Below are 144,179 nucleotides of genomic sequence, written 5' to 3' on the forward strand. Positions count from 1 at the left end.
AGGAATAAGTTGAATATAAGAAATGGAAATTAAAATAACTATACTGTATACACCTAAGAAGAGTGGCTCCGTGATTGAATAGGAATTCAGTGGAGATGTTTTTAGTAGTAGCCACTCAGAAGCTCCTCGGTTCATGGACTAGTTGATATTTGTTAGAGGTTCTTTTATTTTAGACTTTTGCACATTATGTTGATGATATAGTGGAAGTAGGAAAGCTTCATCATGAAGTTTTGTGAAAGAAATGGGAGGTTTTTCTATGATTTTAAAAAACACAGCAAGTGGTTAGTCTCAGACTTTTTTGTTCATCTGGGTGTTTCATCCTTTTTTCCTTCGGTACAAAATCTTCACCCTGCAGTTTTAACAAAGACAATAGGGCTTGTCAAGTCTTAATTTTGAGGCATGAGTTATGAGGTAATTTTAAGATGGTATAGTTTTAGGTAGAGTATTTTTGTTGCTGAGTAAAATGAAAAATTGGGATAACCTCCTGAATGATGCCCTATGAAATACCTGAGTTTGTGGACGGTTGGCATATCAAGAAACTAAATGATAGAACTAAGAGTTTTATACCTAACTTAATTTCATGAAGGTTTTTTTTTTTTTTTTTTTTTTTTAAACAAGTGGGCCAAGATTTGTCCTACATTGACATGAACCTCATATCCTTTTGGTGACAGCGAGACAGCCAAGGGTCCCTGTATAGACTGCCAGTTCATCGTGCTCAAAATTAGAGTTGGAAGAGGCTGCGTCTCTTGATTTAAATAGAAGTTTTGAGGGGCACCTGGGTGGCTCAATCGTTAAGCGTCTGCCTTCAGCTCAGGGCGTGATCCCAGAGTCCTGGGATCGAGCCCCACATCAGGCTCCTCCGCTGGGAGCCTGCTTCTTCCTCTCCCACTCCCCCTGCCTGTGTTCCCTCTCTCGCTGGCTGTCTCTCTCTCTCTGTTAAACAAATAACTAAAATCTTTTAAAAAATAAAATAAAAATAAATAGAAGTTTTGAGTCTAGAACAGATAGATGAAAATAAGCTACTAAATACTTTTAAAATCAAAATAGAAGTTTTGTGACTTTTTAAGCTTGTGATTGAACTGACTGAGGGGCCCACTTCCGTCAATTGAATTGCATCTTGTCCCATTCATTTTTTTAAATAAACGTTTTTCGAAGTTTCAGATTTACAGAAAAATTGCAGAGGTAGAACAGCATTCCCATATATTCCATGTTTGCCCTATTACTGGGTCTTAGTATAGTACATTTGTCACAAAAACAAATATTGATACATTATTAGTAACAAGTCCATACTTGATTTAGATTTCCTTAGTTTTTTTCCTGTTTATTTCCCCCAAATAAACCTTGAGTTTATTTCCCCCAAATAAACCTGTTTCTGTAACAAAATAAAATACTAGGGTATAAAATAAAAAAACCTTGAGCTATTCCCGGGTTCCAACCAGAATACCACATATTACACTGAGTCATCACGTCTTCTTAGCCTTTACTAAGCATGTCTTCACATGTTCTACTGATGGCACGGTTGTACCATCCATTTTCATTGTTAGTATGACTTCAGCATCCATCAGATCTTGATGTACCTGGATTGGTCAGGACCTGAAAAGCTTTTCTTGGAGATTCATGACCTAATCCCAGTGGGCTTACCAAATCATTTCTTTTTTTTAATGTCTTTTTGTGGCTTTAAATCAGTTATTTCTCAGGACACTTCACTGGCTTTGTATGGAGTTTTAGTCCATATACCTGTTATGGTCATTTTCCTACTCAGCTTCATGAGGAAATCATCAAACGGGATATGTTTGTTATTATTGTTTTTTTAAAAGATTGTATTTTTAAGTTATCTCTACACCCAACATGGGGCTCAGACTCACAACCCTGAGATCAAGAGTCGCATGCTCCACTGCCTGAGCCAGCCAGGTGCCCCTAAACTGGATAAGTTGATTAGACTTGTGAGTCATCTGGACCCACAGGGCTCTGCACGGGTGTGAGAGGATAAGCTTGCAATCTCAGCTAAATACTGAATCCAGTGAGTGAGCATCGAGTGGACACATCTCTTGCTATTGAGGAGACAGATTATGGAGAAAACACTTGGCAGCCACTTTCCTAGACCTGTAGCAATGTCAGCGAGGTCATTTCTTAACTTTATTTATTTAATTTCTACACCCAACGTGGGGCTCAAACTCATGACCCCAAGATCAAGAGCCACTCGCTCTTCCGACTGAGCCAACCAGGCACCCCAGCAAGGTCATTTTTTAGTAGTAGAAGTTTCTAGTTTACTTTAGAAATCCCTTAATAGACTTACTTTTTATTTATTTATTTAGGTTAAGGAAAAAGTAGTTAATTAGATGGGAGAATCACAGCACCGTTCATGTGGCTGCCTTTGGAAGGAAATTTTGGAGAGCCCACCATATTAACTTTGTCATAAGCATGACCTGCAGGTGGCAGCAGTTCCCATGTTATAAAAATGCAGTAACTAAGACCCTAGTATTTTATTTTGTTACAGAAACAGGTTTATTTGGGGGATTTTAATTTTCCTCCTTGTGTTCCATTATAGTCTGCTATACACACTGAAGCTGGAATGGCGTCTAGTGATACCAGCAAGGCAGGAACAGCAGTATTAACAAAAAATGTAAGGCCACTTAAAACTGTACTTGAACCATAGTTGGCATTCATTTGTTACATAGAATGTATCACTCCAATAGTCGCACTTGTCTCCATCCACTGAAGGAAACAAATTAAGTTCTGTCTGACGCCCCTAAGTATGACAGATGTGGTACCCTCTGATACTGGTAAGAATAGCCAAACAGTCTGCTCCCTGAACTTCGGCTCAATAAAAAAAATTGGCCAGCAAACCAGGCCGAGGCTTTGTGGTCAGAGAGCTGGCTTTGAGGATGTTCTCACCAATGTTAGTGATAATGATCAACTTTTAGCATTCACCGTCTGGTCTGGGTAATTACTCAGGTCGCCTGAAGATTTACCTCTCCAAGTATTCACATACTTCTCTGAGCCAGAGGGCGCTTTGGAGAGGATAGTGCACATTGAAAATGTAGTGAGATTCTGATGCCAAAGTTGTAAATACAAAGTCAGCATAGTTACTTCTTTTCCTTGCTTGGCTCTTTTTTTCCCCTTCATTGAATCAGCAAACAAACTAAACTAATATTAATGCCACGTCATTGCATAGGAATTTAAAAGATGGTTGTGTGTCTTACTCTCATTCCCATTCCATTTCTCGCAGCCTGTTGTGTTTCCTAGTATTCATTCACTTAACAAATATTTATTGCACAGCTCATGATAGGACTTTTTTCGGTGCTGAGAATGTAGCAGTGAATAAAACAGACATAAATCTCTCCTCTTATGAAACTTAAATTCTGGTGGAAGGAGACAGATGCTAAGGAAATGAAACGATTATCACAAGTGAAGTGCTATGGAGAGAAATTGGGAGAGGCAATAGGGAGTTAGGGGAGGCAGAGTGATGTTGGAATTTTCAAGAGTTAGAAGGCTTCATCAAGATAGCACTTGGACAGAGGCTTGGCAGTACCATGTGGGCACCTGGGAGAAGAGAACCCGGACAGAGCAGCACCGGCAAGGGCCCTTGGAGTGAGAGCGTGTTGGAGGGCTCCGGGCACAGCATGAGAGCCAGTAAGAGCTGAAGTGGACTGAGAAAGAGAGTAGTGAGAGGTGAGATGGCGGAAGCAGACCGCTTGAACTTTGGCTTCTACTCTGAGATGGGAGCCTTTCGAGGGCTTTGAGCTGGAATGGTGATAGGATCTTAGGTTTTAGGAGAGTATGAGCAAGGGTAGCAACAGACCAGTTAGAAGACTACTGCAGTACCTCAGGTGACAAGTGCACATGGCTTGGAGCGCTGTGCCAGCACTTGGAATCCTGATCAGTCAGATTCTGTACTTAGCTTGAAGATAAAACTTCAAGGCTTCACTGATAGATTGCATGTATAATACGAGAAAGTGAGGCATCAGAGTTGATTACTAGCTCTTTTTGTCTCTGTAGTTGAGACGGGAAAAGCTGTAGGTGGTAGAGATTTGCTGGTGAAGATCAGGAATTTATTTGTGGATAGATGAGTTTGAGATGCCTGGCAAGGATCTCAGTGGAGATGTTGGGTAGGCAGTTCGGTGTTGTAGTCTCTGGAATTGAAGGGAGTCTCAGCCTGAAGATGGAAATATGGGAGTCAGTGTATAGATGGTATGTGAAGACGTGAGACTGGATGAAATTACCAAGAGTGAGTTGTATGGGAAGAAGAGGTCCAACGACTGAGTCTTAGAGCCCCCGCAAATGCCACGAGTTCAGGGTGATGTGAAGGACCCAACAGAGGAGATGACAAGTGGCCAGTAAGGCAAGAAAATCCAAGTGTGATGCCCTGGAAGCTGTGTCAAGTGTGAAGGAAGGAGTGGTCAGCTGTCACATAGTGCAAATAGGTCAAGTAATAGGAGCTCTAAGCATTGACTTGTGATCAGTGTGGTCATTGGTGACTTTGACAAGTGTCAAAGTGACAAGAGAGGTGAAAATCTGGAGTGTGTTTGGGAAAGAATGGGGTATCCTCACAATAAAAAATGCTAAACAAACTGAAAATCAACTTTTCTTTGATTGATCAAAGAATGGAGATCACAGGGCAAACCACCACAAAAACTAAAGAAAAAAGAAAATGTAGAGAATTCAGATCAGTTCACCTAAAGGAGAAGGTGCTGGAGCCGATTATCAGGATTGAAGCAAATTACTGGTGGCTGAGTGTGAACTTGCTTGAGAGTTTAAAACTCCTGGGCGTGACTCTAAGGGGTCCCCCACACTTTGGTGGGTTTTACCTCCAGAAGTTTCCCCAGGTCCTCAATGTGAAGATGGCAGAAAAAATCCCCTCCTGCAAGGTGTAGGGGGAAAGTAGCCATTTCAAAACATACCCAGAGCTTTCTGTTTCCATGGCAGAAGGCCGCACTAGGGAAAACTGGTTTGCCCAAGTCTACTCTACTCTGACCTTGGAGAAGGGCAGTTGGATGGCTTAAGCCCCCTCTAGCCTTCCTGTCTCACTAAGGAAAAAAAGGCTAATACGCTTCTGAAGGTCTTGGCCCGGGGACTCCAGCTCACTAAAAAAGACAAAACAGATATAATCATAAGATACAGAATAATTAATACCATACCATCAGTAGGGCTCCAGTATTACAACAGTGGATTACAGCTTTTGAGAAAGCAGCAAGACACAGACTCTATTTCAAGAAGGAGTTTCTAGGGAAACCCAAACAGAGAAGGGGAAGAGAAGAACAACACTGAAGGAAATCGAAACCTCTGACACAGCAGACATTGAACACAGCGTAGCTGCTAGCTGTGTAAACATGAAACCTCCCACTCAAGGCCCATTGACCTCAGTTCCTGTTACCCGATATATATCATGTCCAGCCTCGATAAAAAGTATACGAGGATGCTAAGAAGCAGGAAAAAAAGTCCAATGAAACAAAGCAAGCATCAGAACCAGACTCAGATATGGCAGAGAGTTCAGAGTTACCAGACTGGAAATTTAAGGTCACAATGGTTAGTATGCTGAGGTCTCTGATGGAAAAAGTGGACAACATTCAAGAACAGATGAGTAATGTATACAAAAGATGGAAACTCTAAGAATCAAAAGGGAATGCTGAAAACAAAAACAAGAGAAACAAATGCCTTTGAGGGGCTCATCAGTAGTCTCGAAACACCTAAGGAAAGACTCAGCGAGCTTGAAAATAAGTCAAGAGAAATGTTCCAAACAAATTTGAAGAGAAAAAGGAAATAATTTTTTAAAAGGTATGGAATATCCAAGAACCGTGAAACAGTTACAAAGGTATAACATATGCATAATGGAAATACCAGAAGAGAGTCGAGGGAGAGAGAGGAGAGCCCCAGGAGAGGTAACTTCAGAGGCTTTGCAATAAAGGGGATCAGGGAATGAGGCTATTATAGGAGGGGGCAAATGGGGTAAAGAGTTTTGTTTTTAGGGGTGCCTGGGTGGCTCTGTTAAGCATCCTACTTGATTTTGGCTCAGGTCATGATCTCAGGGTCATGAGATCGAGCCCTATGTTGGCCTCTGTGCTGCGCCTGGAGCCTGCGTAAGATTCTTTCTCTCCTTCTCTGCCCCCAACCCCCAGGCTCCTGCATGCTCTCTCTCTCTGTCTGTAAAAAAGAAAAGAAAAGTTTTGTTTTTAAAGCTTGTCTTATATGCTGATAGGAGTGATCTGGGAAAGCAGGACATTTTGATGCTGCAGGTGAATGAGGGTCTTGGTGGAACAATGCCCTCAAGGATGCAAAAGAAGGTGGGGTCTAGCGCACAAGTTGAGGGACCGGACAAGGAGCAAATCATAGGAAGAAGGCAAAGTATGAGAGCAGGGCTGCAGGTGGGTGTGTGTGATGGTAAGGCTTGTGGAAATTCTTTTCTGATTGCTTCCATTTTCAAGGTCGTAGCTGAGAGAAAAGCTGGGGCAAGAGTGGGTAGAGGCTTGAGACCTCATGAATTAGTCTTAGAAGAGATTGAACAAACTGGGGAGTGTGTTTGCCAGCTGGTGTCAAGCCTCCCTTAAAGCCCAAATTACCATGTTCTATTTATCCTTATTACATAACTCAGTATTTTGTTACAATATAATTTATTAGAAACGTATCCCTGCTTCACTAGCTTCTCATTACAGTAAGGATTTGGGTTCCCAGGAATGAGGCATCAAATTTGCAGTTAGATCTCCTTAGTAGGCCAGTTGCCTAATCTATTATCATATAATATGCTATTTTTTCCCCTAGTTATTGTGTGTGGTCGTTACTCTTGGGAGGAACTATCAGGCATATAGTTGAACAAATTTAACAGGTGCCTTCTAGAGTTCAAGGCATTAGAGGGATGGGCTAGAGCAGTATTTAAAGTCCACCTGCATGAAGCTTACATTTCATGGGGAACAAAATACCCATCAGGTAGTAAAAGAGCAGGACAAGGGGGTAGGGACTCTGGATTGCTACTTGATATTGAAGGGTCAGGGAAGGTCTCTGATAAATGACATTGAAGCAGAGACCTGAAGGAAGTAAGGGAGTAAGCCTTTGATATATCCGGGGGAAATAGTGGGCCAGGCCCTTGTATCTAGCTCTACTTTCTAAGCAGATTAAATAGAAGAGGTGTCACCCATTTATGTCAACATGCTGCTGCTTTTTACGAAACGCCATAGAACATGAAACACATTCACTCCTCTCTTCCTGAAATATACCATTTATACTTAATAGTACGTTTTTCCTCTTTGAGTATTGGATTTGGGGTTTTACAGATTGAACTTGTTTCACTTAGCTGTATTTAATATTTCCTTACTGATCACATTGTTGCAACCTGGCAACAACAGTGGGAGCCCCATTAAACTGGCTGCTTTGTCCCCTCATTACTGCCCCCAAGCCTTTTTTAAAACACCCTTATTTTTTGGCAACAAGGTATTCCAGGCCCGCTGTGATCTCTGCCTCAAAATGTAATTAGCTCTTTTCCATGGAGTCCTGAGTAGTACCAGAAGCCCCGCCTGGCTCAGGAGTGTACATCCCACTTGCTCGGCATGAGAACTGGTTGTAGCCAGATGACACTGCTCTTGGGCACCAGGGAACCACGGGCCTGGGAAAGAGATCTTTTTTAAGGTCCAGAGCTAACACAGGCATCTCCAGTGTAGTCCTCCTGACTAAATTTTTTTTCATTTCATTCTGATAAAATTTTTACTAGAACATACTATATGTTCTAGATGTAATATAATCCCTTCTTTACCAGATAAACAAAATGTGTATCCGTACCACAGAATACTGTTTAGCAATAAAAGGGGATACTGATACGTGTTAAATGGATTGACATTATGCATCAGAAACATTATGCTTAGGGAAAGAAGCCAGACCCACCAGATGCCATGCCGTAGGATTCCACAGAGACGAAATATCCAGAAAAGGCAAATTGTAGAGACGAAGCAGATCTGTGGTCACCTGGGCTAGGGTAGGAAGAGGGAGCTCTTGGGAGGATAGAAATGGATGTGGTAGGAAATTGCACAGCTCCATAGACTAAATAAAAAAACACTGAATTTATATTTAAAATAGGTCTTTTACGGGCATGTAAATTGTATCTCAATACAACTGATAAAAAATTAAACCCTTCTGCCAACTTCTACTTGTACCTCAGTTGGTTATACTGACCCAGGATGTTCCATTATATTTATTTTTCTAATAAAAAAAACCCCCCACCTAAACCTATTTTCCATACTCTGCAGTTTTTATATCCCTCCTGACCACAAGTCTTTTTAGAAGCCATATCCTTGTTTGGATCCCAGGTATGGCCAGAACATCACAATTTATTGCTCATCTGTTCATGCCCACCATTTTACATAGGTGCTTCATTATTACGAACGATTTTATTTCCCCCCTGGTGACTGAAGAGGTCAGCAGTTGCCGTGACTGCGCCTTCCTTCAGAGCTGTTGTGAGGAGGGAGTGTGAACCTCTGCTCACCAGCTGTTCCCAAGATACATAAATGTCAACCCAGACCACCCTTTGACCTCTGGGGGTGCACGTCCACCAAGACACATTTTATTTGAAAATACTGGATTTAATAGAAAATATCACATTGTAAACAGGTCCACTGATTCATTAGCCTAAGACAGAATGACAGCACAATCACGTATAAAAGCTCAAGACCAAACACTGGTACCAAACACAGCACTTGAAGAGAGGCCTGAGCCAGTCTCTGAAAGATCTTTCCCAGAAAGAGAGGAAGCAGCAGCTTCAAACAGGCACAGAAATAGGGAGGGGAAGGCAGCATCCACTCCACGAAGGCTTAAAAGAGTCAAAAGGCAGAGCAATAAACTCACTTTGTAAACAAGGGGTGAAGGATAAAAGGGGCAAAAGGGCTGTACTTCCTGATGCTCTGGGAACATCAGACCGGGCCACCGGAACCTGAGCGGATTGGAAGGGCAGGGTATTTTCAGTGGGGAAAGGCTATTATTAGGCAACTTCAGAAGCATTTGGTATGTCATCTTGGCACTCACCTCTCAGGGAAGCAGGATAACATGTCACTCGTGTTGTGACTAAACTTAGGCCTAACTGAGCTGTTGCCTTGGCCCCCATCTCCTTAGCTGAACACACTGACATTGAGGCAGGATCCTGTCACCCCAGTGAGACCTTGGAACAAAAACATGGGGCTCTGGTGGGAAGAGGGTTTCCGCCTTCCTCCAGGTGCCAGAGGGTCCTGGAGGGAGGGGAGTTTGACGTGGTTAGGCCCCTTGAGGCTCTGAGTTTATCAGCAAAAGCCTTCTCTTTAGCCCTAGCCACCTAGCTCCTCCTCCCCCAAGGAGTCCTCCGAGTTCATGGAAAGGCCAACTGTGAGAACAGGAAAAAAACAACTAGGGAAAGAAAGTAAGGAATCATTTTCTTTCTATGGCACTTAAAACTGAACAGAAGGCTGAGAGATTGTTCCTTAATCTGGAACAGTGATTCTCAAATGAGAGGCAGGCCTATTCAAGAGGGGCTTTCAAAGCCTCTCCAAAGAGGTTTTGGCCAATACACACAGGCTCCCACTACCCCCAATTGAGAATCGGTGTACACAATGATAGAAATTCCTGACGGGAGTGTGTTGTATATGAAGAGTGCCAGAGGCAGAACAAAAGCTAAAAACCCTTAATCTGTGTAGGGCAGACATCAAAATTACGGAGTACGTTTTTCAGAGACTTTTCCTCTGATTAAGTTGCAAAACACGTCCTTCTCCCTGTAGCTAAACTCTCATGACTAGGCTCCATGCTGCATAGCCAAGAACAATAAGTATACCCATTTATCCAGAGTAACCATACTGATTAAAGAAATACAATTCTGTCCTCCTAAAGGCAATTTCCAGAATTGCTCTGCCTGTCCTAAAGAGGTACTCGACGCTAGAATGAGCACAGGCTAATCACCGTATGGTTTCTCGGAAGATGGGTTTTTCTCTGTTTCTTTCTCTTTGATACTGTACAAGGGGTCCACCAATTTGTTATGAACAAGCATTAAACCTGTGAAAAATGAAAAACAAAAGTAGTTAATGCAGGAAGAGGCAGAGTTCCACGATTATGAACAATAACATTCTGGAGCTCTCACATTTTGTTCTAGTACTGAAAATCATCTTTTCTCTGTGGCTCCAAATGATAAAAATACTAAGAGTAGGAAAATAATTTGTTATTCCCAATGAATGCTAGAATCCATGGCCCTTTTGTAAATTCACTCTTTAGAGGTGTTGGCTATTGAAAAGTTAATCTTTTCACCAAAGAATAAATTCCTAATTTGCCTGTTTAGTAAATGAGGGTTTTCCCCTAAGTTTGCTTAAGGCAGTGTGTCCTTTTTAAAGTACAAGAGAAAAAGATCCTCATGAGAGTTCAGTGTCCTACCTAGAGGGGAAAGGCCTGTATGAAACCTGAAAAGATAAAAACAAACCCTTGAGTTTCAATATCCCTGCCAAGAGATCACCACATAGCCCTCAGACTATTTTTCATTTCATTGTTTTTTTGCCTCCTTAGAACAAACAGGCCTCGAGAAATAGACCCTTGCAGTCATGGATGGAAGAGCAATGACTGTGTATTCTGGGACAGTAAGGTTTGCTTTTTATTAAAATCAGAGTTGTCTATGAAAATGGCCAGAGCAAGAAAACGAGATCCACTCCTCACACCTGGCAGACCCCAAACTCGGCCGCCTCTTCCCAGACGCACCCTTCCCCTCCCATACCTTTGAAATACTTGACGGTTTTCACTTTCAGCTCCAGGGTGGCGTCCTCGTCACACACAAACACTGTGCGGGGATGCTGCTGGAAGGCAGATACGGTCCACATGTGGCTCACTCCCTCCTCGATGGCCTTGTACAGAGCAAACGCCTTGTGCGCACCTGTGATGAGGATCATTACCTGAGGGTCAGAAAACACGCCTGTGATGGAAGAGAAAGAGCAGTGGAACCCGGAGTCCAGAAACCTGAGTTCCGGTCCAGTCACCACAACTGGCTGTAAGCACTGTTGTTTTTAATAGACTATTTTAAATTGTTAGACTGCAGCGCACTGTGCTCCCAGCTCCCTGCCTCACCACACAGATAACCTGAGGCTGGGAGCATCACCATCCCTCTGTTCTGTAATGAGGAAATGCGCTCCAGGGGACTGAGTAGCTTGCCCAGGTCATTTCTGCCCCAGAGTCCATGCTCTAGACCACCCCGTGATGGTGCCTCCTGGTACCTCTGATGGGGGCTATGAACACATGCCAAAGGCCTGTGCCTCTTATCCCAACAGTTGGGATGGTGGGTCCCAAGGGGTCCTAGGCTGGGTGAGTTTTCACAAGTGCAGTCTGAAGAAGAGGGGTTCCATTCTGCACCATCTGCAAGGGGCCATGGAAGTGATGGTAATGGTTATGTGTGTGGCCCTTGAGGTTCGATCCCACAAAGGTTGCCCCTTAATCAGGTCACTTTCAATGCCAAGTATTAGACTGACTAATAGGATTTGGGGTGATGTTTTATGTTCAAATAAAACAAAGGCACAGACTCCCTCAACAGTTAAAATATCAAGAACATAAGTGCTGGAAAGTGATTGTAAAAGAACTCTGCTCTCTAGATTTCCTTTTATTGTAATTCGATTGTACCATGGAGTTGTGAACAGCATTTACTGTTTCTCTCTTAAAAGATGAGACACCAGAGGCATAGAGAGAATGCAACTCTTTGTTCAGGATCCCAGAACTCCTGATTTCCAGACCCAGGTCCTTTCTCAGATCATAATACCCTCACATGACAGGGACAGCCCTCAAACCCTATTGTTAACAAGCTGTAAGGCCAAAAACAGCAGGGTGACCTCCAGAAATAGTGAGTCAAGGTCACCCAAGAGAAAGCTGATAACCTTACTCATTTCACAAAAGTTCTCTTGAAATAAGGAGCTTTTTTTCACTGATAGAGATGTTTGTTCACAGAGCTGGGCAAAGAAACTTGAAGCTACAATGTCAATAATTGCTTCCCACTGTATATACCCCTGAAAGGAAGAGAAAATGCTTTTAAAATTCTAATGAAAGGCAGTAAAGAAACTGGAACCACAAAAAATTAAAATGATATCCAGCGTTCTAGGGAAAAACACACTAAACTTTACGTTTAAATCACACTCCATATTTATGAGTCCCTGAGCACAAGGCCATAACCACAAATATCCTGGGATGGGAGGGGAAACTCCCTTCAAACAGTGCCTTCCACCAACGGCAGGGAACCAGCAGTCCCTCCCCATACCTGGGCAAATGCAAATTCCTATTCGGATGTGAGTAGTGCTGGGCTCCTGCCTTGAGAAGCTCCAAAGGGGTGTGTAAGCAGAGGCCTGGGAGCCTGCAGCCTCGTGTACAGCCAGTGCGGAAAGCGTTCCGCTGAGAACAGAATAGCGGCTGCCTCCAAAGAGCAAGGAGGACCAGTGAAAGGATGAGCTGGGATTTTAGCCTTACTGATAATGCCTTCATTTTTGGTAACAGTGTAGTCAGGTGGTACCTGTATAGTTAACGACAAAAAAACAAGTCCAAACCCCCAAGGAAGGCCTGGGGACCCCATATGACCTTACCTCTCTAGCATCCATGAGAGTGCCCACACCCACCGTCAGCGCCATGGTGGGCACCTTGGTGAGATCACCATCGAAGAACCTAGCGTTGGCCAGGATGGTGTCCATGGCCAGAGTCTTCACACGGGTCCTGGACACCAGACTGGAGCCTGGCTCATTGAAGGCAATGTGTCCATCAGGGCCGATGCCTACAAACAGCCAGGGCAGCCTCATCAGTCCCAGGGATCGAGATTATCACTGGGTCATCTATTCTTCCCCACCTGGGGTATGTAAAACCCTTGAAATCATAGCTCTTTTCTCATTCACCCCAGGCAGGTAGACTTTAAGCATAAGATCCTCCCCTCTCTCCACCTCCTGCGCATTTCTGTTTGAGGCACACACACAACCTGGTCACCTTGCTACCACACTCAGAAAGCCAAGTAAGTAGTACTCCAAATAGCTTCTGCTTCCCTAGAGCATCGAAGGGTAACCTCTCTCCTGTCGGTAGTCAGGGGTCCTGCTGCTGGCATAGTCACAGCAAATAAAAAACAGGGACTGGACAGGGGTTACAAAGTTCATAAAATCTTAGAACATGAGTGCTCTTAGCCTCTTCCTCCTACCTCAAAGTAAAGAAGAGTTACGTCTAGAGCAGTAAAAGGCAGTCCAACTTAACCACCCCCGTGGTGACTCCAGAGGTGGCAAAAGATGGAAATGTAAGGGGGCAGCTCAGGGTAGGAACAGAGCACAAACTGAGAAGGGGACACCCAGGGTTCCTGCTTTCTTTCCACTACTCTGGCTGGGAGTTCAAATGGCTATCTGTAGTGTGCAGGGGCTGAGTGCGGAATCTTCTCGAACCATTGGGTCTTTTAACTGTTTAGGTAAGTCCCATGGACTAATCCATATAAAACCTCAATACTAGGGAACAGAATCTTAAGTCCAAATCCAAACATCTAACTTTACCAACAAGGCACGGAAGTGCAGAAAAAGGAGATCCAAGATCACACGGTCACTGGGCAGCACAGCCAAGGGAAGGAGTGAGGGCTCCTATCTAGGTCTTCCCCACCTCCTCAGGGTAATAAATGATTCCTATTATTACTAGTGCCGTGAGGAAGCTGTTGGGAAACAGGCATGGGTCCTGTCCCCCTTCCATGTGTTCTCAGCACCCTGGGCCTGCCCTGGACACGTGCCGCAGAGTGTCAAGCTCACCTCCGACAAACAGCTCAATCCCCCCTGCAGCTTTGATCTTCTCTTCAAAGGCGTCACACTCAGCCTGCAGGTCAGGTGCATTCCCATCCAGAATGTGGGTGTTTTCTGGGAGGATGTCAATGTGCTTGAAGAAGTTGTTCCACATGAAGGAGTGGTAACTCTCTGGGTGGTCTCGAGGAAGGCCTGTGGGACCATGGCTACACTCAGTCATGCCCAGCCTGAGCCAGAGCCCTCCTCCCACGGTGGATGCCAGGATGCCCTCAGACCTCCACAGACACTTTCAGGGGAACACCTATTAGGGGGCCTTGGGCACCAGTCCGCGATCAGCCACGACCGGCTGAGATGGTATCCCTGTGTCCATCACCACCACCAGCTGTGACAGCAGGACTGGGCCACAGTAACTGCATGCTGGGAGCCTGAGAAATCCCCTCATTCTCCTCTCCTTCTCATAAGGGAGTAACTGTAGGCAGGAGGCCAGGGCCACTCTGGGCTTCTGGAGGAGGCCTACAACCTGCAGGTAGGGCTTGGCCCACCTGGGAAAGGAAGCAAGCACACCCCTTGCCCTGTGCGTCCCACCCCACCGCTCAACCCCCATTCTACCCCCCTCAGCCTGAACCCCAACTTGAACACCAGCTGGTCAGAGACAGTTATCTCAGGGCTTCCCCAAAATGATTTTTAGCCAAGAAGAAAAAGTTTCAAGCGGATGTTTAATTAAACATGAAGGATGTTTAATGTCAGCCTTAAAAATGGAATTCTGACACATACTACCACATGGACAAACCTTGAGGACATTTTGTTGAGTGAAATAAGCCAGTCACAAAAAGACAAATACTCTATGATTCCACTTAAATGAAGTATCTAGAGTAGTGAAATTCACAGAAACAGTAAAATGGTGGTTGCTAGGGGTTGGGAGAGCGGGAGATGGGTAGCTGGTGTTGAATGGGTAGAGTTTCAGTTTTGTAAGATGAAGAGTTCTGGAGATTGGTTACACAACACTGTGAATATACTTAACGCTGCTGAACTCTACATATAAAAATGGCTGGATGCTAAATTTTATGTGTATTTTACAATTGAAAACAAGAACGTTTAAAGTGAAGCCTTACAAAATGATGGCGGCGGGGGGACGGGGGTAGGCGGGTGTGACAGAAGACCAAGGTGGATAGCTTTTCAGCACTGGAGGAACACCAGTCTCTGCTCCTCTCCCAGTGTGCCTGGCAGAAAGGGGAGCTGGAGGATGAACGCTGGAGAGAGAGACCAGACACAGACACTGAGGGATAATCCCATCTGCAGTTATTGGTCACAGAAAGAAACAGCATGGAGTTGGGGAAGAGGCAGAGGAGAAGGAGATATTCTAATATTTAAAACGCTTGCTCTGTACAAGAGGCTTCTCTGTCTGTTAGCTCACTTAATGCTTACACCCTGAGCTCGGCTTTCAGAGCACCATTTTATAGCTGAGTACACCAAGGCCTGGAAGAGACTGCTATTGCTGATGGCGCTTATGACCAAACATCACTGGTCCCCGGAGACATCCCTATTCTTCTCCCCGACTACGCCTGAAAGGGGAGTAAGACTCTCCTGGAATCAGGGAAGGCCTGGAAAGAGACAGACTCACCCACATACTCATCCATGTTGAAGGTCTTCACATATCTGAAGGACAGGTCGCCATTCTTATAGTACTCAATGAGCTTCTTGTAGCAGCCAACTGGGGTGCTCCCTGTGAGAGAGGCCACAGCCATGAACACCCTTCAGCTCCCAGTTCCTAAGAACACCCAGGAATGAGGGCTGCTCAAGAGGGAGAACGTGTCAGATCTGAGAGAGCAAGTCAGATCCGAAGTCATCCCCCAGAGCCCCAGTCCTAACTGCCATCCCGCCAGTGCTTCCGAATGCCTCCCTCCCCACTCGACTGTAAGCTCCCAGAGGTCAGGGCTGTCTCTCTTGTTCACTGCTGAATCCCAGTGCTCAGCACACTGCTGACTGGAATGAGTAACCTGAGTAGACGTCACACTGACTTACATACTCCGTGAGCAACTAGTATGTGGGAGCCAGTGGGCCACATGATGGGAACACAGAAGGGAGACACAGCAGCCACTCGGACCAAGCTCACTGTCCAGGACTGGGACATGAAGCAGTAGTGTCAGCTGTGACCAGGCTAAGTCTGTGGGCTCAGGGAAGACCTCCCCGAAGAGGAGCAAACTACTGCGTGTTGAGTCTCATTAAAAAGTCAAGGTCATAAAACACATGAAAAAGGCAGGAGGACCCTCTGTAGATGAAAGAACTAAATATGCATGAAGTCTGGATCCTGGATTATTGGGGGGAAAATTATAAAAGATAAATGTGGACAATGAGGAAAAAAATGTTTCTCGTCTGTATATCAAATGATATTATGGAATGATTTTTAATAGGTATGATAAAGTATCGTAGTTAGTAAGAGAACGTCCGTATTCTGAGACAGATGCCGGAAGATTTAGAGGTCAAGCATCAAGAGTCCCAGTTTGGGACTTACTTTCAACTGCCTCATAAAAAAATGTGTGTGTGTGTTTGTGTGTAGACAGAGAACACGAGCCAGAAGAGATGAAGGGTAAAAGTGGCAAATATTAACAATGGGCGAGCCTAGCAAAATGGTACTTACTTATCTTTCAGCTTTTGTGAATATTTGAAAATTTTTAAAAGAAGATAGAAAAAAGCCCCACCCAAATCAGATCGCTCTTTTCACAACCTGCTAATGGCTTCTCATTTCACTGAATAATAACCCTTCTTAACAAAGCCTCTCCATAACTTGGCCCTGGCTTCCCACCCTCACCCGTACTCCTCCCGCTCCAGGCAATGCCACCTCAGCCAGCAGAGCTCTTCCAGGTACCTGCACGACTCTCACCTCTTCTGGCCTCTTCTCAGATGTCGCCTTCTCAGAGGGACCTTCCTTGCCACCGTCTCTGACACTGCAGACACCCACCCCTGCCTAGACACTCCCTATCCCTCCTTCCCTGCTTCATTTTTCCCCTTCACTCATCACCATCTAACATACTCTGTATTTTGTCATGTAACTTGCTTATTATCTCTCTCTCCTACTACCATTTAAGCTTTAGGAAGGCGGGACATTATGTCTTTTTTGTTTGTCGTCGTGTCTCCAGCACCTAGAAGAGCTCAGCATACGCTGGGCATTCACTAAATACCTGCTGAATCAAAGTTCTCTCCCTGCCCCCATCACCGGTCTGTCCCTGTGCCATGGCCTCAGCCGTGCCTGAGCCACACAGCTTCCCTGGCCTTCCCCTGAGGTTCGTCACGTCATGTCCACTTTCCAGACTTCGAGTTTTCCCATCAATTCTGTGAGCTCCCCATTATCTAGCCAATACATTCCTTTCCTGCGTAAGTAGCCAGAGTTGGTTTCTTTGGTTTCCACCCAGAACCCCCGACTGGTGTTTCACCTAACAGAAGGCATGTTCCAAGGAACTCAAATGGAAATGCTGTGCTGGTTCAAATATGATAGTCAGGAAGGGGCCAGGCCTTGGAGGGCCCTGAACGCCACGCTGAGGAGCTGGGATCTGATTGTGCAGGTGATGGGGAATTCAGGAGGGATCTCAGCAGAAGCAGAGACTCTGACCTAGAGAAGCTCCACAATTAGAAAACAGGATGTCAGTGCAGCCCCTCCAGGGCCTGGGACGTTAGTGGTTTCGAAGATACGTGCAGATACTGCTCCCACAAACCTCTAGCACAGAGGCCCGCAAACTTCATCCCACAGGCCAAATCTGGCCTGCTGCCTGTTTTTATATAGCTCATTAGTTCAGAATGGTTTTTATACTTTTTATGTTGATAAATATCGAAAGAGTATGACTTGGTGACATGTGAGAATTATCTGAATTCAGACGTCGGCATCCATCAAGTTTCACTGGTAGATGGCCAGGTGCATTCATTTATGTGCTGTCTGCGGCTGCTTTTAAGCTACAAGGACATTAAGTAGTTGCAACAGAGGCTCTCTGGCTGGGGAAGCATAACATATTAACGGCGTGACCATCTACAGAAAAAGTCAGAAGGCCCCTGCTCTAGTGGATGGGACACTGGGGCAAATCCAACCAAACTCAGAGAGAAAGAATCAGGATATAGGCCTTGAGGAGCTGGAGTCAAAATAAATATCCTCCCCCAAAGGCAACAAGCTGATTTTTCCATAAGAAACTGAGAATGTTCTTCACGTCGGTCCTGTGTCTAATTAAACGTTACAGAAAATGCTTTGAGTGGACTCTTCCCAGTTCTCCCAAGGACGGTGCTCAGTGAGTAGCACTGGAGAGGCACAGAAGTCATGACAATCATTACACGAAATGTGTGCCTGAAGGCATTAGTTCTGTTAAGGACTCCTAGACCCGGAGACAGCCTGTTGAGGACAGGGCTGACTTCGAGTGGAGCCTAAAAATCAAGTTCTTCCTGCCTAACCAAGAAACTGTCTACTCCAGAACTCTTCAGGAGCGGGCAGCATCTAAACCAAACCATACAGGAAGCGGGATCCTCTTGTTTTGCGTTTCCAGGAAGCAGGGCTGTTCCCTCATAGCACCAGCACCCCAGAGCCCTCCTTGTAAGTCCCTTGGCTCAGTAAGCCCACGTACCTGGCCCCTGAAAAACCCAAATGCTCACTCACTCCCCCCCAATCCACGGCACCCCCTCCATCCCCCAACGCACCAGTGGGAAGTCCCAGGGTGAAGTACTTGTCTGGCCCCGGGTTAAACTGGATGATGCGATTCCTGATGTACTTGGCTGCCCACTCGCTGGCCTGAGAATAATGGTCCAGGATGATGAGCTTCATCTTGTCCTGTAGGGGGCAGGTGACAAAAGGAATCAATGGCAAAGGACAGGGAGAAAGGGATTCTCCCTTTCTTCTCACCCAGCAACAACCTGTCCCCAGGGTGTCTGAGCAAGAGAAAGACCCCCAACTTTCCGTTCACAGAGGAATTTATAGGCTGGGCCAAGTGCCTCCACCACCCACCAGGAGGCGCTGCTGTGAGACAGACCTGAGTTCTAATCTTCAGTTCCTCCATTTACCAACCAAAGGACCTTGGTCAAAGGACACAAGTTCTCCCCGCCTGTTTTTTCTTACGTGAAAATGGGGACAATAGTACCTACCCGCCAAACTTCACGATGGTGAATATCAAATGAGGATGCATGTAAACCACACAATATTCAATATGTTGGCTATTATCTTGTAGCTCGACCCAGCCCCCTTTAACCACTTCTCTATCCCCACGCGCGCTGGATATTCTGTACCCACGGCCTCTTCCTCAATAGAGGGGTCATGGGATCATACTGGGCCACTATAGCAGGTGAGAGCCATGGGGTTTGCCTGGAGAGGTGTGTTCTCCTACAGCCCTGGAGATGGGTGCTCCCGCCGGCCGGCCTTGCTTTGTGGACCCTCAGTTTCCCCCAAACCACACGGGGTCAATGTAATCGCCCCGCACGGCGATCAGAGTGGGAGGCCGGGGTGGCCATCTGGGCCATCCGAAGGATACAGGAGTGTTTTCCCGACCCCGATGGCGATCCCATCGCCTCTCCCGCCCTGCACCGGGAAGGGGTCCCAGCAGCTCACTGGGCTCCGGGATCCTGGGGATCGGAGACTGAGGCAGCGCCTGGACCCCCACCCGCACCCACCCGCGAGGAGGGTCCCCGCCAGCCCCGCTCCCTACTTACTCGAACACCTCCCGTGGCGGCTGCAGCAACTGTGCTGGCGGCCCCGCCCAGCGCGGGTCACGTGTCCCCGGGTCACGCGGAGCCGCTCGCCGGCGGAGGGGCTGCCTGCGGGGTCCTGGCTGCCGGACTTTGCCCTGTCTGGGGCCAGCTATCCTCTCTCATCTCGTCTCCAGGAGCGCGCAGGCCTGGGAGCAGCTGTGGGAGGCGAGGGTTGGACACTGGTTTTGTGCAGCCCGGAGACTTGGGGGCCCCAGGTGGCTCCTAGGAATGCAGTGCCCAGGCCCGGGGCGGGGGTGGGGGCCCTGGGGCCAGGTTTTTAGTGCCGGGGGGAGGAAAGGAGGAGGAAGAGCAAAATGGTGTCCTTAGAGTCTCCGGGGTTGGGCCTGGCTCTGCCTTCAGTTTAACTTTTTTAGATGTCATTATTTTACCTAGATACTACAACTTTTTTGCTTTACATGTAATTGGATTTTTCTTCCTTTTTTTTTTTTTCTTAATCTTAATCTTCACAGCAGTCTATACTAGAGGAAGAGGGAGATCCCTGGTCTCCCCAGCTCCCCACCCCAAGATAACATTGCTACGAGTTTAGGCTACATTTCCAAATTGTTTTTCCTTGAATATACTTATATTTTACAGAAATGGGAACACACCACACATGACGTCCATAGGGAGCTCGGTGGCCATATCCGCAGGTCCCATGATTGGGCTCACCCCTCCCCTGGGGCCCAGCTGTAGCTCCAGTCCACCTTGATTGAGGTGGTGTTGCTCTGGAGAGGCCCTGATGACATGAGACGTTGGAGCTAATACCTCCACGGTTCTAAGGAATTGTTCTTTGGCCTCATTGTTGATTTAGTCGTTTAAAAAAAAAACAAAAAACAACCCATGCAGTCAAACCTCATCTCAGCGTGGCACTGTAGCTGTTTCACAACCCCCATCTCCAAACACATCAGATAACAGGGCCCAGTCTGCAGCAGCTGCATTCAGATCGTTCTAGGAAGAGTGATATCATGTGACTTTAATTGGGCCTGTCGCCCCCATCGCTACCCTCGTTGCCTTTTCTGTAGGGAACCAGTTCCCCGGCAGCTCTGGAATCAGAGAGTTTAGGGGACAAATCGGGAAGATCTGGTCTAGTCAATCCCGGGTTCTTGAATGAGTGACTCAAGCAAATGACTCAACTTCTCCATCTCTGAATTTTCTCTTCTAGAACATAGGAACTGAGTGGGGTAAGTAATCCTGACCTCAGGTATCTGTTGTGAGTATTGGATGAAACAGTAGCATAGCTTGGCATTCATGGCCAGCCAGGATTACCCCTTAGGTCGTCCCAGCCTCCTGACAGCCTACTCTCTACCTAACCTCCTGCCCCCTCATGTCCCTCCCACTGCATGTCTGGGTTTGAACTTACCCATACCCATCCTTCCACCCTCCTGTTTTAGAACTAAAATGGGCTAATTCAAAGAACTGTGGATTCATCCTTACAGTGGAACATTCCGCAGCTCTCCTGTGAATGGATGGTTTTGCACTCTTCTGTTGCCCTTGCTTTGAGTAAACACGTTGCCCCAAGCCCCAGAAAATCCTGCTCAGACCCTGAGGTTCATGTGGGTTTTGTGAAGCTGGTCCTACCCTCTGGCCTAATCAATTAGAGAGCTCCATGGCCCTGGCCATGATTGATTCAGGGCTAGGCAAACATGGAAGATACTAACCCAACAGCCACTCACAGCCTCCCTTCTCCTTTGCTGCTTCCCACTGTAGCCTCTGGAAACTTAGCTACTCTCCCAGCTTCTCAGCCAGGATATGGCCAGGTAACCTAGTTCTGGCCAGTGAAGTAAAAAGATGGCTCTGGGAAGACGCTGTACTTCCTGACAAAAGTGACATGCTTACAAAACAAACTGTCTCTGTTCCTTCCCTTTTCTTCCTGACTCAAGGCAGATGTGATGCCTGGAGCTGGGAAAGCCATGTCGTGACCCCGAGGCAACAAGCATAAGGATAGAGTGAAAGAAAGAACGTAAGTCCTTAATATTTGAATGGTACTGGGACTCCTGCTTCTGGACTTCTTTTAAGTAAATAATAAATATCCGTATGGTTTAAATGTTAAGCCACTGTTAGTAGAGTTTACTGTGACTGAAGTTGAAAACATGACTCATCGTTACAGCGGATGACTCAGGTCTTCCGAGGGGGTTATGCTGGTATTTAGGGGAGATACATTGTGGTGAGCTGTAAAATCCAGGAAAGCTTAGAGCTGCTGGGGAGAAAAGTAGAACCAAGAGAAAAGAGATACAGAACCCTGATGACATTACTTGAGCCACTTAGATTTAGCCATGTCTGAAACCAAGTATACCCCGTGAAGTTCAATAGTTGGGTGAACAAATGAGTGAAAACACAAATAATTTTTTTTCTACCCTGAGGCTAGTTAGAAGAAATTCTGGAAAGATACTTAGTTATCTATTGCTGCATAATAGGTGATCTCAAACCTCAGTGGGTAAAAACAGTGAGTCCAATAAGAGCTACAGAGAAATGTGCTGTGAAGCCACGAAAAGACATGGAAGAAAACTGAAAGGTGTGTCACCGAGAGAAGCTGATCTGAATAGGCTATGTCTGCTGTAATATTCCAATGATATAACATTCTGGAAAAGGCAAAACTAGAGAGACAGTAGAAAGATCAGTAGTTGCCAGCAGTTAGGGAGGAGGAAGGGATGAGTAAGTGGAGCACAGAGAATTTTTAGGGCAGTGAAACTGTTCTGTGTGATGGTGTCGTGGTGGATACATGTCGCTCTACCCGTGTCTTCACCCAGGGAACGTACGAGAATGAACCCTGATGAAAATGGTGGGTTTTGGCTGATACGACATGTCCGTGTAGGTTCATCATACAAATAACAAATATTTGTTATATTTAGAACAACACATGTGCCCCCCTCTGGTGGGAGATGGTGATAATGCGTGAGGCTGTGCATCTGTGGGCACAGAAGGCATATAGGCGTTCTCTGTACCTTCCTCTCAATTTTGCTGTGAACCTAAAACCGCTCTAAAAAATCCTTTAGGGCATCTGGGTGGCTCAGTCCGTGAAGTGTCTGCCTTTGGCTCAGATTCCAGGGTCCTGTGTTGGGCTCTCTGCTCCGCAGGGAGTCTGCTTCTCCCTCTGCCTCTCCTCCCATTCTTCTCTTAATCTCCCTCTCTCTGTCTCAAATAAATAAAATCTTAAAAAAAAATAAAACAATCCTTTAAAAACATTTATTTTTTATGATCTCTCATGATTTCTATATGCCAGATATTCAGACAGGGTACAGTGGGAATGATGAATGAGCCTTAAATGGAAGCCTGGAAGCCTGGAAGCCTGGAGCTGGAATCACGAGGCTTGTTTACTCACCTGTCTGGTGGTGGAGCTGACTGGCGGCTGGACACTTGCCTAAGGGCTTCTCCTCGTGGCCTGGGCTTTCTCACAACATGGTGGCTGGGTTCCCAGAGGAAGCACATCGGACAGATGTGGGTGCCACACCATGGAATGGACTCTAGAGCCACACCATCTGTATTTGAATCCCAGCTCTGCTACTTACTGATTGGGTACTTCTGGTAAGTCACTTAATTCCTCCATGCCCTAACTGCTTCATCCCTAAAATAGGAAAAATATCTTCTTTATAGTATTTACTATTATAACGAAGAATGATTACCTCAGGGAGGAATATGTGATTTAATAGATGTAAGATTCTTAGAATAATGCCTGGCACAGAGTTAGCCATCACTAAGGGATTTTTTGAGATGGGTCTTGAAAGAGAATTAGGATTTGGTCATTGAAGAAGAGGAGGATGGCATTATAGGCTGGGGTGATCAAAAGCATAGAGGCACAGAGGCTGGGGCTGAGGTGTTCGCTAGTGTAAAAAATAAAAACAGAACACCCAGTTAAATTTGAATTATTCCTAATTGCCTACACGTATATACTTTGAGATAAAAAATATTGCATAAAACACATTTATTCTTTTTTTATTTTAAGATATGCTTATTTATTTGAGAGAGAGAGAGTGTGGGGTGCAGAGAGGAGAAGAGAGAGAGAGAAAATCTTAAGCAGACTCCCTGCTAAGTGCGGAGCCTGACTCGGGGCTGCATTCCACAACCACTGAGATCATGACCTGAACCAAAATCAAGAGTTGGATGCTTAACCCACTGAGCCACCCGGATGCCCCAAGACATACTTTTTTTTTTTTTTTTTTTTTTTAAAGATTTTATTTATTTATGTGACAGAGAGACAGCCAGAGAGAGAGGGAACACAGCAGGGGGAGTGGGAGAGGAAGAAGCAGGCTCACAGCGGAGGAGCCCGATGTGGGACTCGATCCCGGTTCGCCAGGATCACGCCCTGAGCCGAAGGCAGACGCTTTAACGACTGCGCTACCCAGGCGCCCCTGCCCCAAGACATACTTATTCTAAAAACAGATTTTTGTTTATCTGAAATAAATTATGTATCTAACTTAGGTACCTATTTATTTCATTATATTTCCCTGGTGATTTGGCTCTCCTTAATAGTTCCTTGTTTTGCAGAATTTGCCTATAAAATTCCCTGAAGTTACAGTCTATGTTGCATTTACATTTTAACATGATTTCTGCAGTGATCACATCTGACTTACTCTGCTCTTGGCCAGTGAGAAACCGTGCTCAGCATTAGCATTACGAGCCAGCATATGGAACATGTACTTGCAAAGAGTTCACAACGCTAAGAATTGCTCTTCAGATGTGATTGAAGTACATAATACCATCATCTTCCGTAGCATAAGCTGCTTTTCCACTCTTTAGGATTACATTGCATGTCTTGAACAATAACTTTGTAAAGTGTCTACTAACAAAAAGGAGCATTGTCATCAATTTCTATTCCTTTTTTCTTCAGTACTACACATGTTGATTCTACTTGTTCCCATGCTGAAAGAGTGTTTAGTAACCTCTAAGTAAAATAATTGAATTTTTCAATGGGTGAAATACATTTCAAAAGATAGTCATAGCAGGTGCTGAAATAATTATCCACTTTGGGCTGAAATTTATTTTCCAGCTCACACATAATATCCCTTTTAAGAAGAGCTCTGAGGGGTGCCTGGGTGGCTCAGTCGGTTGAGCTTCTGACTTTTGATTTCTCAGGGTCGTGAGATCGAGCCCCACATTGGGCTTTGTGCTCAGCGTGGAGTTGGCTTGTCCCTCTCCCTCCACTCCTCCCCCTGCTCTCTCTCTCTCAAATAAATAAATAAGATATTTTTAAAGAAAGAATAGCTTTGATAGCAAAAGGGATAAACGTTAAATCAGTTCTTCCTTACCACATTCAACAAGTTCCTTAGCAACGGAGCACTTCAGTAGCAGTTGTTCTTTCAATTTGCATAATCCTGCTGCAAAATTGATAGTGAAAATCTATGAACAAGAAATAAGTAAACTTCATTCAGTGCAGTGTTTAAAAAGCTAACAGGAATTTTGGACCAACAACTGACTTCTTAGAGAGTATTTCTTAGAGAAGAAAACCCTTTTCTTTAGAATTCAAGTACCATGTCAGGGCTTCACATGAATGAAGGATTTTCTCGACTGTGTTGACTAAAGAGAACCAATAGTTTCTGAATGTGAGAGAAATGAAGATTATTGAATGCCAGTGAGATCACAAAAATCCTAAATTGCTCACTTAGAACAATGTCAGTGCTGAAGTAGGAGAGCAGTTTCGGGACAGTTACTTCAATCTCAATAACAAAGACATCCGCTTCTGCTGAGTAGCATTACGCAGAACAGGAGCAGGATAACCAGCCATAGAATTATTTACGCCATGCTTCAGCTTTGAGTAAGCATTGTTTATACCCTTATGCAAACATTCACCAAAAGTTGTGTTTGTATTATCTCCAACAAAAGTAGTAAAAACATTTTTAATAACTTTTTTATATATACACAATACAACTGCATATAGTTATTGTATGTAATTTGATGGATTTGGACATACGCACACACCTGTGAACCATCACCACAGGCAAGGTAATACACGTATCCATCACGTCCAAAGGTTTCCTGTGCCCCTTTGTTGTGTGTGTGTGTGTGATTAACTGTGAACTCAGTGAGTGTCTCTGCATAAATTCACTGCTATTTCTGAGGTCTTATCTGGAAGAGATTCTACTCACAATGGCTTTATCAACACTCCTTTTTTACAAGAAAAATACTGCACAAGGGAAAAGCTGTTTCTGCGTTGAGATTACTTGCATTGTGGCTATGCCATAAAGTGAGATGTTTACATATTTGATTACCTCTGTAATGCTAAATGGAGCTTTCACATTTTTATTATAGCAGTAGAATTCATTCTACCACTTGAAATTTGCTTGCAATTTTGTTTTTGTTTTGTTTTTTTTTTAAAGATTTTATTTATTTATTTGACAGAGAGACAGCCAGCGAGAGAGGCAACACAGCAGGGGGAGTGGGAGAGGAAGAAGCAGGCCCCCAATGGAGGAGCCCGATGTGGGGCTCGATCCCAGAACGCCAGGATCACGCCCTGAGCCCAAGGCAGACGCCCAACGACTGAGCCACCCAGGTGCCCCTGTTTTGTTTTGTTTATTTGATTGTTTTTGCTTGCAATTTTGGAACTGGAAAACAGTTTCAGTAGTAGTACCTTCGGATGGTTATTTGAGCTGAAAGAGTGATCATGATATACAATGTGGAAGGCCATAACATTTCTGCTGCAATTATTTTATCATTTTCACCTGAATTTTTCTTAATAAAAAAAATCTGTTTATCACTTTCCTTAACACTAGTTAAGGAAATCCTACATCTCTTATGCGTTCCTAACACTAGTTAAGGAAATCCTACATCTCTTATATCTTTCTTACCACCATTTTAAAAAAATATTAAATGAACAATCACACACCGCGGAAAGCTACAAAAGGAATTTTCCTTGTTTAATAAATGACTACTGCTCAGAAAGTTCACAAAATTTATGCTTGCTATTGGTTTTGGGGGTGGGTTCAAATAGACAGAAATTTAAAAAATAGATAATAGAAACTACAAGAGTCAAAGAGATTGAATTTGAAGATCTCACTGCTGCAACAGTGCACCCGCACTGGCAAGTTTGCCCTCACAACCAACCATAAACAGGGGTCCAAATGTTCAAAGGGCTGCACATTTGCAAACTAACATTAAATTGAACTTGAAGTCTGATGCAGAAAAGATGAACTTCATGTTGGCCTGAAAGTGAGAAGTGTGCTTTTAAGTCTTAATCAGCTAGAACTGGTTTTATTGAAGGTCTGGGGAAGCGTAGTGCAAGGGGCTGGTGGACTTTCACGAGAAAAAGCACGCAGGAAAGTTAAGGAGACTCAGCTGAGCTGGTGCTGGCACTGGAGCAAGGCGGCTTTTGACTCGCTGACTTTCAAGCTTGGGCTCTGGAGTGAGGGGCTTGCTGATTGGCTGTTGTCTAGGCGAGGGCCGTCACTGATTGGCTGGCTCTCAGCGGCTGGGGGCTGTCCTTGACTTGCCGACTTTCAGAAGCGTGCTTCCCGGGGTGAGATTTTTGCTGATTGGCTGATTTTTGGAACAAAAATCGTAAGTTATCTCTTATTAATGGTGGTCATTGTTCACGACTTGGAACTTTAGCCAAAGAACAGTATTTTGCTTTCCGGAATATGAAAATAAGTACCTTTATTTTGCAGTTTTCCTCTTTATACTTCCCTCAGTTAAACCTGCAGACCGTACGGGATTGTCCAGATCTTTATTTGTATAGTTGCTTTTCAGTTAGTGCGGCCTTTAATTGACTTAAGTACCAATTACGGTGGAGGGAAAAATAGCTCTGATGCTTGTTTTTGTAATTTAATTTAAAAAAAAAGGCTGAGTACAGGACATTCATGGCATCCTGTCAGTAGGTAGAGAGCTCAGGACAAAATACAGGATATGTCCTGTATATACAGGCAACTCTGGGGAAAGTGGAGGGAAAAGAAGAATCTCCGTCCACAACAGAAGTAAATCCAATTCTCATTTCCTTCTAGAAGGAGCATTCATTATAGCATACCTGCGTGTTAAAGGAAAATACTGGAAACAACCTAAGTGTCCATCATTGGGGAACTGGTTGGGTGAAGTTTTGCAGATCTATAAAATGGAACACGATGCAGCAGTTAAAAAGGAGGAGTTCTGTGAACTGCTATAAAGACTACCCCATAGTTAAGTTTAAAAAAAGCAAGATGCAGGGGTGCCTGGGTGGCTTAGTTGGTTAAGAGTTTGCCTTCGGCTCAGGTCATGATCCCGGGGTCCTGGGATGGAGCCCCGCATTGGGCTCCCTGCTCAGTGAGGAGCCTGCTTCTCCCTCTCCCTCTCCCTCTCCTCCGGCTCGTGCTTGCTCGCATGCTCACTGGCTCGCTCTCTCTCTCTCAAATACATAAAATCTTTAAAAAAGAAATCAAATGTGTAACCTGGGCATGGACAAGAGCCACAGGTTTGATATGCTGGGGGTGTGAATAGGATGTTTTCTGAGCCCGGTTACCCTTCTGCACCACGATGGATCTCTGAGGCTGGCCGACCGGCTGTGTGGGATGTTTCCCATGTCTCCAAGTCTCTTCCACATCACAGAGCACAGGAAGCAGCCTGGGGCTGGAAAAGGAGCAATGTCATCCCACATAGCATATGACCAAGAAACAGAGCTCACAATAAATGTGCTAAATTGCACAGGCAGGCAAAGGAAATAGGAACTACCCTCATTATTTATGGAGAGTTCACTTCCTGGGGCTCTCTGTTGCTGATGGAGATGAAAACCAAGAAGGGCACTCTAGAGCAGCCTTGGGATCTCAGAGCTGGAGGTCTTCTCCAGGGAGAGTCAATCTGCTTTGAGAATAATAGCTTTTTCCTGGCAGACACAGATCTCTGCAGCACAGAATGTATTACAGAGGCAGAGTGTGATAAGAACTTTTGAAAGTAGAGGGGTTGGGAGCAGTAGAACCCCCTGTTGCCGCTAATCACCATCATCATAGGAGATGATATTTACTGAACATTTATTGTGGTACGCGGACAGGTGCTTTGCCTGCATTATCATCTCAGTCCTTAGAACAGCCCTTTGAGGTCGGCACGATTATTCCAATTTTACTGAGGAGAAAACTAGTAGACAGAGGTTTAGAATTTCACTCAGGGTCATTTAAGTGGGTGGCCTGGGGCTTGAACTCAAGCTGTCTGTGCTCTTAACCATTCAGTCATACTGCCTCCAACAGAGGGCTTCTCCAATGCAGGGTAAAAACCAATGGAAAGCCTCAAGTAGGGACGCCTGCGTGGCACAGTGGGTTAAGTGGCCTACTCCTGGTTTCGGCTCAGGTTATGATCTCGGGGTCCTGGAATTGAGCCCCATGTCAGGCTCCAGGCTTAGTGAGGAGTCTGTTTCAGGATTCTCTCTCCCTCTGCCCTTTCCCCCGCCACCAACTCCACCCCCCACCCACTCATGCCTTCTCTCTCTAAAATAAATAAATCTTAAAAAATTTTAAAAATATAAGCATCAAGCATTCATTGAGCACCTGCTGTGTGCCTGGGGCTGGGAGAGGTGCCGTGGGAAACATTTGGTATTTGAATGCTAGCATGACTCTAGGAATGTGATTTCCTTTAACTGAGGGGAAATTCATATAACATAAAACTAACCATCTTAAAGTGACCAATTCAGTGACATTGAGTACACGCACAATGTTGTGTAGCCATTGCCTCTATTTAGTTCCAACACATTTTCAGCACCCCAAAAAGAAACCCCCTCCCCATTTAGCAGTTCTTCTCCATTTTCCCCTCTTCTCAGCCCCTCTAACCACCAAATCTATGTTCTGTCTCCATGGATTTACCTATTCTGGATGGTTCTTGTAAATTGAATCATATCATATATGACCTTCTGTGTCTGGCTTCTTTCACTTAGTATAATGTTTTCAGAGTTTATCTACATTGTAATAGGTATCACCACTCCAGTCCTTTTTATGACTAAATTATATTCCGTGTATCCATCTGCCACACCCTGTTTATCTGTCCACTCACTGATGGGCATTTGGGCTATGTCCACACTTTGACTATTGCAAATGTGCTAGGACAGAGAACCGGTTCCAAACAGGTTTGGTTGTTCACCACTTGAAAATCAAGAGACAAGTGATGGAAGGAAAGGAAAGGTGGCCTTATTCTGGAAACTGGCAACCTGAGAAGATGGTAGACTAATGTCTGAAAGACCATCTTCCCTGTCCAGGGGAAGCTGGAGGGCTTGAAAGGGAAAGGGATGGGAAGAGGCCGGGGGGACTGTGTGCAGGAGAAGCAGGTGCCCGGGCCGTTCCTCCTATGTTGACACGACCCTGAACAGACTTGGTGCCATCCGTGGCAGCTGTATCCGAATGTGGTCAGGCCTTACCTTGTGGGAAAGTTTGGTTCTCCACTCCTCCAAACCCGTGGTCTGCAAATCTCAAGGAAAGTAAGTGAGCACTGCTGCACATCAGGGGACATGGGTTAGCAAGCAAGGAACGCATAAGTTCGAAGCAAGTTGACCCTTAGGCCCCGTGCAAGGGCTCCCACACAAGCAGTGCTGCTGGGAACGTGTGTGTACGTGTGTACGTGTGTTTGGAGACCTGCTTTCACTTCTTTGGAGGAGATACCTGGGGGTGGAATTGCTGGGTCACATGGTAATTCTATGTTTAACTTTTTGAGGAACCCCCAAATTGGAATGTGCTATTTTGGCATTGGAGTCTTTTCTTGGTACCTTGGCTTTCTCCTATCCAGGAAAAGGAGAGAGCTCCTTTCCAGGGTGATCAAGAGAGATACAGTGTGGTGTAGTGAAGACACAGGCTGGCGTAGTTCTGAATCTCTGCTCTGCCGCTCGTTAGAGCACGTGTGTGGCCTAGTTGTAAGCCTCTTTGAGGTGGTTTCCTTTTGTGTAGAAATGGAGATGATCCCATCATCCATCCATCCATTCAGTGAATCTGCTGAGGGCTTATTGTGGTCCAGGTGATGGGGATAGAGTGAGCCTTCATTGAGTTTACAGAAGGGGGACTGGGGGGAGTGGGGAGGAACCAGGAGTGAATTCTTTTGCAAAAGGAAGAAACTTTTTTTTTTTTAAAGATTTTATTTTTAAATAATCTCTACGCCCAACATGGGGCTTGAACTTGCAACTCTGCGATCAGGAGTCATATGCCCTACTGACTGAGCCAGCCAGGAGCCCGAAAACGAAGAGTCTTTTTGTCATGAGAATATTCACTCCCTTTTTTTTTTTTTTAGACTTTATGTAAATTGAAGTTAGTTAACATAGTGGGTATTATTAGTTTCAGTGGTAGAATTTAATGATTCATCAGGTGTATATAACACCCGGTGCTCATTACATCAGGTGCCTTCCTTAATGCCCATCACCCAGTTACCCCAGCTCCCCACTCCCTCCCCTCCAGCCACCCTCAGTTTATTTCCTATAATAATCACTCCCTTTAATCACAAATACATCGGAGTGGGACTTCAGCGTATTCACCTCTGTCCCCACAACAAACACAGGGCCTCCAGGAAGAGATACATCATTTGGGGTTCTGGGGTGGCAGGCAGCAGAAATTGAGCAGCTTGGTTGAGCAGATATTCCTGGAAAAAAAAGATTAGGTTAGCTCCCAGAATCGAAAGAATAACTAAACAGTAAGTCTTCTGGGAGGCCAGGTAGGGACAGGTATGTCAGCACCAGCAGCTTGTAGCTCTGCCTTCCCTGGGGCTCTGCCCTCCCTGCCCCTGCTCCGACCTTGTCTCTCACCTGCGGGCGCCCCGCCTGGCTCCCAGGGCCTGACCCCCCAGTCCCGGCTCGGGGCACGGCACGTGTGCTGTGACAGGCACTGCCTGTAATTGGAGGTTGGGCTTTGCCCCACTCCAGGGGGTTCGTCACATTACCGTCAGCAGAGGTTCGAATTCTCATTAGGACAATCTTCTAGCAAATACCAGTTCAAGTGTCTTGAGGAAAAGTGTCTCTGTATGAAGTCACTGTTGGGGCTGAAAGAGCAAAACCCGGCCTGGGTGGACAGTGAAAATCAGCTTGCAGTGCAAGAGAAAGAAGCCAGGAGGACAGAGACGATAAAGCCAGCAGGAAAGCCATCAGGAAACACTGTTTCTCCTGCAGTCATGCAGAAGCTGTGAAATGTCATAGGGACCTCTCTTTGGGCGACCAGTGCTTTCTGATCTGTGACAGAAGATAAAAGCAAAGACCTCCTTTGCTATTCTCATCGATTATGGAGGACAACCAACTGCTCAGCTGCCCTCACGTCACAATAGCTTTCAATCCCCAGTTAACTCTGCTTTTCTCAATCCCAAGTCCCCAAAGAGCAGCGAGTGCAGTCCCACCTCCCTGCGTCAAGTCAAGATGTCCGATTCCATAAGACCTCAGGCGCAGCCTCGCTCCCGGTGGCCTTGGGATAATGAGGCTTCACGGGCCTTCAGGGGCTGCGATAGAGGACTGTGATTGGCAGCCCCACCAGGACCCTGGGATGGAGGGCTGAAGTTTCCGCAGAAGAAAGTGGAATGCTGTTCTCAGAAAAACATACAAGTATTGGGCAACCAGACCCAGGAGCTGGCTCTTGGAGTAGGTGCTCAATTACTGCTAATTTTTATTATTGAGGTTATACTCTTAGCAAATATCTTATAAAGTTATAATTAATCTTGATGATTGAACATTTGCTGTGGGCCAGGCATTGCTCGTCTATTTAAGTCTTTTTTTTTTTAAGATTTTATTTACTTATTTGTCTCAGAGAGAGATTGAGAGAGAACATGCAAGCAGGAGGAGCGGCAGGAAGAGGGAGAAGCAGTCTCCCTGCCGAGCAAGGAACCCAATACTGAACTTGACCCCAGGACTCCGGGAGCATGACCCAAGCTGAAGGCAGACGCTTAACTGACTGAGCCACCCAGGCGCCCCTCTTCTATTTAATTCTTGAAGCAACCTCACACCTATTTCATAAGGCCCTCCACGCTTTCTAGGACACGCTATCTATGCAGGGAGAGTTGTCCAGCATGAAGACTAGAGGCAGATTGTTCCAGCCCTGGGTGTGGCCTCAGTGACTACTCCAGCCTAGCAGTGTTCCCTGGATCTCTCTAGATCCTTGCTGGGGACGTGTGAAGGCAGAAGTGGCTTCCGGCCCGACATGCACATGAGGTCAGAGGACTCACACTCCACTCAGGCAGCAGCAATGGTAACAACAACCATTCAAAGCACTCAAAGTGGCTTTGTTTACTACGTACACCAGAGACCTTGCTGAGAGTTTTGCACGTATCATCTCATTTAATCAGCAGAGCAGCCCTGAGAGTTTCCTTATTTGACAGATGAGGAAGCTGAGGCCAGGAGATGTTTCTTGCTGAGGTCACATAGTTGATGAATGACAGAGCCAAGACTCGAACCTAAGTCTGTTTAGAGCTCACGTGCTAAAACCACAAGGCTACATGGCTTGAATGACCTGCAACCATCTGGAAACACAGCCTTTGTTTATATTTTTATAATCATTTATGTATGTACTTGTTCATATATATATATATTCATGTTTTAAGGATTTTATTTATTTGACAAAGAGACAAAGAGCACAAGCAGAAGAGCAGCAGAGGGTGAGAGAGAAGTAGGCTCCCCGCCAAGCAAGGAGCCCAATGTGGGGCTTGATCCCAGGACCCTGGGATCATGACTCAAGCAGAAGGCAGATGCTTATCTGACTGAGCCACCTAGGCGCCCCAATATTTTAAATAAATTAACGAATAAAGTGCTTAGCATGGGGCCTGGCACATGAGACTCATGAATGTTTATGACAGTTACAATGGATGTGTTCTTGACAAGGATATAAAATCCTATTCTCACCATAACTTTAGGTTACGATTCTCATTTTATCTTCATTGCTCAGTGATGATCAATTTGCCAAGGCTCTTAGATGATCTCCATCTTTCGCCCAAATGCCATCTGCCAGATTTCTCTCTCACGCTCTTTATGTGGCAAACACTTAAGGGCAAGTGCCTAAAAAATAAAAGCATCTCTTGGCAAATTCTTTTGGGAAGGGAAGAGTCCTGTTGTCATGGGGTAAATAAGTGATCACCCCTAATTCTTCTTTTTGTAATCTCAGGAATCCGGATTTGGGGAGAGAATGGGGGAGTGGAGACCATGATGGCTGTCCCACAGACGGGGGAAAGCCCAGGGTTGTCTCTGTGCCTGAGAGTAGCCAGAAGGGCTCAGAGTATCGTTCTGACCATTGGCATCGCCATCATCATCAGCCCAGCAGCTGGGCCAAAGTGCAGGGTCCTGAGCCCCACTCCAGGCACTCTGAGGCCATGTCTCTGGAGATGGTGCCTGTGAACCTGCATTTAGCATGTCTCCTAGTGAAGAACTATAATCTGATTCTGTTATCAAGGAGAAACTGCCTGGGGCTAGGCTGGGGTCACTGTCAGAGGAGCAAGTATGTTTCAATAGTGCCTTGTGGATGGCTGTCTTTTTAGGGGTCTCCTGTTTGGCTCTCACATGTCTTCCCTGCACAACTTTTCATCATGGCCTCACTTGCCTTTTTAATGTCACTTCCTCATTACACTAGTGCTCTAAGAGTGCGCCTCTGGAGAATGCATTGGTGGGGAGGGGGAGCCATCACTGTCCCTGCTTCTTCCCCAGATGCAGTTCTGCTCCCAGAGGCTGCTTGCATAGGGCCTCTGTCCTCCCAGGCCCCTCACTTTTTTCTTCTTTTGGTCTTGCTGCTGCCCTTTCATCACAGGGGAGGCAGAGAGGATGCTCCTAGAATGTGAAAGACCCATTTGCCTTATGCAATTCAAGGACGAAATTCACATGAATCAGTTTTTCCTTTGGATTTGAGGCACTGATATTTGTAACTAATTTAGTACCCACTGGATTGAGAGAATTGAAGCCTATTTGTTTATGCCCTTGGCTGACCTTCCCTCCCTTCTTCCTGCTTTTGTTTATTTCTTTTCTCTAGCTGCCATTGCAGGTTTCATTTATCAGTCTGGCTTGCTTTGGGATGCCAGGAGAGGAGGCAGGGCATGAATCTGTGCCTGGCTAGGGGTTTAAGAGGAGGCTTTAGGAGCACTGTAGGAAGAAAGGAATAAATGCATATAAAACACCTTGTTATAGTTCAACAACAACAACAACAGCAAATAATACCAATTGAAAAATGAACAAATGATTTAGATACACCTTTCTCCAAGGAAGATACACAAATGGCCGATAAGCCCATGAAAAGATAGTCAACATCATTAACCATTAGGGAAATGCAAATGGAAACTACAATGAGGTACCTCTTTGCACCCATCTGGATAGCTTTTGTCAAAAAAACCCAGAAGATAACAAGTGTTGAAGATGTGGAGAAATTGGAATTCTTGTGCACCGCTGATGGGAATGTAAAATGGTATAGCAACTGTGGAAAACACTCTGGCGGTTCCTCAGAATTAAGAATGGAATTAACACATGAACCAATAAGCCCACTTCGGGGTATATACCCAAAAGAACTGAAAGCAAGGACTTGAAGAGATACTTGCATACCCACATTCCTAGTACTATTCGTCACCATGGTCAGAAGGTAGAAACTATCCAGGTGTCCATTGACAGGTGAATGGATAAACACCCTGTGGTATCTACATACCATGGAATGTTACTCAGCCTTTAAAAGGAAGGGAATTCTGGTTCATGCTACAACCTGGATGAATCTTGACATTATACGAGGTGATATAAGCCAGTAACGGAAGGATATATATTGTATGATTTCGTTTCTGTGAGGTACTTGGGGTAGTCAAATTCACAGAGACAGGAAGTAGAATGGTGGTTGTCAGGACTGGAGGTGATGGGGAAGGGAGGCTTATTTTTAATGGGTATGGAGTTTCAGTTTGGGAAGGTGGGAAGAATGCTGGAGATGGATGGTGGTGACGGTTGCACACCAGTGTCAGTGTAAATTCCCAACACGGGTGCACTAACAGACTCCGGAAAGAGAGCGACTGCTCACAGTTAGGCTACTGCTCTTCGTCTTTGTTCAGCAATTCCGTATCCAGGGATGTGCACTTCCCCTGACTTTCCTCTCTGTCAGGACTTTAGCAGTTGGTCAGTCCTGCAAGCAGTGGTTTTGTCTGAGGGCCAGACAAACAGGAAGTGCCATGTGGCGAGAGCTGCTGACCTGGGAAATGCACGGCTCTGGGGCTTTGGCTGCGTGAGGAGAGCAAAGAAGAATTTCTGTCGTGACTACAACTTGAGCTCCTCTGGAGAAACCTGCCCCGGTTGGTTTTCTCCAAGGTCTGGGTTTTTCTAGAAAATTACCTTTTGACTTCCAACCAGGCAGTTTCTGATGCCTCTTGGAGATGTTGTGAACAAATTGCTCACGTTTTTTTCTACCTGATAATCACTCACATGGACCAGTCCCTTAAGTAACTCTGCCTTCCCTACCCCAAAAAGCTTGGGTGTCCAGGATCATTTCATGAAGGAAGGATGGTATAGAAACCACTGTTTTCTGTAAGTCAGAGATTGCATACAATTTCTTGAGTGTTTTGGTTGCCATTATCCATGTACCATCTGTGTTATTATTTACTTAACATTTTTTAAAGTCATTGTTTAAACCTTAGCATTCTCCTAATCAGTTGTTATCTATGAAGTCATGGATTTTATTTTATTTATTTTTATTATTTTTTATTTTTTGGGTTTTATGTCCATTATGCACACATGGATTTATACAAACTTTTTTTTTTAAGATTTTATTTATTTATTCGACAGAGATGGAGACAGCTAGCGAGAGAGGGAACACAAGCAGGGGGAGTGGGAGAGGAAGAAGCAGGCTCATAGCGGAGGAGCCCGATGTGGGGCTCGATCCCATAACGCCGGGATCACGCCCTGAGCCGAAGGCAGACGCTTAACCACTGTGCCACCCAGGCGCCCCATATACGAACTTTTTAAAAAAGATTTTATTTTTAAGTAATTTCTACACACAATGTAGGACTCGAACCCACAGCCCTGAGATCAAGAGTCGCCTCTCCACCGACTCAAGCCAGCCAGGCATCCCTACACACAGAATTTAAATAAACACATAACAAGGGAAAAAATTTGTAGAAATCCTCAGGTATATATACTGTACCTCAGGAGCACAGGCCTAAGTTACGGTGCTCTGAGTAAAGCTATGGAGGTGGATTCGGTCAGGGGACTGCTGTGGCCAGTGGTTCTTCACCTCTGGGGGCAAACCCAGTTAGAAGGCAGTGTGTTTCTTAGAATCACTCCAGACTCCTATTAGCACTGGGGCATTCTCCCCAAGTTTCTTCCTTCTATTAGGGCGGCTGTTTGCGCCCTGCTTCACCACACCCTGGGCCGAGCAAGTCAGCTGACTTGCCTGGTTGCCCTTAGAACTCTGCACGGTGTCCGGTGTCCTCAGTCCCAGAGAGAGGTGGTCAGCTGAGCTAGGGAGTCATAGGCTGCTTTTCTTTGCTAGATGTGTCTCTTAACCTCCTTTTTAAAAAGGTTTATTTAAAAATGTGTTTATTTAAAAATGTGTTTATTTATTTGATTGAGGTACAGTGTTTATATCTTAAATGTACAGCTCGATGAATTTTTCTGTGAGTATATACCCATGAAGCTACCACTCAAATCAAGGTACAGTCCTGTGCTGTTTGGTATGGGACTTAGCCTCGTAGGGCTATTGAGCAATTGAGGAGTGGCTAGTTGAGGGTTCCCTGGGGTGGCTTAGTCACTAGGGTGTGCGACTCTTGATCTGGGGGCTGTAGTTTGAGCCCCATGTTGGGTGTAGAGGTTACTTAATAAAATTTTTTTTTTTATTTAATAATGATTTTTTATTATATTATGTTAGTCACCATACAGTACATCCCCGGTTTTCGATGTAAGGCTCGATGATTCATTAGTTGTGTTACTTAATAAAATTTTTAAAAAATGAAGGGAGGCTCCTTGGAATTGAGATGTGCTATAAGTGTAAAATACATTTTCAACAACTTAGCACAAAAAAAGCATATATATCATTGATAATTTTTAAATAGTAATTAAATGTCCAAATCACAGTATTTTGGATATTAAATAAAAATATATCATTAAAATTAAATTTCACTGGTTTCTTTTTAGCTTTTTAAATATGGCTACTAGAATATGTTAAAAGACATATATGGCTTACGTTATCTGTTTTTTAGGGACTGTGCTGGTATGGAACATTCCCAGCACCCTGGAAGTCTCCTTTGTGTTCCTTTCCCATCAGTATCATCCCTACAGGTAACTCTTATCCTGATCCCTATCAGCAGAGCTTCATTTGGCCTGTTCTTGGCCTTCATGTAAATGGAATAATATAGAATGTACTTTTCAGTATCAGGCTTTTTTCATTCAACATTAGATCTGTGAAATCCGTTCATGGTCTACCATGTTGAAATGGTTTGTTATTTTTTATTGTTCTGTAGTGTTCTGTGCTATGAATAGGCAACGCTTTATTTTACTCATTCTATTGCTGATGAACACTGGTGTTTTCCCAGGGTTGGGTTATTGTTAATGAAGTTATTGTTAATAAGCTATAATGATTTTGTGTGTGTTCTTGGTGTACATAAACACACACTGCTGTTGGGATAGACCCAGGATAGAAACAGCTGGGTCATGGAGTGGATGCATGCTTTGCTTTAGTAATATCGCATGACGTTTTTCCAAAGTGGTTGTTAGAATTTGCCCTCCCATAGCTGTGCACGAGTCTCGGTTGTTCCACAGCTTCACTGACATTTGGTATTGTCAGTCCGTTTGATTTTGCCTAGTCTAGTAGAGAGGCATTCACATTTTGCTTTGAGAATAATTCTTACCATTTTCTTGTCTTGACAAGGTGAGAGACACCCACCCAGAGGATGTGTAGAACATAGACACAGGCGAAACAAAGACAATAAAAATACCCATCATCTTAAGTCAACTACTGTTAATCTTTTTGTTCTTTTTTGTTTGTTTGTTTTTTTAGAAGATTTTATTTATTTATTTGAGAGAGAGCGAGCACAAGCAGGGGGAAGAGTAGAGGGAGAAGCAGACTCTCCACTGAGCAGGGAGCCTACTGTGAGGCTCGATCTCAGGACCCTGAGATCATGACCTGAGCTGAAATCAAGAGTCAGATGCTTAACTGACTGAGCCATTCAGGTGCCCCACTATTAACTTTTTTTTTTTTTGAGATTTTTTTTTTTAAGATTTTATTTATTTATTTGACAGAGACAGCCAGTGAGAGAGGGAACACGAGCAGGGGGAGTGGGAGAGGAAGAAGCAGGCTTCCAGCGGAGGAGCCTCACGTGGAGCTCGATCCCAGAACACCGGGATCACGCCCTGAGCCGAAGGCAGACGCTTAACGACTGCGCCACCCAGGCATCCCCCCACTATTAGCTTTTGATATATATCCATCCTACACTTATTAGTGTGTGTACTGAAAAAAATGGCATCATACTATAATCATTTTTTCTAACAGTTTACCATGTCCATCTTCCCATGTTTACGAACATTCATCTACAGCATGGTTTTTAAAAGCTAAGTGATGTTCCATTTTATGGAATTGCCATAATTTGATCAGTCCCCTTATTCTTGAGCCTTTAGGCTATTACCCATTTTTCACTATTACAAACAGTGTTGTAATAAGCACCCTTGCCATTAAATCTTTGTTCTTGTCTTTAAAGTTTTCCAGCAGTGGAGTTGCTCGTTAAAAAGGCTGGCATGCATGTTTTGAAGGCTGCCAGTCTGTCTCCCTGGCAACTCCCTCCCTAGGCTTGACAAGAAAACCCTCTCTCTTTTCAGTGAACAACATTTTGAAGGCAAGACAAGAGAATTTTCTCTAGAACACCGAGTTGCTCTTTCCTAGATCTAAAGTGCAGGAGGCACTGGTCCGTTAGTAATGCAGAAGCTCAGGCAGGTCATGTTCCTGGCACAGAGAGGGAGCTGTTGGGGTTCCCAAGGAAGAGCGATCCGGACCATGGAAGGGGAATGTGTATCTGTGAGAGGGCGAGTGCTAACTAGCTGAGTCAGACAGACCAGAGGGATCTCTCAGGTGAGGTCTATAGACAGGGTCTGGTGAATGACAGATCACTAGGTCTTGACCGCTGCTGGGGCTATAATCCGTATCCCCAACAGCCTCCACTGCTCCCTCCATTTATGTGGGATGTTTACTCTGAGGGAGAGAGAATAGATGTCTGAATAAATGTCTGATTTGAGTACTCCACAGAGAGAGGGGCTTATTGAAGAAGCTGATAGAGCAATTCAAGATGGACACCCCAAGATTCAGGGCAAAGCAGAGCCACTTGAGGGCACAGGTGACCTGCTGTAGCCAGTTCCATCCCAAGCCCCAGGAAACATTCTTCTCTGGGACCTCTCATGATGGTGGATGTGGAGGTGATGCTTTTCCAAGGGGGTTCAGGAGCCACAGTCAGGAAGTGGTGCTAAAGAGCAAAAAAAGGCAAGTAGCTGCCTGGTGACTACAGAGGGAGGGCTGGTCTGTGTGCCCTTGTGAGGCTCCGCTCAGCACCTCCCAGAGAGACCTGGGACACTCTGAGGGGGGCAGAGTTACCCCATTGCACATGTGGGGGCCATGGAGGCTGGTAGCTGCCCTGCTCTAGAGTGGGCGATCCAGGAAAATGCGAGAAGCAAGCCGCACGTCTCTTATGACCTAGCCTCATGAGTCACCCACCAGTGCTTACACCATCCATTAGCTGACACTCAAGGGGAGGGGAATTAAATTCCACCTTTTGAAGGGACAGTGTCAGGGACTTATGCACATATTTTAAAACAACAGCAGCCAACAGTACATCTCACAGTCTGCACCTCTAGAAAACATTACTGGGAGTGAAGAGAGTTATTAGTTAATAAGTGTTGTTATGAGAACTGATTGGCCGTTGGAAAAAAAACACAACAAGAAAACAGAAACTTAGATTCCTACCTCACATTTTATGCTAAAATAAATTCCAGATAGTTGAAATACTTAAGTGTACAAAAGTATTGGAAGAAAATTTAGATAAATCAAAGTAGGATGGGTATGGGAGTCCTTAATTCTGTCATGTTCAAATTACTGCAAATTCAAGCTTTTAAGGGAAGTGTTGATGGGTTTATAAGAAATGATTGTCATTGGTTAAAAAAATGAAGTAGAGGAGGATATTGAATCATGACATCCAGGCTTAGGCAACACAAGAGAGATGATTAATCGATAGGATCACATGTGAAAATTAGACACATCAGAGGAGAAAAACCAAGCAAAAGTCAAATGAAAGCTGGACAAAATATTTGCCAGTTATAAGATAGATAAGAACTAACTCTTAGTAGAAAGGGCTCGTACAAATTCATGTGGAAAAAAAAAATACTCTAAAACGTGTCCCGGATGTGTCCTCTGCTGGGTGAGTGGATAGTAAGTGTGCAGGGAGAAGGTTGTGTGTGCAGTGTCTGCACTGCCCGCAGATCACTCCACGGGGCCAGGATGCAGGTTGAGTGAGTCTGTTGATTGCAGCTCTTTATTTCAGTTCCAAAAATGTCTGCACATTATTTCTGTTCCTCACCCTTCAGTTCTCTCCTCTCTCGCTCAGAGAAAGCTCATTCAGATACTTCCTGTGCAGTTTGTGACTCACAGCTAGATTATGGCCCAAGCAGTGCTGATTTCAGCAAGAAATCCTCCCCACAGCATGAATTGGGTCCCTGTGATGCCCAAAGGGTAAATTGGAACTGGAAAGTCTGTGCAGCCATTCAGCACCTCCTTCTTATGCCCTTACTATGAATCTGGAGCCCTTCTTCTTCTTCTTCTTCTTTTTTTTTTTTTTTAAGACTTAATTCTTTCATTTGAGAGAGAGACTGAGTACGAGTGGGTGGGAAGGGCAGAGGGAGAGGGAGAAGCAGACTCCCCACTGAGCAGGGAGCCCATGCGGGACTTGATCCCAGGACCCTGGGATCATGACCTGAGCTGAAGGCAGACACTTAACCAACTGAGCCACCCAGGCACCGCTGGAGCCTTTTTTTTTTTTTTTTTTAATCCGAGTGCACACGTGAGGGAGGGTGCAGACAAGAGGCTGGACAAGAAGAAAGGGCATGGCCTGGAGATCCGGGTTGGGGCCAGCTCTGCTACTTTGCATCTGCGTGACTGGTCAGGCCCCCTCCAGCCCTGGGCCTCAGTTGCTCCCTGTGTAAAATGAGTTGGGGGACTAGGTGGTCCCCACAGGGTCAGCTCTAACATCCAAGGACTCAGCTCATTTGCTCTTTTTCACATGTGGGTTCTGATAGCTGTTGAACTTTACATGAGAAAGTTTGGAAGTCCCTTGGAGAGTCCTCCTCAGATTTTGGAACCCATTGAGAGTAAAATAGAAAGTGCTTTCAATTACCGAAGTTGTCCCTCCATTTTCTAAAAAAGATTCCATTCCACTCATTTGGAAAAAGTAAAATTGCAACAGAGTGAAATGACTAACGAGGCGATAGTTAGGTTAGGTGATAAGTCTGACAAGGTCCCCATCTTCTGATCTGGCCACAGACGTGGGTGTGGGAGCCAGGGGGGAACAAGAACTTTAGACTCATTTTCCTGGACATGTGATCGATACAAGGATGGTGTGACATATATGATTCTGGGAGAGAAGGTCTGTGTCCCTAGGTCTTAAACTATCCATGGTGCTGCTAGGCTGAGAGGATGTAGGTCTGAGCAGCCGGCAGCCATCTTTCTTATACATGGAAAGAACCTGATGCAGAATGAGGCCAAGCAGAGGCTACAGAGATGAGAGGTGGAGAGAGTGTCATGGAAAGAGGACATCAAAGAAACAAGAGGGAGATTCAGAGGGGAGTGGGGAGAGAGAGAAAGAGAAATTCACCTTGAAGCTGAAGCCTTGGTTCCTATAACTTCCCCTTATAGTCTGTAAGCTACCTGACTATCTTCCTAGCTATGTGAGTAAATACATCCTCTCTCTGCTTCAGATAGTTTGAATCTGGAAGTGTCCTGAATAGCGTACTAGTGTATCTCCAGGAAGCTCTTCTTAAATTGTCAGTGTGTCATCCAGAGGGATGACACATGAAACCGGTAATGTACATTAGGTTTTCAGATAAGCTGTGACTACTACGTAGCACAGATGCATTTTGACAAAGAAGATAAAGCAAGAGTATTGCTACGGAAAGGAGGTATTGCTAGAAAAAGGGGGAATCCTCATACGCTGCTGGGGGGATGGAAAATGGTGCAGCCACTGTGGAAAACAGTTTGATACTTCCTCAAAAAATTGAACATTATGGGGACCCTGGGTGGTGCAGTCAGTTAAGCACCCAACTCTTGGTTTCGGCTCAGGTCGTGATCTCAGGGTCGTGAGATTGAGCCCCGAGATAGACTCTGTGCTGGGCGTGCAGTCTGCGTAGTCGGCTCTCTCTCCCTCTGCCCCTTCCTCGCCTCCACCCCCGCCCCCGCTCATGCACTCCCTCTCTTAAAAAAAAACAACAACTTGAACATATGTTGTGGAATTTAAGAAACAAAACGAATGAGCAAGGGGAAAAAAAAAAGAGAGACAAACCAAGAAACAGACTCTTGAGAACAGACTGATGGTTATCAGAGGAGAGGTGGGTGGGGGTGGGGTGGGGCAGAGGAGGGGGACATAGGTGATGTGAAAAAAGTACACTTGTCTCGATGATGAGCACTAGGTGATGTATGGAAGTGTTGAATTTCTATACTGTACACCTGAAACAAATATAATACTGTATGTTAAGTACGCTGGAATTGAAATAAAAATTAAAAAAAAAACTGAACAACTGTTATCTCATGCCCCAGCAATTCCACTACTAGTTTTATACCTAAGAGAATTGAAAACATATATTCACACCCAAACCTGTACATGAATGCTCATACTAGGATTATTCATAATAGCCAAAACCAATTTCCATTAATTGATGAATGGATAAACAAAATATAGTGTATCTGTATGATGGAATATTACTCAGCCATAAAAAGGAATGGAGTTCTGATGCATGCTGCAACATGGATGAACTTTGAAAATATGCTAAGCGAAAGAAGCCAGTTACAAAAGGCAGCATATTGCCTGATTCTGTTTATACAAAAGGTCCAGAACAGGCAAATCTATGGAGACAGAAAATAGATTAATGGTTGCCAGAGACTGAGATAAAGTGACTTGTACACTTTAAAAGGGTGATTTTCCCCCTAAGAACAACAACAACCAAAAAAAGTGAAGTTTTGAGGTGCCTGGTTGTCTCAGTCAGTAGATCATGTGACTCTTGATCTTGCAGTTGTAGGTTCAAGCCCCCCATTCGGTGTAGAGATTACTTAAAAATAAAATCTTTAATAAAAAAATAGAAGGATGTGTTTTTGGTGTGTGAATTACATCTCAATTTTATTTATTTATTTATTTAAGATTTTATTTACTTATTTGACAGAGGGAGACAGCGAGAGAGGGAACACAAGCAAGGGGAGTGTGAGAGGGAGAAGCAGGCTTCCCACCGAGCAGGGAGCCCGATGCAGGGCTCAATCCCGAGACCCTGGAATCATGACCTGAGCTGAAGGCAGATGCTTAACGGCTGAGCCACCCAGATGCCCCTACATCTCAATTTTTAAAGAAGGATTACTCTTATCCTGGTCTTCCCATCTTTATATCATACTGTCCAGAGTACATTTTGTGGTTGGACTCTGATTCTTCCCCAGACATCCTTCTTCTAGTCCCCCATCCCACCCCAAACCCTCCACAATATTTAGAACCTCTAGAACACTTCCTGGTATGAACAGGAACTGGGGCTTGCTTCCCTTTCAAAAGAGCTACACCCTTTTGCTTGGATAGTTATTTTGTTGGGTAAAGGACCAGTCTTATCAACTCAAAGGGGATAGGCAGCAGGGGACTGAAACTAATTCACAATTTTGTTGAAATTTACTTGTCAGAGGCAGAAATATTCAATTTCATGCATACTCCCAATTCCCTGCCCTGGGAGCAGATTTCCAGGAAGCAATTATGTAGAACAAAATGTAATGGGTAACAGGGGGTGCCTGTGAATTATTCATAATCCCATAATGATTTTAACCCATTTTTAACATTACCTGCTATTGGTGTTAGCTTCTGTAAAGTTCCCAAAGTAAGCAGCAGAGAAGCTTCTTTAGCTATGCTTCTATAACCATAAACCTCCTGCCTGTCCCCAAACTACCTAAATAATTAAAATTAAACGAGACCTGGGATCACTTTCCTCCCTGAATCTACAAAACAAAGGTAAATTCTGCCTTACAGACTCCATCTTGCTCACCCATCAGTCCTCCTTCCTATCTTCTCAGGGCGGTCAGCATGGCATAATGCCCAGCAGAGTGCCTGGCTCCGAGAAGGCACATGATATTTACTTGGTTTGGATTATTTGAATCAATGAATGAACGAACGATGGAAAGAATGAGGTGTTTGTAGTAAAGAATACCTGGGCTAAGTAGTTTTGCTATTTACCAGCTGTGTGATTTAGGCAGGTGTCTTGCCCTCATTTTTGTTGTTGTTGTTGTTGTTTCATCTGGAAGATGGAGAAACTAATACCTGCTTTGTGGGGTTTTTGGAAGAATTTGAGAACACAATAATAAGTGTTCAATAAGCAGTAGCTGTTATTTCAGTCTGTCTTTCTACTAGCAGTCCTGTAACTTCCCCACCTCTGGTAAACAATAGAGAATCAGCCAAAGCTGTCTTAGGATCCAGAGGTTCCCACACCTGAGTGCATTGGAATCACCTGCAGAGGTTTTTTAAAATATTAATTTTCAGGTTCTGCCTCTAGGGATTCTGATTTAGTAGGAATAGGATGGGGCCAGAGAATATATATTTTTTGTTTTTTGTTTTTGTTTTTTAAGATTAATTCATCCGTTAGAGAGAGAGAGCACACGTGCTCTCACACGTGCAAGCAGGGGAGGGAGAGGGACAAGCAGACTCTGTGCTGAGCATGGACTCCAATGCGGGTCTTGGTCTCACGACCCTGAGTCATGGCCTGAGCCAAAACCAAGAGTCAGATGCTCAACCGACTGAGCCACCCAGGTGCCTCTTGGTTTCGTTTTTTAAATTAAGGTAAAATTTACCTACAGGAAAATGCACAGATCTTCAGAGTGTAATTGGGTGAGTTCTGGCAAATGTATGGGTACAGAACATTTCCATGGCCCCCAAAAGTCCAATCAATTCCCATCCTGCATAGATCACCACTCTTCTGATTTCTATTGCCATAGATGGGTCTTTGCTGTTCTTGAATGTCGTGTCAATGGATGTGTCCTGTTTCTTTTTTTTTTTTGCTTCTCGTGAAGTTTTTGGGATTTATCCGTGTTGTTGCATGTATCATATCTGTAGTTCATTACTCTTTATTGCTGAGTAGTATTCCACCCTATGGCTATACCTCAGTTTGTTTTCTCTCTTTACCTACTAATGGGTCTTTTAGTGTTGTGTTTGGCAAATATGAATAAAGCTGCCATAAATATGTTTTCATTTATTTTTTAAAGATTTATTTATTTATTTTAGAGAGAGGGTGTGTGAGCAAGCAGGGGGAGGGACAGAGGGAGAGAGAATCTCCAGCAGACTCCCCGCTGAGTGCGGAGTCTGAGGCAGGGCTCTATCCCACTACCATGAGATTATGACCCGAGCCGAAATCAAGAATCAGCTGCTCAACCGACTAAGCCACCCAGGAGCCCCTGGTGTTTTCATTTATTATGTCCAAATGCCAAGGAGTGGGATTCCTGTGTAATAGCACAGGGATGTGTTTAATTTTATTTCTAAAAGCCCTTCATGTGATTCTGATGATGATCACCCAGATTTGGGAATTCCTGAGATAGGGGAAGATCAACCCTGATGACTGATGATTTGTTCAGTTTTTATTTCATTATACAGGCGTCTTCTTTTACCAGGGAAACGTTATCTGTCCTCTCTCTCTTTCTCTCTTTCTCTCGCCTGAGGAGCCCAACCCTCATCTCTCTTGCTTGCCAGCACCTTACCAGAGAAGAGAGTTCCTAGCCAAGGATCCCCATGAGTCTCTTGAATTATGTCATCCAAATAGTTCCAGGAAGCAGTGGGGGTCAAGGGAACCAGAAGAGGCTGCCCACTGACAAGACTTGCTCTAACCTTGGGATTGCTTGCTTAGGATGAAAGGCCAACCCTCCAGTCACTTGGAAGGATTAGCCGTTTCCAGGGGGTCACAGCAGTCCCACCACCTGATACAGGGGCAGGCCTGGGGCACTTTGGAACCAAGGTCTTTTGTAGACCATGTGCAACTCCAAGGGAAGAGCCATGGCAGAGCCTTGTAGGCTCATTAGGCTCAAGAAATTGGAATCAGAGTTGGGTCGTGTAAACTGTGATGGGAGCAAAAAAGTTGTCAAAACAGAACCATTTTGTTTAAAGGGTCGTGCTGGTTCTTGGCTCAGGAATGATATATATATTTTTTCTTTCTGAAATTGCTTTTCCTCTGGGGGATTATTAGCATTTCACAATAGGAGTGAAGACATTTGGGAACCAAAATGATGCTCTAATTCAGTGTTTCCCAAAGGGTGGTATACGTGTGTGGTACTCAGGATGGTTTCAGGGATTATACAGATGAGTAAAATTAAAAATAAATATTTGTAGAAAAAATAAAACTAGCACATTACATATGTGATTTCATGGATACATTGCTTATCATGAAGGCAAGTTAAAAAGGTAATTCAATTTTCAGAAAATTGTTAAGTACACAGGGGTGACACAAAGTTCGGAGGTACAGATGAGAGGCCAGGGTTTAGAAAACCACCTCTGTGGAACCATGCATTTGATGGATGAAGACTCAAGGCCCCGAGATGCAGGCGACTTGCACAAAGCCACCCTTCATCAAAACTAGGACCAGATCCCCAAACTTACCTGGTTCCTGGCCCAGTGCTCATTCCACTAACCTATTACTTCTCTTTTGTAAGAAAGGGAAGGGATGTCAATGATCCTGTAGCCTAACCCCTAGATTCAAAGTCAAATGCATTTGCAGAAATAGCCTACAGTTTGATCAGACCACAAAGGCAGAAGGAGTCCATTAATAGGTCCAGGCTCCAGGAAATCTGAGGTAATGAGAAGGAACCAGACTTCTAAGGAACAACACCAAGATCTTTGTAGCTATCCTCGTATGAAATCTTTGGGTACAGAAGAGGACAGAAGCAGAAGGGACAGCTGTTTTCCCCATCTCTGCATCTCATCCCTCCAGAACATTGAAAATGGCTTCTAATAGAAGGTGCTAGAGCCGTGCTGTGTGAGTACCCTACGTGGGCAGTCTGCCCGTGCACAGGTTTTTAGAGGCCATAGAAAAAGAGAGCTCTGATTGTTCACAGAAATAGCTTCAGGCACCGGGCAGCGTGTAAGGGCATGGCTTCCCGGATGACTGTCATCTTTGAGTCTTCACAAATCCAGTAGGGAGATTCAGAGGCGGCAACTCCATTAGAATTCTAGCATTTCCTGGTCCCCACCCCAGCGAGAGTGAGAAGGGCAGGCCCTGGGAGTGCAAGCACAGAATCGAGCTTTCTCAGCTGGAGAACATAACTGACAGTGGGCATGGCCGAGAGGGTCCACATTACCCTTTCTCTTCTCAGAATGAGATCTTGTGTCCCTTGCTGAGGCACCATCGACCTCTACAGTCTGGGAGCCGTTCATTCTTCTTCTGTGTCACCCTTAGGGTGTTGAGCTAGTGTTTGACTTGCTGAGCCCATCCCTCAAAAGAAGTCTCAGGGATCCAAGCATGCAACCCCATCTAACGTCAGAAGAGATGTAGTGGGATATACCATGTGCAAGTTTTCCTGACCTTACAGGATCTCAGCACTGAGGCGGACAGCACATTATCCTGGGGCCAAAGTGGAATCTGTGCGTGGATGCCTCCACCCCCACCTCCTGTCCTCGCTCTGGCTGTGGGAATAAGAGCCCTAAAAATTTGAATGTGGATAAGTTAAGCAAGTAACTACAGTGCCATAGCTTCTCCTGACTTCTGTAGGCTCAGAATGAAGGCTCTTTCATTTAGCAAAGCACCTTAATGTGTTTTTAGGATATGCCAGGGTAGGCTCAGGAATCTGATTTGAGTGGAGGTGGAAAGCTTAATACCTCTGCGTTAGAAAGTAACAAGGAATTTCACGGTTCCTGCTGGGAGCTCCAAGAGAAAGGTCAGGGAGAGAGGGAAACCATGTGATTTCCTTACAGTGAGCACTAAGGATAGAAGGCAGTGAGAATCGTTTCTATATGTAGAGCATACCATGGTCTTCTTCTGAGCTATGGCATGTTCCCCATCTGTTACCCCCTAGATCTTCATAAAACCTGCTGTACCCAACAACCAGTGTTGGTAGTGACTTTGAGTCATGCATGGGGTGGGTGGGACTACACATGAGGGTGACACAGGTGAGGTGGGCAGGGAAGTCTCCTGAGCAGAGGCTGACCTTGAGTTGGGACTGAACCAGGGCATAGGGCCAGGTCTCAGGAACAGAACTGAGACCATAAAAGTAAAGCAGGAGTGTGGGTGGGTTGGGGTGAGGGGGAGGGGTGGAGGGGCACACACTTAGATGGGTCTCCCTCTGTAAGGGTGGTCTGGACCCTGGAACTGCCTGCCTTTCCCAACCACAAAGAACTAACTTGGAACTCAGGAGCCTCCTTTCTCTAATGCCATCCCTGGCCTTTGCTGGTTAGTCAAGCTGGGAACTTCTGACCTGGGCCAACAAGTGGCTTCCTTTGGAGTTAGGGTCTTAGAATGGGAGAATGCTTGAGGTCAGGCTGGCTTCCATGACTGCGGCTTGGAAAAATAAAACTCACAGGGTCTGTCAGCAGCCACGCTACCTGTTTGGTGGGAAAAGCCACCAGAAGGAGAAGGAAGGAAGCTGACAGCCGGGGAGAGGAAAGAGACGGTGGCTCTCAGGCCTCACACCCCCAGCTGCGTCACTCCCTGAAGATCCTTTTCCCTAAGTTTAGCCTCTCCCACTTGCATCCAGAAGTGCCCACTGGGCACCAAGCACCACCCCCTCCCCCTTTCCTCTGGTGTGCCCCTCTCTCTGGAAGTGAGGAACTTGGATGAGAACAGAGGAAAATGACCATCCTAGGATCAGAGCTCCTCAGCTCCTTTATCTTCACCACACTTACCACTCTCCAAATCATGTTTATTTGTTTGTTTCTCTGTTTACTTTTATCACCCTTCTCCACTAGGAAAATGTAAAGTGCCATGCTGGTTTGCTTAATGTGGTGTCTCTGGTGCCGGAACATAGTAGGTGCTCATGAGTCATTGAACGAAGAAATCAGGCTTAAAATCAGGCCACCGTAGACCCCCTCCAAGGTCACAGTTACAGCAAAAAGATCTTCGTGCCAGACACTGAGTCCCGGATGTCTGAAATTTGTGTGTCCAAGTTATCTGCCCACCAGGGTGCACAAGCATGCTGGGGGCAAGGCTGCATACACAATCGGTGCTTCGTAAACCACAGATAAAGAGCCAGCAGCCGAGTGTGATGTGGGGCTGCTGGGAGGTGAAGTTCCATGCAGATTACAAAGGTTTCATCAGGAGCAGGGAACTGAAAGGCAGCTGTAATTAGAAAGCGTAGGCATTCACAATTGCCTGGAGGTCAGAAGGGCTGCACTGGCAGGCTGGGTGCTCGGCCGGAAATGGCCACGGAGGCACTGCTGTCCTGGACTGACATAATTGGACAGAGACCAGCTGCCCGTTGCCATGGTAGCAGCCAATCCGAGGAGCCGCTTCTGTGGTGAGGAGTCAAGGTTTCTAAAGAAGGGGCTAAAAAAGCTGCCTTTGTTCCCACTCCGAGCTATTTGCTGTCAGATCCCTGTGGGGGTGATGTGGCGTGGGGCCAGAGCCAACAACTGCTGGCCGCGATGGCCAGGAGGGGGCCACGGGAGGGCTCGAGGGGCTGGCTGGGCTTGGGCAAGCACAGTGTGTCGCTCCGTGTAGCTGTCTGTGCCTCCCGAGGCAGAGCAGTGGCCAATGGCTTGCTTGTCAGAGTCCCAGAGCGCAGCGTTCCGATGGCAGCCGTGGGACCCCGGCAACCATCAGGCCTCAGTTTCCTTACGTGGACAGAGGGACTATACTAACCTTCTTTCAGGATGATCGTCAGGGTTGAGACAAGTGACGCACGCCACATCCTCACGTAGAGAGTGCTGAATGCTACTGTCATTGTTTTGACAAACGATACAAACGGCTTCACAGCTGCCTCCTTAAAGGGCTCTTAGCTTCTGGGGATTGAAAGCCAGGTTTGGCTTCTTCAAGGGGACCAAAAAGACAACCAACGGAGACTCAACTCCGGGAAATGACCGTTTGGACTAGCAAAGTTGTGTTTAAAAAGTAAACATGCTTCAGACTGCTTTGAGAGCTGTGTGCCATCAGAGAATCCTTCTCCTTTGTTCTGGCCAATTTGTGGGCCTGGACAGGATACGGAGATGAGGCCTTCCTTCCACAGCGGGAGAGAGAAAACAGAGGAGAGGAGGCTGAAGGGCAAGCTTCCTCCGATGTTCCCGTGAGGTGGGGCTGGAGGGGCCGAGGAGGGCACTTTGCTTGGACTGGGACCAACCAGAGGCGGACAGAGCAAGGGCACAACTCTGAACTGAGCCCCCCCTTTTCCTCGCCCTCACAGAAGTGCTGGGAGATGCAGACAACCCTATTTGGACTCTGGTGCTGTCCTCTGTTGCTATGGCAACTCAGTGGGCTCTCTGGTGAGTGGAAGAAGGGCAGCGGCTGCATGGAAATCAGCACTGGAGGCAGCGGCTCTGCCCTTTTGCTGTGGCAATCAAGGCATTTCTGAGACATTCCCTCTCCCATCTCGGGAGGCCATGGGAGGCGCTGGGACTCTGGGGCCTCCCTCCTGGCTCCAACCTACACCTGTCTCAATGAGGAACCAGGCTCCTGTATGGAGAGATAGCTCCCTTGGGACCCTCACTCGGAGTGCATCTTCCAATCACACATCCCTCTGGAGGCTTCCTCTTAGTTTTTTTTTTTTTTTTTTTTTTGGTAGATGTGGTCTGTTCATTTGTTCAGCCATTGGGTACTGAGCACCTCCTGTACAAGGCATCGGGTGCAGAGCAGCGAACGAGACAAAGTGCCTGCCCAAGCATAGCTCACGGTTTTGTGGGGTGCAGACAGTAAACAGTAATAAACCGGTATGAGCCAGAGAAATTGGAGGGGTCAGCTGACTAGCATGGGGTGGTCCGGAAAGGCCTTTCTGCACTGCATTTGGTCAGCTGAGAAGGAGCCACTGAAGCTGCTGTGGTGTGAGGAGTGTTCCGGGGAAGAGCCAGTGCAGAGGCCCAGGCCGGGTGGTATGGTGGTTAGAGGAGGAGAAGGGGGGTGGGTTGTGAGGCCACAGAAGATGGAGCTGGAGAAGCAGCAGGAGGGGATTGGACAGAGTCTTGTCGGCTTTGCCATGGAGCCTGGGTTTCACTCTGAAGGCAACGGGAAGCACTGATGGGTTTTAAGCAGGAGAGGGAAGTGATCTGGTTTATGTTTTCCAAGTCCTCTGCTAGCATGGTGGATGATGGACTTTAGGAAGGCAGGCGTGGAAGCAGGGGGCCAGCCAGGAGACTGCCACAGTGACCCTCGTGGGAGCTCATGGTGGCCTCGCCCAGAGTACTGGAGCAGTAGAATTTGTAGGTAACCCCAACTGGACTTGCTGGGAGCCTAAGGGTGGAGATAGGGGAAGAGTGCTGTGACCCCTCTCCTTCACCCACAAATCTCAGTGAAATTGTTGGTGTTGGAAGAATATAGAAGGAAGAGTTGCAAGGATGAGCGTGGGGAGAGAGGTGAGAATAGAGAAGCCCCGAGTGGATTCAAGAACTGAATAGGGACAGGATGTGACCAGGAAAACATAAGCAACCTTGAAATCTACAGAAATCCTGGGAAGGGAGCTGCCTTGCCATATGCTGTGATATGGGAAAAGAAGCCAGTTTATTTGGATGTTGAAAGATTAGGAACAACCAAAATGCTCATCAAGAGGACGGTCCTTGCATAAACTATGGTACATCCATACAATAGAATCGTGCCCACTCCATACCCTGAAGTGGAAATAGGGCCAAGACAAAATGTTAAATGAGAAAAGCAAGTGGTACAATACAAAGAATATGATCCCACGTAGGAAAACACAACACAACAATCTTCCCCACAAAGCAAAAGGCTTAAAACACCCAAGCTTTGGTAGACACTTCTGGGTAGAGAGTTGTCATAGGTTTGGGGAATCAAAGGGGATTTTTTTACTTCAACTGAATTAGTCAACCTTTTTTTTTTTTTCTGCAGAAATATATTCGTGTATTTCCTATGTAATTAAAAATGACTTAAAAGCTCTAAGAAGAAACAAGGGTCCTTGAGTGATATGCAGAGAAAGGCTGGTGCTGAGTGACCGCAGGTACTGCCTGGTTGGCCCCAGACACCAGCTGCCCTTCCCCAGGTGATGAGCTCAAGGGTCAGTAAATATGAATAAATATGGGTCCAACTCCCCAGCCCCAAGTCAGTTTTGTTTTAGCGGGGACAAAACCCCTCATGCCCATGAAGAATCCCAAGGACACAGCCCAGCCACGGTTCGTGACAGTCACATGTAATGAAGCTGGACCTCAGGATAAATTGTTGAGTGAAAAAGCAAGGTGGGGGGGGGGTGGAAAGCAAGGCAAAGGACACTGGGAATATAATTCCACTATTTGAATGAAAATAAAAAGTGTGAATATGCAGGCTTATGTATGCATAGGCTATTCTAGAAACTAGTAACAATGATTGCGTCTCCAGAGGGCAGCAGGGTAGCTGAAAGGCAGGGGTGGGAAGGAGCCTTTACTACAGGTATTTTTTTACCTTTGGAATTTTGAAATATTAAGTGTTGCCTAATTTAAAGTAAGTGGTTTTTTTTTTCCCTGAAAGTTTGTACCTCTTGACCCCCTTCGCCTATTTCACCTGAACCCCCACCCCCACCTCTGGCAATGATCATTCTTTTTTACCCGTGAACTTACTTTTTTTGTTGTTCTGTTTTATTTAGATTCCCAATATAAATGAAAGCATATGGTATTTGTCTTTCTCTGACTGGCTTATTTCACTTAGCATAATGCCCTCAAGCTCCATTCATGTTGTTGCAAATGGCAGGATTTTGTTCTTTCTTATGGCTGAATAATATTCCACACGAATGCATTCTTTTTCTCTATCCATTTACCATCCATAGACACTTGGATTGTTTCCATGTCTTGGCTATTGCAAATAATACTGCAATGGACACGAGTTAGTGTTTTCATTTTCTTCTGATAAATACCTGGAAGTGGAATTGCTGGATCCTATAGTGGTTCTATTTTTAATTTTTTGAGAAACTCCCACACTGTTTTCTTTAGTGGCTGCACCAATTTTCATTTCTACCAACAGTGCACAAGGGTTCCCTTTTTCCCACATCCTTGCCAACACTTACTATTTCTTGTCTTTTTGATAACAGCCCTTCTAACACATATGAGGTGATATCCCACTGTGGCTTTAATTTGCATTTCCCTGTTGATGAGTGATGTTGAGCACCTTTTCATGGACCTGTTGGCCATCTGTATGTCTTCTTTGGAAATTTTTTTTTTTTTTAAAGATTTTATTTATTTATTTTAACAGAGAGAGACAGCCAGCGAGAGAGGGAACACAAGCAGGGGGAGTGGGAGAGGAAGAAGCAGGCTCCCACCGGAGGAGCCTGATGTGGGACTCGATCCTGGAACGCCAGGATCACGCCCTGAGCCGAAGGCAGCCGCCTAACAACTGCGCTACCCAGGCACCCCTTCTTTGGAAAATTTCTATTCAGATCCTCGGCCCATTTCTTTCTTTCTTTCTTTCTTTCTTTCTTTTTTTTTTTCCTCTGCCCATTTCTTAATCCAATTTTTTTTTTTTTTTTTTGCTATTGAGTTACATGTATTCTTTATATATTTTGGATACTAATCCTTTATCAGATATATGATTCGCAGAAATTTTCTACCATTCAGTGAGTTACCTTTCCATTTTCTTGATGATTTCTTTTGCTGTACAGTAGCTTTTCAAATTGATGTTGTCCCACTTGTTTGTTTGTTTATTGTTTATTTTTGTTGACTTTGCTTTTGGTGTCAGATCCAAAACATCACTAACACTGACATCAGGGCATTTACCGCCTGTGTTTTCTTGTAAGGGTTTTATGGTTTCAGGTCATGATTTATTGAAGAGACTGTCTTTTCCCCTTTGTATAGTCTTGGCTCTTTTGTTAATTAATTGACCATATACATATGGGTTTATTTCGGGGCCCTCTATTCTGTTTGATTAATCTAGATGCCTTTTTCCTCCCTGTATGTCTGTTTTAATGCCACCATACTATTTTGATTATTATAGCTTTATAATACAGTTAAAATCAGGGAGGGGCATCTGGGTTGCTCAGTAGGTTAAGCATCTGCCTTCGGCTCAGGTCATGATCCCAGGATCCTGGGATGGAGTCCCACGTCAGCAGCAGGGAGTTTGCTTCTCCTTGGGCATGCTGCTCCCCCGTACTCGTGAGCTCTCTCTCTCTCAAAATAAATAAATAAAATCTTTAAATAAATAAATAAATGAGGGACTATGATGCCTCTGGCTTTGTTCTTCTTTCTCAAAAAATAATTACTTAAAATACATATTTTTAAGTTTTTTATTTGTTTTAATTTTTTTAAAAGTAATCTCTGACCCCATTGTGGGGCTGGAAGTCATGACCCGAGATCAAGAATCACATGCTCTACCAATTGAGCCAGCTAGGTGCCCCAAAATACGTATTTTTAAAATAAAAAGAAATATATTGAGCCACAAAGGCAAAGCTATCAGAAAGGGCCTTTTTTCTAAATTGTGAGGAGATGGTTGGGGGAAGCCCCCTTGACTTAGGTCCTAGGGGCCAGTGGTGGGGTAATATTGACACACGGGCTACTGTGTTAGGTAATGACTCAGTTTCTCCGAATGCACCTCGGAATGCCCTTTCAGTGATCTAGATATCATCTTGATGCTGTGGTAGAGCACCTCCGCCCGCATTTGTCCCTTAGTTTCCTCTCAGAGTTTTTGGATAATAAAACACTAACTTATTTTTATTTTACATTATGGTTGGTTCGTACCACAGGACTGATGCTTCCAAAACATAGCTGAGAAAGCATCCTGCGGTTGCTTGCCCAGGAGACATATCATATACCCAGGTCCTTTGTGGAATGAGGCAGGACCTGAATAAACATACCTTGCTGTGTATCGTGTGGAGCCTGTGGTACAGTCATGTTCCAGTTTGAATATCGTAAACCTCCCTCTGTGAGAGTGTGCGTGCACACGGCAACACACGCCCACACACACTTTCTCACCAGAAAGTGCTCTTTCCATTGGGAACTAAGGACCACGGGAAGCCGTTGAAGGATTTAAGTGGAGGAGTGACCAGGTCAGATGCGCGTTATTCCAAGATGGCTTCCCGCAGTGCGGAGAGTAGAAGGGAACAAGGTGAGGCCAGGGCTGGCGAGGGGAGAGGAGGTGGGAGGGGAGGCTGGCGCAGCGGTCCAGGCTGCAAGCGCTGGTGGTGAAGAGGGGCAGAGCGCCGTGGGCTTGGTGAGGTGACAGAAGCGTGTGGAATTTGTAAAGTGCCTTACGTGCAGACTCACCGTGACGTCCGTACCTCAGCCTCTGGCCACTCCGGCCCCTTAGAAAGAGTTGAGGAGAGATCATGCTCAGGTTGCCACCTCTCCTGCAAGTCTCAGGACTTGAGAAGGAAATCTGAGTCCCCGGGACCTCTAACGTGTCGCTGACGGCAGGGCTTGTGGAAAAGGTTTGTAGGGGAGGGCAGAGCAAGGCAGAATTTCAGACAAGTGTTTCCTCGTGTTTATCTCAACCCCACCCAACTCTCTTCTGGAGGAGTCTCCGCTGTTCAGCCCCTGGCAAGCTCTGGTGGCGCTGTGGCACTAGAGGCATCCCACACCCTGCCCCTAAGAGCGGGGAGGCCCTGCTTCTAGCCTTGACTTCCTCACCAACTTCTGTGGTCAGCCTCCGGCTTATCACTGAACTTCTTGGGACCTCAGTCTTTGCATCTGTAAAATAGTGATTATCATCCTTCTTGTGGAATTAAACATGAACCAAACAAATTATTAAATGCCATTCTTGCAACACAGAAAGCAACAGTCTCATAAAGTGATTTTCAGGCTGTGCTCTTGGTGCCACTGTGAGCAAGGAGGGTGGGTCGGTGGGACGCCAGACATCCCACTTCCCTGTTAAACAGGACAGCTCCACTCTTCAAAATATTGGAATTTGAGTAAGATTTCATTTGAACAAAGGGTCTTGCCGCTAAAACAGTTTTAAAACCACTGTGGCAGATGGCCTGGGTGGCTCAGTCAGTTAAGCATCTGACTTTGGTTGAGGTCATGATCTCAGAGTCCTGGGATCAAGCCCAAGGTAGAGCCCTCCTCTGGCTCCAGGCTCAGTAAGGAGTCTGCTAGTCCTTTTCCCTTCCCTCTGCTCCTGCCAGCATGAGTGCACACGCACTCTTAAATAAATAAATAAATAAATAAATAAATAAATAAATAAATAAGATCTTAAACAACAACAACTACACTGGCACAGCATTCCTGCCTGGGCAATTCAGATGTCTGACTTTAACCCAGGGATGGGAAATAAATCACCCACCACATATAAAGCCTGTGCCTGTGGCAGACATAACTAATCAATCACAGGCCCTTTCCTGCTGAACCTTAATGAAGTCTCAGGATTCTTTCCAATGCAACACTTGGAGCTGCCAGTTCCATCATGAACATGTGAGATGAAACTGATTTTCCACTCTTTTGACTTTTCACTGTAGGTTGACCTTGAGCATCCAGTTGAATTAAGGACAATAGCTGCTCTAAACTTCATTTAGATAAACAAGTTTGAAAGCAAGGTTTGCATTTGTCTTAGTTTGGGCTGCTATAACAAGATATCACAGATGAGGTGGCTTAAGCATCAGTCATTTATTTCTCAGAGTTCTGGAAGCTGCAAGTCCAGGATCAGGGTGCAGGCATGGTAGGGTTCTGGTGCAAGCCCTCTTCCTGGTTTACAGATGACACCTTCTTGCTGTATCCTCGCGTGGCAGAGAGAAAGATTATCTCTTGTAAAGGCATGAATCCCATCATGTGGGTTCTACTTTCGTGACCTAATTGCCTCCCAAAGGCCCTACCTCCAGTACGACTGGGGATCAGAGCTTCAACGTACGAATTCGGGGGAGACACAAACATTCAGTCCATAACAGCTTACAGAGATTTGTTTTACCAACGTGTATTTAAGAAACTAAGACGTTACTTTTGATCATTTACAGAGGGTCTGTCATCCTTGTATGCCCCACCTCCTGTCATTTTACATGTGCAAATCATACTCATCCTTTAAATTCATTCATCCTCCCTCCCTCCCTCCCTCTTTCTTTCTTTCCCTTTCTTTCTTTCTTTCTTTCTTTCTTTCTTTCTTTCTTTCTTTCTTTCTTTCTTTCTTTTTCTTTCTTTCTTTCTTTCGAGAGGGAGGTGGGGAGCGGCAGAGGGAGAGAGAAGCTTAAGCAGGCTCCACGCCCAGGGCAGAGCCCAACTCAGGGCTCCATCTCACAACCCTGAGATCATGACCCAGGAAAAACCAAAAGTCAGATGCTTAACCAACTGAGCCACTCAGGCATCCCTCATCCTTTAAATCCTAAATCAAATGCCTCCTAGTTACCTTCTCCATGAAGATGAATTTTCTTCTCTGAATTTTCACAGCATTCTATCTGCTTTGCTCATGGCATTAATACCTTGTAGTGTTGGGGGGGGGTGTTGTTGTTGTTGTTATTGTTCTTCTTGTTGTTGTAAATGCTTTGTGTTTCCATTTAGACAGTGAGATCTGTTGAAAACATGACTGCCGTCTGGATAGGTACTTGTATTGTTTCAGAGTAGCCCAGTAGTTAGTATTTGCTGAAAGAATGAATTGACATGAGGAAATCTGAGGGCTAGCCCAAAAGGCTATTTCTCGTTTTGTTAAACTACAACTTGAAGCATACTTGGGTTCTATTGGGAATTGAAAGCGTTTGCTAAAATGTAGATTCTAGGGATACCTGGGTGGCTTGTTCAGTTAAGTGTCTGCCTTCGGCTCAGGTCATGATCCAGTGGTCCTGGGATGGAGTCCTGCGTTGGGCTGCTTGCTTGTCAGGGAGCCTGCTTCTTCCTCTCCTTCTGCCCTTCGCCCTGCTTGTGCCCACACCTGCGCCCTCTCTCTCTCTCTCTGAAAAATAAGTAAATAAAATATTAAAAAGTAAGTAAATTAAAAATAAATAAAATGTAGATTCTAGGAGGACAGGTGATCTTGGTTTGTTCATGCTTCCCTGGAACAATGCCTGGCATAGAGTAGGCCCTCAATTTATTTTAGTAAAATGAATAAAAGAATGAATGAACAAATTAGGGTTTGAGAAAATACTGTAGCCTGGCAGTGACTTCCCTTGTGTTTATCTCACATGAGGTAAGGTATTAAATGATTAATAGGGTTTAGCCACTTTTAAAACCAGCTGGACAATTGCCTGGTTATTTCTATGGAAACTTGCACATTTCACATTTTTCCAAACAGGTAAGAATTGACAGGAGGATGTTACATAATTGAGATTGACTTCACCTCTAACTGGGAACTTACATACTCTTGCCTTGTGGAAATCTGGTCCTTTAAAGGATGAAAATATTCTGCATATTTTAAAATTTATAGTTGTTATCAAAATAGCTCCTGAAAATTCTCTTATTTTTCCTGTGTTTGGCAAATGAAGATTTCTGTCTTCCAGGGCCATTCTGCCAAGAGAGCTGCTATTGAATTTTCAATTTCTCTTTGCTATGAGAAATTTTTTGTTAATTTGCTGTTAAGTGGGATTGTTGAGTACTTTGATAGTTTATTTTACTGCTGATTGTGCAGAAACTCAGTGATGGAGAAATCCTCGTTCGGTATGATATGGTAACATTCCCAATCTCCAGACAAAATATTTACATCAGAAAGGTGGCTTTTTAAAGCCTGATATTTGCAGTCCACTGTTTGGCACCTAGTAGGTGCTTGAGCAAACATCGAATTTGTGCATTTAGTAATTCAACCAATATTTATCCAAAGCCAGCCCTCCACTTGAGGTTACCAACATTAAATTCAGGTCCTCAGAACATTACTGGTGTTGTCTCTCAGAGTCAAGTTGGCTAATTAATGTGGGCATGCTATTATTTTCTTGACTGGCCTAGTACTGCCAAATGGCTCAATTAAAGCAATAAAACTGAAGAGGGCCTGATCTTCCTTTCACATTTATTATCAACGGGGGCTCAGTTCTATGCTAAAAAGGCTTGAGTAAAGATTTTATTGGGCCCTTTGCCTACTCAAACTAGTATATAACCATTAACTAGTTAATCCAAATAGGCCCTCAGGGAGGCCTGGCAGAGCCATTATCTTTACATCCCTGAAAGCCAGGTGCCTTGTTCAAGTCTGCTGAATAAGGTCAGAGCTGGTTTACACTGGGGGCCGAGGAGAGTCCAGCCTTTCTTTGTCAGGGTTGGTCAACTGCTTCCTCCCCAGGCATTTGCCCACCTGTCTTTATTTTTCCCACTTAAAAGGAGCTCCATTTTGCCACCTTGCAGCCTTGCCCGCTGATGACCTCATTCCACTATCCTCTCTTCTCAGACACCTTCTCAGATGCCCCAAGAAGTCTTCAGGTGAAAGTTCTGGTCACTGGAGACCCGGATGGCCTTCTGTTTCAGAAATTACCCCAAATTGATATGCAGACCGTAGCAACTTAAGTGAGGCAACTTGGGTTCAAATCTTGGATTTATTGCTTAGTAACCATGTGACTTCAGGCATGTCACTTAGCATTGTCAAACTTCAGTTTCCTCCTGTACAAGTTGGGGATGTTAATAATAGTACTAACCTATGGCGTTGTTGCAAAAATTGACTAACGTGATGTCTGTAAGCACTTAGCACATTGCCTGGCACACAAGAAATGCCCGATGTATAGTAGCTGTCGATTTACTAGGCAACCATCACAAATTGCCTGTAGACAAAAAAAATAAGAGACTTCTAAACCAGTCACATCTTGTCTTTTCAACCGAAGTGATCTGAAAAATCAATAGCCAGAAGAGAAACTAGTCTCTCCAAGTGAGATGGAGCAGATCTAACCTGTATACACATCTGTGTTGGCTACAACTTGGGGGGAAAATACACGTAATGAAAAAGAAATATGCTTTGTACTGTTTATTTACCTGGATGCAGCGAACTGAAGAGAAAGCAGATCCTCTTTGGAGAGATGCATTTATTACCTTTGGGAGGCTGAGCTGAAGTGCAGCTGAGCAACCAGGATTTTGACATTTATCTGTTTTCCTGATGCTTTATGGACTCTCTATAAAACCAGTCTAATGACCTTCCTACCAAGGCTGAACGATTTGCTGATGGAGCTGTAGGTTTCTGCGGGCCTTTTGTGTGTGTGTGTGTGTGTGTGTGTGTGTGTGGCTTTAATCTCATTTCTGGAATAAAGGAAGTGCAAAGACATTAAACTCTGGATCCATCAGAGAAAGAACTCTGTAATTGCAATTTGGCAGCAAATGTGCTTGTGCTGTGTGCACTTTGAAAGCCAGTGATGATTAATCCTGCACATTTATCAGAGCCCAAGAGCAGACGCGCAGTAATGACAACTGCGCCAGGCAAGAGAATGCTGTTTGATCATGACGGACTTGGGCCTGCTGGGATGTGAGTAGCAGCCTCAACCAGACCTCAGCCAAGAAATCTAGACCTGCCTGTCCAGCATGGGAGCCGCTACTGCCTGTGGCTCCGGAGCGCTTGCAATGTGGCTGGCCCGCATTGAGATGGGCTGAAATACAGATATTCAAAGCTGGATTTCAGAGACTTCCTATGTAGAAAAGAACGTAAGATATTTGTATATCACATATGTTAAAGTAATAGTATTTTGAATATGTTGAGTTCAATAAAGTAGATTTTTAAAATTAATCTCATCTGTTTCTTTGTATTCCTGTAATGCATCTGCTGGAAAATGTTCAATGACATACGCGGCTCACATCGGTGCGGTCGCATCGTGTTTCTGTTGGACGGCGCTGCTCTATAGTCAGAGACTAACAGGTGAGGCAGACACATCTCCGGTTTGCTTCCCCGCTCACAGTGATTCCTCTTTTTCAGGCGACTGCCTTTGTCCCCATCTCACAGTTGAGTGGTCTCCTCATTGCCATCATGCTGGGTTTTTTTGACTCAAGGATGGACGCCTGTCTCAATCTGTCAGTCAGACTGCTTCCCTGGGAAGTTGGCCTGGGAACCGGTGCTGGGGGCTGCAGGATGTAACATGCGCGGCCATGGTTTTCTGCTCCCTGTGTCAGAAAAGCACACGGAGTTGATCTTCAAAGAGAAAAATAAGAATGCAGCACATGTATAGGTTTAGAAAGAGATAAAACATGGGGAGTCCTGCTTGTGTTTGAGACTCTGGTTGCAATGTATATTTGGCCCAGCTAGGTTCTCACCCCTGGGTCCTGTGAGATATCCCGGATCCTTATAAATGTCAACTTTTTCACTCCATCTACCTCAGATGGGTCTCTGACTACCAAAAGAGTATGAATAACTCATATGTAAATAAATCTACTTTTCTCTATCACCCCAGGTCCAACCTGAAATAGATTTCCGCTGCAGTTCGTGCAGCTTAAGTCTGAGAGCCACTCACTTCACTTGAAAAGCTCCCTTCCACAGCCCCATTTTAGATTTGTACTTTCATATTCTTTTCCTTAAAGAGGGTCCCCCAAACTGTATACATTTAAAGCAGTATAAAATGTGGATTTACCCTCTGTATGCATTCCTCTCTGTGCTTGCAAATGCAACCCTTTGGTGATTTCAGGAACACTATTCCTTCATAACGACAAACTCATACCTACCTTCTTAGGACTTTTGACCTCCCTTTGTCTGCAGTGTTCTACCCCAGACCTTTGCGGCGTTGGCTCCTTCTTATGGATCAGGTCTTATCTTCAGTGTCTCCTGCTCGAAGATGCCTTCCCTATATAGCCTACCTAGGGAGTTCTGTGTCTCTATCACATCATCCTCTTTTATTTTCATGAAATTCCTTGTGTATTCATTTATTTGCTTATTGTTCATTTCTTCTTATTCTTTCTAAAATGCAAGTGCTTTAAGAGCAGGAATACTGTCTTTCTTGCTGCTGTAGTCCCAGCATCTAGAACAGTGCCTGACACATTGTGGGCATTCAGTAAACATTTGTTAGGATTTTATTTATTTATCAAATATTTGTAAAGTGCTTCTTGTCTGCTGGGCATGAGTCTAAGAACTTTACAAACGAATGAGTAAGTAAAATTCCCAACTCTCTATTACAGTCTGTGTCATAGACTCTATTTTCAATTCCTGATTCCGTCTTACTAGGAAGAAAATTAGAACTCATCAACAAATAATTCATTAAGTTATTCCTATGTTCCAGACACTAGGCTAAGTGCTTAACAAACATCTTATTTGAATCCTAACTATAAAGTAGTGTATTCACTTGGGATTGCATTTGGCTACATGTAACAATCCAGACAGCAGTGGGTTAACCTGGTAAAGATTTCTTTTTCTCACTAGCAGGGAGTCTAGGGTATGTGGCCCAGGATCTGTATAGCATCTCTGTGAAAGTCAGCAAAGAACTGACTTCTGCTTTCTTACTCTGTCATTCTTGGTGGGTGGTTCTTATAATTGCAAAAATGGCTACTGACTCTCTAAGTGTCATTGTCTTGCTTTAGGCAGGAACAGGGGAAAGAGTTAAGGGCAAAGAATATATGAAAGCTGAACATATCCTTTGTGATCAGGGACACAATTTTCTTGGCAGTCTCTTGTAATATATAAGAATACTTCTTATATTTCATTGGTCAAACTGGATCACATGACCACCCCTAACTGCAAGGAAGTCTGGTAGGTATTTTTAATTGGGCACATTGCTGCCTTGCATGAAATTTAAGTTCTGTTGATAAAGAGAGAGGAAAGAATAGATATTGTGTAGGGAATTAGCTGTGTTGACAGTGACCAGGTTCCATGATTATATCCAGGACCCTAAAAAATGACCAAGTCTGCAAGTATTCCAGGAATTCCATGTGTTCAGGGCAGCTGAAAACACTGAAGGCTCTGAAGGTTGTGCAGGATTTGGGTGATTGGATGAGGGGAAAAGCATTTCATTTTACAGAGGGAAGAATCAAAGCTGTTTTGCTCAAGATGTGGCATCTAAAAAGATTGACAAGGGGAAAAAAAGAAACAGAACTGGAATTTAAACCCAGAACTGTCTGATTTCAAAGACTATATTCTTAAGAATTGGGCTTTATGGGTCTAAAATATAGTTAAATGGTGATTTTCTGGGATCAAACGACCCATCTTTTCATGACAAGTTTTCAAGTAATAACATCTACCACTGTTTGAGCACTTACTGTGTGTGATTTTCTTTATATACATTGTCTCACTTTGAAAATGGTTTTATGTTTTTTATAAAAGTCTTTCCTGATCATTGTAAAAAAAAAAAAAATCTTAAATCCCCCAAATAAACAAACCAAGCAGTATGGAAAAAAACTAAGGAAAAAACCTCCAGAAATCCCACCCTGGAGAAAACCAGGATTACTGTTTTGGTGAACAACTTCTCAGACATCTCTCTTTGCAGATTAACATATTAGATATGTGTTTAAATACACAAGTGGGGGCATGCCTTATGTTTCCTGTGGATATATCTTGTCCAGCTAATCATTCCAACAACCCTATGGGGTAGGCATCATTAGGGCCATTTTATAGGCTTAGAATAGTTAGGTGATGTGCCTAAGACACACAGTTAACAAGTGGTCAGAAGAGGCTAGTTTCATTTTTACCTGGAATGATCACTCCAGTTCCCTAGTAGAATTAGAACTGGACAAAGCAAAGGTCTCTTTCCTTGGAGAGTTAAAACACACACACACACACACACACACACACACACACACACACACACACATAAAAGATGGTCCTACTATCCAGGCACCTTGGTGATAGGAAAGCATAGCTGCTCTGTGGACTCAGCCTCTCTAGAGAATATACCCATTCTGAATAAAATAAGGTATTTTCAGTGCTGGAGGGCTCCTGAGACACTGTTCATCTGAAGTCTTTGTGAAGCGATGTGGCACTGATGTCACCCAGGATAATACCCCTGGCCCCATCACATGACTGAGTCTCCGAGCACTGTCAGTGTTACATCATTACAAGTGATCTTCATTCTGATGCATTGCAAATGACTTGTTTTATACCCCACTTCCACCCCCAGCTCTGCTGATGCTTTGCTTTGTAGTTTCTATTTGCCAGATGTTGTGGACCAAGCTGAAGAATCTTTGGAGCTGTAGGCTTTTGAGTGAATGAATGAAGTACGGTTCTCTATTCTCTTGCTGGTAAATAGCATATGAGCTGCCAAGGGACCCCTTGAAGTTTTTAAAAAGTGCTTTGCCATTAATAGGGTACTGATTAAAGTATGGCACCTCCCTGTGTTGAAAACCCATGTGCTGATAAAATGAATGAGGTGGATCAGGGAAGAATGCCAAGATGTATTATTTGGTAAGAAGAAAAAAAGTAAGGCGTGGAACGTGATCTAGAGCATAGTCTTGCTCTCTTCGTAAATTTTTTTTTTTTGGTGAATTTTATTTTATTTATGTTTTTTAAAGATTATTTATTTGGGGAGTGGAGGGGCAAAGGGAGAGGGAGAGAGAGTCTCAAGCAGATTCCATGCTCAGTGTGGAGCCCGACGTGGGGCTCGATCTTATGACCTGAGCTGAAACCAAGAGTCGGACTCTTAACTGACTGCACCTGGCGCCTCCTTTTTGGTAAATTTTAAAGAATGTGTGTATACATAGAAATATTTTATCTGGGAGGATCCATAAAAAACTACTAATAAATAGTACTTGTTACTATTCAGAAAGGCAGGAACAGAAATTATCACTTGTTATTTTATACTTAATTAAGATTTCAAACTTTATATATATGTACTGCTATTCTAATGTTAAAATTATTATCTAATATCAACAGGAGTGATCTGGTCAGTGAGAGCATAGGCCATTAAATGTTTTCTTCTCTGTACTTCTCCATGCTTTAAAAGCATTTAAGTTTATTTTTAAAAGATGTTTTCAGAGAAATTCCCTTCCTCCTTAAAAGAACAAGGGGTCCTCTCACCTTATAGACTTCTGGTGCTGGGAAAATTCATGAAATAGCCCTCTGTGTACTGGGAACATGATTTGAGCAACAGTATAGCTGAATCCAGTTTGAGGACAGATTTATTTCTTCTTTTTCAATTATTATAATAAATCAAGCAGGACTGCCAAATAGTGCCAATTAAGTTCAGTTGGTGATGGCCGCCCGAGTACTGTTGAGAACAGCTGGGAGGCTGTTTCCGGGCTTAGCTGTGATTGGTGAGCCATGGCTGCCCCAGTGTGAGGGTGGGGAGTCTGGAGGGCAAGCTTCATGTGGGTTGGTGTCACCAAGGGTTAAGTTCCCCCCAAGTTAGCTCTGGCCTCCCTGCAACCCCCAACATGCCTGCACATGACAATATGCTACTCACAATGTTCCAGCATCCCAGAGGGGGAAGCAAGGTTTAAGGGAAACATGAAAGGACACGAATCCCGATGGTGCATGAAATTAGCAGCGAACACTGGGAAACATAAGTCATGGCTCTATTTGTTCTGGGACAGGATGAAAATCATTCATTTCATCGGAGTAGAAGATAAAACCGAGGGAAAAAATCAAAAGACTAATCAAAAGAACCACCACCACCACCCTTTCGGATGGTGGCTCTGCCCCCCTTCATCCTTACTGAGGCTCTGTGGCTAAGGAGAGAACTGGGGCACCATGTGGGCTGAGACTGATAGCAGCTTCATCTTTAGGGTCTTAAGGTTTTTGTGAAGGGGCAGGGTAGTCACCTCTGGGGAGGTGACATCTGAACTGATTATCAAGTAATACCAAGGAGCCAGCCATAGGTATGTCTGTAAATGGCTGCTTCTGGTCAGGCCTGAGTTTCAAGCCTCACAGAATTTTCTAGGCACTTCCAGGTAAAATATGTCACCTCTGGTGTGGCATGTCTGGCAAGGTTTAAGTAAGGAGGAGCAAAGAGGCCTTTGGCCGAAAGGGGCTTTTTGGACATCCCTGCAGGCTGCCGTCCGCATGCCTGGCGGAATCCATGGCTGTCTGGTCCATGAAGGTGCTTCTTGCACAATGTGGGCTACCAGCATTGACTACCTGGATGTGATTGAAAGGTCTGCTTATTCTGTTTGTCCCAGAGCTGCAATGAAACGCCACCGACGGGTCAGGAGGGAGCCCTGCGATGAGGGTTACGTGTGAGGCTTACATGTGAGGCTTATGACGCAAGGTCTGTTCACTTCCACAGCCACCTTTGGGATTTGGCCAAGTCAATGTAATTTAGTATTTAAACTCTTTTCTGTTTGTTTTGTTTTTGTTTTTCGGTACAAAGTCCAAAGTATGAAGAAATTTCTCTCCTTTCAAAATTGGCAGATAAAGGACGTGACCAAACAGGATCCATTTGGTTTTCTAGTTGATGTGGCCCCTTCCTCTCTTCAAAATGCTGGAAACAGTCTTCCAACTATGCCTGCCTTAGATAAATCCTGGTCTGTCCCTTAGAACTGGGTGAAGCCCAGATCTCTGGGGGAGCATAAACAGCAGAGTGGGAGCAGGTGGGTGGGGCAAAGGCTAGAAATCAGATTCTGGACACACCTTCCTTCACTTAGTAAACAAATACAGTATATTTATGCTGTGCCTGCCACAAACAAAGATGCAGTCTTTGTTCTTAAGAACTTAGGGTCTAGCTGGGGAATATGGTCTGTTAAACTATGTCTGTTTGTCTTACTTTGATTGATTTCATTCAAATTTGTCAGTGGTAATCCTGCTAATGGCCGGATTAACAAGGAAAATTTATTAGATGTTTAAGATAGTTTAAAAACTGAACCTCGGGGGCGCCTGGGTCGCTCAGTCATTAAGCGTCTGCCTTCGGCTCAGGGAGTGATCCCAGGGTCCTGGGATCGAGGCCCGCATCAGGCTCCCTGCTCTGCTGGGAGCCTGCTTCTTCCTCTCCCACTACCCCTGCTTGTGTTCCCTCTCTCACTGGCTGTCTCTCTCTCTGTCAAATAAATAAATAAAATCTTAAAAAAAACCCAAAAAACAAAAAACTGAACCTCGGAGCACCTGAGTGGCTCAGTCAGTTAAATAAGTGACAGACTCTTGATTTTGGCTCAGGTCATGATCTCAGGGTGGTGAGATTGAGCCCTGCATTGGGCTCCTGCTCAGCATGGAGTCCTGCTCCAGATTCTCTCTCTTCCTCTGCCTCTGCCCCTTCTCTAAAATAACTAAAAAGGATTTTTTAAAAAAAATAAAATTTGAACCTCAAAAAAAAATTGAACCTCTAGGTCATGAATAAATGAATTAAATTATCTGGATCCTATTCTTGCAAAGAAAATAACTTTTATTTTTTGTAATTTTATTTTATTATTTATTTAAATATTTTATTTATTTATTTTAGAAAGAGAAAGAGACAGCATGAGTACGGGGAGGGTAGAGGGAGAGGCAGAGAATCCCAAACAGACTCTCTGTTGAGCACAGAGCCCCCCACATGGGGCTCTAACCCCACAGCCTTGAGATCATGACCTGAGCTGAAACCAAGGGTTGGACACTTACCTGACTGAGCCACCCAGGCGCCCCTATTATTCATTTAAGTAAACTCTACCCCCCCAACATAGGATTTGAACACACAACTCTGAGATCCCGAGTTGCATGCTTTACCAGACTGAACCAGACAAGCACCCCCTAAAGAGAACTTTAAAAAGTGAGGTTAGTGATTTTGTACATTGCACTTCAGCACCACCTCCATCTTTATCACTGGATCCTTTTCAACACCCACTAGTCATATTCTTTATCAGACTGCAGTTGTCTTCATTAATTTCTCCATTAACTTGACTTCATGGTGGTTCACATGAACATAGACTGATAGGATGAAGGCCTCCACAAATAAAATTACATTTAGCTTTAAAGAAATAAGAGTATAAAGAAGTAAACCTTTTAATCATCCTAAAAAGATAGCTCACAGGTCTAGCCTCACAAAGAAGTATATGACTTTATGCAAAAAATAATGCTCCTTTTATTTTATTTTATTTTTTAAGATAATGCTCCTTTTAAAAGGAGTGTATAATTTACACAAAAACTGGTACACAAATGTTCACAGCAACATTATTCGTAATAGCCAAAACGTGGAAATGACCAAAATATCCATTAACTGGTGAATGGTTACACAAAGTATGGTATACCTATACCACAGGTTATTCAACAGTAGAAAGAAGTGAAGTATGTAAATGGGCTATTATACAGATGAACTTCGAAAAAATTCTGCTAAGTGAAAGAAGCCAAACACAAAAGGTCACACATTGTGTGATTCTATTTATATGAAATGACCAAGCTAGGCAAATCTGCAGAGACAGAAAGTTGATTAGTGGTTGCCAGGGGCTGGCAGGGGCAGCAGTTGGGAGGAAATGAGGAATGACTACTAATAGATACAGGGCTTCTTTTTAGGGTGAGGAAAATGTTCTAAAATTGATTGTGGCACATTGCAAATATACAAAAAACCACTGAATTGTGCATTTTAAATGGATTGATTGTATAGAATGCAAGTTATATGTCAATAAAGCTGTTATATTAAAAAAAGGTATATAGGGGCGCCTAGGTTGGTCTGTCCGTTGAGCACCCAACTCTTGATTTTGGCTCAGGTCCTGATTTTGGGGTCGTGGGATGGAGCCCCAAGTTGGGCTCTGCACTAAGAATGGAGCCTGCTTAAGATTCTCTGTCCTCTCCGCACCCCCCAGCATGTGCATACATGCTCTCTTTCTCTCAAAAAAAGGCGTGTGTGTGCGCGCGCGTGTGTGTGTGTGTGTATTTAAGCTTTTGAAAAATTGAGTCATTTCAGGACAGTTAGGGCAGCAGCCTAAAGAATTCTATTTCCTTAGATCGAATTTGTATGTGAGGATTTTGTGAATTGAGTTTTCAAAAAAGCAGGACTCACAATAAGCATTTGAAGAGATAAGTGAAAAAAGAATCAGAGTTCCAGAAATAAGCTCATATATACAAGGAGATTTTGTATATGATGGACACTTTTTAAATGATTATTCCACAAATAGTATGAGATCTAGCTAGCCATTAAAACAAACAAACAAACAAACAAACAAACAAAAAACCCCCCTGGATTCCTATCATATTCCTTACCCCAAAAATAAACTGAACTTGATCAAATATGTCCATGTAAGAAAGAAAAGTACTAGGAAAAAATATAGGTAAATGTTTTCACGATCTTGGGGATGCGAAGGATCTTCCTAAATTAAAGGAAGAAGTCATTAAAGAGAGAGAGAGAGAGAGACATAGATTTGACTACCTTTTTTTAAAGTGCACAAAACTTCAGCACAACAAACATTCTTCCTCTCTCCTCTTCCCTATGTGCCCACTCTACCCAAATTTGATGGATCCTTCAGGATAAGGCTACAATTGCCTTCCCCTGTGGCATCTTTCCCATCCACTCCTGGACCTATGACCATTTCTTCCTTTCCTGAACTTCTCTTGAACTTAGTCAAAAATACACAGATGGCAAGAGGAGGTGGATGGATTGTAATTTACCTGCCAGCCCCAGACCCACGGCAGTGACTTCTCAGAGACCTGTGTTAGAATTCTTACCTGCATCTGACCTCAGTGGGAGTGTTGTGATCAATTTTTTTTAAAAAAGATTTTATTTATTTATTTGACAGAGATAGAGACAGCCAGCGAGAGAGGGAACACAAGCAGGGGCAGTGGGAGAGGAAGAAGCAGGCTCTTAGCGGAGGAGCCCGATGTGGGGCTCGATCCCATAACGCCGGAATCACGCCCTGAGCCGAAGGCAGACGCTTAACCGCTATGCCACCCAGGCGCCCCTGTGATCAATTTTTGCTCTCTGTCCTGCATGTGGGAAAGGTGGCATGAGTCACACACATCTGCCCTGCCTTTGGGCATCCCATTATAAGCACCCAAGGCTCTGAAATGACTGCCTTCCAGGAGCACAGTAGTTCCCAGGAACAGAAAGTATCCCAAAAGTGACCTCTAGTTTATGGTGTGGGGCAAGGAGAGTGGCAGGGAATGAATACAATGGAAAATGGTCCTTCTTTCCTTTTTTTCTTTAAACAAAACCTATTTACCTCCAAGCTATACTCACTGTACCTGGGCTTTTTACATGTGGACAGAAAACAGAGGAGTTTTTGTTTTTGTTTTTTAAACAGCTGCCTGTGGAGTAAGAATTATATATGCATTTACTGAATGAGTGATTGCATGAATAAAATCAAAGAACTGCAAACACCTCTCACGTGACAAGATGTTCCATGGAGCTAAAGTTATCACATGCACCCGGTAAGAAGCTAGTAAACATGTCTTTGTATTAAGACAAGCTCCAGGTCAACACAGTGGCATAGACTGAACTGGGGGATCCTCCCACAGCCAGATGAGGCTGTCTCCCTGTCTCCTCAGTTCTGCTGGCTGATTGAAACTCTTCCTGACTCGTTCACACATCCTGCACCCTTCTGCAGCCAGCATGAACCCAGCCTGGGAGCTGCTTTTGCAATCCTATGTCAGCACACAAGGAGTTACCCGCAGAAAGTCCCGGGCCAGAAAAACTTCCTGGTTCTCTGTGGCTGGAAAATCTGTGTCACCAGAGGTATTGCTAGATAATTCATCCGTTCCACTCCCTGAATTTTGAAGATTCAGAGAACACAGGCACAGGCACGTGATGGTTCCTGGTATTGGCAGTTTACAAAGCACTTTGACTTGCATTGTCCCATTTAGTTGGTCTTCAGGAGGTAGGAGACTAGACTTTTTGCTTGAAATCAGTCTGCCTCAGAAGAGCAATTGTTGCCAAAGATCCTATGAAAGGTCTTTTTCTCTTACTGACAATTGGCATTTCTCTTCCGTCCCCAAGAAGGAAGTCTAGTCTCCAGGTGGGAGGAAAGTTTATCCTTAGGCAGCTGCCAGGTTGGGAAGGAAGGGCTACGCCCCAGGCAGTGATGTCTGTTTTGAAAGGGAGAGGGAGTGACATTTTTAGGCTGCAAGTCTCTTCTGGGAGAGCAGGAGACATCTATTTTTGGATGTGTTCTGTGCCACCCACGAAACACTCGAAAGGTAACCAAGAACCTGATGGGTTTCCTGTGGGGAAAGTTGTGAAGGGCCAAGAGCTTCAGCATGCTCTGAGTCATGAAGTTTGACTTCGTCATCAATTGGTTGCAGAGAGAGCACAATACTCCCCTCCCCTTTCTTCTGAACCACAGTTTTGCTGCATGAGGACAGCACATAGGGCATGACACAAATCCTCGAATCACAAAAGGTTGGGCCGCATGCTCTGAGAGGCCAGGATGATGTGTGTTAACCCAAAGTAGTAGATTGTTTCGTTCAAAGATGGAAGGAAAATATGTTCCACAGCAGCTCTGCCACTTCCTGGCTGTGTGATCACAGGCATGTGACTTAACCTCTCCGAGCTCAGTTTCCTCATCTGTCAAATGAAGGATCAAACCAAATGATTTCAAAAGCCCTTTTAGCTCTTGTCTTCTATGACACACACACAGAGGCAAGATAATTATCTTCATGCAACTTGTGCCCTCATCCAGAGGATAGAGATAAAATAGATTCTACCTCATGTATTTCTTATGAACAGTAGAAAAGATAAAAAATGTAAATTGCTTGACACAGTGTCCCCGGCATAAAGTAAGTGCTCAGTACATGAGAGTAATTGAAGTAGTGGTCTTGGGGGCAGTGATGTCAGATGCACCTTTCTTAGGGCAGTGAACAATTAAAAATGGGTCTTTAAATGTTTATGGTGAGAAACATCAGTGGCAATTTAAGCCGATGTTCTGGATGACCTGTAGACTAGTATATTGGCCATGTTTGCTTACAGAATGACACTGGCTTAACAGGTAAAGGAAAGACAAGGCAAGAGAATGTTTGGGGTTTCAAGAGTGAAGAACACAACTTCCGTTCAGCCCCTGAGCTGGTGGCCAATTACTATTTAAAATTGAAATCTGTTTTGTCACCATCAGCTCTGGAAAGGCTGTGTGCCAGCTGCCATCCCACCTTGTACCATTACTCTGTCAAGGCATGGCTGACTCCACGGGAGGTATTTGGCATAGAGGAGGGCTTGTCTTTGCTCCATCTGTGGGCTTCAGTTACTGAGGATGTGAATGAGGGAGAGCCCCACACAGGGATAATGTTGGAGGAGCTCCTGAATAATTTGGCTAGGATTTCAAGACTGCTTTAAAACTAAGGTATATGGGGGCACCTGGGTGGCTCAGTCGGTTAAGTGTCTGCCTTTGGCTCAGGTCATTATTCCAGGGTCCTGGGATCGAGCCCTGCATTGGGCTCCCTGCTCAGTGGGGAGCTTGCTTCTCCCTCTGTCTCTTCCCCTGCTTGTGCTCTCTCTCTCTGTCAAATAAATAAATAAATAAAATCTTAAAATTTTTTTTTTTAAATAGAACTAAGGTATGATTTCCTGGTCCTCATGTAATCTTATTTAAAACTAGAGAGTCTCCCTTGTCCTGCTCTAAGTCACCCAGGCAGAGTTCCCTGGTGACCTGTAAGCAGCCAGCATGCTGCCCACAAGCTGCGGGTGAGTTTAAGCCAACATCAGCTTCTTCTATTGGGGCCCCTGAGGGGGGCTCGTCTTTGTTGTCATAATTAGCACAAGTAGTATCTCCCCTGACATACTGCAGGCAGTGCAGATCTCTGAGCTTTAGTATTTCCCTCGCGTAATCCTGTTTCTTATGATATTCCCTGAACACAGGCAGAAAATTACCCACTGGGGAAATGTGAGAAAGCCTTTTCTTGTCTTAGGAATCAGCCCGGGGGCGCCTGGGTGGCTCAGTTGTTAAGTGTCTGCCTTTGACCCAGGGTGTGATCCCAGGGTCCTGGGTTCAAGCCCGGCATCGGGCTCCCTGCTCAGCGGGAAGCCTGCTTCTTCCTCTCCCACTCCCCCTGCTTGTGTTCCCTCTCTCACTGGCTGTCTCTCTCTTTCAAATAAATAAGTAAAATCTTAAAAAAAAAAAAAAACAAGGAATCAGCCTGAGGAGTGGAGAGTCAGGCGCTTTCCCTACTCACCTGTTCTTGCATTCAGGACACTTAGTTAAAGCAATTGGTTGGTACTCTGGGTCCGAAGATGAGAATCAGACGCTTGATCTCCTTGTGGACACTTCGCTGTTCTTCATTCCTCATTCCTTTGCCACCCACAACACCCTAAATATATTGTGAGCCATTTGTCAGGGGTGGGATCACCTAGAGATTTTATGGGGCCGCCTCCTATGGTTGCATAGGTTGTATGTTGCCCAAATCAGGGTGGGGGTGTCGTTCACATAGACTATAGTGGCCTGGCTGTCCCTGGACTGCGTCAATGCACTAATTACACAATCAAATGTGGCAGTCAATACCTGGAGGACCAAGTTGCAGCATCTCTCCTGGCAGGGTGGATTCCCCAAAAGTTAAAGCAGGTATTCTATTTAGGACAGAGGGGTCAGTTCAGCATCTTTATAATTAGATGTTACTGAGGACTCTTGGAAGAAATTTCTCTATTGGTCTTGGTACCCTGTTTTATTTAGCTCAGGTTCCCTATCAGTTGTATAACCAATCGGGTGTCCACTTTATTGGTGTGCTTATAACATGTATAACTTCGTTTTTGTGTTAAACTCATTCCTGATGTTATTTCAGTCCTACAAGGGCCTATTATATGCCAGGCTCTGTTCATATGGAGATGATGGTGAACAAGAAGGCAAGGTCTGTTTCATGTTACTATTTTTGTTTTGCCTTTTCTTTCTCATCTACTTCTAATTTATGATTTCTTTGCTATACTGCAATCACTTAAATCCTTTTTGGATCAAGACAGTGTATAAAATAAGTAAATACTATAAATGTATATGTACCTAATAGTAAAGCACTAAACTATATGAAGCAAAACTGACACCAGTGAAGGAAGAAATAGACAATTCTACAGTTATAGGTGGGAGACTTCAACAATCCACTTTCGGTAATAGCCACAGAAGATCAAGTAGCCAGAAGATCAACAAGGAAATAGAAGACTTCAGTTACACTATAGGCCAACTAGACCTGATAGGCATACCTAGAGAACATTCCACCCAACAACAGCAGAATAGACATTCTTTTCAGGTGAACATGGGACATTCTCTGGGATAGACCATAGGCTATGGCATAAAGCAAACCTCAATAAATTTAAAAGGATTAAAAAAAATACGAAGTATGTTCTCTAATCACAATGGAATGAAATTAGTAATCAATGACAGAAAGAAATTTGGGGAATGCACAAATAAATCAGAATTAGGCCACACACTGCTCAGTAACCAATGGGTCTAAGAAATCACAAGTGAGGGGCGCCTGGGTGGCTTAGTTGTTAAGTGTCTGCCTTTGGCTCAGGGCGTGATCCCGGAGTCCTGGGGTCAATGAATAAAAATAAAGACATATCAAATCTTATGGTATGTTAAATACTCACACTTAGCATTTCTTAATTTCATTTTGGAGAATAAATGAGAAACTATTCTTTTGTAGTTTCAGGTTTTAGGCAGAAAACCATAGCAATTGCCCAAATTGTGCTCAATTAATATTTGTTGAATGAATAAATCAATTGCATTGCAGGGGCAAAAAGATAAGCCAAGGAATCAGGAATCTCATGATGGATCTCTAACTGACTAACGCTTTTTCTCTGACTTAACTTTTTTGCAGAAGCCATTTGTATTTTAAGATCTTTTATAAATTCCCATCGTCTTTTCTCTTTCCCTTCCCTCTCCATTAGGCCTTCTGCATTACTCTGTGGTTTAAATTTCCACTCAAGCTCTTAGCACATAAACTTTTTTTGTCCTGCCAGGAAGCTGGGAGTTGGCCATCTACTGCCTGGGGGCCAAATCCAGCACACGACCTGTTTTTGTATGATCTGAAAGTTGACTATAATTTTTACATTCTTACATAGTTGAAAAAAATCAAAAGAAGCATAATATTTCATGACATGTGAAAATAAGAAATTCAAATTTCAAGTGTCCATAAATAAAGTATTATTGGAACACAGCCATGCCAATTTGCTTGATATTGTCTATGGCCGTGTTGATGATACAGTGGCAAAGTAGAGTAGCTGTGACAGAAAACTTGTGCCCCATAAAGTCCAAAATAGTTCTAGTACTATCTATCCCTTTACATAAAAGTTGCTGACCCCTGTTCTAAGCTTTTGGACAAGCATACTCCTGACTGGGTGTGCCTTCCCTTCTTCCCATTCATGGCGTAGCCTTCTTCTCATTCAAAACCCTTTCTCTTCAATCCTTACCTGATGATCACACATGATCACATAATTCTCTTCACCATTTCTAGTTAATGTAGCCCAAGACAGCTGTAATTAACTTGCAGTTTTTATATTTGAAAACATGTCTTGAATCTGTGTTCACTATCTTCTCTATTTCACTGCAGACTGCAAGGATGAGACTGGTTCTTCTATGTCGTCTACTCTCCTCTACACACAGAGTGTGCTCAAGTTTTGTTATCAGACAGATCTAAGTTTGCATTCTGGTTCCACCATCACTAGCTGAGCAAGTGATGTACATCTTCTGAATCTCTTTACCTGCACACTGGGTTGCTTTTTTTTTTTTTTTTCCCAAGGTGTTATTCATTTGTCAGAGAGAGAGCATAAGTAGGGGGAGTGGCAGGCAGAGGGAAAAGCAGGCTCCCTGCTGAGCAGGGAGCCCAATGCAGGGCTCCATCCCAGGACCCTGGGATCATGACCTGAGCCAAAGGCAGAGGAATAACCGAGGGAGCCACCCAGGTGTCCCGCAGACTGAGTTTGTTATGAGGATTAAGGAGAAGAAGACCTGTGGAAGGGTCCAAAATCCAGAAGGTGCTCCACAAACAGTAGTAATTATCAGTAGAGTATTTCTTTATTTGTAATATGAAGATATCACCTTTGCCTTTAACGAAACTCATAGTAATGTAATGAGAATTAAAAGAAGGAATAAGTAAGTGGAAATGGAAATGCATGGTTCAGTGGGAGCAAAGATTAGCTGGAGACGTTCAAGGCCTGAAATGAGATATTAGACCAATGAGGCTTTGCTTAAAATTTAACAAACCCTTCTTGGTTTCTTATTGAGCTCAGTACTGCCTAGGACAAGCCTCAGGTGGATGTGAAAGACAGAAGACTGCATCTATTCTGGAGGAGATTTTTATCTCGGTGGGGGGTGGGGGTTAGAGAAACAGACGTGAGCTATGCTCTTACTTGTCCATAATATTTCTCCTCTCTCTCAGAATGGATGATTCAGAGTCAGCAATTCACATAAAAAGTATTGCACATGGAAAGTATTACTGCTATTCTGTGGGAAAATAAGTTTCTAAGTGCAGCAATCTGAAATTAATAACTTTCTCTGTGGAAACTCTCTTTGACAACATCTCCAGATGAAGCCAAAGAGTGCAATTTTTATAGCCTTGGATTATCTTTGCTGTCTGCTTGGCTTGCAGCAGACATGGATCCGTGAGTCAGAAATTCAGTTTTCCCCTTCACTGTACACTTTGCTTGCCAACTGGAGACCTTACACAGCGGTGACTCAGTTTCTCAACTTCCCAATTTACCCATCCATTGAATCAACACAAATCATCTCCATTTACTTATTAAAGGCTTTGGGGGGAACTCAGAGAGAAAAAAAGACCAAGACTTCACTGTGAACACAAAGCATTTTGGTTCGGTGTATCAGAAAAGGGGTAAGAAAGGGAGCCTGGAAGCTGAAATGAACTTTTTTTTCTTTCAAGAGAAAATATTTCAGTGAGAAAGCCCAGTATTTATATTATGTTCATATGCAGGGAGTGTATCACTATTGAGGGAGAAAGTAATTTAGGAAAGAAGTAGACTTGAAGGGTAGCAACATCTTTTCCACAAACGTCACCACGCCGCCGACTTGCGTAAAGATGGCAGCTGTTGCTCTCATAGCCATATGCGGCGGCACAGACATCTTTTTTATTCCTTCTTACACGTAAATTTAGATAATCCGGGCAAGGAAATCTGGATTTCTACTTTCTATTGGTGAGATCTTAAAGCATTTCAAATTAGACATTTTTTTCCTTATATAAGACCACCAGGTAGGACATTATGTGTAGAATGATTTACTGTACCTTATTACATTTAAGGGTGTTTTTTCTGGATTAAAAGCAACTAAGGGACGGAGTAAGGAGTGTACCACTTTGAGACTCTCAGACTGGCATTTTGCTTGATTTGTTCACTTCTCCAAAGTGTAAATATGTGAGGCTAACACTCGGATGTTGGGACAGACATGTAGGAGTTTGGAAACTGGTGGAGAACTTAAAGTGAGGAAGATAAATATCTAGAATTTTTATTGATTACAATTGGCTCATATAAGTAGAAACCTCAGGGTAGGTTCAAAACACAGCTATGGTCAAAAAATATGTAGTTAACTAAACTTGAAAATCAGAGGCTAAAACAATAATCATATTAAAGCCAACCCTAGATGACTAACTTGGAAAGGCAATCAAGAAGAAATGGGAATTGCAACAAGCTTCAAAGATCCTTTTTTTCTTTCCCCCTGTGTTGAACATGTGGGTAGAAGCAATTCCAGGTGCCTGGGTATGACAGAAGACCTCAAATGCCTGCTATATATCTATACTGTGCTAGATGCTATGGGAGTTATAACAATATTTAAGAGATATATATTTTCATCTTCACAGAGTTTATAGTTTAGTTTCATGGATTATAATGGTTAACAATGCTGGTTTAATGGGTTTACATTCCAGCTTTTCCCCTCACTAGCTCCGTGTTCTTGAGTAAGATATTTAATCTCTTCAAGCTTAATTTCTTCATCTGTGAAACATTGGTAATTATATCTCCTCTATGGCAGTGCTGCCTGCCTCCTTTCAGTTCTTCCACAAGGCAAGCTCTTACTCCCCTCACAGCCTTTGGACATGCTGCTGTTATCTGGAAAGCTCTCAGCATGGCTGAATCTTTGGAGCTTGGCCATTCATGTCACCTCCTCAGAGAGCTTTGGTTCAGAAAAATATAATTGGGGGGGCAACCCTCTGGGGTCCCCTCCCTCTTGGGAAGGTTTGTACTATCACTTTGCTGTCACTCAATAAACTTTGTTTTGCTGCCCACCAAAAAAGAAAAATATAATGTTGGGACTGCTGGGTGGCTCAGTCGGTTAGGAGCCCTAGTCTTGATTTCAGCTTGGGTGTTGATCTTAGGGTCCTGAGTTCAAGCCCCAGGTCGGGCTCCATGCTGGGTGGAGCCTACTTTATATATATATGTATATATTTAATATATATATTAACATATATGTGTATATATTTAATATATACACATATATATAACAGAAAAATATCATGTCTATATCTACAGGTGAGGCTGTTAAAATACTAAAGGGCTGCATAAAAAGGAGGATGCTATTATTATCATCCATCCTAACTAGGGTTTATTTGAGATCTAAGGAGTTGTGGAGGATGTAGGGTCAGGAAACTTCTGTAGTGGGCCAAATAGCAAGTACTAGGATTTACTGGCTGTACGCAACAAATGGGAGCGGCTGTGTTCCCGTAAAACTTAATTTATGGACAATGAAACATGAATTTCTTCTACTTTCTACCGCCACTGGACCGGATTTGGCCTCTGCCCTGCGGTTGACAGATCCCTGATGGCAGACAAGAAGGGACTTGGAAAAGAACCGAGATTGTGCAGCAGGTACCAGGGATCAGGCATCAGATGGCTGCTGTGCCAGGTTGTCAAACCTCCCTGGGCGCCAACGACCTCTTAAATGGGGCTGTGGCCCCCATGCCGGGCTGTGCGATGAGGGTTAGAAGAGAACGCACGGGGAAAGCTCAGACCTCGTACGAGGTGCTCCTTAGTAGGTAATTCTTTTACAGCTGCCTCGCCTCAGAAGGCTTCAGCCTCCGGGGCGCGGGAGGAGGGGCGGACCCCACCCCGGGCGGCGGCTCCGGGGGGCCAGGGCGGCGGCGCGGGGCGAGGCCTGGCCCGGCCGCGCGGAGCGAGTCGAGGGCGGGGCGGCGGCGCAGCGTCGTCGTCGGCGTCCCGCCTCCTCCCCAGGGGCCGCGTCGGAGCCTCGGCGGCGGCGGCGGCGGTGCTCACAACCCGAGGAGAGCGGCTTGCCTGGAAGCGGCGGCGGCCATCGAGACCCACCCGAGGCGCGTCCCCCTCGGCCTCCCCGCGCTCCCAGGCCGCAGCGCCCGCGCCCCTTTAGCTCGCTCGCTCCCCTTCCTTCCCTGCGGCCGGCTGCGCCATGGCGTTGGCGTTGGCGGCGCTGGCGGCGGTGGAGCCGGCCTGCGGCAGCCGGTACCAGCAGGTGAGCAGCGCCGAGTCCTGTCCCGGCCCCCGGCCTCTGGTCCCGGGCCCCCGACTCCCGACCCTGCCCTACCGGCCGGCCGCTTCAGGCGTCTCTGGCCCAGCCTGTGGCCGACGCGACGCCGCGGCTTAGCAGGCCGCGCCGGGCCTGGGCGGGCCCCGCGCTGGGATTCGAGGCCGCCGCGGGCCCGGCCCATCCCTCTGCGACCTGGGGCGGCACTCGGGCGGTGGAAAACCTCTGCCCCGCAGCGTTTCCCGCGGTTCCCGCGGCGGTCGGGTCCCCGAGGCAGAACCCGCGACCCTCGGGAGGCACCGACCCGGGGGCGTTCAGTTTTCTTTGCTCCACTTTTGGTTTGATGTCATTGGAAAGAAAAGAAAAAAAAAGGCAAGCATGAAATGGGAAAGGAAGCGAGGTGGAGAGAAAAGATTAAAATCGCTGCTACTGCGACCGACGGCTCCCCGCGACGAGATGCGATTGCTCAGGGTTTCAGAGCCTAATCTGTTTGTCGAAACCCATCCCCCTCGCCTGTGTTTTAAGACAAAAGTAAAAAATGAGACGAGAGGCAAGTCCGCAGTTTGCAGTAGGTTTGAAAAGGCGATGTTTAGCTGGGGCGATGCCCCAAAATGTCGAGCTTCGTGGAAGGCTGCAGGGCGTGTGCCTGGGTGTGTGTTTTAAAAGCTTGGAAATGACGTTTAAGGAGATTTAATAGCATGGCTGGGGAGGACCTGTATAGGGGTTGATTGGAGTATTATCCCGGTTATAATTTATAAATTGAGGCCCTAGGGAAAAGAGCTGCTCGCCCGTCTCAGTAGCTGGGTTCCCCTCGGAAATTCAGAGACAATCTGCAGGGTTTTTAGTGGTATTTAACCTAACGCATTATAATTGTGGGAATTAAGCCAGGTAGGAACTGGTGTTGATTGGAACCGCAGATAACTGCTTGCGTTTTGTCGTTTCAGATGTTTTTGATACAATATGTATACAAATATCGGTCGTGCTTTTATGAAATTAAGTGTCCTATCTTTGATGAGCTCCAGTTTTGTATTTTAGAAGTAAGGAAAACCAGTATGATTAAAACATCTAGATTAATCCCTTGCAGCCAGTTACCAGTTTGTTTTGCTCTCATCAGCCCTATGTTGTAATTTCCTCCCTCCTCCAGCCGGACTTCTGAAATGACTGGTTAAGAATTTAGCTTCTTGGTTTCATAAACACGCCCAAACTGTGGCAATGCAGTCTAGTCCTCAGATCTTTCACAGCCTGGGGTCTGGCATATGCTTTTTTGTATGACCTTGGGCAAGGCTCTGGGTTCCTCCCTGCTTTAGTAAAATACAAATGACAGGTGTCACTTAAATGTCTCCACAGTGTTCAGAAAGCACATGTACCCCACAGTGTGATCTAATTCATTCTTTTCATCCTGCTCTGGATAGGGCAAACAAGCCAAAAGCTGTGGCTTTTCTTTGTACTGCCATCTTCTTGAGCTATTAGGTAATGCTGACATATTGCTCGAATACAAAAAATTTGGTGGAGTATCAAAACTATGTATTCCTTAGTGTAGTAGTTAATAGCTTTAAAGATGCAGAACTGAGGTATGTCAGGGACAGGTCATCTTTATTTTATTTTTAAAAATCATTATGTTGAAGAAATAACCTCCAAAAAAGTATGAAAAAAAAGAACCTTCCTAGAAAAATTGCAAAATATGAAAGCCAGCCCCCCTAAAAAACCCCGCAATAAAAATCTGTCACCCATAGGTAACCAAAGTTAATATTTTAATGTGTATCTTTGTGGACTTATAGGTATGTAAATATACGTAAGTATAAATCAGTATACATGTGTAGAGATAAGGAAAGCTAATATTGACTGAGCATTTACTATGTGCCAATCACAGTACTAAGTGCTTTACATCCATTATTCCACTAACCCTCATAAAACCCCCATGAGGCAGGGTTTGGTATTATTGTATAGATGACAAACTCAAGACTCCAAGAGGCTTATTAACTTACTCAAGGTCACAGCCTCTAAGTAGTGATTACAAGGATAAATACACACTCACCTACTTAAAACACAGGCTCACATTCCAAATATAGGCATGTGCATTAGAAGATATATATGTGCATATGTATTTTCTCGTGTGCCCATAATATATATATATATATATATATATATATATGTCCATATATATATATATATATAGGCACATCTTTGTACATATACCATTCCATGGGCCCCTGATTATACGTGCACACATTTGGTGCATATGTGCCCATGTGTATCATGTTCTCAAACATGTGTGCATTCACAAATTTGCATGTGTGTGTATTTGTTCGCATGTATGTGCAGAGGCACATAATATAGCCATATAAGGTAGGTCAATATTTTCATGCTGCGTAGTATGTATCTGTGGTTATGCCGTAGTTCAAGTCAGTTGCCTGTTGTTGGTCATTAAGTATGTTCATAATTTTTTTTAATTCACCGAAGTTTCTTTTATATCCATCTTTGTCTCTTCTTTAGTATAAATTTTCAGATGCGGAAACACTTGGCCAGAGAGTATACATATTTAAAAGGCTTTTGCATTATAGAATGTCGGTGAATTGTCCAGGCAACTTGATAGGAGCATGATACTCTGGTTGTCACAAAAGGCTGTTCTGACTTCTGTTTGATCTGGTTAATCAAATAGAGCCGGTTCTCTAGTAGAGTAAATGCAGTGGAAGACTTTATGATTCGTTACTAAATATACAAGTTTACCTTAATGTTTTTTTTATTGGTAGCGCAGGGCACAACTTGAATTTAGTGTTACGACAGACTGCACAGAAAGCCTGGGCTCATAGTTTCCCTGTGGCTTTATTTTTTTTCCCCTTTTGCATTTTGAAGCTGAGATTGTATATCCAGACATTCAGAAGCACTGTTTCAGAAAGGTGGAGGGAGGCCCAGTGTTGTGAAATTTGTAATACGTCCCTCTCTCTGCAGACATTTATTCCTGTTCATGCATTCCAAGCCCTCTTTGCCTCACTGGAGAATATATCTTTGCCTGTTTTATGAATTTTGCCAGATACTTCTGAAATGTTTTCAGAGCTTTGGATTTGAATCTGATCTAAGGGGGCAACAAGGACATGGCCATATAGGCTTAAAAATAGAATGCTTAGTTTAGATTTACTGCCTGCTGAAGAAGTTGTCCACTTACAAACATCACTGATAAGAGTTTATAGTGCAGTCTGACGACATTGTAGAGCTGCTTTGGGAATGATACCTTTTTGGATAAATTCAGGATTGTGGAGGAAGGTTTTGATAGATCAGGGAAAGAATTTCATCTCTGCCAGGCCAAACCATATTTATGCTGAAGTGTTAGATGAAGTCACGATCCTGGAGGAAGGGGTGAAAAGTGCCCATGTGGTTTTATTTTTTTAGTTTGAAAAGTTGTAATTATATCTTGGAATGCCCCTTAAAATGTTATGTCAAAATTTTAAGGTTATTTTGCTATTACTTGTGGCCTGTATGTCCAATGATCAAAGAAAACTTTTCCAAAAATACTGAGATGGGTAGAATTGTTTTTTTAAAAATTTTAAAAAATTGTTATATATATATGCTTTTTACTACAATTATATATATATATACATATATATATATATGATTTACCATTTTGACCATTTTTAAGTGTACAGTTCAGTGGCATTAAATACTTTCACAGTGTTGGGCAACCATCACCACCATCCATTTACAGAACTTTTTCATCTTCTCCAGCTGAAACTGCATACCCATTGAATAATAACTCCCCGCTTCCCCCTTTCCCAGCTCCCACAACCATCATTCTGTTTTCTATGAATTTGATTAATACCTCATGTAAGTGGAATTATATAGTATTTGTCCTTTTGTGGCTGGCTTATTTCACTTAGCTTCATATCCTCCAGGTTTATTCATGTTGTACCACGTGTCAGAATTTCCTCCCATTTTAAGGCTGAATAGTACTGTATGCATGTAGCGTATTTTGTTTATCCTTTCATCCATTGGAGCACAATTGGGGTGCTTCTGCCTTTTGACCGATGTGAATAATGCAGCTGTGAATGTGGGTGTACAAGTTATCTTTTGAGTCCCAGCTTTCAATTCTTTCGGGTATATACTCAGAGGTAAAATTGCTGGATCATATGGTAATGCGTTCTTAATTTTTTGATTAAAAAATAGTTTTCCATAGTCCCTACACCATTTTACATTCCTACCGGCAGTGGGTAAGAGTTCCAGTTTGGGGGGGGGCGGGGAAGAGTTTCAATTTTTAACATCCTCATCAATGCTTGTTATTTTATTTTTTGATAAAACTATCCTAATGGGCATGAAGTTGTATGTCATTGTGGTTTTGATTTATATTTTCCTAATGATTAGTGAAATTGAGAATTTTTTTATGTGCTTATTGGCCATCTGTATATCTTCTTTGGAGAAATGCATGTTCAAGTCCTTTACCCATTTTTGAATTGGGTTCTTTGCTTTTTGTTGATTTGTAGGAGTAGAATCATTTCTTAATAGTATTTACATTTTCAGCTTTTTACTATGAAAATTCCAAACGTATACTAAAATATGGTATAATAAATCAAATGCACTTATCACTTGGCTTTAGCAGTGATCAACAAATAGGTAATGTTGTTTCATTTATACTCCCCACAATTATTTTGAAGCAAATGTTAGAAGTCATATTATTACATCCATAAATATTGTTGTGTGTAACTCTAAAAGATGTTGTAAGCAGTTAGTATCACATGAGAAATAAATCATGAGAGCCCTTTTGTAATCTAGTATGAATATGGAAACAAGATTTGTGAGCTGTAGATCTACAACTGTGATTCTTATTTGACTCCCTCTTGGTAAGCAGTGACTGTTTTTTTGTAGCAGTGATGAATTCTTGCTGATCCATTCTTAATTTTTTTCCTGCTCCTACCGGTGACCACTTGTTAGGGCAGATTTAATCGGTTTTATCATTCTCTCTTTGTACTGGAAACAGGGCAAAACTCCTTATTGGGTAGGGAGTAAGGCCTAGTTGAGGAAATCCTGGCATCATCTCAATTGATGCCACCCACTGGTTTGCCTGCTCATAACTTCAGATTACTTTATGCTAGGCACTGATTGTATCACATTACTTTACATAAAATTATATTATAAAATAAATCCTTTTATGAGAGTGACTTTGTATTCTTAGTAATAAAAAAAGGAAAGGCTCGAAGAGGTTCAAGTGCTATCTTTTATCCGTTCTTAGGGCTTTAAAATAATTACTTTGGTTTCTTAATAATTTATTTTTATGTTGTCTTTGAACAAGTACAGCTGTTTATGGGGCGCCTGGGTGGCTCAGTTGGTTAAGTGTCTGCCTTCCGCTCAGGTCATGATCCCAGGATCCTGGAATCAGCCCTGTGTTGGGCTCCCTGATCGGTGGAGAGCCTGCTTCTTCCTCTCCCTCTGCCCCTCCCTCCCCTTGTGTGCGGTGTGCCCGCTCCACTCGCTCTCACGTGCTCTCTCTCTCTCTCCCTCCTCCTCCTCCCTCGCTCTCACTCTCTATCTCAAATAAAAAAAAAAAGGTACAGATGTTTAATGCAACATATTCTCGTGGTAGTGGATGGTGCCCATTTAGATAAAGCAGCTTCTAACAATTTAATTAGAGATTAATGCTGATAATAAGCTTGATCGTTATCTTTGTTCTCAACTCATTTTTGCCAATATAGGCAGTTGGTAAATACCATACATTGAATTTGTTGAGCTTTACATACTCCAGTTGTAATGATTCTAGTGGCTGTCCAGATAGAAGTGCAGGGTGTGTTGCTGCCTTCACCAAATGTAGTAATAAAGTGAGTGTTATTAGACATCGTTCAGCACTTCCTGCTGTTAAAATTAGGATGACTCATTTTTTTTCCCTGAATAACACAATTTATTATATTAAAGTTTATACATACTGGGTCTAAATACCAAATTTAAGAATGTTTCTGGTGAAATATTTTCTTACTGATTAAAGCAGTTCCTTTCACATGTATGTTTCTTATCCCCCTTAGCAATTGAAAATCCACATATTGCACTAATATCAGTTACTAGTTAATTAGATGCTTGAATGTGTTTGGAGGTTTTTCTGGAAATTGGATGGTTTATGATTAGAAATACACGGGTTCAGGGAGTGACTTCTGTTTAATAACAGTTTGATTTTATTTATTATTCAGTGCTTAAATGTGGCATATGAAATTAAACATTTCTTGTTAGGCATTAGTATGCAGCTACTCTTCATATACTCGAGTCAAACAGTACACTTTTAAAGGAAAGCTTGATTTCCCTTTCCTTCCAGTCTCTTCTCAGAGGTGTTAAGTACTCAAATTCGTGTGTGTTCTTCGGGCTTTAATAATTTTTTTCTGTTTGCCTTTAAAACAAGTTCTTAAAAAAATATTTCAAAATAACCTTTAATTTTTGTAACATTTAAAAATTTTCAGAAACATTGATAGTAGCTTTCATGTACCCCAGATTCAGTTTTCCCTATTAACATCTAACATTAGCAGTATACATTTATAACATTAATGAACCAGTACTGATACATTATTATTAACTAAACTGCATACTTTATTCAGATTTTTGTTTTTTAATCTAATGTCTTTTTTTGTGTTCCACAGTCCCATACAGGTTACCACCTTACATTTGGTTGTCATGTTACCTTAGGGTAACTCTTGGCTGTGACAGTTTCTTACATTTTCCTTGTTCCTGATGACCTTGACAGTTTTGAGGAGTTTTGGTCAGGTGTTTATAGACCGTCCCTCAAAAGAGTTTTTGTTTTGTTTTGTTTGTTTGCAGTTCTATTGAGAAATAATTGACATACATCACTGAATGAGTTTAAGGCTTACAGTGTCATGGTTTGATTTACATATATTGTGAACCGATTACAGTGGGCTTACCTAACATCCAACTGCTCATATAGTCGATTGGATTTGTCTTGAATATTTTTTCATGATCAAACTGGGGTTGTGGGTTTCAGTGAGGAAGACCACAGAGGTAAAGTGCCATTTCCCTCACATCATACCAAGAATGCATAAAACCAATGTGACTTAACACTGTTGATGTTGACCTTGATCACCTGGTCAAAATAGTGTAGTATTTGTGAGGTTTCTTTACTATACAATTACCCCCCCCCCCACCTTTTCATACTATGCTCTTTGGAAGGAAGTCTACTATCTATGTACAATATACACTTAAGGACTGAAGAGTTATGCTCCACCTTGTGGAGGGCAAAGTATCTACATAAATAACTCAGAATTTTTCTGCATGGGCTAGTTGTCTCTTCCTATTAATTTATTTATTCAGTGATATCAGGATGGACTCATTTATTTTATTCTTTGGATTATAATCCAATACTAATTTATTTTGTGGCTCAGATTTTTGCAGTTTTGGCGATTGGAACTCTTTCAGTTGGCACTTATGTCCCTCTGACATGATTCTATAATTTTGGTTTTGAAGCACTTCCTTTTTGGCACGAGGCTCATCGTGTATATTTCCTGCGCCATCCTGGAATCTGCTATTTCTCCAAGGAGCCTGGCTCTTTTTATTGGACGGTGATACTAGAAACCAAGATCTGTGCACATTGCTACTAGAGTGTTATTGCTTCTAGGCCTTCTAAGTTACCGGAGTAAAGAAGTACATGTGTCAATACATAACTATAAGAATTTCTATATGTAATCACCTGTATGTATATTAAACTAACCAACTCTAACCCATTACTGCGTGGATTGCTCTAGCCTGCTGCCCTGGCCTGTCTGGAAACTCCCACTTCAGCAGAGAGAAACCTTGCTCCCACCACCCACCATCCATTTACTTAATTCTTTAATTCTAGCATATGTGTATAGTGGTGTCAGAATTGTTAACCTACCCCTCTGTGGGAAACACTTTTATCAACTAGAGGACAGGGCATTTATGCAGTTTCTTTTGCTTTTAGTCTTACAGACTGTACTTGTTTCCAAAGTTGCTTAGGTACTGAGGTCAGCACCTTTCCCCTCACCTTCTTTAGTGGGGTTGTTCGATACATTTATAATAGATTGTTAAGAAAGATGGTAAGAGTGATTTCTCTTTTTTTCCAAAGTTACTGTTAATAATCATGTTTTGCTTTTTAAGATATTCTTTTAACAAACTTACTTAGAAATAGGTTCAACTTACAAGTTATAAGAATAGTATAAAATAAAATCCATATATTTATTGCTCATATTCACCTCATTAAGGTCTGATTAACAATGGAAAACAGTGCTATAAAAATTGCAAGAACTATAGGTAAAACCCAAGTCCCTTTAACCTCACAATCCTTTCTCTGTAGAATTCTGTACTTATTTTGCGATTTACTTTGTAATTAAATTATTTTTTAACTTATTTCGTCCTTGTGAAATTTAGATGAAATTTCATGGACTAGGGAATCAGGAATATGGTGTTCTTAGTAAAAGCTTTTGTTTTAGGATTTTGTAGCATCCACACTTTTCATATAACTTTGTGTTAATAAGGAGGGTTTTGTTTTGTTTTGTTTTACAGTAATCTCTGTGCCCAGCATGGGGCTCTAACTCATGACCCTGAGATCAAGAGTTGCATGCTCTACAAACTGAGGCAGCAAGGTGTCCCAGTAAGCAGTTTTTGAAGCTTGTAATGTAGACTTCAGTATCTCGAAGTTTCACTTCGGACACTAAGTTGAGACTGATTCAGGAGAACGTAAAAGGACTTTATTAAAACATCTAATCAGTAATAGTCCAGCTTCTGTCATGAAGTAAGAGGTTATGTGACTGTGGGTCAGAATTTTAGCCTCTTTATTTTCTCTTTTGTAAAATGAAGTAGTTGGACTACACATCACTTTGATTCCTTCCAGCTTTATAGTTGATTGTTTTTGTATGTAGAAGCTGGTGGCTTTGATCCAGAAGAGATGGCATTCTCTTGATGATTTAGCAAACTTCTTTTGTGATGAAGAATTATTTTTAAAAGTGATATCAGTAAATATAGATGTTGAGTTTATGCTAAAAGATAAAAGAGATTATTCATTGCTTAAAAATATAGAAAATGTCGTCTTAATATTTTAAAAAAATGGGTCACTGAGTACAGAATGCCATATCGTAATTTTTCAGTACTAGGTTTAAGTCTTGCCCTTCTTGTCAGCTTCAAATATTGTATATCAGAGCAAAAAATTAATAATGCTTTTACAGATCAGGAAAAGTAATCAACAATTACAGCTTTTTCAAATACACTTTATGGGGGTGGGTGCAGAGGAAGAGAGAATCCCAAACAGGATCCACGCCGAGCATGGAGCCTGATGTGGGGCTCAATCCCATGACCCTGAGATTATGACCCGATTCAAAATCAAGAGTGGGACGCATAACTGATTGAGCCACCCAGGCACCCCAATAAACTTTATTTTTTTAGAGCAATTTTAGGTTCATAATAAAATCATCACTCGCTGTCACATAATTTTATTACTTCATGATAGAAGCTGGACTATTACTGGTTAGATGGTTTTTTTTGTTTGTTTTTCTTAAAGATTTTATTTTTAAGTAACCTTTACACCCTGTGTGGGGCTGGAACTCACAACCCCAAGATCTAGAGTCAAAGCTCCACCAACTGAGCCAGTCGGGCGCGCCTGATTAGATGTTTTATTAAAGTCCTTGTAAAAGTGAGAAAATAGTAATTTTAAAAGTGCTGTAGCTTTTATTTTTTAAGAAGCTAGCTCTTTGAGCTCTAGTATTCTTTCTTTTTTTTTTTTTTTAAGATTTTATTTATTTATTTGACAGAGATAGTGAGTCTAGCCAGCGAGAGAGGGAACACAAGCAGGGGAAGTGGGAGAGGAAGAAGCAGGCTCCTAGCAGAGGAGCCTGATGTGGGGCCCGATCCCATAACGCCGGGATCATGCCCTGAGCTGAAGGCAGACGCTTAACGACTGCGCCATCTAGGCGCCCCTGAGCTCTAGTATTCTTATTCACTGCTTTTAGCAGTTGAATTTTCGCAAGTTTTGAAATTCTCATGTAACTCTTGAAACAGAATAAGAGGTATGATTTGAGAGTAATCTGCATTGAGGATCTTGTACATGATTGATGGTTGATCCTAGATTGTTTTCAACGCTTTGTCCTTGTGTAGCTGAATTGGCGTTTTCAGATGTATTTTAAACTGTGCTTAAAATCAGTTCTACTCAGTCATGTATGTGAAGGTAGGCAGCATTAATTTTCTTAGACATGTTGGCCCAATTTCATTTTAGGTGGCTAAGTGAGGTGATCAGAGTTATCCAGTCTTGTGAGTTTCACAGTCATCTTGCCACCTTTCAGCTGTGGCCAAAATGACCAGCTGAGTAGAAGGGGAGAAAGTTTATGGGGGGCATGAGGTAATCATTGGCTTATTATATTAGCATCTGCTATTATTTAGAAGGTTAAAATATATTTTCATGTATCAGGTTTAATGTAATCCAGATGCCATTTTAAGTTGAACTTCCCATTTCAGTGAAATATTAATGTGAGAATCTGTAATTGTGTTTAAAAGGATCTTAACAATTACTGGGGCATACCTTCTAACACTGATTTGTATTTCTCTTAGCAGATGATTGCTTTATTATTTAATTGTCCCTGGTTAATGCTGTAGTTATTTCTGAGAAAGGAACTTTTTTTTCCCCTTTAAAAAATAAAGACTGACTTTCAGATACTGCAGTGATACTACAAACGGTTGTTTAATGAAGGAAAATTCTACCATGCAGTTAGTGAAAAGGTTATTCAATTATTTGTATTTGCTCAGAAGGCTAGAAGGATATCTGAAAGATCGGATTGGTGGTTTTTATTTTCTTCTCTATGTTTTTGCCTATTGAGTGGTTCAAGAGAATGTATTATGGTCTTGATATAATATTAATTATATTAATTCAGAGAATGAGATTGTAGACAAAAGACATCATTTTAAGATGAAAGAGCTCACCTGGTTCCAGGTAGGAAGTTTCTGAGAAGATGAAACTTAGCTTGGCCTTGAAGGATAAGCAAGATGTAGTGAGGGAGAGGGGATTTGGGGGAAGGGTTGACCCTCATGACTTGTTGTTTCTAATGGGAGATATGTTTCAGGGGCAGGGCCTAGAGTTCATCACCCTCTCTGGTTTGGAGGCCTCCTCTCTGTCCTCTCCCTGGAATGCTTTCTCCCTCCTAGCCCTCATCTTAGGTTAGATAGTCTGTCCTAGGGGGATTTTGAGTACTCCTCCCACATTAGGTTAGTTTCCCCTGAGCACAGTGAGATTCCTCTTTTGTGACACCTTTTGTAATCATGTTTTATCTTTTTTTAACTTTTAATTTGTTTTATATCAAAGTTATACATGCATGTAGGTTAGAGTCAAATAAATCTTATAGGCTTACTACTAAAAACAGTAGTCTCCTGTTTACTTGCCTGCTTCTTAGCTCTTTCAGCTGTTTCTTTTTTTTCCTTTAGCTGTTACTTTTGCTGTTTTGTTTTTCTTGTAGCTAAAGAACATTTTTTGTGTGCTACTTCTTGATTTTTCAGTTTTTACTGTTGAAAAAAAAATTGACTTAACCACTGTGGGGTGTAAGGATTTGTCTTTTACCTCCCTCCCACAGCTCCTACTTCCTGTCTCTTCACTTTTCTGATATAGTTGTATCCATTATGTGGTTAGATCAATATTCAGCATTTACAGTAATTGAAAGTAATAAATACTATTCACAGCTGAGATATTTGGTATACTGTGGTTTCCTGTCCTTGCTTGAATAGTACTTTATTTTCCCTGAAGATATTAATTATTTTAGGGGGTGGGAAGATGGGTAAAATAGGTGATGGGGATTAAGGAGTGCACTTGTGATGAGCCCGGGGTCATGTATGGAGGTGTTGAATCACTATATTGTGTACCTGAAACTAATATTACACTGTATGCTAACCGTACTGGAATTAAAATACATTTTCAAAAGTAATTATTTTTTGTTGTCTTAATTTCTATATACATATCATAAATTGCTAATAGCACTAATTCATCCTCAGGCTCTTAAGTAATACAGCCTCATGGTTTTTTTGATATGTTCAGATACATAAGGTATTTTATTGATATCATTGAGGGTGGGAAGGGATCTTTCCTTCCCTTTTGACCCATTCTAGAAGATTGTTCCCAAGGTCTGCTGTTTAGTTATCATCCTGGGCGTTTCCTTTCCCAAGGTTTTTAATTGAAGCCCCTTTGCTGGATTCAGTTTTTTCTCTTGGTTTATTGCCTCATTTTCTTAGAACACAGCCTTCAGTATCTTTCTGAGGAAGAATGCATGGGAAGTTAAGCCCCCCGCCCCCTTTTTTTGAGACTTTGTACATTGAAGACTGTTTTATGTTATCTTCTCACTTAGAGTTTTGGTCCAGAAACATTTTCCTTTAGGATTTTGAAGGCGTTTACTCCATTGCCTTCTTAATTCCACTGTGTTGGTCTTAGGAAACTTAAAGCCAGTTTTGATGTCTGATTCTGAAGATGAGGCCTACTTCTCTAGCTCTCTGTCTCTTACTCTCGGAAGCTCTTAGGAGCTTCTTTTTTGTCTCTAGTATTCCTAAATTTCACTGTGTTGTACCTTGAGATCTACTTTCATCCATTGTGCCAGGCCTTCAGAGGGCCCTTTCGGTCTGGAAGCCCATGTCTGTCAGTTCTGGTAAATTTTTAAAAAGTTTTTGTGTCCAAACTATGGAAAGAGCCCAGATGTCCGTTGACTAATGAATGGATAGAGAAGATGTGGTATATATACACAATGCAATATTAGCCATCAAAAAGAATGGAATCTTGCCATTTGCAAAGACGTGGATGCAGCTAGAGTGTATCATGCTAAGTGAAGTAAATCAGAGGAAGACAAATGCCGTATGATTTCACTCATATGTGGAATTTAAGAAACAAAACATGAACATATGTTGGGGGGAAGAAAGAGAAACCATAAGAGATTCTTAAGGATAGAGAACAAACTGAGGGGTGGTGGAGGGAGGTGGATGGCGGATGGGCATTAAGGAGGGTACTTGTTGTGAGAAGCACTGGGTGTTATATGTAAGTGATGAATCACTGATTTCTACTCCTGAAACCAGCATTGCACTATATATTAACTAATTAGAATTTAAATAAAAATTAGAAAAGAAAATAAAAAGTTTTTGTTTGATATTTCTCTGCTTTGGTTTTTTTTTTTTCCCCTCCTCTCTCTGAATCTAGAACCTCTTGTACTGATTCTTTAAAACATTTTTTAGCCTCGTCTCATATTTTTCATCTTTGTCTTTTTTTTCTACTCTCTATGAGATTTCTCCATTTTAAATCTTTTTAAAAAAGTTTTAGGTATTTAAGTAATCTCTGCCTAACAGGGGGCTCACACTTATGACCCCGAGTTAAAGAGTTGTGTGCTCTTCCGACTGAGCCAGTCAGGCACCCCGAGATTTCTCAGTTTTAGATTCTGACTCTTTGATAAATTTTTAATCTGTTAGTTTTACTTTTCAGAAACTCTCTAAACCCCCCCTTTTTTTCTTTATACCACACCATCCTTGTTTTATGGTTCTGATTTTTTTCTCTTCTCTGAGATTATTGAAAACTTTTTCCTTTCTTCAGGTTTTCATCTTCCTGCCTACTTGTTTCCTCCACATTGCATGTATTCTCTTTGTTTTGGTCTTTTATGACCGTTAGAAGCTTTCATTAGGTTTGTGGTGATCTTCAGCTGCTTGGTTCAGAGTGCACAATTAGTAAGGCAGTTTGGAAGCTCAGTATGCTTGGTGGAATTTCTTGTTGAACCTGACTAGGCTGTTGCTTTGAGTGACAGTGTCTTTAGGTCTGTTCTCTTGGGTTGCTCCAGGGAATAGACCTGGCTGCTAGTAAGAAGGGAGCTGAATGGGAGGCAGAAGGCTGGAAGATCTCAACATTTAGTATATAAACCTCTCACTTAATCACTCTTTTCTGATATGCTACCCTTTCTCCTAAACTCGGTGTCTCCAGCCCAGGACTCTTGTTTTACAAACTCCAGAGAATAAATCTCTAGTCTTCTAATGGGGATCTCGAGAGCTGTGTGTTTCTGGGTGCATCTACAACCTTCCTGTTTTTAAATCTCATTGTCATTCCTACTTCCCCCAGTATCTGCTGCCACCCCTTGAGCCTTTTGAGGCTATAGTGCAAGACAGGTTGCTTTTCTGCTTTCTAGTTCAGGCTTCGGTTTTCTTGGGTCTGCTGTGGTAGTTGCCGCCTGTCATCCTGCTTCTGGCTTTCAGGATTTTACTGCTGCTTCCTCTCCAGGTGCTTGGCTCCGTAGTTTTTTGCCTTAAAATTAAAACTTTACTGACATTTACATTTAAGATGGTTTTGGAAGGGATAAGAAGTAAATGTGTGTGTTTAATCTTTAAGTGGAGTATTAAAATTGCACTTAATTCTTTTGATTGTCTTTTCTTTGATAAACTACAGATTTAGGTTGAAAACACCAGTCACCTTTACTGTTGAGTTCTTTACCCCACACCAGTCATGGCACTGGCTTGTTCGTTGAGTGGTGTTAAGTGAATCTAGCAGTTAAACACTTGAACATTCTGTGATTTTTGGGATGGAGAAAAAGATAAAGAAATGCTGAATGCACCTCTCTCTTCGCTCTCATTGCTCTTGGAGGAGAAGAATCTCATGATCAAACCTAGGTTAAGGCAGACTCTTGAATACCTTTTCCCATCCGTAATCTCTACCCTAGTATGCTCTACTGCGGGCATAATAATAATGAAGTAATAAGCAGTTATAGCTTTTGGAAGTTCTCAGCCTGAGAGCTCTGGATGCTCACAGGGCTGGCAGAGCCAAACAGGCTGCAGTGAGCACTAGTCTCTGGCTTTTGGCATATCTGTCACTTTTGGTGTCTGGACATTGACTTTGCTGTGTTTTTAATGTAGAATATTCCATTTCTGTATATACCACTTGGTTGCTTTTTTTTTTAACTTTTTAATTAATTAATTTTTTTTAAATATTTTTTTATTATATTATGTTAGTCACCATACAGTACATCCCTGGTTTCCGATGTAAAGTTCGATGATTCATTAGTTGCGTATAACACCCAGTGCACCATGCAATATGTGCCCTCCTTACTACCCATCACCAGCCTATCCCATTCCCCCACCCCCTCCCCTCTGAGGCCCTCAGTTTGTTTCTCATAGTCCATAGTCTATCATGCTTCATTCCCTCTTCTGATTACCCCCCTTTCTTTATCCCTTTCTTCCCCTACCGATCTTCCTAGTTCTTATGTTCCATAATGAGAGAAATCATATGATAATTTTATAATCCGGGTCACAGCAATCTTTTGAAAGTTTTTTGTTTCTCACACCTCCTTGCTTTTAGATGAGTCAGTAAGAAAGAGTAAGCTTTGTCTTCATTGCTTTGTAAAGCCTGGCTTCTCATCAGTTTTCTTCATGTTTATGTGCTCCTGGTCCTAAGTAGTCATAGGGATGCCACCTGCTGCTGATGCTCCCTCATGGTCCTGTCATCCCTGTCCGTTCCATAGATTTGGCATTCATCTGCATGTGGCTGCATGCCTTGCCTGTACATTTATTTGGTGATTTGTAAAGTAATGTGAATACTTGAGATAAATGTGAACGGTAGGTTAAGATGGCATTAGCCACCATTTCTTTAGGTAGATTTCTGTTGAAGCTACACCTCCATGCCTGCTTTAGTGGCGTGTGCTAATAAGGTACCCCTGATGTGCCACTCACTGTTCGGTGCTGAGGTGAGTACAGCGGTGAACCGTGCAAAGGTCCCTGTCTGCATCATGGATACTCATCCAGTCTCCTTTTCTCCCCTTCCTGAATTGCTAGTGAAGTATTGTTTACATACAGAACCATACACGAATCATACATGCACAGCTTAGTGAATTCAGAAGTTGAACATGCACTTCTCTGACTAGTACCCAGATCAAGAAACAACATTACCAGCACTCAGAAAAGCTCCCTTCGGGGGCGCCTGGGTGGCACAGTCATTGGGGGTCTGCCTTCGGCTCAGGGCGTGATCCTGGCGTTCCGGGATCGAGTCCCACATCGGGCTCCTCGGCTGAAGCAGGCTCTCTTCCTCTCCCTCTCCTCTGCTGTGTTCCCTCTCTCGCTGGCTGTCTCTCTGTCACATAAATAAATAAAATCTTAAAAAAAAAAAAAAAAAAGAAAAGAAAGAAAAGCTCTCTTATGTTGCCCTTCCAGTTACCCCCTCCCCAGGGTAACCACTCACTGGCATATGAGGTTTGCCTGGCTTTGATCTTTGTATAAATATAATCATACAGTCAGTGCTCTTTTATCCTGGCTGCTTCTGCTCAACGTTATTTTTATGAGCTTCACCCATGCATTGTATGTTGTATCATTTTATTCACATTGCTTTGTAGTATTCCATTGTATGGAGATACCACAGTTTTGTTATTCATTCTGCAGCTGTTGATAGGCAATTAGGTAGTTTCCAATTTTATAAATAGTGTTGCTTTAAACATCCAGGTGTGTCTTTTGGTGAACATATGTGTTTCTGTTGAATATGTAACTAGAATGGAATTGCCGGTCATAGAGTATGTATAAATTCATCTTTAATAGATAAGTGCCGACCCGTTTTCTAAAGTGGTTGTACAAATTTACAAACCCAGTTTGAGAGTTCTCGTCATTGTATACTTTCATCAACATTTGGTATTTTCTGCTTTTAAAATATCATCTGTGGTTTTAGTTTGTATCTCTGTTAATGAAATGGAGCACTTTTTAGTAAGTGTATTGGCCGTTTGGATAACTTATTTTGTGAAATGTCTATTCAAGTCTTTTGCCCGTTTTTCAGTTGGGTGGTTTCCTTTTCTTTTTTTTTTTTTTCCTTTTTCCTGACTGATTTTTTAGAAGTTCTTTGTATATGCTGGTTATGAGTCTTCTGTATGAAAAATAAATCTTCTCCCACTCCGGGTTGTGTTCATTCTCTTAATGGTGTCTTTTGAATGAATAAAAGTTCTTAATATGAAAAGCATATGTGGGTGGACATCTTCATGTCCTTGGACACAAAACAGCCAATCATGAAGGAAGAAATTGGTACCCATCTTACTGCTGTTCTTCAAGTAGACTACTACTTCTTTAGGATATTGCTGGTAAAAATATGTCATCTCCTGTGATGACCCAAACAGGAAGGTTATCACAGCGTAGAGAATATTGACATAACAAAACAAGTAAAGCCAGGAAGAAACCAGTTACTGTACCTAAGAAACGACTTCCTTTGGTATTTTAGTATAATGGTATATAGGAATAGTGCTTCTATCAACAGATTTAATGAAACTGTTATTTTGTCCTTGTTGACAGATCTTGCTCTTAATAATTATACATAAAACATCATTTAACAAATACCAAATTACCTTTTTCACATCCAGAATTATCAGCCTAAATAGTATATTATGGCTTCTACTAACAACCAATCTTCTTAGTAAATGGAAAAAATGGAAAAGTAAATGGAAAAAAAGGAAATGTTCTTTCAGGAGCATTAAGGGAAAAAATAATCAAAAATTAATGCCATCCTGGCATGTGTTAGTGCCTGGTAAAATTTTATTGAATGAAATATTCAAATTTCTGACTATCCATAAGAAAAGTTGTTGTGGGCAGAAGAAAAGGCAGTGGAGAGAATGGAAAGCTTGAATCATAATCCGTTTACATTTGATTATACTCCTCTAGGTTATATATCTACATTAATAGTGTTTACATTTTATTTTTTGTTTTTTAAAAGTTTATTTAAGTAATCTCTACACCTAGTGTGTGGCTCAAACTCACAACCCTGAGATCAAGAGTCTTATACTCTTAGGAACTGAGCCAGCCAGGTGTCCCAATTGTGTTTACAGTTTAAGTACTCTTTGTGTGGTCTAGCTGTTTTGCAGAAAAGTTGTACAAATCAAACTAATTTAAATATATTAGGCATGTAGGGTTTTTTTTCTTTTTGGAGAGAGAGAATGGAAGAGCATGAGAACATAAGCAGTGAAAGAGAATCTCAAGCAGACTCCACGCTGAGTGTGAAGCCCCATGCAGGGCTTAATCCCATGACGCCAAGAACCAAGAATTGGTCACTTAACCGACTGAGCCACCCAGGCGCCCTGATAAGTGTGTAGTTTTAATAACTTTGTATTGGACTGACTTAAAAGGGTTAGGTTCTTTTGTAATTTTAGTATTACATTATATAATTGTTTTACAAGTTAGGATTTGGGGAGATGTATGTATGTGTGTTTATTATACCTATCCTTTTTTTTTTTTTTTTTTTTAATTTTATTTACTTCTTTGAGAGAGAGAGCATGAGAAGGGAAAGGGTCAGAGAGAGAAGCAGACTCCCTGCTGAACTGGGAGCCTGACGTGGTACTCGATCCTGAGACTCTAGGATCATGACCTGAGCTGAAGGCAGTCACTTAACCAACTGAGCCACCCAGGCACCCCTGTTACACCTATCCTTAATGTGTGTATCTTAATAGATACATCTTTGTATACACACATGTGTGTATGTATTAATGTATATGTGTGTTTGTAATATCTTAATAGAGGCTAGAAGTGTTCTCTATGCCAAGTCCAGAAATTTGACTTGTTCTTGAAGTCTAAAAGAACCCTCGAATAGATGATACCAGTTGTAGCCCATGTTCTGTTGGGACAACTTCCTTTTTTTCTTTTCTTTTTTCCCAGAAAGCATTGCTTACTATAGCATTTTAAATGGTGAATAATTAAGAGGTCATTTTTGCTCCCATGTTGGTATTTTATAGCTTTAACATATCTTAGATGAATGCAACGTACAGGGTTTTTTTTTTTTTTTTTAAAAAGCACAAACAGTATTTATCACCCTTGCATTTAAATTATGGACTAGATTTTATATATATAAATTATTTAAAAGTGAGTCTGTCTAGCTACTATTTTTATGTTGTTTATTCTCAACAAAAGATGAGTGGTTTCTACCATCCTGTTAAAAGCAAGGGGAAAAAGCCAAGTGCTTACTCTTCCATTTCAACTTGTCTTTGCTAGGACTTTTAATTACTTCTCCATGTAGGCCCTAGAGCTCTGAAGCCTGAGTTTTCTTACAGAATAATGAATTGGAGAAGAGGTAGGACTCAGAATGTTACTGAGGACATGGATTGGTTAGTAAATAGTTTGTTTGCTACTTCTCAAAAGCTGTGTTCAGAGGCAGAGAAGCCTGTTTGAAAATGTTGCATGGTTGCCCCTCTTATTTTCCCAGTCTTTATAAAATCATGGGGCTCATCATTAACTCTGAAGGCTCTTGGCCACAGATTTTGCTGAAGTGCTGTGCCAGGAAACACTCATCATCATTTACTTGATGCTGTCTTGGTGAAGCTATCAGTGGTGGAAATACTTGAACATAAGGCATGGATCCCGGGGGTTGGCAGGTTGATGACAATTTTCTGGTCCCACCCAAAAATCTTAGAGTGGCGCTATCATAGCCATGGTTGGCTTATTTAGTTTGCGGAGGAGGAGTGATTTCTCCTAGCACCTTGGCTTCTTAGGAAAGTTGAAGTTGGAGATGAGTGGCTACTATCTTGCTTTCCTCTTTTCTCCCTGGATGATATTCCTTGTTACTTGGATCTCAAGTGAAGAAATAAGAAAACACAACAAGTTGGTAATCATAGTTGATAACATTTGCTCTCATTTCTAAGGACTAAGATAACTACTGCAAGTATTTTCTCTCATTCCAAACCAAATTTTATTCATCAGTTGTATTTATGTATGTTAACAGTGATAACCACAAAAATCTTTTAAAAGCTTTATAAACTGATGGCCTTTCTAAGGGGATTTACTGTGGTCTTAGAGTTTTCATCTGTTACTGCGTTGACTTTTTAAGGCATTATTCTTTCTTTGGCTTTGGTGAATTTTGACCTTTAATCGTGTTTTTATTTTGGTATTAAGAGGATTTGCATTTAATTTTTTCTTTGACAGGAGACATATTGTTGAGGATAGTCTAATTCTGGTGGTTTATTTTTAAAATTATCTTTAGGGAAGCTCTTGAAGTAGAAAATTTTAAATTAATGCTGCTCATCTTCAGCTCTTAAAACAGGTTGTTCGCCAAACTATTTTGATTTCTTGATCCTAATATTTTTCTCGTCAGGAGGGGAGAATATTAAGGAATTTTTTTTTTTTTTTTTACTACAATTAGTCTGCAGTTTGGTGTTACTTTTCTTTATTTTTGTCCATTTGCAGGTATGGGTTCCATGTTAAGCCCTGAGGACACTGATGGGATCAGGACCATTCTCTCCCATTAAGGGGCATAGACATTGATTTAGCAAGAGAATGATGATTTGGAGCAGTTAATTTTCAGGGTCCCCCCCCACTATAAAAATGCTTTAAAGGTGGTGTCTTGTACCGTGTGTGATGTCACAACAGCAATAAGAGCAGGTGCACACAGAGACATGGCTATCAGAGAACAGGATGTGAGGGAGTAAAGAGTTCAAAGAGCTTCCATGCTTTACTGGCGAGCAGCTCTAGGCCAACTTTTCCTCTGCCTCCTCCTCAGACTCGCCCTCCTCCTTGGCTGTGGTGTTCTGGTACTGCTGGTAGTTGGACACCAGGTCATTGGTGTTGCTCTTGGCCTTGGTGAAGTCCATCTCGTCCATGCCCTCACCCGTGTACCAGTGCAGGAATGGCTTGCGCCAGAACCTGGCTGTGAACTGCTCTGAGATTCGCTTGAACAATTCCTGAGTGGCTGTGCTATTGCCGATGAAGGTGGCAGACATTTTTAGCTCCCGGAGTGGGATATCACACCTGTTTTCATGTTGTTGGGGTTCCACTCCACAAAGTAGCTGCTGCTCTTGTTTTGGATGTTAAGCATCTGTTCATCCACCTCCTTCATGGACATGGAGCCCCGGAACCCTGGGACCACAGTCATGAAGTGGCTGTGGCAGGGGTCACAGGCAGCCATCCTATTCTTGGCATCAAGTATCTGCTGGGTGAGGTCTGACACCATCAGGGCCTGGTACTGTGGCTGCCTCCACTGGTCAGTGGAGCGAAGCTGGGCATGAAGAAGTGCGGGTGGGGGAAGGGGACCGTGTTGATAGCTAGCTTGTGCAGGTCAGCACTGAGCTGGCCAGGAAAGCCCAGGCAGGTGGTGACCCTATTCGTGATGGCTGACACCAGGTGATTGAGGTCCCCATAGGCGGGTGTGATCAGTTTTAGGTTCTGAAGCAGATGTCATAGAGGGCCTTGTTATCAATACTGTAGGTTTCCTCTGTGTTTTTTACCAGCTGGTGGACTGGGCGGGTGACATTGTAGGGTTCTACCACTGTGTCTAACACCTTGGGCAAGGGCATCACACTGAATCATGATCCCGTCTCAGTACTTCTCTTGGATCTGGCTGATGAGGAGGGTACCCATCCCAGACCCAGGCCCCCCACCCAGGGAGTGGGTCCGCTGGAAGCCCTGCAGGCAGTCACAGCTTTCAGCTTCCTTCCTCAAAATATCCAGTACCAAATCAACCAGCCCTGTACCTTCCGTGTAGTGCCCCTTGGCCCAGGTGTTCCCAGCACCACTTTGACATATAAGACGAAGTTGTCTGGCCTGAAGATTTGCCCAAAGGGTCCCGAGCACACACAGTCCCTGGTGCCCAGCTCCAGGCTCACGAGCACAGTCCAAGGACCGTACTTGCCACCCTTGGCCTGGTTGTAGTACACGTTGGTGCACTCCAGCTGCAGGTCGCTGTCGCTATGGTGAGTGCCTTTAGTGTCGATGCCCTGCTAGTCTGATGACCCCCCAGAACTTGGTGATGATCTGGTTGCTGCACTGGCTGGCCTGCAGGTGCACGATCTCCCTCATGGTGGTAGCGGCGGCAGTGGTGGTGGCATGGGTGGAAGGATACACTGACACAAGAGCCGAGGAGCGGGTGCACAGAGTGCTCTTCAGTTTGGTTTTTTGATTTTTTTTTTGTTTGTTTTTTGTTTTTTGAAGTAGGCTCCACGTCCACCATGGAGCCCAACACAGGGCTTGAACTCACGACCCTGAGATCAAGACTGGAGATGAGATCAGGAGTCCCATGCCTAACTGACTGAGCCACCCAAGCGCCCCTCTTCAGTTTTGTTTTAACTAAAATTCACATTATATAGGTTTTTGTTTTCAAAATTAGAAAACACTTTTTTTTTGAGATGTAATTCAAATACCATAAAATTCACCCTTTTAAAGTATACAATTTAGTAATTTTTACTATATTCACAAGGTTTGGAACCTTACCACTGTATAACCGCAGAACATTTTTATCACCCCCAAAAGAAACCTGGATCCTTTAGCAGTCAGTTACTCTTTCCTCTTCCCTTCCCCAGCACCTGGCAACTACCAGTCTTTCTGTCTCTCTTGGATTTGCTGTTTCTGGTTATTTTATATGGAATCATATAAATCATAAAATATATGGTCTTTTGTGACTGGTTTCTTTCACTTAGCATATTGTTTTCAAGCTTCCTCTGCAATGTAGCGTGTATCAGTACTTCATTCCTTTTTTTCTTTTGATAGGATGGATTATTCTTAGCCATCCTTTTGTATGGATATACCATATTTTGTTTATCCGAGAATCAGTTGATGAACATTTTGACTATTATAAGTAATGCTGCCATGAACATTTACATGTAAGTTTTTCTGTGAAACTATGTTTTCACTTCTCTCGAGTATATACTTAGGAGTGGCATTGCTGGATCTTTTTATAACTCTCTGTTTAACTTGTCTTTGAGGAACTGCCAAACTTTTCCACAGTCGCACAGTTTTACATTCCTGCTGGCAGTGTATGAGGGTTCCAATTTCTCTGCATGCTCAGAAACACTTGTTACTTTCCTTTTTAATTTTCTTATGGCCGTGTTAGTGGGTTTGAAGTGATCTCTCTTGGTTTGATTTTGCATTTCTGTGATGACTAATGATGTTGAGCATCTTTTGTATATTGCCCATTTGCGTATGTTCTCAGAGAAATGAAAGTTATTTGCCCATTTTATTTTTAAGATTTTATTTATTTATTTGAGAGAGAGTGAGCAAGAGAGCACAGAGGGAGAGGAAGAAGCGGACTCCACACTGAGCAGGGAGACCTATGCGGGGCTTGATCCCAGGACCCTGAGATCATGACCTGTGCTGAAGGCAGACGCTTAACTGACTGAGCCACCCAGGGGCCCCTCTTTACCCATTTTTATTTTTATTTTTATTTTTTTAAGATTTTATTTATTTATTCGACAGGATAGAGATAGCCAGCGAGAGAGGGAACATAAGCAGGGGGAGTGGGAGAGGAAGAAGCAGGCTCCCAGCGAAGGAGCCTGATGTGGGGCTCGATCCCATAACGCTGGGATCACGCCCTGAGCCGAAGGCAGACGCTTAACCGCTGTGCCACCCAGGCACCCCTCTTTACCCATTTTTAAGTTAGATTTTTTTAAGTTAAGAGTTTCTCTCTGTCAGAATTATTTACCTTATTTTAAATGTCATCCTCTAATTGATAGTATTATAATAGAGAATTGTTCTTGAATGTAAAGAATTTGGTGATATTAGAATAACACAATTTATAGTCAGTATACAATTAAAAATCTACAGGTTATATATAGTAGAAAATACACAGTCCTTGGGGCACCTGGGTGGCTCAGTCAGTTAAGTGTCAGCCTTCAGCTTAGGTCATGATCCCAGTGTCCTGGGATCAAGCCCCGCATCGGTCTCTCTGCTCAGCGGGGAGCCTGCTTCTCTCTCTCCCTCTGCCTGTCACTCCCCCTGCTTGTGCTTTCTCTCTCTTTCAAATAAAGTAAATAAAATCTTTAAAAAAATAATAAAGCCCCATATAAATAAAATTTAATACTTAAAAAAAAAGAAAATACACAGTCCTCACAGACTTAGTTATTTCTGAATAACAGTAAAATGCACACTCAGTTGTTTACCTAAGGAAATGTGCTTGTTTACTTTCTGGTAATTATACTGTCTCATTTGGTAAGATTTAAAGAGTATGCAGAAGTAGTGGGTTGGTAATGAGAGGTTTAAAAATTGCATTGTAAGGTAAAATTTAGGATTTAACTCTAAAATTATAAGTGGTAAATAACATTTAAAGCTAGAGTTTAGGCATTGATCTAGGATTTTTTGAGACTTATTGTTAATAACTTAAGAAGGGATTAAAACTTAAAAGATCTCTTGCTGCTTAAGTAGGACCCAACCAAGAAAAAATGAATGGTGTGAATACTTGTAACTTTTTGGATTTATTGGATAGTTCAGCGTTATTTTCCACGTGTTTGTTATGTTTGTATGAATTATGAGGTATATTTTGGTACCTCTTGGCATGTATAAGGCTTTATGGGTTTTTTGTTTTTCTCTTTGTTGTTTAGTAGGATTTTTGTTCTCCCATTCTTAGTAAATAGAATCCAAGAATGACTTTTAAGAGCCTTAGGTACTACGGACTCTGGGAAACAAACTGAGGATTTTAGAGGGGAGGGGGTGGGAGGATAGGCTAGCCCAGTGAAGGGTATGAAGGAGGGCACGTATATTGCATGGAGCACTGGGTGTTATATGCAAACAATGAATCATGGAACACTACATCAAAAACTAATGATGTACTGTATGGGGACTAACATCATTAAAAAAAAAAGAAAAAGAGCCGTAGGTACTGCCATCCAGCAGTTGTAAATGTTAGCCCTTAATTTGGCCTAATCCTGGTCTTGGCTCTGTTCTTGATTAAAAACAGCACGAACAGGGGGAGTGGCAGAGGGAGAGAGAGAAGCAGGCCCCCCGCTGAGCAGGGAGCCTGATTTGGGGCTCCAACCTGGACCCGTGGACCATGATCCGAGCCGAAGGCAGACGCCTAACGACTGAGCCACCCAGGCACCGCACATCCTTTATTTTAGATGTGCTGTCTTTCACCGGCTAAATCTAGAGGACAAAACATTATTAACATCTGTGTGTAGGTAAATAAAAAAAATAGAAAGTGATCAAGGCCAAGAGGCACCATAGCAGATTGTGATATGCAAAGTGGAAACGTGGGAGGGTTTTAGGGTTTTTCTAGGGAGCCGTGACAGGGTCTACTCAGAGTATAGAGTGGAATGTGGGTAGTCGGGAAAGTGAGGGCGAGGGAACAGTGGGTGTGTGATAAAGAGAAAGGCCATCCGGATTTTCAGATGATTGGATTATTCCCATCTCAAGGATGGAGACCTTGGTAATTTTAGGTAGTTTTGTACTAAACTCGGTACTTCATATGGCATAAATAGGTAATTGTGTAATTACTGTTTTGAAAAAAAATGCCATTTAAATCTTACTTAGAGATAAGTGAAATTGATCAGAATTGTCAAGAAAAGTTACATGACAAAAAAGAATCAGTCCCCAGCGGGTATTTATTATCTGTCATAGATACAAAGGGTTCCCCCCACCCACCACATCTAATAGCACAGCAGAGAGAGAGCAGCAGGTCTCACCACTTTCCAGCCCTGCCTCTCACAGTGTCCCCTACAGCCAGGATTCTGTAACAGGTTGGACTCATGCTCCCACTGACCTTGTTGATAGAAGAGACTGGGCATCTTTCCAACCCCGTACTTCTCTGAGAGAATCTCAGGAGAGAGCCTGAAGATCCCTGAGCCTCAGGGATGTGGGGGAGAGGGCTGCGTGGGAAAGATTCCCAGGGACAGAAAAGGGAACATTAAAAATACATTTCGAAACCAAGTAACCAACTTTATAGCCTTAAAGATATGTCCCACTGTAGTCACTGTAGTTCTGTGCATTCCCTCCAACCCCCGCCCCCTGCCCCCGCCTTGTTAGTGAGTACCTGATCTGTTTGGCTAGCAGAGCCAAATTAACGGCCATAGATGTCCCCAAAGTGTAAAAAGATATATATTTAGGGATTCTGTTGTTTAGCGGGTTATTCACACAGGTGGTGGTCACTAGATACTTGCCTCTTTACTTTTTCCCCCACCTGGTAGTATTTTATTTTAAAAACATTTCTTGGTGGAGCCTAAACGTATAACCAGTATATAGAGAATAGGCCAGTGTTGGGAAGCCTTGTGAGGTCCGGGGATCATCCCAGCATGTGGAGCCTCCAGAGTCATAGTGCGTGTTTTTTTTATCATCTTTATTTTTGTTTTCAGCTGGAAATGGTATTAGTACATGATTCTAAAGTGAAGTTTAATGGAGGGAAAAAACTTCACCTGGAAATGTTTGTTTTTTCCCCTCACCAAAGAAAAAATGGGGGTTTCTGAGGCAGTTGGACTTTCTTTGCTCTGTTATCTCTTAGCTAGGTGTGGGGTGATCACATTGCACATCTCCAGGTTGCTAGGAGACAGGCAGCCTATCTCATAGTTACTGGCATGTAAGACCTCTTTATTCTCTGGACTTCTGTATTTCTCAGAATTGTTACACTTCCTTTCTAAACCCTAAATTATGCAGAGGTAACATGATTATTTGACCAAGCTCAGGAAATCTAAAACGGGTCAAAAATTCCAGGCTTGGTTTAGATAAAGAACATGACTGGCTACAGTATATTGAGGTAACATTCTTGTAAAGTCTGTTTTTGCCTCTGTTTTTGCTGCTGACTCTTTTGTGACATTCTTAGGACACAAAAGTGGTTAGGTAGGAGTAGGCTGAGAATACCCTGTCTAGAGCGTCTTATAATGTTGAAAGAATTACAAGTGAACCATGGCTCCAGGAACTCATTTAAATAATTTACTGTCCCAGGAACATGTGGCTTTACTGTAGCTATTTTGCCCTATATGCTTTCTTCAAAAGGAAATTCATCTTAGGTTACAATACAGTTCCTTTGGGAGTGCCTTAAGTTTAACAGAGTTTTAGAGTTCAAAAAATTGTGCCCAGACGGTAGATGTTGATGATAGTTTGGCACAAGAATTCCTTTGAAATTGAATACATTACAGTGTTAATCCGAAAAGTTTTGTTGGCTTCCGATTTTGAATAGCATAGGGATTAGAGACTGAGATGGTTCATTAACAATTTAAGGAATTAGGGAGCTCTACTTCATGTTACCGGAGGTCAGGCTCTCTGTTTTCTTGTCTCAGTTCAAGATAGAGTTCTCTGTAGCAGTTGGTTTAGAGGGGTGTGTGTTTTACAAGTGGCTCAGGTGGCTCTGTATATTATGATGGCATACAGCAGGACCTGGACCCCGAAGTTATTTACATCGATAAATACTCTGTTATTACTTTACAAATTGACTCCCTTTCTCAGCCAATTAATCTTTTTAAATGAGCTGTAGTTAATTGTCACAGTACAAAAATTAAATCAGATGTCCTTGTTCTATGAAGATGAGTTGGGTAGACTATCCAGACTGGCAGTGGCAGAAAGACACACTTTTCAGTGTGAGTTATTTAAAGTAACTGGGGCTGTAGATTTGACCGAGAAAATGCCTGAGATAGGGAAGAGGGAGATTTATTAACAGAGGTTATATATATAGAATTATGTAGAATTTTATGTTTTTGTAAATATCTCAGTTATTTAAGATTTAATTTCTCTATGCACACTGAATATAGTGGCAGACCTTGATTTGCTGTGATTTATCTTTAAGAGATATTATTAGATTATTTTTCTAACTTAAAAAGTTATACAAGTGCTACATGTTCATTACAAAAAATTCAAATATGTATATAAACAGCAAAAAGGAAAAATTCCCTTGTGATTGTATCGGCTAGAGATAAACATTGTAAACTGTAGGTGTCTCATTCTAGACCTTCATGTATCTGTCTTTCACAACCAAATTATATTATGCATTCTATTTGGTAAATTTTGCTTTTTTCATGTAACAGTACAGCGTAAATATCTGTTCAAGCCATCACATTTTCATTTTCATTTTTATGGATGCTTAGTGATCCTTTGTGAGATGAACCATAATTTCTTTAGAAAGTCCCATGTGGGTGGAATTTAGGTTGTTTCTATTTTTTGCTGCAGTAACTTGTGCATGTACCTTTTTTGCCTCTTTGACGCTTTCCTTAGGATAAATTCCTGAAAGCAGAATACTTTGTAAAGGATTTACACATTTTAAGGCTTTTGAAACACGTTACCAAATAAATAGCTTTCCAGAAGGGCTGTCCCAGTTTTCATGTTCTTCTCTGTCTAGTTGGCTTTACACTTGGGCTAAAATGTGGACTTTTTATTTAGTTGCAGAATGAGGACGAGCCTGGAGAGCCAGAGCAGGCTGTGGGCGACGCTCCTCCACCATACAGCAGCATCTCTGCGGAGAGTGCAGGTAGGCACCTGGGCAGGGTGGCTCTTGAACTCCTGAAATGCACTTGGCCAGAGGCTTGTCCCGTATGTGTCTGTTCGTCTTTGCCTTTGCTTCAGCTTTCCCTAAGAAGTCTTTGACATTATTTGTAGTTTATCACCAAAAGTGGGGAAAAAAAAAAACCCTCATGTTACTGTTCTGAAAAACACTTAAAACTCCGTTTCAGTCTGGCTTTTTTATGGAACTCAATTTCATTCCAACAGAATATAAAGGAAGTAGAAATTCAGCAACCACGTGATCATCTGATTTTTATTCTTTCTGTAGTTTCCTCATTAATTGTTTTGCTCTTTGTGATTCTAGTGCCTGCGACCTGGAACATAGTACATTTGATTTCTTTTGTGCTAGTAAATTCTTAATTAAAAAAACTGGAAGTCTCTCAGCTCTTTTATGATGTTCCTCATAGTTTAAGCCCTCCTTAAATAATCTTTCATCTTCACATCTCATGCTAGACTTTTACATTTTTCACATGTTTATGTAGAAGGGTTGGGGAAGAGAAGGAAAATCTCAGCAGTTGAGGACTTCAGGTAGCTTAAAGCTGCCTGAGAGCAGCTCTGCTTTAGTTGCTGAAGACTGACCCGTTTTGATGGAACATCTTCCGTTTTCTCTAATAGAGAAGTATGGCAGAGTGGCAAGTATATGGCCCATGGTGCCACTGCTGAACCCATCCTCTTCCCAGGGTAGATACGCAAGTTGAAGACAGGATTTATCCCAAACACAGGCCCAGAATCCTTTTCAATACAGCTCTCGGGGCAGCTGTTGTCAGTTGATGTGGGATTAAATTTGTTGGTCTCTCTGTACCTGCGGCTGCCATTATAATGAAGAACATGGGTCAGAAAGTTCTTTACCTCCACTCTGGCTCGGAATTTTGAACCCTGCCTCCTTGTATTAATTTCATTTGTAAGCATCAAAAACTAACAATGCTAAGTTAAGGTCTTTTGAAGAATTCTAGGGTGTCTCATGGAATCGAATGAGAACACCAAGACTTGAGAAAGAATCGCAGTGCCATGCCATATTTACTCATTTCTACTCAGACTGTAAGTACTGGTTTTCCATTAAAAAGACATCCAGTGAAAATTCTAACTTAATAAAAAAGTTGGGTTCCTGTTTTATTAATGATAAAAGTCCTTTGCATTAAAGTACCTAGAATCATTAGGAGGTAATTTTTTCCTGAATTATTTGTTTCTACCCTCTGTAATTATAAAATCTTGTAACCATTTTTTTTTTTAAGAGGCAGACTTCGATCTGCAGGCAGCACACAGTCCCTGCCGGTTTCTTTTTTTTTTTTTTTTTTCAAGACTTTATTTATTTATTTGACAGAGAGAGACAGCCAGCGAGAGAGGGAACACAAGCAGGGGGAGTGGGAGAGGAAGAAGCAGGCTCCTAGAGGAGAAGCCTGATGTGGGGCTCGATCCCAGAACCCCAGAACGCCGGGATCACGCCCTGAGCCGAAGGCAGATGTTTAACGACTGCACCACCCAGGCGCCCCCTTGTAACCATTTTGGATAGAAATCTTTCTCAAACACTTCTCTCTCTTATTCACTTACATCTCATATTCTTTGTTTAAATTTTTCCTTATGATATAGGTTACAATCAGAAACATTGTCTAGAAGGTATTCTTTTCTATACTGTAGTGATGCCTTTATTCATTGAGATTTGTAGAACTTTGATCAAAGAATCAAATTCTCCTTTTGCTGTCAGATGGTATTTCCTATTAGCTGTCCTTATGAAGTCCCTTTAAGCTCTTTCTCTTTTGTTTTTGTTAATCTTACTATGGACCTCAACAGCAGATAACAAAGATTCTTTTGTTGGATATAAGGGAGAGGTAAACTATTTCCAGAATAGAGCCTGAAGAATACTCTCTCAAATAAAGTCTTTGGGTTTTGTGGCATTTCATCTAACTACACAGAGGCCTTAAAAATAAATAAATAAATAACCAAACTTAAAAAAAATTTTTTTTAAAAATTTTTATTTTAAGTAGGCTTCACACCCAATGTGGGGCTTGAACTCAGGACTCTGAGATCAAGAGTCTCATGTTCTACTGACTGAGCCACCCAGGCACCCTATAAACAACCAGACTTTTATTTTATTTTTAAAGATTTTATTTGTTTGTCAGAGAGAGAGAGTGCACACACAAGCAGGGGAAGCTACAGGCAGAGGGAGAAGCAGGCACCTTGCTGCAGGGCTCTGTCCCAGGACCCTGGGATCATGACTTGAGTCGAAGGCAGCCACCTAACCGACTGAGCCACCCAGGTGTCCCAACAACCAGACTTTAAAATTCCTGGGTCTCTTTTGAGCCGTTTGAGTTTCAGATAAGTGAAGTTTCAGGGAAATATGTTTTTAGGGGTCATAAGTTACCCAAGAACATTAATTTTTTTATTGTTTATGAACAGAGGTTTTGCATTTTTACTTTTTTTTTTTTAAAGGAAAACTCTAAAATGGCTTAAATGGTCTTTCCTCCCTTTGTCGTTAAATTAACATTCCTTATTATTATTATTTTTCTTAGATAAATACTGACTGTATATACTTATTAGTCCATTTATGAGAAAAGTGGTTAGAAACAAAAAGACACACGCATATTGGTAGGGGAAAAAAGAGCACAAATTATTTTGCATACTCTACCTATTTTAATTTGTGGTATGTAAATTGAACAATCTAAGAAATATTAGGGGTTTTTTTGTCTGGATGTATTAAATAAACTTGAAAGATTGTTAGACTTTTCATGGAAATTTAAAATTATATGAGTGTCTATATTGATGGATCCTATTTAAAAAATCTTTCAAAACAGGGAAATAAACATGTTGATTAATTTAAGGTGATAGTAGGTATCAGTTTTATTCATGTATTCAGAATTAGAATGGCAGTGGGTTAATTCATATTGTACGTTTCAGGTTGTAATGACTTAGTTTGATTTGATGAAAAATAAAAAGATAGGAAATGATGCATTGTTTTGTAACATATATGTATACATGTGTATCCATGAATGTCAGTGGATACACATGTATCTTTAAAGTTCTTTAAATTAGATTAGGTGACAGCTTTAGTTTCAGTAACACATTTTTGTATATTTTCTTCTAAAAGCTGTGAAATTTTATTTTTCACATTTAGATCTCAATTCCATCTGGTATTGTTTTTTTCTGTGTAGTGTAAGGTAGGGGTCAAGGTTAATTTGTTTTTCTGTATGGATAGCCAGTTTGTACAGCACCATTTATTTAAAAGACCATTCTTTCTCCACTGCTCTGCAGTGTCACCTTTATTGTAAATCATGTGACCATATATGAGTGGATCTGTGTCTGGACTCAATATACTGTTCTTTGGTCTGTTTATTTATCTTTATGCCCATCCACTACTGTTTTAATTATAGAGTTTTATAATCTTGATATCTGGTAATGTTGGTCATTCATACTTTTTGTTCTTCAAGATTGCTTTGGTTTTTCTTGGTCTTTTGCATTTCCTATACATTTTACAATTAGCTTATCAATTTCCACAAAATGTAACAGAACAAAAACTGGAATTGTAGTTGAAATTGCACTGAATCTGGGGGTCAGTTTGAAGAGAATTAACATCTTTATAATACTGTTTCTGGTTTGTGAACATGATATCTCTCTCCATCTAATTAAGATCTTCTTTAATCCTCTCAGTAGTATTTTGTAGGTTTCAGCATTGAGGACTTATGTGTTTATTACTAGATTTATTCCTCGGGCTGTTGTAAAAGTTCCATATAGAATTTTATTTTCTATTTGTTGCTAGTATATGGAAGTACAGTTGATGGTGTATATCCATCCAGAGACTTTGTACGCAAAGACTCTGCTAAATTCATATATTAATTCTTGTCTGTAGATACTCTTGGATTTCATCATCCATGATTAAGGACAGTTATTTTCTTATTTTCTTTCCTTCTAATGCTTATGTCTTACATTTCCTTTTCGTGCCGTATTACATCAACTACTAGGACCTTTAAGGTAATGTTTGATAAGAAGTAGTGAGAGTAGGCATTTTCGTGTAAATTTCTAATTTTAGGGGAGAAAACTTTTAAAAATTTACAGTTAATTATGATATTTACTCTAGGTTTTTCATAGAGACTTATGATCAGATTAAGGATGTTTTCTCCTGTTCCTAATTTGCTAAGGGTTTTTATTATCTGCAAGGTGTTGAATTTTACAAAATGCTTTCTCTGCCCATGCGAGTACAATAGAATTTTTCTTCTTTTTTTATTTTGTTGATGAGGTGAATTGTATTGATTTATGATTTCAATACTATATTACAGTGAAATTGGAAGTTAATTGCAATTAACTAGAGGGGAAAAAGAAAGAAAAATACTAATCTTGATGAACTATAGGACTTTTTTCCCCCAAATGCTTGTTTTTTAAAAAATTGTGCAGAAGTTTAATACATTTGCTCTTTTCTAATAAATATTGAGTTTCTTATAGTAAGAGTTAATGAGAATGAAGATGCAACATTAAAAAGAGGAAATGAAAGATTTAATTCAAATAAATAATGGCTCTTTAACTGAATTAATTACCTTAGGCACATCATACAAAAACAGTACATGGTAAAACTAATGTGTAAGAATCAAAGTGCTAAAACAAACCTGTGAGAAATGAATTTAAACTTCTTTATTAAGTTGGTTTTCTTGTTTATGAATGGGAGGAAACCATGGTACAGCTTACACATGCACAGGTGAGGTATTTTGGGCTTAAATGTTGTCTTTATACCACTATTAATATTAACTGCCATTTGTGAACATACTGTGTGACAGTTGAAAAAGTGTTTAAAGGCATTTGGAAGGGAAGGCAGAGTGATTTAAATGAATAAATTTAAATAATTTAAAATAAATTTAAAGATCATTCTCGAGCTCATATTCATACATAAACATTTCGATTCAATTATTCTGTGTGTACTCTTAGAGGAACAGCTATTTTTTGTTTGCCAGAGTTAGTGGAAATCTTCTTTTTCCTCAGTTTAGCTAAAGGTCAGATAATTGTGACTTCCTTTTTATTCTCCAGCGTATTTTGACTACAAAGATGAGTGCGGATTTCCAAAGCCTCCATCTTACAATGTGGCAACAACATTGCCCAGCTACGATGAAGCAGAGAGAACCAAGGCTGAAGCTACTATCCCCTTGGTTCCTGGAAGAGTAAGTCCAATTTATCGTGTTACTTGCTGGCTGCTTTATGGGAATTAGGTTCTTTTCATTACTCACTTTTGATGTATTCCTTATGATTGTACTGATTAGTAAAAAGTACAGCTAATGTTTTAAAAGTACATTTTCTTTTGGCGTTACAAACTCTTAGCTCTTCCGGAAAATGATGCAGTAAGAGGTACAAATCAGGAGAAAATCACTAGTCAGGCCAGCTTATTTTCCCTATATCTCTTCTGTTACCACCATTTTCTCAACTTTCTTGCCATGACTGAAATGTCTTAGAGCAGGGACTGATTTAGCAAGTACACTGACTTTGCTTTGATTCTGCACACCTCATATTTTGGTATTAGGTAGGTAGCAGCTGGGGAGATCTATAGAGAGAATAAATTCAACTTGATAGAATTAAACTTACAAAAGGGCCCCAGCAGTTGTCTCAATGAACCTCATGCCAGCAGCATTCCAGACCACTCCATCTTTGGGGCATAGTGAATTCAGATCCCATCTGGGCTGATGTTGATTCTTGTGAGGCAGGCACTAGGTGTGATGAAAGCCAGGAGGAGACTTTGGGGCACTCTTTGTTCTTGATGTCAGATCTGCAAGTGACTAGATGTGGTTTCATGAATATTCATCCAGGTTAAAGGTGATGTAGGTAGGGTCTTAGGCCAGATATTGGGAAAAGATAGAGTAGGATCCATTCCCTAGGAATATGGGTCAGTCAGGGTTCCAGACTCAGTCCCGACAGGAAACCAGAGTGAATGATGAGAACAAAAACAGAAGTTTAGCCTGGGCAGTGCAGTGGCGGGGGCCCCAGAAGTTCGGGCCTAAAGGTAGTGGACTGTTTATAGACCACACCTGCTATGAGGGGTGGGGCTTCTGAAACCACTACTTGACAGAAATAATAGTTTATAAGCCCAGTCTAGGCTGATTCCATATGGTGGTGTGTGCTCAGTCCTTGCAGGTGCCAGAGAGAAACTAGCAACCTTCAAGGAGCTTATGGTCTAAGGGCAAAACAGTATAATAACCATATATTGGAAGCAAATGACATGCTGGTACTGTGCTTAGTTTCTAGTATATTGTTTGAACTCTTCACAATAACCTTGCAAGGTAGAGATTATATTATCCCCATTTTACAGATGCAAAAATTGAGGCCCAGAGAGATTAAGTAATTTGCCTGAAGTCATACAGCTAATAAATAGCATAGGTGAGAGTCACACCCAGATATTCTAGACTCCAAAATCCTGTGTGTATTTTGTAGTCTTGTTAGACTATATGGTAACTGTCCCATGGAAATAGATAAGGTGATTAGCTCTGATTAATAGCAGAACTTCTTAGAATACTTTTATTTGACAAGTATACATATTTAGGAACCTGTTAAACATTATTTAGCAAACATGTGTAAACCACTTTTTTATACAGTGTGCTATGTATTTTGCAATGGGTAGGTAGAAAACTTTGAATAAGGCAATACTCCTACTGTACAAGCACTTAAATATAGCTGGGGGAAAGGCCCACAAATGCCAATATCTAAGCAGCAGTACAAGTGCAGTGAGCATTAAGAGCTATGACTTTTTACTGTGTGATGGTGGGAAAGATGGGATTTGAAGTGGGCCCTGAGTTTTGTTGGATAAGAACATTCCAGAGGGAAAAAGGGAGAAAGCTTATGTGAATCCAGCCTGTTGTGGGGTAGGGTCTGTGAATGTAGTAATTGATTTTGCTTGAACGAAGAGTTTGTGACCAGACTATAGGTTGTAGAATGTTCTGAATGCTAGGCTGAGGCATTTAGATTTACATGTAGGTCACACAGACTCTTTTGAGCAGGGATATGGTAAGACAAGTACGCTGTTTTAGAAACATTAACCCAGCAACAATTTGTAGGAGGAATCCAGTAGTAGAGATACCAAGGACAGGAAGAACAGTTAGAAGGCACCTGCAATATTGCTAGAAATTACTGCCATGTCCTTTTGTAGTATATCTTTGAGTATTTCTGCAAAAAACCAGTTAGCATCTAATTAGGCAAAGCCTTATTTTTCCTAATATGAAGTCAGAAACTGGGTATTTAGTATTTTAAAAAACATAAACACATTCTTGTAAGAATTTCTAACAGGAGAAGAAATGTGTTAAGTTAGAAATGGAAGCTAACACTGACACTTTACTTTCTCCAGTACCCCCTCCCCAGGCTTGTTATGGACTTCCCAGCCCCATTTCTGTCTGTGTAGGGATGATTTGGATTGTCCCTGAAGTTTTTTTTTTTTTTTCCTTTGGGGAACCTTCATTGGACTGTATACAAATCTAACTTTTACTTTTAAGTGTATATTCATATATTTTTCAGTATTTCAACACATAACCCTCATCAGTTAAAAAGGTGGGCCACATATGTGGGTGTTAATATTGGTGAGGATCATGTTCTTTCTAGACTTGGAGTATTATGTTTTCAAGTTAGGATGGAAAGGATCCTATCTGCCAATAAGCTTGGAAGTGAGGTTGTTTCAGACCCATATGCTGACGTGAACAAATGGTTATGGAGTTGAGCAGTGGGCAGCCCTATAGCCTCTTCATGTGTGATAATGCTCTCCTTTTTCTCCCATGTCTCATAAAGCATTTGAGCTCCTTAATAGGTCCTGGGTGACTGATATTCTGGGCCCCCAACAGGCCCCGGGTTAGTGATTCTAGAACGTAAACCAAATTTAAGCCAAGTGTGTATCTTTGCTTCAGATCTATATGAGTTAATACTTCTTATTGAGCTTTATAATTTTTGAAGCTCATTGTTAAAGAACTTGGGTTATAAAATGAACAGTTCATTTAGAAAACTATAGAGGTGGAAGAAAGATTTGTTTTTTCTCTAATTGTATCTTTTACTTAAAAGACAAAATGAAATTTTTAACACATACTGAGCCTTTAGTGCTCATAGTTTTGAATTGAGCCAAAGCAATAAAATTTCTCCTTGGTACTCATTTTTATCCCCTTCCTTATTTTTCTTGATGCCTTTCATTTGCCTGTGAATAATTCATTGTGAATTTACCTTATTCTTTTTCTTTTCACTTAGGATGAGGATTTTGTGGGTCGGGATGACTTTGATGATGCTGACCAGCTGAGGATAGGAAATGATGGGATTTTCATGTTAACTTTTTTCAGTAAGTAAATACACATAGCAGAACCACCTCCCATAGACTGGAGTGCTTTGAATAATGGGTGAATCTGACGAATTAAAATGACTAGTTGAGCTCATATTTTAATACGTTGTGTTTATTTGATGCCTTTTACTGAGACGTTCAGAGCTTAGTTTACTTTTATCTTAGTATTCCGTTTGTCTTCTCTTTCTATGAATATCTATAGAAAATAGGATTGAAGCAGTTTTGGGGATGCTATATTTTTACTTGAACTATGCCTCATCTTTGAGGTCTGCAAAGACTGTTAGCAATGCTCCTACTCATACCTGACCTGTAGAGTAGGAATTAAAGGCCTTAGTCTGATGGAATTTTTTTTTTTTTTTGCATGCTTCTATTTCTGACTGATAAAAGTTAACCATTTTTTTTTTTTTTTTGCCTTCTTGGTATTGTTTTGCGTTCATCTTTCCATGTGTATCACTTAGAAGTGAGCAGCCATTTTTAAATTTCCTATATTAAAAAGATAAGATGTAAAGGAAACTCAGTGCTTTTAGAGGTGACATTATGTAAGCTGTCAAAATTCGTAGAAGTAGGGGGATGAATAACTTGAATCGGATTTTATTTACTGAAGCGTAACATATAAAGGGTACAAGGCGTAAGTATACATACAGTTCGGTGAATGTTAAGGCATTTCTGAAAGTGAATAAGTGAAAAGCAGCAGACGTAACAGTGTAATACCTGATATTCAGAGCAGATGGTTTCTTGTTTGTTTCTGGGAAGAAGACAGAGAATGGATGTTTTGGGGAGGTAGGGCCAGGGTTATGGTGGGTGGGCTGGGCTGTCTTTTATCCTTGGAAAAGCCATTTAAGCGGAAACAGGTGTAGAGAGCACTCTTGCTTCTTGGGTAAGAGGGATATGTCTTACAGTTTTTTTCTTCTCTGCCTTTACAGTGGCATTCCTCTTTAACTGGATTGGATTTTTTCTGTCTTTCTGCCTGACCACCTCAGCTGCAGGAAGGTATGGGGCCATTTCAGGATTTGGTCTCTCTCTAATTAAGTGGATCCTGATTGTCAGGGTAAGTTGTATACCAGAAAAAATAGACCCTGTAGAGAAACAATAAGTAGAATAACTTTGACTATTTTATTTTTATTTTTTTTTACATTTTTTTCTATGTTTAAAATGAGTTTAGGTTTGTCTTTGGTTTCATGAAGTTGAACCTAAATTATTTGCAGGTGGTTCACGCACCTAAGTTTTATAATTAGACCTAGTGAATATTGGTGGTCCCAAGGCATCTATCCTACAGGTTGTTGACAAGTTGCTTTCTCTGCTTTTAATGTTTATGATATGATGATATGTGTGTTTGTTTTGAAATTAGTTGTTTTTGTAATAAAAAGAAAGGTACCACTTCTTTGTTGTCTCATTAAAAACAGGTATTCCTCACATTAATTCTACTAAAGTTTAGGTCTGTCTTTCTTCTTCTTTCCTTCTCTTTGTTTCTCCCTCCTTCCTCCCTCCCTTCCAGGGTTGTTTATCAGTAGCATCATTGGTTATGCCAAAATGTTTGGGAGCTGAAACTGTTTAACAAGTGCTATTCGATTAGGGGGCCTTATTTCTAAAGTACATTAAGAGAGAGATGTTCAGTGATTTGGGAGTTACAGGTAGTAAGAATTGCTGAAGTAATTTATACTTTAAAAGATCTAGTCTCTTAAAGTGTATTGTGAGTTCAGGTAAGTTTATTGCTTTTGTCAACTTAATAGATAAAAATCAATGTATTCATCGTAAATTGGCATTATTAACTTACTAGTGGGTGTTGACTGACCCCTGGACTTTTTCGAATTTATTTATTCTAACCAGTTGTTAACATTTTTAGGATTCTGAGTTCCTGTGAGAATCTGTTAAAAGTTGTGGACTTTTTCCCCAGGCAGCTAATACATACTCATCCAAGCCATGAACTTAGGTGAAGAACCCAAGCCCTAAAGAGGTTTTTCATTCCTTCTCTGAATCTTAAATTGTTATTCTATTAAGAGATAAAATACTGTATTTTAATGCTCAGGCTGTGTTAAACTTTTGGATATCAAAGCCCCCAATAGAAAATAGATAACATTCGTTACCAGTCTTCTTTTTAACTAAAATCTTCACTACGCTGACTCAAATGTTAAAACTGAATTGAAGGAATCAACTCGTGTCAGGATGCTTTTGTCTGGGAGTAACAGAAAACTGAGCTCAAAATGGCTTAGAAAACAGTGGGGAAAATTTATTTCCCATAAAAACATGTCCTCCCGTGGAGGGTAGTGAAATCAGTGTTTCATTGACATCATTAGGGACATTTGCCTCCTCTGCTCAGCATGTTGGTACAGCTGCCCCTCCTTCAGGGCTCTCACAGCTATGGCAGTTGCAGGGATCACATCAGAAGCACAGCCATGCTCAACAGAAGAAAGAAAACTATTTTTTCTCTTCTTTGCTCTTGAAGTGCAAGAAAACCTCAGCAGCCCTCACTTCCCATTCGCCGGAATGTGCCATTATTTGGCAAAGGAGTGGGATTATTGTGCTGTACATGAGAAAGCTTCCAAGGTCAAGGTGTACCTGGAACAATAGGAACAAAATAATTGGTTTTGGCACTGGGTAAGCAAAGTGAAAGTATCAAAACATATTTCTAGGTGCACCTGGGTGGCTCAGTCCTTACGTGGCTGCCTTCTGGCTCAGGTCATGGGATTGAGCCCTCCTCAGCAGGGAGCCTGCTTCTCCTTCTGCCTGCTGCTTCCCCTTCTTGTGTGCTCTTTCTGTCAAATAAATAAGTAAAACTTTTAAAAAAAAATTTCTAGAAGGGTGAATATTGTGTGGGGAAGATCTTTTAAAAAAATAAGTAAACATATTTGAGCACTTGAAAGAGTCTATAAAGCCAAATTCGTATTCAAGATTGACTTTCCACGAAAGGAAATATATCTGCGTATATGATAATCATTTCAAGTCAGTAATATATAAAATATTTTCACTTAAAAAAATCGTGAGAGCTAAATGACAGCATTTAGTCAGTGTACAAAAGTCTTGTGTTTTGTGTGCCCTTAAGTTAAAATGTGAAATTCTACCCGCTAAGCTACTATAAACTAATTTGCTTTATTTTTCAGTTTTCCACCTATTTCCCTGGATATTTTGATGGTCAGTACTGGCTCTGGTGGGTGTTCCTGGTTTTAGGTAAGTGCTTTTAACATGGACAAAGGAGAGAAAAGATAATTGTAAAATTTTAGAAGTAAAATTACTTTTAGTAATCCTTCATCTTATAATACAGTAATATAGTAGCAATATAGGTATAATTTTAAAAATATTTCTTCAAGATTAGTTTGTCATCACCATTAAAGTAACGTGCATAATAATAAAACATCTCCTAGTGGAGGTTGATCTTTCCTATCCTATTCATACGTACGTCTCAGGTTTCCCATGTGACAGTGGGATACACTAATAAGATGACTTTATAGTCTATGAGTGTTTTTCCCCTCGGGAATTATCACCACAAAAGGGTTCACAGACTCCACCCCAAATTGTTTATAGGTATATTGTAACTAATTGAACTACTCAGGAATGTATGTGGCCAGTCTTCAGTTGGATCTGTCAGCAGGAAACAAAATGTATAGCCTTGCTAGACATAACTTCTGGAAGAATCATTATTGGGTTTCCAGAATTCTTTAGTTCAATACTGATGAGAATAAGAATGATTTTGCAATGAGGAGGAGGCCTTTTTTAAAAAAAGGTATGCTAGGCAATTTCAGGTTGTTCATCTTAAGATTATCTTTTTTACTCTAAGTATGTATTTTAAAATAGCTTCATTCAAGAAATTTTAAAGCAAAGAAATGAACATCGGAGTGAATATGTTGGCTTCTTCATTCTTTGTATAGAAAATATTTATGATACAGTAACAGACCACCATCACTGCTTTCATTTCTACAGAATTATAGCAGGGGCCTCCTGTAGCTATTAAAGATGGTGTAATTGCCTCGCCTGGCTTCTCTGATAGCACTTTCTCCTGTCTCCTGTTTTGGACCTTGTGGTTGGCTCCTTAATTAAGATCCCTGGTGGCAATGCTGCTAATGGGTCTAGTTAGTACAGGGTAGCACCCATGCCCAAGAGTTGCTTAATACATTCAGGACCTACCTGCTTTGTCTATGGTGATAGACCATGCATTGCTGAACCTAAATTGTACTTGGAAAGTACAAGTCTTAGATCACACCACCCCCAGCCTCTCCAACACTATCATCTACTCTGCTGATAGTCATTGGAATTCCACGGAAAGAGAAATCATGATTTTCCCCCTCAATTATTGAGATGCTTAATAATAAACATGCCCCAAAGAAGAGTTACTTTGGAGGAATAGTTTCTTGGTTTGCTTATTCTCAGAATTGTATCTTTAAGAAAAAGGCTGACTCTCTTTTTTCCCCCCAAGCCTAAATCCAAGCAAATCCTGAATGGACCCAAGGAGAGCCATTAAGCATATTTTCAGGTTGATTGTTGACAGCACAGATAATTTAAAGAAACTTAATGAATTGATTGTTTTCCTATATTAAAGTTTCATGGGAAATGAATTTATAATACTTTAATTGATCTTTCTGTCGTACTGTTTACTAGTAAGCAAAAAAACGCTGAGACTTTGGATATCATTTGTGCATTTTTTTTTTTTAAAGATTTTATTTATTTATTTGACAGAGAGAGACAGCCAGAGAGAGAGGGAACACAAGCAGGGGGAATAGGAGAGGAAGAAGCAGGCTCCCAGCAGAAGAGCCTGATGCGGGGCTCGATCCCATAACGCTGGGATCACGCCTTGAGCCGAAGGCAGATGCCCAACGACTGAGCCACCCATTCGCCCCCATTTGTGCATTTGGACCCAGTGTTGGGGTCGTTTTTGGAATTCCTCCTGCAGAAAGAACCAGTTTGTGGGTGTTCTGTTTTGTTGCAGCAGGTCCACACGGGGTACTGAAGCTGGCAGCCCAGGAGCCTATAGCTAGCCGGTGGTTGTAGTTAGTTTGTTCCACAGTTATTTTCAGATGTTTTTTTTAAATTAGCTGCCATCATTTAAAAATCAAGAGTTTCCACATAAAATGTCTGAATTTTTTTTGCTTTTCAAAAAAAACCTGGCATATCTAGCAAAACAGGCCTCTGTTTCCACCTGGCACCCACCCTTTGACTGGAGCTGAGCTGTAGGTGTCCCCTCCATATAGGTTGTGTGCTCTCCATTTCACTAGGATTCCCCGACCCAGCACTTAAATGGGGTGACCTCTGCTCTATAGTCACTTACTGCTTTTGATGCCAAACAGAATGGGAGTGAGGAGTGATTACTGAATGGGTAATTTTTTTAGGGGTGATAAAAAAGTTCTAAAATAAAGGTAATAGTTTTGGTTCTACAGCTCTGTAACTGTACTAAAATTAAAGCCAGTAAACTGTATACATTAAATGAGCGAACTTCATGGTATGTGAATTACATCATCATAAAGCTGTTTTTAGGGGCGCCTGGGTGGCACAGCGGTTGAGCGTCTGCCTTTGGCTTAGGGCGTGATCCCGGCGTTATGGGATCAAGCCCCACATCAGGCTCCTCCGCTGTGCCTGCTTCTTCCTCTCCCACTCCCCCTGCTTGTGTTCCCTCTCTCGCTGGCTGTCTCTGTCAAATAAATAAATAAAATCTTTAAAAAAAAAATAAAGCTGTTTTTAAAAGGTCTCTTAACATCATCAAAAACTAAGGATGTACTGTATGGTGACTAACATAACATAATAAAAAATTATTATTAAAAAAATGAATAAATAAAAAAATAAAAATAAAAAGTCTCTTAAGACTCAGGGACCAGCTGTAAAGGAGGAGGGCCAGGAGCATGTGAGCTGTCATTGGAGGGGGCACACCACCTTCCCCACAGATTGTTAGAAGAGGTACCAACTGAACGTATAGTTTCTGGCGTAGACACACAAAATCAGTCTGACTCCCTTAGTGCCTGGTAAATAAATGGCCAAGTGTACCCTACTTGTCTATATTTTTTAAGAATAGAGAAATAGAGTTCAGAGTTGAGAATACGAGAATTGGTGTTCAGGAAAAAAAAATTGTTGTACTAGGTAAGGGGATCCTGACATCTAGTGGACAATATACGTACAGTTGACAGAAAAAAAATACCATGGCAAGATGCATGGATTTTTTTTTTTAAACTTGAGAAAAATATTTTGTAACCAGTCCCTTTTTTTAAAAAAATTTTTAATTATCTTGAAATACTTTTTTGGAACCCAGAAGGTAGGTTTTGATAAGGCTTCTCAGGTTTCCAAATGTACATGTTTAACTCCATCTTATTTTTTATTTCCCTTTTAGATCAATTAGATTCTTAATGTGCTGCAAAAAGACTTTCATTTGGGCTCTTGAGATTATGTCTTCTCATTGAGAAATGGAAATCCTTTGGAAATTTTGAAGAAAATTACTCATGTTTTGATAGCTCTTAGCTGAAAAACGATAGAGTAGTGCTGTCAAGAGGGATGTTTCTGGGGAGGGGACTTAATATGGAAATTATATATTCATTCTTGGCTTTTCTTTTTTAAATCAGGGTTTCTCCTGTTTCTCAGAGGATTTATCAATTATGCAAAAGTTCGGAAGATGCCAGAAACTTTCTCAAATCTCCCCAGGACCAGAGTTCTCTTTATTTATTAAAGGTATTTTAAAAAATGTACTAGTAATGGGTGTTTTCATAAAAAGCTGTTGGAAAGGGCAAGTTAGAAAAGCTGCCATAGGAGAAAGTATTATCTTGTGTTCTGACAACACAGAAGAGGCAGGAGTCTTAGGAGTCATCGGGGAGCTAGGATATTTGGCTGTAACTATGGGTCCTAGATCTTTGAGTCTTGAGTCCTGAAGCCAGTGCTTATTGTTATACTGGTTCCGGAGGAAAGTATTGGGGAGGAGCCTTTCAAGCCTAATCACTGAGCTCCCCTAAACCTTAGAACTCCAATGTGAAGAAGCCATTGGCTGCATTAGAAACTCCTTTTGTCTAGTATACTTACAAGCCCACCAAGGCTTCCATCTCAAAATGAGTCAGGGAGACTTTCCTGGTATCCTTCTTAGGTTCATACTCTGATATTACCACTCTGGTGGTAAGGGGCGTCAAACTAAAGGAAAGGAAGGGGAAAGGGCCTTTTCCCCTGCCTAGCTAGAACAGAGGGTCCAAGCCCTGTTGAGGCTCCTCTTTGATTGTTATGTGGTTTTCCCCAGAGCTGGTTTCATCTTACATCAGTAGCTGCAAAAAGGAAGAGCTCTGAAATCTTGGGAAAGAGTACACCAGAGAGAGACCTCTCTGGTAACAAGCTATAGGACTTCTTGAACTTTGCTCATTGTTACTTAAGAGTTTGGGGATGAGTGGGTCGTGGGGAGAACCTTGCGTTACACCTAGGGACTAGGCTAGTTGGAGATCAGGCAGGATTTTTTTGTTTTGTTTTGGGGTTTTTTTTCTTTAAGATTTTATTTTAAAGTAATCTCTGCACCCAGTGGGGGGGCTCAAACTACAACCCCAAAATCAAGAGTCACATGCTCTACCGACTGAGCCAGCCAGACGCCCCCCAAAGATCAGACAAGGTTTTGTAAAGGGTGTATCAGTTGAGATAAATGTTAAGTGGTAGGTAGAATTTCTACTAGTGAAAATTGGGTAAGGTGGGGAAGATTTCATAATCACTTGAAGCAGTCTGAAGAGTGTAAATAGAGGCAGGGAAGAATGGCGCTTGCTCAAGGGACAGCAGTTTGGTTGTAACATAAAGGAGTGTTGAAGGTCAAGGCTGGAAAAGCCAGGTTGAGACAGCATTCTCAAGTCTCTAAGTACTAAGTATCTAAGTACTGAGTACTAAGCCCATTTGCAATGGAATTTATAGAGCAGCCCTTAAAATCCAGTGACATGTTGGCTTACTGCAAGGCTAACCCCTTTATGAACATTAATTTGTTCTGTATTTTCTGTAGGGTAGTCACAATTTGTGTAGGTAATCATATGCTTAGAGTGAAGGTCTCAGTTTTGAAGATTCATGGTGGTATCAGGATGTGTGCTTCTAGGAAAAAAAGTAGCCACCATATCTAATTTGTCAGGTGATGGGAGACAGCATTAAAAGTTTGTAAGCAACAGAATAATATGACAAGAACTTGAATATGACAAAAAATTTTTCAAGCATGATATGATAATAACATTTTTTTAGGTTTTCTATATATCACATACTGCACTAAGTGCTTTATATGTATAATTAGATATTCTTATGTAACTAACAAGATTATAGTGAGAAATAACCTCAGATATCTGCGTGGTGGAGTATATTCGTAAGGCATTTCTTACAAAAGTTGAAGCATACAAAGAACTTAGGCTTGTGTTGGTTAAAGTAAGTTTCTTCAAGGAGGTATGTACTTTTATTTGAAAGAAGATTTTAGTCATCAAGATTACCACACATTTTTTGTTGTTGTTGAGACGGGGAATGTTTTATTGCATGTGTAAAAGTGTGTGGCATAACCTGAATTTGAATTAGGACACAGGTGGACATTGACATTGCTGGCCTAGCCCTTAAGCCCATGATATGTCTTTGTGTCCAGGACATCCTAACTCTAATAAGAGACTTATCAGATGTTCTCTGCAGTTTTATGCAGTTACTGTTGTCATCTTTTTTCTTTCCTCTCCATATCTGATTATAATTGGTAATTATTTCTAAGCCTCAGGTTTAACTCTTAACTACCAAAGATTCAGAAGTTAATTCTTTTGGGTTGCCATGGTTCTCCTTCTTACAAAGGGTGCCAAAATCACCTATAGATTTCCCCTAATCTTTTGGTGCCCAAAATATCCTGAGGGGCAGATTTCTTTCTCTCTCTCTCTCTCTCTCTCTTTTAATATTTTAAAATTATTTTTAATCTCTGTAACATGGGTTCGAACTTATAACCCCAAGATCAAGAGTCACATGCTCTACTGACTGAGCCAGCCAGGTGCTCCTTCTTTCTCTTTTTAAAAAATAGTAGATTCCATTAGTCTAGTCAAATGGTAGCTTTGAATTTCTGAATGGACTGAGATCACACCTGTCTATTCTCTTCATCCTTCAGTTAGAAGGAAGTTTCAGTATTTACTAGGGGATTGCAAACCTTCCTCCTCATGTTTCTTTCTTCCTTTTTTTTTTTTTTAAGATTTTATTTATTTATTTGTCAGAGAGAGAAGTGTGCACACAAGCAGGGGGGAGAGGCAGGCAGAGGGAGAAGCAGGCTCCCCGCTGAGCAGAGAGCCTGATGCGGGACTTGATCCCAGGACCCTGGGATCATGACCTGAGCTGAAGGCAGATACTTAACTGACTGAGCCACCCAGGTGTCCCTTTCCCATCTTGTTTCTAATACATAACAAATAACAGCTGGGTTAGGAGAAAGCCTGAACTTCTTGGTTTTCCTGTATTGTCAGAGACTGTATTGAGGGGCTTTTGTTTATAAAAATTGTTAGCTGTTTTGTTTGGATTTTTAAAAATTCTGGAATGTTTTATAGGAGTATTCCTAATGTAAACAAAGCGTCTTTATTTGAGGTTATGATTTGAAGTAGGCTGTCGTTGGTACTAATGATCATGGAGCTTGGAGCGACATCATAGGCCTGCGATGCTCTGTGTTTTGGAATCAGAAGGCTTATTGTGCTTTAGGAGTTGTCAGAAATTCCGAGCATCCCCCAGTGGGGGGCATAGTAGATTTCTTTCCTTTTCTGTCTGACTTTGCTATTCTAGTTAATTTGAAATCATTTCTGACATGCCCAGAGGATTCAGAGCTCTAAATTAGGGGTTTGGGGACTTAGAGCAGCTTTTAGAATTCTAATGACTTCCTTACTAATTGTCAGTATCCCCAAGAGAATCTGAAAAGCCATAATATGCCATGGGACTGATTTTCCTTTGTCCATTGACGAGGGTTAAGAACTGTTCATCTAGATCCAAATGTAGAATGTTTCTCTAGTTCAGAGGAAATTTAATTTAGTTTGAAGTTATGCTAGCAAACCATCTTGTAAGGAATGAAGATTTTATTTTCTTTCATTGAGACTTCTTACTTCATTTAATGTGGTTGTCGCCAGTTAAAAGCTAGCTGTAGGCTTACTTTTTGCCAGAAAGACGCATTTCGGACTTTTAAAATAGCTTTGCCATAACAGAAAAAGAACTTAATTCCCATGCTGTCCTAAGATCTGGCGTTTTACTGGAAAAAGGTATAAGAATAGTGACTTCTTTTCAGGCGACCCAAAATACAGTACACGCAAACAAACCTTAAAATGACCCCAGAAGGCCTCTTTCTATCAGCTAAAATAGTTGTTACAAAAGCTGAATACTGAAGCTCATGTACTACTTTCTCAGGAGCTGCTTTCAGGTTCCCTTTTGGGAGCTCATTTAAGCTTAAAAAGGAAATCTGGTTTCCTGCCCCCACAGCAAGAAGAGCCAAAGGAACTGCTAGAGGTGGGCCCAGCAGCAGCAGGAAGTGTGTGACTGCGAGGAAGCGGGAGCACAAAGTGCACACACTCCTTCTGTATTGTTTAAGAAGAAACAGAGACCTCTCTGAAATGGTCAAAATGTAAAGTGTTCATACTTTTTCTTATTTACCAGTTAACTGGAAAATAAATGTTTAGGTGGAGTACCACTTCCTCGGATGCTGCCAAGTAGTTGAGGCTTTAGCTACAGTAGCTGGAATGTGTAGCTTCGAAAGTACTTGCACATAAGAAGCACAATAGAGTTTAGATTCTGTTATTATAATCACCTTTGAAATAGGAGGAAAGAAAGTTTTGGGGTGTTTTTTGTTTGTTTGTTTTGTTTTTGAGAGAGAGAGAAAGACAGACAAAGCACGCTGAGCCAAGGGGCAAAGGGAGCTGGAGGAGCAGACTCCCCACTGAGCAGGGAGCCTGATGCGGGGTTTGATCCCAGGACCCCAGGATCATGACCTGAGCCAAAGGCGGACACTCAACTGACTGAGCCACCCAGACGCCCTGAGGAAAGAAAATTTTTTAAGCCCTAACATTCATGAGATAGGGCCCTTCCTAATTAAATAATTCCTGTGACCTGGTGAGCTGTACCTATTAGACACCAGATATTTAAATTTTCCCCCATATGATGATAAAGTCTTTGATTTTTCCCAGTCTGTAATCTTCTCTCTCTTCTTTAATACCTCTCTCAATTTATTAAAGGAAGTTCACCTCAAGTTAAAGTTTGATTTATTGGACTGTGTTATAAAGTAGCAAGGTAGTAGAAATGCTTTCAGTGGAATTTTTGCTTAAAGAATTCACGTAACGTTCAGGAAGAAATGGCTGTCTTCCTCTTGAAATTAAATGATCTGTAGGCTCCTGGTTCCTTTTGTTTCTGAAGTGATGTGACGTACAGTTTAGTAATGAAGCCCACAGTCCCTAAAACCCTTCTGTCCTCCAGTTGTGTGCCGCCATTGTTCTGTAGCAACTTGTGAGTCAAGTTGCTTACATCTGAACAGGCCTCCAGGTCTTAGCGGTGAGCGCCTCTCTAGCAGTCGTTTTCCTCTGGAGATGGTACAGTGATTGAGATCACCCATTACTAACCTGCCTAGGCACTCTTAATGGAATTTTAATGTTTGCTGGGTGGCTCTGACTTTGAGGGCTCTATGAAAGCTAATTAGCCTCTGTAGAAGCAGGATGGTCTAAGGAAAGTGGCCAGATAGTTATCTGGACTGTATCGTATGTTCTTGCAAATTCTAGTGTTTTGGCAGATAGAAACAATTACATCAGTTTTCATCTATTAATGGAAACAGCTAAAACTGAACTTAAGTTTGTGTAGTAAGTCTAGCCTCCTGGCAGAAACCTCCATTTGATGTCGGTCTGCGGATACTCTTTTTGCTTCTTGGTTTTTTGAGGTTCTTGTGTTCACACGTTTTTGTCCCTGCACATCCTGAGGTCTCTCAACCTAAACAAAAGTTGCTCTTGTGTCAGTGGCACTGGTTTCCTTGAATACTAACTGAATTTGGAATCTGGGAGAATATCAACAGTTTAAGAAAGCGTATGTTGATTTCCTCTTTTGTTGTAGCTCCTCTCCGTTTTGTCAGCCTTTTAAAGATTGATGCAGTTGTCTAATCAGAAAAGGTAGAAAAGGGCTACTTGGAGCTTTTACAGGAATTTGGAAAGGCGGAAAAGTAAGCCAAGGGTCTACGTAGTAGCCCATCCAACTCTCCCTTGGTGCAGGGTGCCACAAGGTGGTTTCTCAAATATTTCTTAAGTAATACGTATCTCGTTAGTAGTTTTCTTCAGGATGAATATTGGGAGTTCCTTGTACTTTTCCCCATTATTTCCACGAAAACTAAAACAATTACACCAATACAGAAATGCCTCAAAGTACTGGATGAAAACTGGACTTTACAATATATATGGACATTATTTTAAGAGTGTTTATTTCAGGGGCGCCTGGGTGGCACAGCGGTTAAGCGTCTGCCTTCAGCTCAGGGCGTGATCCCGGCGTTATGGGATCGAGCCCCACATCAGGCTCCTCCGCTGGGAGCCTGCTTCTTCCTCTCCCACTCCTCCTGCTTGTGTTCCCTCTCTCGCTGTCTGTCTTTCTCTCTGTCAAATAAATAAATAAAATCTTTGGGGGGGGGGAAAAGTGTTTATTTCAATCATGTCTGTTCCTTTTTTAAAAATTAGTTTTATGAACTTTTTATCAGAGATATATGCCCCAAAATACATCGACTTTTTTCCCTAATTGATGAAAAAGAATGATCTGGGCTACCTGTGAATTTCCAGATGGCTTTAACTTTGCCGTGCTCTCAGTACAGCATGACAGCATTGGCATCCTTATTGGAAATCATCTTTGCATGAGATCTGGCAGAATTGGCAGGGTGGACAGTAACTTCAGGTGTACCAGGAAAATTACCTGTGCACTTGGATTCTGCTCTCATAGCCCCCAAGTTGCAAGTCATTGCTGTGGAGGTTAAGTGCAGGGTGAAGGAAGTGGTATTTGCATTTCATTCTTTTGTGGGGAAGTTTGGAGAGAGAGACTCCTGGCCTCCTGGGCTTTAGAGAAAGCATTCAAATTCTTGCTAGTTCTAGAGTCCTTGATAACTTTAAGAACTGAAATTTTAATGTTTATTGAATAGTATGATGTCAGTGTATAGTAATCTTAAAGCTATGTTAAAATGTACTTCTTGTGTCTCCAAACATCCTGCCTTCTTTTGTGACTACATCCTTCTCTTGGCCAAAATAACAAGCTAACTAGAGTTTCAATATTCAATATCCTTCTCTGGCAGATGTTTTCTGGCAAAGGCCTTCCTGCGTTTATGAATTCTCTCTGAAGAAGCAAGAGAACACCTGCAGGAAGTGAATCAAGATGCAGAACACAGAGGAATAATCACCTGCTTTAAAAAAATAAAAGTACTGTTGAAAAAGATCATTTCTCTTTATTTGTTCCTAGGTGTAAAATTTTAATAGTTAATGCAAAATTCTGTAATCATTGAATCATTAGTGGTTAATGTTTGAAAAAGCTCTCGCAATCAAGTATGTGATGTATTAATAATGCCTTATCTATTGTTTGTAGTCATTTTAAATAGCATGAGCCTTGTCCCTGTAGTCAGTAGGGGGCAGTCTTGCTTTATTCATCTTCCATCTCAAAATGAACTTGGAATTAAGTATTTTAGTGTAAGATATGTATAATGCTGGCCATTTCAAAGGGGTTTTCTCAAAAGTTAAAACTTTTGTTTTGACTGCATTTCTGCACATAATCCATACTTGGTGTTAAAATTAATCTAGAAATTTATTCAGTTGTACTGTGAACACCTGGAAACAAAATCATAGTGCAAAATACATTTAAGGTGTGGTCAAGAATGTGTTCTTAATTGGTAAATAATGAGCATTAATTTTTTATAGTCTGTATTCTAAATTTTGCAGTACTTTATTGTTCCGTGTTATGAACCTAAAAAATTGTAAAGGTGTTGTCACTGTATAAGATAAAAAGGACAAGGACAAATGGAGCTTAATTACTAAAATGCAATTCTTGACACTCTGTGTGATTAGAGTCCCTTTTACCCCCCCTTTTTTTTTTTTTCCCCGTTTTTTGGGGAGGGTCTCCTGATGACTAGGCCAGGGGCTGGCGTAGAGAGGGGAATAGATACTTAGGAGCAAAGAAAGAATTAGTTAGGAACTTTTGAGATGATCCCTAACATACTGTAGTACTACTTGCTTTTATAATGTGTTAGCAGAAACCGATGAGTTATAAACGTAGAATGATGTGCTTTCTGCCAAGTGGTAATTCACCTTGGTTTGCTATGTTAAAACTGTAAATACAACAGAACATTAATAAACGTCTCTTGTGTAGCAACTTTTGCCGTAGATTAGTGTTTAATTTCTTTGTTTGCATTTGTTCGTTGCCAAGGCAAGTTTTTTCTAATCTTTATTCATACAGATTCATGGAGAATCATTGACTAAATACAAAAAAAATGGTTTGGGGCCAACTTTTTTTCTTTCTTTTTTTTTTTCAGCACAAGAAGTTCCCTTCTCTTATACTCAGTACATTCCTGAAGATGTATGTGAAAATCGGTTCTGCAAAAAATAATGGACTAAATGGGGAGGAGTTGTAGAGATCTTAAATCATTCCAGAATTCCCCATTATGCTTCATTTTTTAGACATAATCTTAGATAATTTATTTCCAGTATTTTCTGCATGTTCCTTGCCTTTGCTCTTTTTCTCATTCGAACACAGTCCGCTGGCTTAAGTCCTGTGAGCACCCAGCCAGGGTGAAAAATTACTCATTCCCCCTGATTTCTATTCTTGTCCCAGTTGTGTTAAATTTAAAGACCAGTGGTTCGTATAATGTCAGCCATTTGATTTTTTTTTTTTAACCTCCTCCACTTACTCAAATAAAATATAAAGAACAAATGCAGAAAGATGGTCAAGTAACTACCCAAACCAGCACCAGGGAGGTATGATAGCTGCAGATGTTATTTATCTGCTGCAGGTAAGTATCTGGGATCAGCTTAGGGAGTCTCTTTAGGGGTGTCAGTATGTAATGCACAGAAATGTAGCTTGTTTGGAAGCCAAATAGGAAAATTGAGGGTCTCCTGGATGGACATTTCAATGATCATTCTAACTTATTTATTATAACTAATAGTACATGTTCTTGTTCGTATTTCAAGTTATATTTTGCAGCTAGGTGAGCAGGGGTTTTAATGGAAGTCTCTTTGAAGACTTTTAAATTTTGAATTAGATTATGCCAACAATAGAGTTTGGAAAATTTTATGTAGCCTATTGTGTTCTAAGGTTTCAGAATGAATATACCTCTAACAGAATAAATTTGGCTGCGTACAACAGAGAGAACTATTTAAATTATCTTGCAGGACAAAATAGAAGGGCCCTAAATCACATAAACTGAAACATCATAAGCTCACTTTGGGTTTATTCTTTAGGTCCTTGTGCCTTATTTGGTTTTGTATATTCAGAGAACTGAAATATTTGGAATTCCTATTTCTACATATTTGGTGGTCCTTAAGACTTTCTCGCATGTAAACCTACAGGGTGACATGCTTTCAAAGTACTTAGAAGGATGATTTCTCTTTTTACTTTTAAACGTTCCACATATTAAAGTCTTTTTAGACATGGAAAGTTGGTACCCTTTGTTACCTAGAGTCCTTAACTCTTAGGATGGAAATATTTGTACTGTTACTTTTCATTTTTTTCTTTCATTCTTTTCTGTTTCCCTTTGGTAGATTCATTATTAATAATAATAGTTTCTTTGAAAGGGTATATTGAGGAACCCCTGTTACTTGCCTGAAGCTAAGGAATAAACTGGCCTTGATCCTGAGCTAAGGGACAACTAGGGCTTACCCATGACCACAGAGGTCCCTCACACCTCTTATATTTGTAATCATACAAGCTATGATTAAAGAATTCTGTGTAGCAATTTCTTTCTTCAGAAAATTAGATTGCTTTGTGTGGGGACAAAAGGTTATTAGAATTTACTTATTAAAAAATTACAAGAGTGAATATCTTTACTAACAGGATCAATTTTGCTTAGGGTTTTAAAGAAAAGACTTTTAATGAAGTAAGTGATAATATTTTTAATTTTTTGTTCGTTCGCTTTCTTGTTAAGTATAAGTTATCTGACTTGGGCTGTGGCCCACCATGAGTCATAGGTAGCACATAGGAATTGTCTTTTGACCTTCACTATATTCTTATACTAGAATATATTCCACAGCTATAAGTGGTTTAAAGGAAGAAATAACTACAGAAGGGGAGTTTTAAGGCCAATAGAAGCGATAATTCAGTTTAAGTAGCTGCTGAAGTGGCAAGATTCTGAGCTCAGAATCAATAAAAATGAACCCCACAAGTAGAGTGTTCTTCAGTTTTAAATCCAACCCTACCCCTCTTCTCCGTGTCCAACCTTGAAGGTTACTGTGGTAGATACCAGAGAAGCGCTTGGCCCTGATTCCAGTAAATACCGATAATCAAATTTTAACTTCAAATATGCCAAGACTAGACACAGAACTGTACATTTATGTAAAGTATGTGGGAATATTTTGTGAACAAGGAGCTGGGGTCCTTGTGCCCTATATGAGTCTGGTTCTTGGTGAAATCTCGAAGATGAACACAGGTAAGTTGTGCATAAGATGTAGTTTAATAATTTTCAGAATCTGCTGTTGTTTTTCAGCTTTAGATTTTCACCTTTTTAGGCTTCAAGAGATGATGAGAGGTGTAACAAAACGCAAAGAAGCTTCTGTAGATGGTTTGTGCATTTTTAAAATCTTGTTCTGTGTATTTTTAATGCCAATACTGTCTGTAGTCTGTAAGGTATTTAAGGTGGATTGAGTGAGAGTGTTTGTTAAAGCAATACTGAAGGACTCTTGGTTTAAGTCTTCCTTTTGCGTATACCTGTGTACCTTTGCCTGTGTGTATGGTTGTGGTCATTCAGAGCACCCACGAAGAGTGAAAAAGTGCTCTTTGACAGATAGCCTCTTCATGATAATGGGTTTTGGTGGGCTCTGCTACTAAAGTGGAGAACAACTCCCAGAAATATACCAGGAACTCCCGAAGGGGGGAGCTGGTTTAGGTTGAGAGTGAAAGGTTTTCAGGAGGAAAAGAGAGTTGCAGAAACTGATTTTGTAACCTCTCTATTCTAAAAAGAGGCTATTTGATAACCCAGTTCCTTGTCTCACCTATAACTTGGTGGCCTATAGAAAGACCTGGTCTTACAGGAAATCCGTCAATGTCAATGGAGAGCTGTCCTCCTCAGGATAGTTTCCCTATCTATAAATTTGAAATACCATCTAATGCATGGCATTTTGATCCCCTCAGACCTTCTAGTTATTTGCAGGATTTGAAACTTTTAGAATGTATTACAAGTTTTCATTCAATACCTGTTCCCACTTAAAAGTCTTTCTTTACCAAAAAGCATTGTTTTCTGATTTTTGAGAGTTTTAACTCTTAAGTTCAGTTGGTGAATTAGATGCTAACTTAAATGCAAATCTATTAAATTTGAATATAGAATATATGAAACATAGAGAATTCTCTCGCATTTTGCAGGATTTCATCCAGGTCAGAAACTGAGATGCAGTTGCGTGAAATAAGACCTCTCCCAATCCTGCTTTGTATGTTGTCCATCGTGTTCTAAAAGTGATTTGTTTTTACTTATTTATATGGGAAATGAAATGTTTCACTAACTTCCCCATCCATATGTGATTGCAGGTTTATAGACAATGAAAGTGAGAAGTGGTGTCCTTCAAGTCTTACAAAGATGAGTGCTGAGGCTCTGAGAAGACAGTATTCATTGTTTTTCGTTGTCTGGGAGGTTTAAGAGTGGTATATGCAGCCTGGGAAACAAGAAAGTGGGTCAAAAACCTAAAAGGAATCTCAAATAGAAAAGGTGATTTCCTGACACAAAGCATTATCAGCTAAACGGTACAACTAAGAAAGTGCTGCCTCTGACCATGAAACAGCCTGACTCTTTTCTGAAATCCATGCAGAGCTGCAGTGATTTTCCACCTTGCACAGTTAGGGTTTGCGTTCATGTCCCCTACTGAGAGCTGCTTCCCCCATTTAAGCCAGATACTTCCTGAGCCAAGTGGAGGATTGGAGCAACCTATTATCATAACTTGGCTAGAGTTACGCTTGATGAAACACCCTTCTTTTCTTTTGCACAACAGTACAGAAATGCCGAAAATGTCCCCTTAATGTGAGCTTTTAGAAAGAATTGTGCCATCTGCTTCCTGATTTCACATCTTTATTTTGATGGGACGTTTCATAGGCTGTATTTGGCAGTCGCTGGATTTAGACGTCATTCTGGTCATTTGACTATGTTCATTTCTTCTCTGAGTATCAACTTTAATGATTTTTACATCGATGATTTAGTTCTAGTTTATATTTTAACTGGATTTGCAGATAATAATTAGTAAGGGAGCACTTGGCTTGTTGGATCAATATTTTCACGAACGCTTATTACTGCTAGCAGCATTTGGTACTATGTAGTTTTTAAGAAGTGGAGATGGGTAGCTTAAAGAGGCAAAAGTAGTCCATGTTTTTCTAGGTTTGAGTCAGTGATTCTCAAACTGGATCTGTGTGTCCATCATCATGTATATGAGAAAAACCTTTTTGGGGGGTTGTTAAATATGTTACAGATGTTTTCCCTGAGACTAGATGTGTGAAATGGGGTTTAATTTATATGTAGGTCTCCCACCTGTATTTGGCCTTAACCCCTTCTGTGATTTAGCAGTTCCCTAGATTTAGTATTGAAATAAAACCTTGTTTTTCTAGGGGCACCTGGGTGGTTCATTCGGTTAAGCGCCTGCCTTTGGCTTGGGTCATGAACCCCGGGTCCTGGGATTGAGTCCCGGTTTGGGCTCCCTGCTCAGCGGGGAGTCTGCTTCTACCTCTCCCTCTCTGACCCCCCCCAACAGTCATGCTCTGTCTCGTATCTCTCTTTCTCATAAATAAATAAAATCTTTAAAAAAAAGTCATTTTTCTAACCTTCGTCCTGTAGAATTATAGTCAGACTTAGTTTCTGCAGCAGTTCCACAGAGCTTCCAAATAAGGATAATGCATAAGTACTCGTCTCAAGTCTTCACTTTCCACAGAAGGTTGGATAGAAGAAATTTGCAGAGTTGTATACCTACGCTTAAAATTAAGAGGTAATGTTTTTCATTAGAATGTTTTCAGGGCATTGTTTGCTGGGTAAAATTAAGAATTATTTTGTCTTCAAAATTGGTCTGTAGGTCTTCTCAAAGGTCATGGCTACAATACTTCCTCTTTATAGCAGGACTATGGGAAGGAGTGTGTTTGCAGAGCAACAGGGAAAGGCCATAGGGAAATTAATTTCTAAATATTTGGCTAAGAATGATTGTGGACTCTTCCTTGGAGGTCTTTTAAAATAGAGTGGATCCTCATCTGTTTGAAATGGTTTAAGGATAAAGGAAAAGGAATGGATTAGCAGGCCCCTTAAAATCCCCAGGAGCTCTAGAGGTTTGTATGTGGGCCATGTCAGTGACAGATGGAACAGTAAGTTCGACAGATGTCATGTCTGCCGTTCCCAGGCCGTGCTCGTTTTAATGTGACCTTACGGGAGCACTGTCCCAAATAGTCTGCAAGAGGGAAAGGAGTGTGTCTAAGCTTCTGGTAGACCTAACTTGGGAGGCTTATTACCTGCTACTACATTTGTTTTAAGATCCAGTGATCAAAAAAGTTACACTTGGCTCAGAATTCCAAAATGAGAAAACAAAAAAGCACCCTCCAGTTTCTGAAGCCATTTTCAAACCTTTGTATATTCTGAAGGGATTTTGTTTAGGTGGCATTCGCTAATGTTACCTTTCCGAATCCTTCCCCTGAGGGACCATGGGAGGAAGAAAGCAAGCAGATTAGATGGGTAAGGAGGGCCCTAGAGGAAATGAAGTCTGGTTTGTTAAAAAAGGACTGATGGAAGAGGGTAGCAAATCGGTTGCTTTTGTTCTTTGGTCCTGCTTTAATCCTTTAGACTCACAGGATAAAATTGCTAGCTAATTGCTAGGAGCCCCCTATAAAAGAGGATTGGCCTAAATTGAAGAATAAACTTAAAGAGTGACTAAGGATTTTTTTTTAATTCCTCCTTTATTCAGGCCACTTTTCTTTACATATGATTATGTCTCCAAGAAGTGGTTGGATACCCTCTTGAGAGGTTTTCTTTACAAAAAAGAAAGAAAAAGTCCCTGAAATTCCAAAGACTCTTTTCCCCCCTCACTGTAGCCTTTTTTGTAAAGAGTGCGATGAACTAAATTCACTAGACTGTAGTTTACATTTAAAAAAACAAAAAAAACCAAAAAGCCAAAAAGACTAATGTGTTTTACAGTGGCATTTTTAAACAAGTGACTCATTGGTAGAAGTATATTGACCATTTTAAAGCGCAATCTGATCTTACGGGGGAGACATAATTTAAATGTCAGAGAATTTAACCTGAGTACAGACACTGTATTTGGACAAATTATTGTGTTTGTGTCTTGGTGCCAATCGCAATCATTTCCTAATTAGGTGCTTTTTTTCAAATAATACCTGATCCATCCAAAAACAGTATACTAAAAATTGTCATTAAAACATATCAAGTTTTAATAGCAAGCCATGGATACTTTTACTGCCTTTTATTTATTGCCAGGTGTATTTTATTAGAAGGAAAGGTAAATAAGTGTGTTCTGCAGAAAATATGTAGTGTAGTCAGTCCCAGTAGCAGTTATTATTTTTTAACTAGATGGTGAAGCATTTACACACTTAGTTTATTAGCGACCTTCCCATAAAATTTTTAGGAACACAAGGCCAAACAGAGGTCATAAGTTTCTCTATGCTGGCCCTCCAGAGCACTGCTTTGGGTGACACGAGACAGCTGAAGAGAAGCCAAGACACCCTCCCTGCATCTTCACTTTCCAAGCGGCCTTGGCTTCACCTCTGTCTCCGAGAGAATGATGCATGAAGTTCAGTCACCTGTGTCCGAAGTGATAAAGCTGTACTTTCGAAAGAAAAGTTCTATTTTTATAAAGTATAAATACTTGTGCCTTTTTTTTTTGTAAGCCACTTTATTAAGATATGATTGGCATACAAAAAGCTGTACGTACTTAATGTATACAACTTGAGTTTGGAGAGAAGTCATTCAGACGCCGTAACCATTCGTTACTGCCAAAACTTTCTTCCTCCCCTACTATTATTATAATCTATAATCTATATCTAAATATATTCAGCACCTTCCAAAGTTTCTTTTTGCCCTCTTTATCATCATCATCTTTTTGTTTTTGGGTTTTGTTTTTTGTTTGGTTTTTGGTGGGTTTTTGTTTTTGGTTTTTTGTTTTGTTTTGTTTTTAAAGATCTTATTTTTATTTATTTGACAGAGAGCACAAGCAGGGGAAACAGGCAGAGGGAGAGGGAGAAGCAGACTCCCTGATGAGCAGGGAGCCTGATGCAAGGCTCGATCCCAGGACCCCGGGATCATGACCTGAGCCAAAGACAAGATGCTTAACGACTGAGCCACCCAGGCACCCCTTGTTTTTGTTTTTTGGTGATAGCATAAGATCTACCTTCTTAGCAAAATTTTAAGTGCAGTGTTTAATACAGTGTTAACTCCGGGCACTATGCTATGTAGTGGACTGCTAGGGTTTAGGCACCTTGTATAGCTGAACTATTCTGACTTCTTGGATATAGATGTTTTAGGCCTTCGTTGGCTAAAAAGTTACTAGCTGATTATGACGTGTATGACCTTGTACTGGCAATCACATACGCAGGCTTTGTAGAAGAGAGCCCCTGGCTGCAGGGAGCTTCTGGTCAAGGGGGAGGGCTGGGCAATGCTTTCCCTCCAGGAATCTCAATCCATCATCATTTTCTCTGCCTTACTTGCATAGTGGTGGAAGAAGTTTTTTATACTTTTCAAGTTACATTTACTGCTCTTATTTTGTGTTTACCAGAAGGGCACTAAAGATCTTCATAAAACCAAATACCCTCCAAGGAAAGAAAAATTACTGCCACCTGGGGAAGCCCCCACTGCCCAAAGAGCCAACAAGGATGGGGTCTCAGGGACCCCATCTCAGGGACCTGGAAAACCAGCTGCAAAGGGAGGTGCAGACCCAAATCCACTGGGCCAGGGCTTGAACCCTCACTCCCCACTTACTAGCTGTGCAATCTAGGCCATTTGGTCGCCCTAACCAAGCTTTGTTTTCCTAACCTGAGTTCCAGGGTATTTTCACGTGAAGCTGTTTTTAATTTTAAATGGGATGATGTAGGTAAAGTGCCCGGCCGCTCTGCAACCAGCTACAGCACTGGACCCAAGGGCAGGACACGAAAAACCCAAACCTATAATTCAAACCAAGGGCGTTCATTCCCTTCTCAGGACCACGTGGCTTTCCTAAGTTCTGCCTCTCCTCACTCTTTCTTTCCTCAAGGCTGTCATTAGACCATCCCTGATAAATCAGACCACTCTTTTCCTCCCTAAATTCCTGTTGCCCAGATGCGAATATGACTTACCCTTGCTTTTCTGGTGATATCATCATGTGTTTATGTAGGATGTTCTATTTGTATACATGTTCATTCGATCCTCACAGATTACCATAAAAGGGATCGTTGAGCGTTCTTTGCCGCCAAGCCACCAAAACCTCCCTCCCCCTGGCAAATAATCTTTCAACACTCAGTCACATCAAAACACTCTATAAATCCAATAAACTCTGATTCTCGTTTCCTTTCCTGAGTTCTAACAGGCTGAGACCCTGGCCTCCTTTTTTCTTGGGCCATTCGTATTATATTTCAAGATTTCCCATACACTATCTTTGTGTGGATTTAGGTCTTTAAAGCGTCCTTTGAGATTCTTATCCTTGTCCTTATTTCTTTCTGCACTTGCCTTAAATTCTTTGCTACTTTCCCCACTCTTCACGTATCCTTTCTGCCTGCCTCCCTGCACCTCCCCCTACAAGTTTTCCAGTACGTCTTAGATGACTCTACTTCTCTGGCCTTTTCCAGTCCTAAATTCCTACACATCTGTTTTCTATGACCATAGATAGGGCCATTTTCTCTGTAGCCACCTTCTGCCTCCTTTTCTATGCCTCATCTGGGCCACGCCAACACTGGTAACTTACTGCCTTCCTTGGCCATTGACCTCTGCCCCATCTAAGCAGAAAGTCACGAGCTTTGATTTCCTTCCTCAACATCCCTGGGTAACAGAGGTACGACTTGTCTTTTCCTCTTATTTGGGATTTGGGGAGCTTCTCACAGATGTGGCCCTGGTCACAATAACCGTGGGCTCAACTCTCATGTCCCTTCTGTGTGAGTTTCGTTTGTCATTACATAGGAGACAAAGAGTGTCCTCTGCTCACTGTTCTTCCTCACTTGACAGGAACATAAATGATTGCTGCAGTAATCTGTGGTGAGCTTTAGGTCTGTATGAACAGTGCCTGACCGTTGGCTGGCCCCAATTTTTAGAACCCTGTCGATGTTTCTGAACTACATTCTAGGAAGCACTGGGATCCCGCAAGCTTCTAATTGGAATTTTACCTTCTAAAAACATCTTTAACCATTGAAAGATAATAAAATGTCCTTATTCAAATGTGTATTCACCCGGTGTAGATATTTGTGCTCTCGTTTACAGACCGAAGTGAAGCAAGGATTCAAATGGAACCTATAAATAAACTGAATAACAGCACTATTTTATCTGCTTCATAGATTGGAGTATCAATAAGATTTTGTTTACAAAATGTTCTCTAGGTGAAAGAAAAGGTTGGAAAACCACTGCCCTAGGTGAGTACCCCAACTCATTTCTCACTTTGCCTGAAGCTGTTGGACCATCATACTGTCTTTTTTCCCTTGATCTTACAGGGCTTTCAAAAAAATACCCTGATTTTGCAAAAAACAGTCAACAAATCTAAAAGTTACCTCTACTCCACTCCCTCCTTCCCGCCCTCAATCAACAGTTTTTTTCTTTTTCAGTCTTGTTTTTGTATATTTATCACTTTGACATTTTGAGTAGTCCTAGCCTGGTACAGTCCAGTGAGATGAGGTCGCTTATTAAGCCATTCTGCGTATGTCAGACATTAAGTTTTTGCCGTCCTGGAGATTCTCTTGCCTTTTCCTTCTTTTCAACTAGTTGTAATGAATCCTACATGGCCGTGTTTTTTAAGCCAACTTCTAATACTTCTTTTCACTGTTCTTTTGCTAAGGAGAATAGGCTTTTGCAACAGTTACAATAAAGGCTTCCTATACACTTATTGTCTTTCATTGATGGGGTGTCGAAAAGAGATCCAGTTCTCTATACATCTGAAATTCACATCAAATCAAATTCTTTGTCTCCATGGATTGAACTTGGAGTAATTATGTATATTATTGTTGTGCTGCAGATGCCTATCATAGATAGACAGTTATGGGTACCATGTATCGAGCATTCACCAGGTGCCAAGTATGCTGCTTCATTCTTCATGCACATTACCTCATTTAATTGCCATCCTAAACCTTTGAGGTAGGTAGTACTAGTATCCTTATTTTATACTTTAAAAAAAGGGAGGCTCGGGGAAGTTAACTGATGTGCCTCCCCCCCTTTATTCTCCTGCTCCTTCTTGATCCACTATTCCTTTCTCTTCCCCCAGGGCCCCTAGCTTGCCAACTTTGCTTCACTGGAGGTGGCAGTGGAGGGATTCTGGCCTGGAAGCACAGAGCATTCACCCTTCCACAGCTGCCTGAGATGACTTCTGGTCTTTACATGTTGACCTTGACCTCAGCCTCCCCAGCTTGTACCAGAGAGTTTTTTTTTTTTTTAATTCTCCCTCTAAGCCAATGAAGCAGGCCTAGCTGATGATATGAATCTTTCTAGCCATGGCTCAAATGAACGATTTTGCAGTCTCTTAGAGCAAGTGCTACACAGAGACAGGACAAGATCCAGGGGTCTTTGCGCTCTTCAATTAAGCAAAGGGACATCTTGAGACAATATTTCATTACTAACTTTCTATTAATAGCTTCCATTTATTTAGCACTTTTGTGTCCAAATGCTGTTATAGTGCCTGTCATGTATTATATCCTTTAATCCTACAAAAATTCAACAGAAGTTATTCCCATTTTATTTTATTATCCCCATTTTATACTGAAGGAGCTGACTCAGAGAGGTCCAGTAACTTGGGTATTGTCACACAGCGGACAGTGCAAGACACTTTTGACCACTAATTGATACTTCTTCCTTCTTTTTTTCCCCCAAAGGTAATCTATGTTCATTATGGAACTATTTCAATGCTGATTTTTAAAAATCTGCCTTCTGTCAATAGTGCTAAATCTGGAGTACTTTTTTAACCTCTTAAAATGGCACTAATTCTTATGTGTACAGCCGTAACTCTTCATGGGAGCAGTATGTAGTCTTGGACTGCTAAGAATAATTCTGTCCTCACGTCAGAGAAGGGTGTTTGAAGTTGCCCAAGTGATGTCATATATATGGAGATATTCGTGAGAAATATTTCTTCACTTAGATTTGAAAACTGATTACTGAAAGCAGAATTTATTATATTAACAGGTTTACTGTTATTAATCTCATCGCTTGAAATTGAACATGAATTTTTAATACTTGATGTTTAGGTTAAGATTTGCTGCAAATGTGAGAGGAAATAATCTATGATCTTTGACTATCTTTCCCAGATCTTCGTAGAGGCATTATAAATACTCTACCCAGTGCTTCTCAAATTGTAACATGCACATGAATTCCTAGGGATCTTGTTAAAATGTAGATTCTGGTTTAGGAAGTCTAGTCCGGGGCTCAAGATTCTGCATTTATTTATTTATTTTTATTTTAAAAGGTTTTATTTATTTGATAGAGAGACAGCCAGTGAGAGAGGGAACACAAGCAGGGGGAGTGGGAGAAGAAGAAGTAAGCTCCCAGCGGAGGAGCCTGATGTGGGGCTTGATCCCAGGACTCCAGGATCATGCCCTGAGCCAGAGGCAGACGCTTAACGACTGAGCCACCCAGGCGCCCCCAAGATTCTGCATTTATAACAAGCTTCCAGGTGATGCCCAAACTGCTCGTCCAGGAGAAGCACGCTTTGATGAGGAGTGCACAAATCCCACTTAATATTCAAGAAAGAAATTCAAATTCAACTATTTATAAACTTTACTAAATAACCCAAAACTCAAATGGTTGTTAGAAACAATCCCTGTCCTCAAGGCTCCATAGCATTCTGATTTTCATGGACTTTTTTTGGTCCTGACCTTGACTCCCTTTTTGGCTTATATTAGTGCATGCAGTAAACCCTACTCTCTTGCTTTCCTCTCACGGCTTCTTTGTAAGCCTAGTTACATCTCTTACTAGTGTGATGTGTGTGGGTCAGGGCTTGAACCCGCCCATATGTCCTGCTTGAAGGATATGCAGTAAATTTTCTAGAAAAACATGTTCTCCATCTCACTTTTTGAGAGGTCTCTGCGAGGTGTGGTAGGGGGCAGGAACAAAGATTTGGAACCCCGGGAATGAAGATCAGCGTGGTCCTAGCTGTGTGTGTTTATCTGATAGAGTGCAGGAAAAGTTTGCCTCTCCCACCCCCACTCTGCCTACTCTGGGCCTTGGCCATGTCCAGAATGGACTCCGGATGGCAGCTGTGGATGCTCAGAGCACAAAAGGTTTCTTGTTTGCCGAAGGGTCTATCAGTGTTTAAATAGAACAGGCGGAAGCGCAGGCACACCGTATCAGCAGCTTATCGGGGCCCATGGTTTTCCATGTACATTTGCTAGTCACTTGAATTTACCCAGCCCCATCAGCGCTGAGTTAAAAATTGCAAGGCCGGGCTGTACAACGAGTAGAACAAGAATAAGCCAGTTACTGAGTATAGGGGTTTGTGTGGGTTCTCAGGACCTTATTTGCATTCTGCCCATGTAGAGAATGAAGCTGTGGCGGCCTGTGCATTAAGAGGCACCAGGGAGAACTGAAGTCTGCGTTAGAGGACTAGGATGCCTCCAGAAGCTAGGAGGACTCCAGGGCTCCCTGCGGCAGAAGTAGTGGAGACACTTCCTGTTACCCTGGCTCTCCATCTGTTTCCCAGGGCTGTAGTCAGCTCAGGAAGTGGTTAAAGGAGGTGGCAACTGTGAATACCTAAAATTGTATGCCGTTTTGGCGTTTGCAAGTGTGTGCGCGCACATTTGCTGGGAGTGGATCCATGACCCAAAGGGCTAAATGTTCCTGTACTTTTTGGGCTACATTTTCTTGGAAGGAAATCTTCAGGACAGATACATGGGCAGCCTGCTATAGAAATGAGTCCTTTCCATTTATAACCATCATTCCTCCCAGGAAGTCGCTCTGTGCCACGTACTCTGCTAGCCACTTTATAAGGATTACCTCATTTAATTCTCAGAACAATCGCATACGAATTGCCATTTCTATTTTACAGATGAAGAAACTGAGGCTTAAAGGGTTGTGATGTGTCCAAGGTCACAGAGCTGACTTAAAGATCGAGCTAGCATCTGAACCTGGGCTTTCCAATTCCAGAGCTCTTAGCACTGCGGACAGCTATCGCTAGCGTTTTAATATACATGTCCGAGCTTTTCATGTATGTTGGTTAACTCTAACTGGCATAGAATTGTCCCAAACTTCATCCACCTAAAAATCAGCTTCATGCATGTTGCCCTATTTATATATCACCTGTATTATTAAATTACTATTTCCTTAAAAATTTTTTATTAAATGTTATTTAATTTGTTATTACTTAGCCTCATCCTAATCAATATCCATGAAATAACCATTTATGTGCTAATCTCATATTTCTTGAGTTCACACTAAAATAAGTACATTACCATTAACGTGAAAAATTTATGTCCCACCAGCATCATCTAAGGCACCATCAGTGTATTGGTACTGGACATTCAACAGTCCTGGTGTAAGATGTAAAAGCTGCATGTCTCTACTGCCACAGAATTGTGGGCAAACTAAAATAGCCTCTACATCCCCACCCCAGGCAGCCTTCCTGCCCAGGCCCTGGCCCCCCTCATGGGGAGTGGTGCTAGGAGCCTCAGGAAGGGGCTGGGCAATCCCATGGTAGGCACTCTTCTGGTGGAGACCACACTCTGTCTTTCAGCGCTCTAATAAGACAGCAACAGGGCCAAGAAAAAAGACTACTACTTAGCTAGCCCTGACGGGGTTGAAGGATTCCAGGGACTGGGGCAAGAATCTGTACTCCATTGCTGCGTGCTCCTGCTGAAGGGATTTGCTGGGATACTGGGGTTATGAAAGACACAGCCTTGCCATGGGCAGAGTTTGGGTGGTAAAGGGTTCCAGTCGAGGATGAAAG

At 42.0% G+C, this 144,179-nt stretch overlaps 2 protein-coding genes, 1 long non-coding RNA gene and 1 pseudogene across 5 annotated transcripts; 2 read left to right on the forward strand and 2 right to left on the reverse strand.

Annotated features, from left to right (window-relative positions):
• Nucleotides 1-8,543: 8,543 nt before the first annotated feature.
• On the reverse strand, nt 8,544-19,470 carry GNPDA1 (glucosamine-6-phosphate deaminase 1). Of its 2 annotated transcripts, none has more exons than XM_026499039.4 (7): nt 19,392-19,470; nt 18,390-18,519; nt 15,337-15,438; nt 13,725-13,907; nt 12,543-12,727; nt 10,703-10,877; nt 8,544-9,996 (listed from the first exon to the last, which is right to left on the reverse strand). In XM_026499039.4, the coding sequence occupies exons 2-7, from the start codon at nt 18,511-18,513 to the stop codon at nt 9,896-9,898; spliced, it is 870 nt and encodes a 289-aa protein (XP_026354824.1). In that variant the 5' UTR covers nt 18,514-18,519; nt 19,392-19,470; the 3' UTR covers nt 8,544-9,895. The 2 variants fall into 2 exon arrangements, with proteins under 2 accessions (XP_026354824.1, XP_057162944.1); XM_057306961.1 differs by lacking the exon at nt 19,392-19,470 and adding an exon at nt 18,831-18,849.
• Nucleotides 9,827-61,170, forward strand: LOC130542717 (uncharacterized). Of its 2 annotated transcripts, XR_008957452.1 has the most exons (8): nt 9,827-10,972; nt 13,679-13,794; nt 20,453-20,611; nt 21,311-21,390; nt 22,651-22,952; nt 25,764-25,914; nt 37,470-37,548; nt 59,854-61,170. It is a non-coding gene; the product is annotated as an uncharacterized LOC130542717 (long non-coding RNA). The 2 variants fall into 2 exon arrangements; XR_008957453.1 differs by lacking the exons at nt 37,470-37,548; nt 59,854-61,170 and having other exon boundaries at nt 10,866-10,972; nt 25,764-26,297.
• An 18,102-nt stretch (nt 61,171-79,272) lies between these two features.
• NDFIP1 (Nedd4 family interacting protein 1) lies at nt 79,273-130,269 on the forward strand. Its single transcript, XM_026499029.4, has 8 exons — nt 79,273-79,589; nt 107,601-107,688; nt 112,728-112,858; nt 115,908-115,995; nt 116,919-117,043; nt 119,094-119,160; nt 122,532-122,637; nt 129,203-130,269. Exons 1-7 carry the CDS (start codon nt 79,527-79,529, stop codon nt 122,633-122,635), a joined length of 666 nt encoding a protein of 221 aa, XP_026354814.1. The 5' UTR covers nt 79,273-79,526; the 3' UTR covers nt 122,636-122,637; nt 129,203-130,269.
• Nucleotides 100,001-101,327, reverse strand: LOC113255362 (tubulin beta chain-like; annotated as a pseudogene).
• Nucleotides 130,270-144,179: the final 13,910 nt, after the last annotated feature.

This window comes from Ursus arctos, unplaced genomic scaffold (assembly GCF_023065955.2).
Source record: "Ursus arctos isolate Adak ecotype North America unplaced genomic scaffold, UrsArc2.0 scaffold_5, whole genome shotgun sequence".
In the NCBI taxonomy this organism is placed as follows: Eukaryota; Metazoa; Chordata; class Mammalia; order Carnivora; family Ursidae; genus Ursus; species Ursus arctos.

Excerpts from the sequence above, each read along its gene's own strand:
- GNPDA1 (XM_026499039.4), bottom strand. The coding sequence starts at position 18,513 with ATGAAGCTCATCATCCTGGACCATTATTCTCAGGCCAGCGAGTGGGCA. Across the intron at positions 15,439-18,389 it reads CACCCTGGGACTTCCCACTG|GGAGCACCCCAGTTGGCTGC; the intron begins GTGCGTTGGGGG and ends CCTCTCTCACAG. Across the intron at positions 10,878-12,542 it reads CTCTCATGGATGCTAGAGAG|GTAATGATCCTCATCACAGG; the intron begins GTAAGGTCATAT and ends TCTGACCCTCAG.
- NDFIP1 (XM_026499029.4), top strand. The coding sequence starts at position 79,527 with ATGGCGTTGGCGTTGGCGGCGCTGGCGGCGGTGGAGCCGGCCTGCGGC. Across the intron at positions 112,859-115,907 it reads TCCCCTTGGTTCCTGGAAGA|GATGAGGATTTTGTGGGTCG; the intron begins GTAAGTCCAATT and ends CTTTTCACTTAG. Across the intron at positions 119,161-122,531 it reads GTGGGTGTTCCTGGTTTTAG|GGTTTCTCCTGTTTCTCAGA; the intron begins GTAAGTGCTTTT and ends TTTTTAAATCAG.